We start from the raw sequence: 144,179 nt of genomic DNA on the forward strand, positions 1-144,179 counted from the left end.
GTAAGCGTCCTAATGGAGTGTTTTACCTGGATCCAGGAGAAAGCTTTTTTGAGGCAAACAAACTTTTCTTATCACCTTGCGTCTTCTTTTGTCATCAACTTTTTATTTGTAAATGTTTCTTGTGACACATCTGTCCAAAGAGCCACACCATAGATGTGTTTTCACTAAACACGTGTGCACCATGGCAAGAGGTCCTCTAAGGTCCGTTTGGTTTCTCATGCCTGAGACATGGCTGGAAACCTGAATCCAGACAGCCGCAAATTATCTTCACTCAGACTACTCTCACTCACTCTCAGTCATTCATCTTCTACCACCTATCCATTTCCATTACTCTCACTCTGGGTGAGGGCGGGGTTCACCCTGGACAGGTCACCAGTCCATCACAGGGCCAACACACAGAGACAGACACAGACCAACAACCACTCACACTCACACTCAGACCTACAGACAGTTTGGAGTCACCGGTTAACCCAAACATGATTACCTGGAGGAAACCCACGCAGGCACGGGGAGAACATGCAAACATGCACCCAAACAGAAAGGCCCCAGGCCTGGGAATTGAACCCACAACCTTCATGCTGTGAGGCACCAGCATTAACCACTGCTGTGCTGCCCTGTGTCAGACTACAGCTACCATATTTTACTAAAGTTTGATTTGTTTATTATGTTGTATATCCACACAAGTTAAGGCCGTCAATAATCCCAACCTTTAAATTAGGGGGATCGTCTCAGGTCAGATTTTTACTGTCTTTTAACTGCAGTGTCAGGCTGAAATAACTGAATAAGTCATGCATCGCCTTCACATTTATCCAGGAGATCCAGTTTTGTTCTTGTTGATGTTGTTTTTGGTTAAAACTTTTCTATTTACGTGCATGTCGAACACAATCACAGCCGTTCTCAGATCCCTGCACTGTCTTTAGAATATTTTCTGCTACTCAAATAACGCTTACCTGGCAGAACATTTGCACACCATTAACCACCTGTGATACATCACAGGGGGACCAGTCTGCTTAGTGTTCCTATTGAAACTAAACAGGATGAAGCTGCAGCTGGAACAAACTTCTGGAAGCTCACTCAAGTCTAAAAGAGACATATGAACTTATGTTCACTTCTGCTTTTTCTGATGGCTAATATCTGTTCCCTGCGTCTGTGCAATGTCTGTTATTGTTCATATGCATTTGAACTTTCTATTAATCTCTTTGAGCAACTTTTTTTCTTTATTTCTATGTAAATCCCCCTGTATTGCATTTTAATTATTTGTTTGTTTGTTTGTTTGTTTGTTTGTTTGTTTACTTATTTATTTTTGCAAGAAACAAGAAATTGCATGAAATTACACAGTGATGTCTATCTGGGCTTTATAGATTTGGTGATTCCTTCATTTTCGGTTCACCATCATCATCGGACGCTGATTGCAATATGATGATGCCACTTCACTTGTGATGAGGATGTGTTTGCATTACTATTACATAAACTAACTTGAGAAGTAAAGTAAACACACTTTCCTGCTGTCAGATTGTTTGTGTTTTCTTGTGAGCATCTTATCATGTGGTATTAGCATTAAGCTTAACGCTGTGATCTATGTGCACAGAGCCATGGGCATTTTTCCAGCCTTTCCAAAAGTCCCTTTCACTAAAGAGCTCCATCATCAACCAGACATGAGCAATTGAGGGCTATATGAGGCCACGTGATAGAATTCCTTTCTTTGGAAAACTTGTCATGCGGTTATGAAAACTGACTGACTGAATAATCAAGCTGTTTCTCTTAATGTACTCATTTTAAGACAAACTCCTGTTGGAAAATTAAAAGGATAAATGAGCAGTAAGTGATGTATTGCAATCTTTTTTGTGCAGTAAGCCAAAATTCATGGAAAAAATTGTTTGAACTGCTCAATGAATAGTGAAGTTATGCAGGCACCTCCACATTGTGTTATTATTTTAACACCCTTATATTATATGGTGAAATATATTTCCCTTTAGGTATCATTTGATCATCTAGTTGTTTGTTTTTTAATTAAAATTGATGTGAATTAATTCTTGAAATTATAGTGCTGTAGAATTAGAGTTCCCTGCTGCTTACTCATTTGTGAACCACAGGCAAGTGAATCTGTCAAAGGCTTTGATTGAAGTTTTACTTTTAACGAAGTCTCAGTGGGGAAGCCGAGGGAAATGTCTGCCAGCCGCACCCACACTTCCTGCCCCGGCCTGCCTCCATAGAGGATTCAAACACAAAACAGCTATTAGTATTAAGACACAGCTTCCTCTTATCAACACGGCCACAGGAAGATTAAAACAGTTTGTTCCTAAAAATGTCTATTATCGTGCCCTAAATCACCCATGTCACCCATGATTAGGGGGAACAAACCCTGGTCTTAATTACAAGCAGCCATAATATTCATCATTTAAGCTGTGACTCATTATTATTTATGCAACCAATGTGCCAAAAACATTTGCTTAAACTAAAGCCGTACCAGACATGGCACCACAGTTACTCAGACTGTTTAAAACCCTGCAGCACAACAATCCGCTCCCTGTCATTGGAAAAAATAAACTAGCTTGTAGCTTCTGCATGAGTGTGTTGTTTTATAGTATCTCAATTTGAAATGGACTGTCACACTGAGAAGATCTGTGAAGCCCTTGTCTGCTGCAGGCAGCTATTGTTTCCTCCATTGTTCTGCCTGGTGGCTTAAATAAAAGGAGCCTCCAAAGCCACACTGCTCTAAATATGTATTTCTGCTGTGCTAATTAGAGACTGTCTGTCAAGCGGGCATTGAGCCCGAGACGAAGATGGCTAAATATACCAAAACAAAAACAAAGGTTCCAAACGGAAAATTAGAAACATTTAGACAGAGAGCCGTGGGTAAAATTGCAAATATAACTGGAAAGGTGACTTTTTGTGTGAGTGTTTGCTTTAGTGAAGGAGGAGCAGAGCAGCGACAAGAGTCAGTAGTGGTTTGGTCACAAGCCTTGAGAGGGAGACAAGCGCTGCCACTGCTTTTCTAGCTGCCTGGAGGTCAAGCCAGTCAGTGAGGAAGCAGTTCAGAGAAAACAGGCCACAAACAGGCCTTCCTCTTGTTTTACAACAGCTCAATTTTGACAGTCTGATTTGAAACACAACTTATTACATTATCGTATATTATACCTAGATGCAATGTTATTTTACATATTATTATAAATAGATCGGCCGTATTCCTCAAATGGAGAAAAACAATGAAGATACATTTATATCTACTGCCTCATATTTCCATAGATTTCGATATAGGCTAGATATAGCCTGTTTAACTCCTTTAATTCTAACCTTATTTTCAGTTAATCGATGATTTTGCAAGTGAAAGAATAACAAGGAAATTGTTCACACGTTACTAGAAAGAAAGTCAGCAGTACTGATCACAGCACATCAGCTCCCTTGCCCCGTCCTACTCTATTGTGTTCATTTAAAGAGGCCCATATCTCTGCAGTTCGACAACTGAGTACAGCTTAGTCTGTCACACTATCTGAAAATGGAAAAAATTTGAATTATGTATCATGACACATAGCATCGGGATATTATGAGGGAAAGGGCGGTGGAAGAACTCCCTTAAAATAGATTTATCGCTGCAAAAACTGTGCCAGATTTAGATTCATATAATGTATCTCTGAGGAAAGTTGGCAATGTGCGTTAAAGATATTCTCAGCAGGAGCATACTGGAGCATGTCTCGGTTCTACCGCTCCGTTTGAGTAAACAGAATCGTCAAGGGGAAGAAATGATTCAACTTACATTACTAATTTCTAACCAAAGTATCTGCATCAAATTTAGAGCGTCTTCCAAACAACAAAAATGCTTTACAATGATGTGTCTGCAAAACTCGGAATACAGCAGGACTCCCCGCATCTCCCCCAGCAAAGCCATAAAAGTCCGTGTTTTTCTTTCTCTCATGTCTTGAAAGTCGTGTTCATACATTTGTGTCTGAGTAGTAGCAGAAGGGCAATGATCTAATTTGCCCCTCCAGTGCAGCCTCACGGGTGTTGCAGGTAAATTGGTTGCCATGATTGCCAACTTCAACTGTCATGTCACCAGATCCTTTCACCGATTCTCCACTCACAGCCCGAATTGAAGTGCTCTGACTCAGCCTCCGGGAGGGTGAAATGTTTTACTGTTCACACATTTACCCCTTGCTGACCTCAAGTGACTCGTTGCTTTCCTCCCTGCAAAATAGCGTTCCTTGAGATCCTTCAGCACCGCCGCTCGACGGCACATCTGACACATCTGGGAACCACGAGTGGATTATATGCTCTGTGTGTCTACAAGTGTTTTTGAACAGCGAGAGCGCGTCAAGGGTTGAAGAATGGAAGACATGCCACAAGCCCCGACTGGCATGTTCAAGCTGTGGAAATATTTGACCAGCAAAAGTTTCAAAGCTTAGCAGCATATTTATGAGTTTGACTTAGGGGCTAAGCACGAGTCACATGTTGATATCAAGCTGCGTTAGTGCTTCAGCACAGTTGCCATTGAAAAGTACTAATTGACTTATTTTGCAACAAACTGTTATTGTAAGAAATTCTCCGTACTAATGGGAAACATTTCCATGCCACTACATTGCAGAAAATAATATAAAATAAGAGTGAGGGTGTGTATAATAATGTAAACTGAACTTTTGTACTCTGCCTCTTCCCCTTTTTTGTAGATAAAGTCTGAACTGATTAATGGCACCGTCTGAAATGACTCATGTTCCCCAAGGAAGCTCTTTATCTTCAGGAATGCAGAAAGATGCAGCTTTGTTCATATGAAAATATAAATCACAGACAGCTGAACTCAAAACAGCATTTTGAGGAGAGGGGTATGAGTAGTTTACACTTGTCCTTCGCAGTGTGAATGTTACTACAGATGGACATCAAAGTGTTGGATTGAGATAAAGCGCAGCGTATCCAGTTCATCAAGCACATGCATCCACATTCTTTTTCACCTATCTTTAGTTTTTCTTTGAGCAGCTGTTGAGCAGAGTCGGCACCAGATGACCACACACAGCACAGCAGATACGGACTGAAGCTGACTGTATACATGCATGGAAAATGAAACACTTGAAACCTGGAAAATTAGTCACTCGAGGCTGAAACGGGGTAAACATCTGCCCTTGTCTGTTCTGATGGAGCCATCATGAGCCCTTTGAGCGGATGTCAAGAAGGGAATGGAAAATAAATTGTAGGATAGAAGCCACCGTGTGCAGAATTTCAAAAATTCGAATTCAGGTTCTCCCCAGTTAAAAAAAAAAAAGAAAAGAAGGCACCGAAATGATGAAGAGACTTACTGTTTGTGAGCCTTATTCAGAGGCCAATTTTGTCATGGTGGCAAACAGCGATGATTGTCATTTGACAAAAGCATTGGCATGTTTTGTTGTGTTGACAATGGAAAGGGCCCTTCAAGTGTGTTTATATCAGAGATGTTGCTAGCAACTGGTTAGCATTGCCAACGTCAGAAAGATTTTTGTCAGAGACAAGAGTAACATTAGCATTGGTTTCCAACCCCAGACGCACCTTCTTATCAAGGAAGGGAAAGATGTTTGATGCTGAACTCACAACTTCTTCTTCAGAAAAATCAAACTGCTATTAATGTAGTCAATCCGATAGTGGGATTTTAAATAACAGGTAACATGGTAGAAACAGAATCAAAAGCAGAATCAGAAATACATTATTAATGCCTGGAGGGAAGTTTGATAGCTTGTCTTCTGATAGTTAAGCTGTTGTAAAGTCTGATGGCAGCGGGAATGAATGATTTTTTGTATCTATCCGCCCTGCATCGGACATGGATCAACAATCCACTGCTGTTGTAAAGCGAATGGCCCGAGAGTTTACACAGACTTTGTCCTGTGGGCCTGTTTTTAGGATTGAAGGCTTAGAAAAATTTGGTATATTTGGTTTACTGAATGAGAATCCATACTAATCCATACTAATCCCTTCATACAATTAAAATTAAAGGAAAGGACCGAAACCTTTCTGTCAGTGAATGGATACTGCAGCCTATGAGAGCAAGGCTTGTGAAACTAATATCAAAGAGACAGTTTTAGTGCTAAATTAAGTTTACACAAACTGAAAAATGTTGTGTGTTGACATGGAATGTTGTCATAACCTGCTTGTTATTTCTTTAGAAATTTTGGTGTTTCTCATTCCAAATTTTGGCGATAGGGAAAAATCTTGGATCAAGGCACTTTACACATAGAGCCGGTCTAGACCAAACTCAGTAGAATTGTTAAAGAGACCAAACATGTAACATCTTGTCTGATTGGCAACCAAAAGCTATACTACACTTTGCTACGTGAAAAATGCTAAGAAAGCCATAACCTCTGCGTGAAAAGACTTTTCGACTGAAAAGCAGGCAGTTACTGTCCTGACTTCACCTCACGAGACACTCAAAATGCATCGTCTAAACATGCGAAGACGGAAAATTTCAAAGCAGTTACCAAAGGTCACGCACGAACAAGAGTAAAGGTCATTTCAGACAGATTTTCCTCAGTGATGTTTGCTCCTCTTGAAAAGTGGGTGAAATAGCTGTGTGAAGAATGAAAGGAGGGCGCTGAGATAAATGTGTACATTTTCACTTGTTCAGCACGAACAGATTGTCAGTCTCAAATTATGAATGTAACGAATTTGCATGCCACCTGCTGGAAAATGCGGGGAGACATCAGGTGGCTAAGCACACTGACCTCAAGTCTTCTATTAGTGAGGATAGAACATTTTGGTGGATTTTTTTTTTTTTTTTTTTAATTTGTATCCCTTTTCTGTCCTTTATAATGGATCTTAAAAGACTCTTTCAATGCAAATCAGTATAATGAAAATTCACTGCGGTTTCATGAACTAAAAGCTTTAAATACATAGCTAAGAGGCTCAGAGTTCTTCCCTCGTAGTTCAAGTAGACAAATGGTACACTGACAACTTAACTATCTGAATTTTAATTGCGTCCAAAAGAATCCTGTTCAAACGCAGAACTGAATCTGTTTCCATTATAGCTGTTGCTTTGATGACATAATGTCAGCCTTAACTATAATCTTTTTTTTTTTCACCAAAAGCTTTTGGGGTCTACAAAAGTCATCTCGATGCTGGAACTTGACAAATACAGTCATACTTGGACAGATGGTATGCATTTGTACTGTATCAACTTTTGCAGACAATAATGTGTTGCGCCCAAACAAGATGGAGAGCAGGGAGACACATTTTGTTGAGTTGGAAATAAAGCATCATCCCTGCTTTAAACCCAGACTCCCTTTTTTTGCTGTGGAAGGTGTAAAGTGTGTGAGCCCGACGTGCAACACGCCTTCAATTAGGGCTGGAAATTTTTTTGTTGCCACACAAATTACCTACGTTTACGTCAGATGAAACTGAACTACCCTCTGTGTCTAACAGGATGTCATCGGTACACAAACACCCTGTCGGGCCGACAGCCGGGCAAAATTACCTCTTTGGACCAAGAGTGTTTCTGCTTCTCCCCCCAGTCTCATGCCTTAGCAACCGTTTGTGTACCCCAACAGTAAGGATTAAAACCAACCCTTCTCTCTCTCTCTCTCTCTTTTTTTAAACTTTGTAAACTGGCCACTGATAATGAAGAAATTTCTAATCATTTGTGTGAAGGAAAAGTACGATCTTCAGATATGCTTATGAACATATGGTTTGTGTTGTACTCCTTTTGCGAGTGCTCTGTTTTGGGCTTGAAGAAAGAGTGGACCGCAGCTTGGAAACCCAAACAGTATATGCTGTGCAGTGAAGTGTTTCAGTCTCATGGCATCAGGCAACTAGTGTACAGTACATGCTTTATGTGTGCCTGTGTGTGTGTGTGTGTGTGTGTGTGTGTGTGAACTCTTGAAAGCACACTGCTTGCAGGTAAATGTTTGAAGGGGTAATGAAGCTTTGGATAAATGGAACAAAAACAGCCGGTGTTCCCTCTCCGTTGTGATTCCAGTAGGTAAACACCAGAGTCTGTATTTTTGAAGGCAAATATACACATCACAGAGTAGGTAGGCAGGAGGTTATAGGCGGTAGATTTGAAGGCATGCCTAATTATTCAACATAACAACAGCCTTGGAAGTTTGCTGCGGTTTGAGTTCATACCTACAACAAGCATCTTTTTTTTTTTTTTTTTTTTAACAAAAAACGAATATAGAGAACTGGCTGCAACACAAAGCACTAAACTTAAAGTTCCTCTTTTGGGTTCAACAAAAGCTTTACATCATATCTGCAGGATGTAATAAAAAGTAGCTTCTGCTTTGCATTAGCGTGCCCTTACTGTGTAACATGGACCGCTGTCTTCCTTTAAGGGAACAATTGTAAGATTAAAAACTTACATTCCCTGTCGCCTGCCAACACAGGTGCCATAATTAGGGCAGGAAAAATCTTACACACTGTATAGCTCCAACAACTTTTCCTAAGCTCCAGCTCGATGAGATTTGTTCACCAGACCGGACCTGTCCTCAAATGATGTTGCCATATTGTTCCAGTTAGCCGTGCAAACACTTGAACTCAGCAGTTATGAGGAGGAAATATTCAGAAACTCCTATGTGACAACCTGTTTGTGAGACAAGAGCCGTTTGATTTGAAATGAATGGCAGGGGACACAGCAGCTGTCATGGCTGCTGGCGTGTTGGCAAATGGTTGGTAAATCAAAACTGTCAGAAGCTGTGGGGGTGATGCGGTGTGCTGATCATTTGCTGCTTTCAATATAAACCAGTGGTGTTTTTCTTATCTGGGAAAAGGAACATGGTTTGAGTTTCTACTTCAATTACTGCAGCAATGTAAGGGACAAACAACTCTCAGTGATGCTGAACTGAAATGAACTGAATCTGTATCCAGCAAGTCATTTTTTGTCCACCACACATCATTTATTTTGCCACCATCATCATTTTCCCACTTTAACCACAGGACAAACTATGCCAAGCTCTACCTATTATAATTAACTATGAGAAAAAAAAAAAAAATCCATTGGATGCCAGGCAAATACAATCAAAGCGCACACACGAATTGTAATGATGTTGTAAAACACGCCCCATCAACCATTAAAATGCACAGCGGGCCACATTACAGGATGAATGCTTCTATGATTTCCAGTAATCTCTGGCTGCATGGTTCATGCATCAGAGCATCTTCACCCCCCGTAGCTCAGCGTCGTGACCTACCACCCCTGGTTTTTGCGTTTCATGTAAATATAGTGTGTAATGACACACTGTCAGCACACAGATGCTATTATGGCCTTCCTACCAAGCAGAGGTCATCTTTGCCACCCCGCCCAAAGGAAGGGCTGCTTCACCACCGTGGTTAAAGGCCCTGCTTTCACCCACACCAAAATGACAGACGTGACTTTATCTGTACATTTCGACCAGGGTTTGTGGTGCAGAGCGCTGAGAATCCTATCTGAAATCTTTGCAAGGATTTAGCTGATACTTTTATTTTGTTGTTTATTTATTTACTTTTGGTAAACCATTTGAGTTTTTAATGTCTTTTACCCCTCCATTCCAGATGCTGCAAACTGCCTTGGATGTTGCGGTAGACACCCCGCTGGCAAGGTGAAGGGGAGAACATTGTATCTCAGGGATTATGAGAAACAGGAAGACAGCATTTGGCACAGCGGCAATAAACCATTACATTCCAGCTTTGAGCCAGTCCAAGTAGATATTTACAAATGGTTCCCTTTGAAAGTTCAGATGGTGATCGGCTGTGTATGTACTCTCAATAGTCTGGTTGTTGTTACCATGGAAAGCAACAGTCCGGCTCTCTCACAACTATTCCATATGATCACACTGCCAACTGGTTTTATTTAGAAGCAGTGTACTACTTGGAAAGAAAAAAATCCCAGGGTTGCAATTTTCTTGTACTGCACACAAAGCTGTTCCCATCAATTTCACAAATTATTTACAAAGTGACACATTGGAAATAGTTGATCAAGAAAAATAGGCAAATTGACCACTGACAATTCTTGATGACGCTACATTTAAGTATTTCCAAGTGATACAAGGAAACAGCCAAAAGTACAAACTAAGTAATGTTGGTGATTTTATCACAAGGCTTTCCAGATGGCTGTGCTACAGCAAAACAATGGGGCTCTCTTCAGTGCTCTGGTTTGCTTCATTTTGTATAAGCATGAGTGCAAATGTGGCATAGCAAAGTTTGTGAAATACACTTGGTTTTTTTTTTATAGCAGCGATTGGTCATAAAATGTATTCTCACCTTTATCTATGTTGCAAATGAAGATAAGCTCAATGTGCCTAAACCAAAAATAAACAAACTCTATTTTGTTACCTTACTGAATACATACATTGGACGTTCTCAGTGCTGGTGGAAAGTGAATCCTTGGATTTATAAATAGTCCTGCCTCCTTTGGCGTCAGTCAGCACGGGCTAATCCCTTCCAGTAGCTGCAGATTAGACCTGCCCAATGTTCAGGAGGTGTTTTGGACCATTCGTCCTACAATGCTGCTTCAGCTCATAGTTTTCAAGATGTTTGGTGTGCCTAGCTCTCTTCAGGCATTTCTTTAGTGTTTCTACTAGATAAGATGTAGTGGGTCACTCCAGGAGGTGGATTCCCTTTGTCTGGAATCATTCTGTGATTTAGTTCAGTGTTAAGACTGACTGTGCTGCTGCTGCAGCCAACCGGCTTCTCCTGAGCATCAGCAGGTGGACGGCTCCCCTGGCACTGTGACACAGGGCCCTACTTCACCTTCGAGTGATGCAATACTCATATGCAGTTCTTTTTCACACACCGTACACAGCGCTGCAAGTTCTTACCAAAGAACTCAAACTGCAGTTTCACCCGTCCAAAAAGCATTTTCCCAGTAGTGAGAGAGAGAGAGAACGTGTTTTTGTGGCTTCCTCTGCGGTATCCATGGCAGGACACCATGCTCCGTAGAGCTAGCAGCATGATGTGGTGTGGAGGAACAGAGATGATAATCAGATTCAATGATTCCTTTGAGCCTTCAGCTGTCTCGGCCCATTTCTACCTCATTGATCATTCTGTGTTGGCACTTGGAGGTTGACATGCAACATTAGAGAAAACTAAATTACCTCAATACAGTCTGCATGTAGACAGATGACCATCTGAACTCTTTGAGATGACAATGCAACCCTCACTTTTGCGCAAATCAACAGTTCTTCCGAGATTGTTCTGAAAGCCAGCTTTTACATTACCAGATGTTTCTGGTGAACAGTATTAGGTCAGAATTTTCAAAGTCAAAGCAGCCTGAGCTCACACCACCAATCTGATTTCATTGACTGGACTCCAAGTAAATTATATAAATTTATTACTCGAACCTACATGAAGACCTAACCATATTTAAAGATTTGTTTTTTTTTTTACAGAAAGATCATTCAAAATGGTTCACTTATATTTCCCTGCCATTGCATATCATATACCCCTTTCTTCCAAAAGCCTTCTCTGTGACACAGGGGAAACATGGTTACTTTATTGTATTTTCACTTTTGTCTGAAAATGCACTGATGTGTTGGGTTCTGTGCACAGGAGCTTGCAGTATTGAGACCATGGTTGAGGTGGTCTCTTATGTGCCTCCACTATAAATGTTTAATTAGCAGCTTGATTACTCTTTGCCTGAAGGCTTATAATGCATGAGAAATAAATGACCATCAGGCATCCATCCAGGACACAGTGAGGGCGAAGTGTCAGACCTGCGCCAACAACAACCAGAATGTTTGCGTGTGGGCGGCAAACTATACATTCATGAGGAAAAAAAAAAAAAAAAAAAATGCTGCTTGAAGAAAATATCCATTACTATAGAAAGGAATAAATAAATCCTTTAAGGTTTACATCTGAGAATATGAAAGTTTCCACGTGTTTATGTTTGTGTATGTGTGGCTGACAAAGTGCAGCACAGCAGCAGCAGAGTGACATAGCCGCAGAGGTTGAGGTGCCCTGCCTCAACACGCCGTTCAGATCGGCCTCACAGCTTAGGACATAGGTGTGGACTAAAAAAAATCGGGGGTGGGGGGGGGGGGAAATAAAAAATTAAAAAAATAAATAATGGAGGTACTCATTAATTTCTTGCTACAATTTCTCCTCGCAGAAATGTACATAATTCCAACAGGAAATTAAGAGATAATTTTAAGCACTTTTAACATATTAAAATTGTTTCACCATAGAACAGCTTTAATCCATTGAGCAATTTGGAAAGGACAGACCGTGGCCATTATGTAATGCAGAAAAGACACAGCTGCTGCACAGACAGGGGATGACTGAACACCTGGGATACAATGATAAAGAGATTTTATGATTCATAGGTGTAAATTCAAAATAAAAATTAATTCATGAATCTCCTTATTCCAGTCTAGCTCCATTAAAACTGCAAAAATCTATTTATTGCCAAAAAAAAAAAAGCAAAAACCAAAAAACTAACAAAAACAAATCTAAACCAGAAAGTTTTTATTGACTGCTCTGAAGAACTTGGTCCATTTTGGTGTTGAGCTCAAATGATGTTGTTTTAATATCTGGAAGGTAACTTGTGAATTATGGCAGATCTGGGAGATCTGGTCAAAGCTTGCTCTCAGTAATCATCTTCCAAGATTGAGAAGATTTTTTTGGGGAGCAGAGTGTGGGATCAAAAAGCTGTAAAGTGTCCATCCAGACCGAAGGCCAACTGGTGACCTGCTCAGGGCTCATTGTCCCAATGACACACATTCCAAACACTCGGACACCAGATCACCCAGAGATGAAGCGATTTTATCTTTGTCTTACACCAGGACATCCACTGCACTGGACTGTCTGCTGAACTGTGAAATCTTAGCTGAGCAGACTCGTTGTTTTAAATGTGTTGTGTGCTTTCTTACACCATCTTGAGGTTAGACGTCATATTATAAAGTCCCCTTCAAAATTAATAATAATAAATCACCGCATCTAATTCTGTCACAGTGGTATAAGGTAGTGCCACTTTGAGAAGACGAGGATTTACACTTGGCTTCTTGGTTTATTAACACGCTTATATTCTCTGCTGTGGTGGCAGTGAGGACACCATTCGTATTTTTGCCAGGGTCCGCTAATGGAGGTATGGGGTGACTTCCAGTTTCTGGCAGACAGTTTTCACGAAAGTTTATCCATGATTCAAAATTTCTCTGCAACACATGCAGCAGGACAGAGTTGATTCAATGAGTCCCATTTTGAAACTGTTAAACTAATTGTCAATCTCTTTAAAATTTACAAGACCATTTTGTTATGGAAGTAGTGATAAAATGGAAAAGGTTTTTAAAAGCAGGAAAAAAAGTTCAAACTGTGGCCCCGATGTAACGCAGTTTTAAATAGTCAAATCCAATATTGTAAGTGAAGTGCACTGGTTTGGTTTTCCCCCTGCAAACAGAATTGAGAGAGCAGCTGATTCAAAAGCTACTATATAAAGTAATAAGTGTGTTCATTGTGTTGTAAAATAAGTGCTGGCAATGTAAAACTCCCATTTTCTTTAGATGATTGATACAATTTGAATTTCACTCGCCTGGTAAAATATACATTTCTTTTAATCATGTGACCAGAAGGGTGGAGTGAGGAACTTGTTGCCAAACTGCCAAATAAATTTAAAGCACAGCAAATCACCATGTAATTTTATTTTCCTTAAAAACCACATTTCCATTCTTCGTACAATAAGGTTAAGTGTATGTCAAAGTAAATAAAGTCTTGAGCACCGTTGGACATATTCAATCTAAGATAACAGCACAAAAAGGCAGATAGTCACAAAATGCAACCAAATACAGTTTCCTCCATCGTATCCAACATTTATTTAAGAAGAAATGTAATCTGTATTATGTTGAAGTTAATGCAGACTTTCATCATATAGAATGAATCAAATCATTTTCCATTGCTGCAGCAAGAGGTTCCCTAACTTAGACATAACGTAACAGTCTCTTCGCTGGATCACACAGATGGACATGGAGCCCATCTGGATACTGCGTCCTGATTGGATGGTCAACAAAGTGTCTTTTCCTGGCTGCTCTCCACTGATTGGATGAAGGAGGAGGAAAAGGGGGAGAGCATGGAGTTCAGGGCTACCAGAAGTTGGCTTTGGAAAAGGAGAAAGGTTCAGAAAGTTAAACAGAATAACTTGGCGTGACAGTGGATGGCAGACGAGGAGGAAAAGTAGAGCTGGACGGAGACACTTGCTGAGCAGTGAAGATGAGGTGACATGTTGGATTCAATTAAGTATTTTTTGAAGGGCTCATTCCTCCTTGCTCACTGAGGCCAGCATTTCAATGGCTATAACTCAAAATGACACTGACAATTAAACAGGGATTGTACAGTGAAACTCGGGGAATGGTTCAGCACTGAGGCAACTAATAAAAGACAACAGTCCAACAAACACTGAGAAAGCAACATGAAGTTGCACAACTCAATGGAGCATATCCATGACATGTTGGCTCTGTTAATACTTGCCACTAAAATCAGTCTTGGGTGGTCTGATTACAAGTCAGCAGCTTTAAGTACAGGTGTGGATTCACCTAAAACAGATGCTTCAAAACCCTTAAGACACTAAGGTTTCACATCGAGGGGCTTTGGTGTCAAGGAAGCATGTCCACATAGAGTGAACACATCCTTGAGCACACTGACAGCTTATATGGTTGAATGATGATGCTGCTGGCCTCTGTACAAGAGCCTCTCTGCAAGAATTTTCCAGCGCATTCAAGTGCCTACCTTTATTGCACACTGCAATGTGCACTCTCCAACAGACATGCCAGGAATGTGGCTTACGTGCTGACCAAAAGAAAACGACTAATAGATGATTCAGTTTTACTTCTGAACACTCCAGGTGTATAGAACTTTTTTGATTTTTGCAATATTGCAAATTTATATCAGCATATTTGTTAATATTCAAGACCGTAAAGTTTAAATACTGACTGACAAGAACTGATCACCTTGGCTGGAGTAGCTGGACAGATGTGGCTGCTACTTGATGCCGTCAACTCTGTTTTTGTCACAGTCTGTCACAAAAAGCTGCATTAACTTAAATTTGGCAATAAGTACAGTACACACAAGGTAACAACAGATTAACTGATAAACAGACTGACCAGAGTACAATATTCATATATTTGATAGATTTAAGTGTCATTTGAAGTACATTTCAAACAGTGTACACTGAATGGGTTTGGGTTTTGGACTCCATGTTGGACCAGTGAATGCAAAGATGTGCAGTTGGCCATTTGCAAACTGTGAAAAGTGTTTTTCCTTTAATCTTGGTGGCTAGTGTGCTAAGCTAAGGACAGCTACTATTGCTTTGCAGAAATTAAGGTGGATTATCTTGATGGATATTATCTGAATGTGTTTAAACAGCCCCTAAATGCCACTTAACTGGAAAGTATCATGATAATAGGGGCAATTGAGATGCACTGATTTTGACTGTTCTGCTTCTCATGTATCTGTTGTTAGACATAAAATTGTGCCCAAAAACTAATGCCCAAAAAGACGCAATTTGTGGTACAGCACAGAAACATGTAGCTGCATTAAAAACACATCAAACAAAATATCAATAATCTAAGATCATCCATAGCAGCTGTCATGACGACTTGTGGTAAATGGCAGGGTATGGGCCGCTGTCGAAATTATTTTATATACTATTTGGAAAGGAATTACTCTTTCATAAACTAGCATGAGAAAAAAGTTAATTGCTCACCTGACAGCGGTCTCAGTAATTGATCATCCTCTTTATCGCATCAAAGCACTTCCACTTATCGGGGATGTAGAAGGGTTCAAAGATGTGGGGGAAGGGTGTGTCATAACCACAGACCCTTGCGATTGGAGCCTCAAGGTTAAGGAAGCACTCCTCCTGCAAAGATGGGGGTAGGAAAAAAAAAATCAAACAAACAAAAAAAAAAGAAAAAAAGAAAAGGTGATGATGAAATATACCCTCATCATTGTTGCAATGTTGTCAGTGCTCAAACCAGATTCATTCTGCTAGGAAAGTCAAGCTAACATGTTCAGACTGTGACTGCATGTCTGATACTGATTGAACTGCAGCATGTCACGTTACTCTTCAAGAGTAAATCACCAGAAGAAGCACACAGGTAATTTTCAAAATATTGGACACCATGATAAAAATGTGACTTCCTTATCGTCATGCAGTTTCAAAAACCAAATAAATTGGTACCTTGTGTACAAAGCGGATTTGGAACATTCCCAACCCAACTTGTCATTGGTACACGTGCAAGTTCACTGTGCCAAACTGCCGAGGGAGCAGGAAAATTGAACCAGTGCAGCCATATGACAATAGGTATTATGAAGGTGCACAAAATCTTTATACAAAGGCCTCTAGTTTCTCACTTTTTCCATTTCTAGGAGTTCAACAATATCCGCTGAGGAAGACTCTGACATATTGCTAGAAAAGGCTAACAAGATATTTTATCAAATTCACGCTGTCAGAAAGTCAGAAATGACCTTTCAGACCCTGTGGCATTGTAGTCTTCTAATAAACGAGTAATGTGATTATGTTAGACAAACTAGGAACTGCTGGGGTTGTGAAGAGAGGAGTAGTGGAAATAATACAGAACAATGGAAGGTGGTGGTAGATTTATTTCATTAGTACAGTTGCTGCTGGTTACTATCACACTCATTTCAGCACATCTGAAATTATACATTTACACTTTTGGCTTTGACTATTTGAAGGTGCTTCTTAACTATCACCACATTTAAGCTAGCATGCACAGACACGTCCTTGCCTTGGCAGTTGGCTCTAAAGATATTTGTTTCAAATCAACATCAGCCATCTTTCAGCAGCCCTGAATAGCTTTCTCACTTTTAATGCTATTACCATCTTTTATCAACTGTGTGCATATTTCAGTTTCCAGAACTGCCAATAGTGAATACTTGATGCTGACTGAAACATCCAGACGTAGAACAGCTGTCATGGAAATGGTCAAACAGCTTCTTTATTCATATCTATTACCATACCTGACAAGCAACAGTGGTTTATTCAGGCTCGTCATAAAAGGCCAATGCTAAAGCAGTTTGGCCTGTGTGCAAAACAAGCCACGAGTTGCATCTCCATATTGACTTCTGACCTCTCCCTGTGGAGAGTGACGAGAATGAAGTTGGCCAAAACACTGCAAATGGGACAAACCCCCTGATGGGTTGAATGAACACAGATTTACAGAAACAAGCGAGAAGTACCCTCTCCCAGATTATACTGTCCTGAAAACAACGCAGGCAATCAGACGTTACACAGCACTCTCTTTGTGTACTGCCTGTTTGTGCATGTATGTCTTGACACAGTGCATACTTGACCTACAGCATCAAAAATTCAGCGATCCATGTAATCCCTTCATTACAATCCAACCCAAATGGCCGCCATTGGGCTGTATGGGAAACCCTTGAATGTTTCAGAGTATGTTTTTTGTTTCTTATAAAACTTCTGGCAGAGTTCAGGGTAATGTTAGACTTGATGAGGAGGCCCTTTGTGCTTTGGTTCTTTTATAGCCTGTAAAACGACAACACAACAAGAGAAACAGAAGGAGACTGCGGCAGGGGCCTACTGCCTTGTCTGCCTGTGGAGATGACATGGTACAGCTTTCCAGTTTGGACAATAGAACCTGGATGGATTACTGAAATAAAATGCTTGCCAAGCAGAAAGAGATGTATGAAGCAGCTAATGTAACGACTGCATGATAATATATCAGAGCTCTAAAACTGAAATTTTGTAAAAAAAATAGTGTGACAGTGGGTGAATGAAGTGTGGCTGGATGGGACAGCTGTGGCAGTCATTTATGATTGGATGAAAATTATTTTTTTTTTTGGAACTTATGTCGAAACATGGGAAACATTTTAATATAATGAACTGTTCAAATTCAAAATGTACAGTCTATCTAGTTTTGTGTATCAAATTAAGTGCTACTTCACATTATTTTAAACTTAGGTTTTGGAAAAAGTGACAGCCGTGTAGTGTGCTGCAATCGATTAGTAAGCCAGTAAAGCTAGCGGATAAGGGTCAGGCCAGGAATCATGGGGTCTTTCATTTTGGTGCCAATAAGACTGAAGCGCAAAAGCAGGCAGAGCCCCCCACCACCACCTTCTCTTTGCTGTGCAGGGCTCAGTGCTCCTAGCATTGTTATCTTCCTGTCAGCCGGACTTCTGCGCGGTAGGACTGGGAGTCCGTGCCACCCAGCTAATTAACTGAAATCAGCTTGTACACAGAAATGAGACAACTAGCTCACCACATCCTCATTTACTGTTCATTGCCCTATGTCCTCCCTTCTCTTTAACTTCAGAACAACCTAGGACTGACTCTTTCCAACAGGCTGCGGCAGGTCCAGGCAATTTTACAACAGGTGACTGAAAGCATAATTTGTTTTTGTTTTTTTTTTTCCTTTTTCAGTTTGCTTAAGTGCATTGCTTTCATGTGCTGACAGATGTCCTTGGCCTAAGGGCCTAAGATGTCCAACATATCCAACCTTGAAGCATATTCAAACTCAACTCAACTTCAATAAAAACTCAAGTTATATATATTAAAAAAAAATGTAACAGACGTAACCAGTGGCTTTGGAATCTACAACTGGTGCTATAGTGTACTGCAGAATGCAGGGACATTGTTTTCAGTGTGTTTCAGTTCGTATACCTTGCAGCAGGCTGCCAGGACTATGTCATAGGTGTCTTTAGTTCAAGATGTTTTCAGGAATGGATTCTATACCAGTGAGCTCACTGGAACAGTTCAGTCTTGTTTAATTGTTTTAATTAAACGTCATTAATGTAATAACCAGCACATGGCTGACATGGCAATTGCTGATTTCTTGGGAAAACAGTGTCCTTCACTCGAAGCACATGAACAGACATACACAGAAATTAGTCAGGAGTGCTCTTGAATGGACTGGACCTGGGGCAAATTTGGATGTGGAAGTGAGTATCTTTTATTTGACAGACATGTCAGATGCAAATTAACAAAACACATATTCATAAATTTCCTTCTGTGCACATTTCAAATGCTAAAATTTTTTGCTAGCAATGATCTGACTGCATGATGTGAATATGTGATGTGAGCTTTTGTCGAAGGCATTTATGAAATGGTGCAGCGAAGAAGCCTTCCTCACAGACACCAGAAATAGTGCCACAAGGTATTCTGCTTTCTTTTTATCCCAGTGTATTGATGGAAGTGACAATGTGATTACCCATGTCCTCTTAGATTACAACCTCAAGATCTATTCCCTGTCCTACTACAGACAATCAGTCAGACAGTACCAGGGAGTTTGCTTTTTTGTCTGGATCACATCTGTAATCTCCTCTAAATACATTTACTGGAAGTGGGAGAAAAGTACAGTAGTCTGACTGCCTGCCTGCCTGCCACCACAGCTGGACAGAGGACGGCCACACAACTCAGATTTCATTCAAATCAGTGTTTATGTTTTGGGAAGTGCCTCATTATATGCGATATCCTTAAATGTCAGAGTAAAACTATGTGGCATGGGAAGAAACAAAAAGCATGCATCTTGCAGCGGAAAAGAATTTAAAAATACAGTGCAGCGGGGGCTCTGATCTGCAGTGATGATATTGTTTCTGCTGTGACACAAGAGTTTGTCAGAAACACCCGCAGATTGGGAGGTTGCAGCCAGAGGTGGTAAGATACCAAATGTCACAGACAATAGCATCTAAGAAATCCTTTAAACCAGGAGAAAATTGCCTGAAAGTGGTTTTAAGTCTGCAAGAATATGACTATTTATAGCTTTTACTATGGAGCCCGTGATCGTGGTCAGCTAATATGTCTCCTCCGAAATTAATGCAATCTACATTTACATCAGTGCTGTTTTATTTGATAAGGTAATTCCAATCCCTTCAATGTTTTTTTTATATATAAACTTAATAAAACAAACAAACAAAACAAAAAACAGATAGGTAGTAGGGCGTTTTAATTGTTTAACAGGTAAAAACAAGGCATCCCACCACTTAATTAAAATTACTGCACAGATAAACTGACAGTGAAACCAACTAAGTAAAGGTGACATTGACTTGGAGTCGTGAAATTACTTCATGCAATATCGCTGGGAAAAGAAAAGATAGGGAATCAGGGATCAGGGTAAGAGTTGATGCTGTAAGAACAAGCAGCAGCAGTCCAGCATCATATAACCACCGTAATCTCCTTATCCAACAAGATGGTACCTGTATCCAATTCACAACCCTTTTAAAAGGAGCCTTCCAGTATAAACACTCTCCTCTGAAGGCAATGTACTGTATCTCCTGACAGAGAGGAGGGGGGTGGGGGGGCAATGCTTTTACAGTGAAGCCTAATGCCGCAGGCCTTGTGACTACCCAGAGTCTCAGTCAGTAAAACCTAACAGGCAGCCAGTGGTCTGATTCTGATTCTGAAGGAATTTATGGCAGAAAACGTGCAAACCTTAATACTTAGCTCACACCGACTGGGCCTGAGGGGAATCAGTAGTCTTTGAACCGTATCCCAGAAGAGTTCCACAACTCTACGGGAAACACTGGGCAGAATATCTGTTTCTGGTAGGTGAAATAACAGACAAATAATTGAAAGCGCTGCCAGTGGAGGAGCTGTCAATCTAAGGGACCCACCACACTTTTTTTTTTTGAGACTTTTAGAGCGACAGTGCTTCATGATTCAGTGCAGCGTGAAGCATAGTTTAGTGGAAATGTTCTGCACAGCTCTCGGATTGACCTGTACAGCAAACATTTCTTGTAATACAGAGCATATCATTAGGTCTTTCGCAACCACTGGAAAATTTATTACATTTCTCTGAAACCAAACTGATCAACCAAAGCTTGAGCTTTTTCAAACCAACTTTATGAAAGTCTGTGGTGGTCTGTATGGTTAAGGGGAGGTGGGTGATTCACCAGTTCTCTCTGTGCATCCCTGAAGTCCATGAAATTATTGTCTTTAGCCACATCTCATTCCGTCCTATTAAGTCATCAGCCAAACACTCACGGGAAGGGCCAACCAATGACACATTATTACAATATGAAGGCTGCTGCCAAAGCCTGATAAAGGAAAACATGGCAAGCCCGACCAAACTCTCCCTGTTTTCAATACATAAGAGAGAATCCAATAGGTAAGTGGATACCTCTGAAAGGGCCCAAAATGGATTGGTAGTGTTTGAAGTTTGAACACAACAACACAGACAACAATAGCTAGACTACACAACTTTACCCACAAGCACTTTATCTTTTTGCCCTTTAATTGCATAATAAGCCATGTGAATAAACACAAAGCTGTGGTACAAATTTATACATTAAACATCAACACTGGTGTTGCTCTGTATTAGTCTCAGTCCAATATCCTAAAAGTCTGGATGTTATGGCAGTTGCTGAGGTCTTGTGACTCAATATTTGTGCTAAAAGCTGTAATTTTAGCATCTTATCAGACAATCACTGAGGCCAAGTTGGACTGTGCAGTAAATTGAACTCTCCCAGGGGACACCATTTCTGCTGCACCTGAGTTAAATTTAGCAAAGGCCTCAGAATTTTCCTTCAATGTGTGCTTGAATAGGTCAATAACTCATTAGTGTATATACAGTCTGAACAAACTGTTTACAAAAAGATGGCTCAAAAGGAAAATTCAAATCCAGTCCATACTTTCTCTCCTGCACCAGGTCAGTGGTACAGTATATCAATCACATGATAGCCACGTCCCAATGCATATCCTACATTACTGTAGATTTTCCAATGAATGCGTGCATAATTCAATTATCATAATTATCCAGAACTGTTTGCCACAGTCTCACCACATCCCAGTTATCTTCTTATTTTAGTTAATTGAGTGAGATTGTGACCTCACTCTGCTACCTGGGATGAATTGAAACAATGACCAGAATTAATCTACTTCCTATCTATCAACAAATTATTGAATTATAGACTGTGATCCACTGTGAATGATTTTCTGCTCTTGTGGAGGCTGTGGCTGAGCCGGCATGAACTTGCAGTGGCTATAATGGATTCCAATGGTGACCCAGATTCACAGTGAGGGAAAAACATCAAAACAGGCCACAAACCTCTTTTATAATCGCTCAAGTGGCTCTACTAAGCATCCATACACTTCACTTCACACTTCACGTATGTCACTCATACGTGATCGAGGACCAGATCTGCAACCAGGTATCGTCTTATCGTGGAACCATAACCTAGAAATGATAAAGTACTATGAAAATTATGAAAGATGTTTCATCTTGGGCAGCATGGCTGCGGGTTCAGTTCCCGGCCTGGGGCCTTTCTGTGCGGAGTTTCCATGTTCTCCCGGTGCCTGTGTGGGTTTCCTCCGGGTACTCTGGTTTCCTCCCACTGTCTAAAGATATGCATGTCTAGGTTAACTGGTGACTCTAAATTGTCCATAGGTCTGAATGTGAGTGTGAGTAGCTGTTCCGTCACTTTCATCCTTAGCCAGTGGGGCTTTTCTAGTAATTGCGGTAATGGTCATATGATGTGACATTGACGTAAAATGGTCATTACTTTTGATGTGAAAAGCAGTATAAAAAATGGAAAACTGGGCAAGAGATTCTAATTGTTAATCAATTTTTCAAAAACTTAAGAATTACACAAACCACATTTGAGTGCTCATGTGCATGAGTTTGATACCTGAAATGATGATATCTGTTGCCAGGTGAGACAGATTTTTTTTTTTTTTTTTTTTTTTTTTTTTAATCAAGTGATATTGCAATGGGCTGAGTGTTGATGGGACCAAAGCAATCACCCAGGAGGAATGGCTGATTGACTTTAATAGGATACTGGAGGCCACTATACCTTTTACTTGAGTGAAGGATGTGCATTTAAAGCAAGCATATCATGTTGTGCAACAAGGATTAAGTATCATGCAATGCAGGTTTTTAACAGTTATCAGAGGGGCCTCAAGGTCGAACAGTATTCAACTCAATGCAATCAAACACACAAACAACTTACATCAGTCATACACAATGTGAAAACCTGGATATGTTGACAGAGGGATGGCTCAGTGACCATTTCAGCCCCTACTGACAGGGGAGCTAAGCAACATCTGACCCGACAGTAAATGAGGAGAGCTTCAATTTATTTTACTCCAGGTAGCATTTACAATGTTACAGACGCACAAATGCTCTGATGGTTTTTCAAGAGGGAGGCATAAAGAGCTGTCATTCTTCAGACACAGATTGCTCATTCAGAGTAGAACTCACTGTTCATAATGTCACAGGGAGAAAACACCACACATTCTGAAGGCAATTATCTCACCAAGCAAATATAGATGTAATCAGGATGATGGCAACGGGTGGGCCTTTCATTTAGTCATGCATCACACTTAGTTCAGACTTTGTCGTCTGCTGTCTCTGGCATGCGTTGCTTACAGTGTCCGGGCCTTTTCTATTGCGAGCAGCAAGTAATATTTTGTAAATCTTACATTGGTAATTAGAGCTACTATATCAGCAGTTTCTGATTAGTTGCAGAAAACCCGCTTGGCCAATTCAGAATGAAGAATCTAATTAGTCCTCCTGCGGTATTCATTATCCCCTTGAGTCAATCACATTTTTTTGAAAGTTTTAACTCTTCAGAAGATGTTGGACTATTCCCATTAATTTACATATTGTTGGTACTATGTATGTTCTAAATTGTGTTTTTTATCCATTCTAAAATCATTTGATCTTTGTTTTTCAGGTTTTCATTACAAGGTATATATGTTTGAGAAGAGGGTGAGTTGTATTTTAGCTCTGTTACCAGGTAGGGTTTTTATTGAACAAAACCCCTGGAACCTATTAAGAACAGGACCATGTCCTACCCCGGGGAGCATCAGAGTCAATAAAATCTTCTCATATACAGTATGTTCTCATACAAAAACACAGAGGCTGACCGACACTCACCTGCACTGTAGAGCTGATTTCAGCAGCAAAACCTCCAGTGATTGGCGCCTCATGACTGACGAGCAAACGTCCAGTTTTCACCACCGACTAGAAAAGAAAGACACGCAGATGTTTGTAAAAATTTTGTAAAATTTTTCTTTCTGTTATCTGCAACAAATGATCTTTTATACTTACAGGCCTGTGCAAAGGCACAAAGATATGTGCTAGTCTGTGGATGTATTGGTTGTGTTAGAAAGACTGACAAGGTCAAAGTTCATCTACTGGAGGTGTCACTGGTGCATTTGGCATGGGAGATGGGTGTTACCATCTAAGGCTGGTTCAGATACTGCTTGCTGTGGTATGGCATATCTGCTTATTACTCTCAGGCTCCATGTGAGCCTGGCTGTATTATCCTGAGAGTATGCGTGTGCATGTGTAAAATGGAGACGGCACAGCATGAGCTGGAGGGCTGATTTAGGCTGGTACACAGGGCCAACGGGGCAATCATGGACATTAGAGGTCTCTGCCCTGCAGCCATTTGCATTTGGGTTTTCTGTAACCTGACATTATTGTAGAAAGATGCCTCTGCTCCACCCGTTATCTACCACAGCATAAAAACCAATACTATACTATAATCTCATTCACTTGCTACTGGTCCAGACCAGAGCTATGTCTGTTCTCTGCTTCCTCAGCAAACCTTTTTTATTTCATTTCCTGCAATAAATAGTCTTAATACCGCTGAATGTCTCTCTTGCTGTTATTTAGAATTTTCAATTTTAAACTGGATTTCAAATAGATGCATAAGAGACTCAAATGTATAGGACGAATCTTTAGTAAACATTTTATGAATATGGGTTGATTTTCCTTTGAAACGATGACAGTACACTTTATACACACTTCACTGAAATGCCTCTCTGATCCCTCAAAACCACAAACCAAACCAAACAGCCATCATAACTAATTACCCCCTGAAAAAAGAAAAACATCACGTTTCCATATGGCTCTGTAAATTAGGCCTGACATTTCTTCCCTCCAAAAGGACCACATAGAATCAAACACAGGGGCATTCTGGGGCTTCATGTTGATTCTAAACAAGAATATGTTTACATTGCTGAGGTCCTTGGTTTGGCCACAAAGCACATGTAACTGTGGCAAGCTGTACCACCATCACGAACTGGTACTGGTGGCTCAATCGGTCAGCACTCTAACATTAATATTTGGTGGCACTGTTTTGTGTACGGATAGTTTAGAGGGTGGATTCTTTAGGTTGTTTTGGAAATTAATGCAGAGTTTAGTACTCATGTCAGTTTGGGCTGCATATTATAAAAGCTGAAGGTGAATGAGTTTATTTTGGAAAATTCTCTGATTATATGACACTATCTTCAGGAATGTGGACGCTAATAACAACACTGGAAGACAATAACAACAGCTGGCAATCTGCACCATGTAGAGGAATCAAGCGAGGAGTTGAGAGCAGGGCGATGTCTTGATATGACGTATTACCGTTAGATTTGCCTTCCTGCTATGACTCATACAGGTCCTATGTATAAACAGAGCTGCTGCTCAATTTCTTATTCTGGCCTGATGCTAAACCCGTTTCTCATCTCTCTCACACACACACACTTTTATGTTAAGAGAACGTCCAATTTATACAGAAGTCTTCTTAAAATTGAGAACACCAGTCATTGTGCTATCTTTGCTTCTTGACACTGGACTAAACTGTCCAATTTTAGACAGCATGCCTGATATAGGTGGAATCAGGTGTGTGATACGTAAAGCAATAGCACTGGCGACTGTCCCATTGCACTGGTGCTTGCTTATACGGATGGCTCTGTGATTTTCTCCTTATTTAGCTTATTGCCACAACAACTATGTCCTCCATTCCATTTCCATCTATACTCGACTCAAAATTCACACACTGAAAGTGCAATATAAAGGGACTGTTTTCACTACATTATTGCCTGTATTCCACTGTTGTCTGAGGAGAGACCAAAGTATTTTCTCTAAAAGGAGTGCAATAATTCAAATGCTTTTAACAAAAAAAAAAAAAAAAAAAAAAAAAAAAAAAAAAAAAAAAAAAAATCCCATACCGTTTCTATAATATGGAGGGATACAATTTCAGACTTGGCCTGGGTAAGACCCACTTAATAGACTTGTTCCAAATGCACACTATACTGAAACAAAAGTGTCAGTTACTGGCAAAGTGTTCACTAGCTAGCCAAAGTGAATTGAGTAGACTGTTCCAGAAGTAGAACTGAATGCCAGCACATAATTTGACAATAAAAAAAAAAAAAAAAAAAAAAAAAAAAAAAAAAGGCAAAATACAGTAATGTCTGGAACAGCAAAAACTCTGGGTGTACTGGCAAAGCTATTCATACGATGAGCTAAGTCACTGCATTGTGATCACTGACTGAGACATGGTATTTCCTTATTGTTGTCATTGAAAATTACATTATTGCCCCAACAGTGCATTCAAAGATATTTGCTTTGATCCCTGCATAATCTCATCAGAGCTATCTAGTGCTGATCAATTCATTTGCATGATTCATTTGGTATACATTTTTAAGCAATAAATGCATCTCAAAATCATGGGAGAAAAAAAAAAAAAAAAAAAAAAAAACTCTGGCAATGGTGGTTGGCAGTATAGAGCAAAAGTGAGCATCAGTGAGCAGGACTGTCCCTTGGAGAGGGCACAAAACTCTAGAGTAAGTTACAAAAAAAGACTGAGAAGTGACACATTTCGCATTCATTAATTAGTATTGACACTTTATTAGGGTATGGGGCAGCATTGGGGCACAGTGGTTAGTGCCGTTACCCTGTGGATTCGGTTCCTGGGCCCTTTCTGTTCAGAGTTTGCATGCTCTCCCTGTGCTTGTGCGGGTTTCCTCCCACCGTCCAAAGACACCATGTTTGGGTTAGCTGGTGACTCTAAATTGTCCATAGGTCTGATTGTGAGTGGTTCTTGACTGGTGACCTGTCCAGGGTGTACCCCACCCCTACTCACTGTGAGGGTACTCTGCTGAACTTGCTAAACACAGATTACATTTTTGAACCTCTTGATTTATACTTGGTAGTCCTATGTCCTATATCAACAACATATATTATTTTATATATATTATTTGACAGAACTACAATAGGTATTTGTATGATATTTGATCAGGCTTTATTATGCTTTAATTCTATTATACATACACTGATTTAATGATTTTATTGACTTACACATACAATATCAGTGTTGAGTCAATAAAGAACATAAAACTAGTCTGTGCAGTAACATGCAAGGTGTTGTCATTGTGATACAGAGTAGAGATTGTGGTGAGCACACTATCATTTATTTTTATTGAGCCCCATCTTATCATCACTCTCAATCTCTACTGGCATGGGAAAGCTGTTGGAAGAAATATAAGCAGCTCATGCAGATCGGAGTCCTTGGGTTACAACCTGTTTCTTGGATTTATTCTCTGGCCACCATGGATACATGTCATGTTTTAATGCAATTTATCAATCTAGAGGAAGTTGGATGAAACCTCGAAGGATCACCAGAGTCATGATGACTTTTCAGTTGGTGTGCTTTGTGATATTTGACCGAATAAGAGCAAACTGACCTGCTGATGGTACCACAATGTCATAAATGTCATAGGATTACTAACGTTAGTCAGATTCATGGCCGATACAAAATGTCATGATTGGCCAACCTACAGTTTCTTTCAGTTTGGATTAAGTGGTGGATGAACTGCCTTTGTGATCTATTGAGCTGTTCCACGAGTGGCTAAAACAGCTTTAAACTAATTTTTAAAAAATACCAGGAATGTAAGCTGCATCCCTTGGAGTTCAGGAATGATAATTATTCAGTCTATGCAGTAAGTGCCTTGAGTCATGACATTAATGTAGCGAAAAATAGAGGAAGACAAAAATACAGCACACAAATACATGCATACAACCACACATCGTTTTTACATCGCCAGCCATAGGCTGTGACAACACTCTAGCTTCCACATAGTAATTGTGGCTGTAGCTTTTAGCCCAATTGCTTCCGGTTGCTGGATGGATTTTCAGGAGACGGAACCATCCACTCTCATCTTGTGGCTTGATCCTTTTCCCCCTTAAGTAATGCATTCCTCTGATTTGCCCATGACAGGCGCCTTTAATGATGGTTAAATTAGGACTTGAAATGGGGGCATTACCTATAAGTCAGTGGTGGCAGTTCAGTTAGATCCTTCCATGAGGATAAATTCTATCCTTTGTGTAAATAGAGACAGTTAAACAGGCTACAAATCTTTCTATACAACATCCCCAAAAGATGCTAGCAGATAGTCTATTGTTTACAGTTGTTATGAACCTGTGTCTGATGAGTTCATTACCATGGGACTCATGTACTGTACATCAAAGAGCATGCCCTAGCCAAATCAAGAGTCATATAAATAAATAAATAAATTGCAGCCAGTGTAATCACACCAAGTGGTGTTCCCTGGAAATGGAAAATAGCTGTCAAAAGAGTAAGAGACAAAAAAAAAAAAAAAAAAAGGTTATGGATAGATATTGGAGCTGACTATTAGGGGGAATTGGTCCTGAATGTATATTCAGCTTGAAAGTTGGCCCTTGGGTTGTGACGCTGATCCCTTTCAAAGACAAGGAGAATATTTACTGTGAAACAAAAGCTCCAAGGTAAAGAGTTGAGATGAAACACTGATAGATGAACTGGGAGAAGATGAAGTGTAGTTGTTTTATGGCATAATTATAGTGTACATGAAACTGAATTTGCACTATGTTAAAAGGTATTTGAATTCCATTTATGATTCCTTCAAACTTTGATTTGTTTTGTTCTGCATAGTATCCATAGACTGAGTCAAACAACAATTTTGTCTGTTTCCTAACACTGTCTGGCTTGTGAGAAAAGCAAACAATCTCTGCAAAAGTCAGGCTATAAATTAGTCAACTTGTCCTTTACAACTAAAATTTTCCCAGGCAATAATTACATGACAAAGCAAGGATACACACCCGGAGCTGTGCCTGATGTAAATGCCAGCTAGGACACTGTGGCATCACCTCAGTGACACCAGTTTCATTTCAGTGGAGGGTGGACACTTGCTTACATAAAGCTATGGAGATAAACCTGTAATTGCTTCATACACCGGCTGACTTTAAAATAAATATTTGGGCCAGATTTGTCCACATGAATATTAGATTGTAGCTCAATCCAATTCTGTGGAATATATGAGGCAAATTACTGCACTGTATCTATAAAGCCAGAATCTTTCTTCTGAAAGAGGATAACTTGGTACTTCCTGCTCACTGTCATGGCACTGGCTCAGAGACAAAACAAGGGCTCCTAGTTGGTGGCGGCCAGTGGTGGTTGGGCTGGGCAACAGTTCTTGGTGGCTGCAGCTTTACTACTCATTGTGCTGCAGGACTGTCATTAGATGCTGGAGTCGTTCCGCTGGCTGCAGGGGAAATGTTATGTTTACTGCCATTCCCATACACACCCAAACCTAATGAGCAGCATGGAGCTCGCTCTCTTGCATTCAATTCATCCTCAGTACTTCTTCAACCTCAACCTTTTTCCTACGTCAGGCTTCTTCCTTCCTGGCTCCATCATTCCTGCATGCTGTGGTTAATCTTTGTCACCCATTTTATTTTTTGCTCCTCCCTCTGTCCATCCATCCATCCCCCAAACTATCCATTTATCCTACCATGCTTTCATGAAACCTAGGCTTGCAGTCCAACTGCTCCCCATCACGACCTCACCACTCAGAGGCTGGCAGCCAATGACCCAGCATGGTCTCAAAAGGCTAAGGTCAGAGCTGTCACTCTCATGCTAGACAATACAGGCACATATGTATGTGTGTACACTGTGTGCAAGTACACAGCCACACGAGAAGAAACGTGAATCTCTATAAACTGCTTATACAGGATCAACTGATTTATACTTTCTGACAATGACAACTTGCTTTCACTGGATGCATTTAGCAATCCAATCCAATGCAATGACACTTTGTAGTGTTTTGGCATCCAAAGTCCAATGAGGTGAGGTCCAGATAAGCAACAGAATATTTATACAGTGTAAAGTTAACACAGAGTGCAAACACAGCCTAAAGAGACAGTGTAGAGATACTGGATGAGAAGTGAATAAAAACAGTCCATACTTGGAGCTAAAAAGGGGATGTGGTTTGACTGGTGCAGAATAACATTATGTGCTTTTAAAGTTTTCAAAACACATGTAAAAGTCTTTCCAGAAGAAGCTGCCAACACCTATTTGTTGAAACTGTATTTTTACGCCACTATACTGGTCAAAAATAATTTTAAAATAGTGGTGATGGCAAAAACAAAGTTTGCTGTGCTCGTACTGTATTCAAACACACACAGACACACTGCTCTGTAAGTGACTCAAAGTCTTCCCATAGAGTATGCTTCCATTTCCCTCAGGCCGTCTATCAAAATGCGACAGGAAGAGAAAGTTTAGTTCTGTGCCGCCAGTGAGGAGTCGTCCTTGCCGCTGCACCCACTGGTTTCATTCCCTTCAGACGACCCTGTAATTGTGCAGTCACCACAGGGTCCTAACTCATGCACCACCATGTGATCTCTGTGACAAATGAGAGTCAGGATGAGGCTTGACTTCTTGCTCGAGCCTTTAAAGTGGCACTCTGCGATTAGCGCAGAGGGGTGAGTGCTTGGCAAACTGCAGGTCCCCTTAAATCATAGCACCGAGAGAAAAGCGGAGTAGGAGGAAGCACATGCACTCACTCATTCTTTCGGTGCCATGCAATCACTCGCTTTCTCTTCCCCTCCCTCTCTCACGAAAGAGAAAGAGAGGGGAAAAGTGAGAGCCAGTGAGAAAGAGGGGGGACGTAGAGAGCATGAGAATGAAAGAGCAAAGGAGAAAGTGTAGAACAGCCTCTGTGCCGGGCAGAGGGCCAAGCCATCCTCCAGAGGAGCCAGGACGCCAGGAGACCTCAGACAGAAATAACTCCAAACATCCCATAAAGGCCCATTAAAACCAATTCAACTCAATTACTCCCTGACACACACACACACACACACACACACAACCCGTCTGCACTAAATCCTCACTTTAACACCAAACGTGCATCAGTGTGTACACACAGACATGTGACTGTACACCAACTGATGACAGCTCTTTATGAACATCCCAGAGTCTGCTGTATGTATGAGGGAGAAAGGCAGCCAAAATAAAAACTCAATCAACAAGTTTTAAACAGCCTATAAGTTGATGAACAACATGAGAAAGTGCTGGTTGGATGTAACAACTCAACCACTTCATGCAGAGAGGGTTTTAACCCAGCAGGATAACCTGTGTAAAGTGAAATTATATAGTCTCTCAGGTAAATAACTGGAATTTTCGTCTTGGGATGGAAATGAAGTTAAACAAAAAGTGAGTCAATGTGAAAATACTATCCCAGTGTCCTTGGCCAAGCAGCTGCTCTATCACTATGAATAAGACACACTACAACAAGAGGACACGTGCTCAAAGCCATAGTCTCACATTAATAGTATCACAGTGAAGCTCCTGGTGGTTATAGTCTAGTAGAAGTGAAAGGATAAGCCGCTTTAGCAATTAGTAAACTGCAGCTATGTTAATAGTTAATAATCACATTTTATTCTTCAATCATCCTCTTTTCAAGCAACGATGACTACTTTTTTTGAATACAGTTAGTCAAATGTGATGATGTGCTCGGTTTCAGTTTAATAATTGTGTTATTGCTGTATATAATTTTGATCATTTTTAATTTGGTCGGCTAAAACTAGCGGTTAAAATAACAATATGGGTTTATAGAGTTCTTATTTTATCATTTTGTTCCATTTTTAGACCAATAAATCAGACATATATTATAACGGACAAATAAATTGCCAAGGTCAATACGATGAATTGTAGAGGTAATTGATCTGTGATGTACATCAGTGATGTACTACCAGACATCACTGTGTTGCAGAACAATTTAAGAGAGAAGAGAAAACCACTGACTTCATGGATGGGATGTGTGCGTGTGTGCCCTACATTTCTATCTTAATAATGGGGGTTAGGAGCTGTGACTCCTCTATTAATCATTAGATGTAGCTCAGCATAAAACTTAGGAAAGCAGGTCTTCCATTCAAAACATAAAAGCCCACAATTTTCTTAACCAAAGGGAAATTTTTAAAACTATTATCTGGCTTTGTGGAAGGAGTCATATTGGCATGAAAATGTGTCTACCACAACAAAAACAAGGAGAGCTACCGTTATGCTTGCAAACAAGTAAAAAAAAAAAAAAAAAAAGGTTCTTAGTGGAACACACTGGTACATTTCACTATGTTCCTGATATGAGGAGTCCCATTGTGGTGATGTTTCATAGATATAAAAACTATGATGTTAATCCAAAGCAAATACAGTAGTCCTTTGTAGTGGTGTAGAAGCATCATACCACAACACCACAATTTCATAACTCCACCTTGAAAGTCACCGCAAGATACAAAACAACATGGAGAAGCTATGAAAACGCTAACTAACAAGAACCCTCTGCTGAAGCACTTTACAAAGCTCCCAAACAGGAAGCTGGTGTAATGTGTTCCAGTGCACGTGATATTCCAAGGACGACGATGCAAGACTGTGGCAGAGGCGACGACATCTGGCTCCCATCAATAGCAAAAAATACATATCGTCCCAAATTGATTTTCTCTGCAACAAAGTTTTCCTCACTAGGGGTCAATCAAACATATCTAGGATTTTTTTTTTTTTTACATAAATGTATATACATTTATATATACATGCGACAATTTTGTTGTTTATAAAGTACAGATTCAAAAGGTCATAAATGTCACTTTACTGATACAAATTAGAAATAAAAAATTAGAAAAAAATGCATTTGCCTTATTTATAAGAAATGTAAGTTTAATTTTCTTACAGTGAGAGAAAAAGTCATTGAGGCAGCATAAATAATTTCAAGCAGCCCCACAGGCAGTTAAACTGGTAAAACACATGAGAGCTCCCAGTGTTACTCCACAATGCCAGATATAGGGCAACCCACTGCTGTGAATTTTTAATCAAAGTGACCCAACAAAACCCTCCACCCACAGACTCAAAGTTTAGACACTGTAAATACCAGTGCATCAGTAAAGTCACTTAGACAAGATGATCAGAAGTTCAAACTTTGCAAATTTGAGCAAAGCACAGCAGAGACTGCCAAATGTATGAACTCTGATGCCCAATCAGGTGTGGAAATCAGAGCAGTCAATGGCAAATCCTTAACCCTAACCCGAAAAAAAAAAAAATAAAATAAATAAATACAATAAACGGAGAGTGTTGAGAGTGTGAATAACATGACAATGGTTAAGAGTTAAAATATTCATTTACAATCCCCAATCGTGTTTAAAGGGGGAGTTATAAAACACTGCAAAAGCAAAAGAAAATGCATAACTTACAAGTAAATGTGTTTCTTGTTACTAATAAAAGCTGGTCCTGCTATCAGCCTACAGGCTGACCTTGATGATCTCAGTTTGCCCACATCTCTGGCCAAGGCTCCTTAACTAAACTGTCTTCTCCAGTGGAAAACTAATGAAATGGCCCATAGAAGCTACAACCAGTCCAACCTAAAGTGCCTAATGTTTTTAGAGGCTTAGTTTCATAACAGAAATTGCCACTGCCAGTATTATCATCTGGTACCAAAACCTTATTTACCCACCCATCAGCAGATGAAAGAAGAACAACAGAGACATGCCTTATTTTCATTTTTGCGCTCATTTACCTAACCCTAACCCATTACCCCATCTCTGTCTGGGGGCAAATGGTACAGAGCACACCAATCTGTGTGGATGATGGTTTTTCTGGCTTTTTTTTTTTTTTTTTTTTTTTAAAACCTACAGGCCAACATCAGCAAAGCATCTTATCTGGGGGATTTGCCATATTCAAGGTTACATTCCTCCAGTGAGTGACACTGAGAAGAATTTTAGAAATCTCCAGTACCTAGCTGTGGAATGTGAGCGGGAGCTACTGCCAGGTGTAAGAATGGAAAATTCAGTAGCAGAGAGACACAAGTGAGGGGGATCCAAGGAGATACACAGAGGGAACGTTACTCCCCTGACTTTGCGGAAAACCCCAAACAGGCATTATGAATTGCACATCTTGTGATGTACACATTTAATCTAGATTAATAACCTACCGTAGATAAATAACTGAAGTACTAGTCAGGGCTTTAATCATTTTGCAATGCTGCATTAGACCATACTTTTCAGCCGTGACACCCGCGGAGTGAGAGAGGAGCTGGATCCATCTCTGACAAAACAACCATGAGTAATTTTCCACTGATATAATCATCAAAACACTGCTGCAGTACGACACATGATGGTGTTATGACACACACACAGACCCCCTCCCCGACTTCAACCTCACATTGGTTCTCTCTCTGGCCCCACATGTTTTCTTTCTTGCTCCACAGAGCCCTGCTGGCTGGGTCGACACAGCTCACTATTCACATTGTAATTACACATGTGGGCTACGATAATAAGAGTGGAGGGAGTAGGGCCCAAACCTCTGGCTACTTCATTCCTGTGCCATTTTCTTTTACTGTATGTTGTTTCCAGTATGTGTCTGTGTGTGTGACAGTGGGCCAAAGACATTCAGTCTTGTACACCGGAGTCCCTAACCCTAACCCCTCAGCAAAAAGGAAAGCACAAATGTGCATACTCTGTTTTTGCTGTGATAATTATCCAGACTCGACAGATGGATCAGGACAAAAAGGTACTGTAATAATATTCAATGCCATGTTCATTTAAAGAACATGTGTTTTCATAACTTAAAGCCAAGTGATAAAGCAGTACTGACAACACTTTGACACATGCCCCATCTTTCCATAAAACAAATATATAAATTAAGACAAAAATGTAATAATTTCACATATCAAACATCCTATTGACTTTTAATGTATTAATGTATGCTAAAGGTATATTATGATATACTGATATTATTGACTCTCTTTTCCTTTTCCCTTCTGTCATAAATCAAATCAAATCACAAAGTCTAAATAGCTTTAAGAATAAATTAATAAATAGTAATTAGACTCATTTGCTCTGCTCCAAAAATGTATTTGTGTAAACCCTAACCTTAACCCTAAGAAGAGAAAAAAAATAAGGGGGGGATTATGAGTTATGTCTTTGGCTTACTGGCAACTAAAGTCACAAAAACCTTATCTGCTATGTTATCTAACATATTTACCAATCATTTTGGTAAATGAATAAATGCTTTACAGCAACTCAAACGTTTTTAATAGAAGAAGTTGAAGTTGATTTATTCTGTTTCCATGTTTTATTGCTTTAACAGCATTGTTTTTTTTTTCCCCTATTGCGGTATCATATTCAAGAATATGACAACAAGAAGAAAACATGAAGTCCACACTCAATTTTAACAACATCAAAGTTTATGCCATTACTACTGTCCAGGTGGTTTTGCAGAAAGATGTTCCTGTAACCTTGATATTTTAATAACTAATCTAAAATACCGTGGAAATAAGTCCTCAATGGTAATTATGGCCCATCACCTGGAACCCACCTGCTGGTAGTCGTGATTTGCTGCTCTACATCATTACAATGACAAGCTCAAGGTTTTTGCTTTCAAATCAGAAAATGAAATAGGTCATCATCTATGTTCCAAGTTCTGCAGTTTTAATGGAACTGTAACACTCAAAGAGCTGGTGAGACGAGGTCCTGAGAATTCAGTCAAAATGAGATGGGATGTTGCTGAGTTCAGAAGATAATGTGAATTGTTACCGTATCTTAACTGAAGAGCAGAGACACATCTGGTGGCAGGAGACAATATACAAGTGAATTTGAAACAGCGAAAAACTTTCAAGGTTGGGTTTAGCCGTAATCAGTGTAGTGATAACTTAAATAAAACCTTCTGCGCCATGTTGACAGGTAACAGGTAAATTAGGATCAAACTACCGTGTACAGAACCAACTTTCCCCGACAAACTTGCTCAATGAGGATAATGAGGCTGCTGTGACTGGTAGATGTCAAAACAGATTTCTTAAGTGGTGGCATAGGGCATGTGTCCAGTCCTAGTAAAATATAAATTTGTCACTATTCTCTGGATTCTCAACAACCTTTTTCTTCCCCTAACCACCTGGCAAAATCTAAATGCTTCAACTTGTGGACTGGTTAATAAGCTGACATCATCATTTACTCTGTAACTGAGCTCTAAGTCTCTTGTGATCAGAATGAAAGCCTTGATGTTTATTATGGATTTATTAAAAACACTGTGACCAGATGTGGCAGAACAATCCTGTGTCAAAACTGGGGAAACAGGAAAAACCCCTGGCAGATTCTAACAATGAGGAGAACTATAAATCATCAAACTGCAAACTTACTTAACCACGTTTATTCTAATGACCAAACATTTTCATATCGTATCAAATTTTCCAAAACATGTTCAGAGGATTTTTTTTTTTTTTTTTTTTGGGGGGGGGGTTGCAGCTTGAAAATTAGAGATCGATTTTACTCGTTTAGTTTTCCCACTGAACAAAGAGAGCCAGACTTCTTTGGTAGTCATAAATATTAAAGTTCAGGTTCTAACTGCAGAGTCTGGTTTTCTTCATTATTAGATGTTTCCATTTGAGGAAGCCAGGCTCAGTTTTTTGTATGTCAAATATTCTGTAAGGTACCATGTCTTTAATGATAACGTTCCATATTTTTGTGTGGAGGCAACTTAAGAATACTTTCCTTTAGTCCCGCTCTGCTTAAGTTTCTTAATGGGAACCTTAAGGAAAGATTATTCACCCCATATAATTATGCTAGGTGGTCTCACAGCCATTAAGACGAATACAACATGTTTAACTTGACATTGAGGAGAAAACACTGGCGCCCTGTGCACATGCGCCCTTTTCCACCTCATGGAGTGACAAACATATCTAATTGCACTGTCTGAAATGCTTTGTGTTTACCTGCCATCTTGCACTCAGGACCCACACACACGTTACAGCTTGAAACCATCAGGAAAGGGGTGGGGGGTAGGGGGTGAGTTGAGCCTTGATAAGGAAAGCTTATCGGTACAGTGAGTCAACAGACTCCAAAGCACTCAGAACATGCAGACACTGCCACCTGCATCACTTCCAAGAATCATAGCAGACACTGCTGCACACTCCTCCTTAAGTAATTCGCGTACACATAAGGACACATAGGCACACCTCTTCCCCCTCTATTATCAATTTACCAAATCTGTACTTGTTTATGGGGGACAGGGTAATTTACAGAGGGGTCCAAATGTCTAAAATAACAAGTGGGAAAGTGGTCTCAAACATTTGGACCTCTCTGTCTATGGTGTAAGACTTGAGATATCACTGCACTTGTGCACGGCCAGTCCTTAAATGATCCTCCTGCAAGTGTTTTTAAGGGTTGAACAGGTTCAGCCAAATTGGTTGCATCACTATGAGGGCTGAAATCCAGACAGCACTGCAGTCACACAGACTTCAGCCTGAACACAGGCCAAGAGACACATCTATCGCGCAAGAAAAGTTTACACGCACTTAAGAGAAGACAATGAAGTAGAAGAAGACTGTTTCTAGGCACACTCTGGACCTACAGGGCATCTCAAAGCAGAACCAGCACTACTTCCAAGTGCCCAAGCATGACACTGTTAAATCACCATGTTTGATGACCAAAATTTGGCATTTTTATATGACTTGTCTCAGGAGATAAATATTGTTTGACAAGCCCTAATCCTGACTGATTTGAGCAATAGCTGCACCCCACACTCAAAGAGGCTATTGTTTAAAATATTACACTTGGCTATTCTCATTAAATCCCATTCTGGATGTCGAAGGAAATATGCAACATATTAACCTATTATAAATATAGTGTGAATAATATGAGTCTCCTGCATCTGAGGTAGCAAAGTCAATCTTCACAGAAGTAAATCTCTCTCTGTTCTTTGATGCACTGTGCTGTAGAGATACTCAGTGGAGATCACGTAGCCACAGTTGTCACTGCACATCAGATACTCACTGTTAAAACCCATAATGTGGAACTGAAAAACAGATTTACTTATGCAGATATTTGATGAAAACTCCTTATCAAAGTCTTGATACCTCAGAAATGTCAACATTGCTTTCATGGCCCCACATAAATGTGTGCTGGGTAAACAAGGCCACACACTAAGGTTACAGGTGGACAGCAGAGATGGGAATTATGAGCGAGGAAGAGGTTTTTATGGGCTTTGATATTTTTTCAGCTGTTAAAAAAAAAGTTAAATTGGGATTGATTGTTTGATACTCAAAGGACAGACTTTGGACAGAGTATCACTTGCTATCTTTTATAGGCACAGATGGGACTTGCACATTCATAGGCGAGCAGAGACTTGCTTAGAGGACATGCCCTGGTTAACCTACTCCCTGTGGTTAAAAAAATAAAAATTTAATTAAATAAATTAAAAAAAAAAAATATGTGGGATGCTTCCAATAGTAGACTCAGGAAGAGAAATGACAGATTGAGGTTTATGCTCAACAAGTAACTAAGAGATACCAACACAAAAAAGGCTATAAAAAAAACAGCTGCCTTCCCAAGAGATATTACCACTCCTTACAATGACAGTCTCTAAGCTCATTGCATCCTGTGAAGTTACATTTTGGTGAAACAATTGGTGATTAGATAGAAGTGGCTCAATCAGAAAATGGAAAAAGGAAAGTTCACTTTCAACTCTGTTCTGTTAAGTTAGGAGAAGCCGTAAAACAATGCACAAATGCTGAGTTCATGATTTGCTTTCAGCACTCAAAAACAGTGATCGGGGGAAAACAAAGCAATTTGCCCATGTGGTAAAACAGAAACGGTTGAATTTGACATTTTCTTGAAAGTTTTTACTAGTGATTTGCACAAACTCCTGCAGAGTTTTCCTGAATGTTACAAAATTATTGTCACGTAAGCCAATCGATGCCAATAAGGTTGTATTGCACTGTGTGGAAAAGTGGTTCTCTATGATTCTGGCTGAAGCAAAGGCTCAGTTAAGGACAACAATGAGAAAAACACACCATTTCTGAAAGTCAATGTGGTATCCCAGGTACCCCAGTCCTTCCCACAGCACCACATACAGGTGGTGCTGTGGGAAGTGCCATCTCCAATGAAGGTTAAATGATAATGACTGCATCATTGACTGACCTTGGTGAGCCACTTCAATGCGCCACTGGCCGGACCTGTAGTCTGGAAAACCTGAGAGTGAGGCTGAATCACCAGCACAGGACAAGTACAATAATGGGAGCAGGGGATTTTTTATGTTGCTGACTGGACAACTGAAAGCCAAGTCAAACAAATGGGGATGCATGCAAGAACAGAGAGAATTCTTGGCTAAACTGCCACATAAAAGCCATAAAACAATAGGGAGTGAAGAAGGGCACTCAGCATGAAATCAAAAAGATCTTCTGCAGCATGTGCTCCGAACATGCGCATCTTTACACAACTGCATCTCCAATCATACTCTGACCGAACAAGACTGGGAGACTTTCCACAGCATATCATCTAAGCCATGGGTCTGGCAGAGGTAAACCAACCATTTTGTTTATCCCTTAAAGAATGACTATTACATTTACTGGACCGCTGTAGACAGCGCGACAAAATAAAATACAGTCAAGTTTTCTATACTTTTACAGAAGTTCCTGCCCATGATTTCCTTTGTCAACAAGAGGTTTGAATATATTTAGATCAAAGTATAGCAGATGGCTGCCAGAATGAATCCCTCAGGAAACAGAAAGATGGCTAAGTCCTCCTGAATGCTGCCTTAATCATCTCTCAGACTGAAAGACATCATTCTTCATTTATTTTATACATTTGTGCTCAAAAACAGCACGTGGGCTACATTAAAATAAAATCACCACATCACACATACAAATCTACACATATCCGTGACTAAGAGATATGCAAGGTAAATGTGACTCATGGAACATGAAAAATTTTAATTGGCTGCCAAAAGCCGGATGTGTGTCTGCAGCCGAACACACTGTCTGCACACTCGCTGCATCTGACGGCCAGTTAATAAGCTCTACAAAAGGCCAGCTTTAGAGGGATATGTGTACACCGGAAAAGCTCAACACCAGGCATACAATCTTTTGAATTAAGAAGTTGACACAATGTCTTGGCAACTCCCTCTCAAAAGCTAAGAATAACACTGGACCCAGGAATCTGTTTACCAGAGGATAACACCCCCTACAAAAGGCTCCAGGAACTCTGAACCAGCTATTTATCAGACACCGACCAGCCTCCATCTAAGATATCTAAACAATGATAATGAAATTTAAATATAATGTAAACCAGTATTATAAGATATCGCCTAAAGGCTTAACCCAGGTTCACCTCACACATAAGATCGGAGAACACTGATGCCAAGGCGGCACTCTTTATGAGCTATCTTTGCCCATTTCCAGGTAACTTTTTTTTTTGCTATCTAAAATAAAGGCAGTGGTTGTCTCATGTTTGAGGATTTGATGGGCATATTTGTAAAAAAATAAAACATACATATAGACAGTCAGTGTAGTGCATGCTCTTCGCATCTAGAACTTTCCCTGTTCATGTTAGACCACATTGTGTTTCATTCATACAGTTTAACACGCAGAAGCTTCTGTAGGATCATGCTGCAAGCTCCAGGTTGGGCAAGAAAGGAATTAATTTAACAAGTCAAAAACATGTCCCATCCTGTCTTTAGTTCCAAAACACACTAGGCAACTAATTGTCTGTCAAACACTCAAGAATAATGGCAGGAAATGAGGAGTTTCAAAATTACTTTCTTCCAACACTTTTGAATCCCTCATGTTCACTTTTTCCAGCTCTAGTGAGAATTAGCTTGATTCACATCATTGTAAATTCAAAGTCTGAGTTTTGAACAATGACTAAAAACCAAATAATATGAAAACCTTGGGCTCAATGCACTTAGCAGTCTTCTCTGATGATGTTGGTCTGAACAGTTAATCAATTCATGATAAAAATAAATGGCAGATTAATCCATAATAAGAATGTTGAGTCGTGGCCTTAAAATGGTGCATTCTGTATAATTTAAACTACATCTGCATGGGTGGGTTCCAGTGTGACAAAACCCTTAATGTCTGAGCACCAGCAGAGCTACAGCCACAGAACCATCTAGAAGTGATGCCAGGTCAGAGCAGCTGTGCAGCACCCAGTAGTTAGGCCACCGCTGTGCAGGGTTATTGAGGACACACGGGACCATGTCTCTTATTTTAGGCATTTTTATCTATTCTCCTCGTTCTTGAAAAACCTTGTACTTAACATGAATGTTGTGAACACCAGTATCCGGTGTTTTCATCAGGTTATTTAACAGAAGTTCAAACTGTAACTGTCAGAATATGTACAACACAGTTTGTTGTAATGCCCAGAAGTGCCAGTAGGCGGTGACTATCACACCACATTGAATTACATGCGTTTGTTGACAGGCTGAGAGGGCTGCACATATTATTAAAACAAACGTAGCCACCTGCCAAGGAAGAAATAAGTCGCTCCACAGCTTTTTTTGACCACTGTGGCAGTTATGCTGATGTACATTGTAATAAACATTGATTTATTGCCTGAGAGCGATCTCTGCATTATGCAGACGAGCTGAGAGTCAGACAGAAGTGGACCACAGCTGTGTTGTAAAAGACGCTTCAAACACGAACTGTGAATGAATGTGGATGCATTTTGGTGTATTTCATAAATTGTAAACAATTAACAGAATGTTATCCATGATAAGCAATTGCTTAAGATTTGCAGACATTGCCAGCATTCACAGAATAGAGTGAACTATTCATATGCATTTTGAGACGTATACCCAAAATGTTTTTTTTTTCAATAACAAACAAAGCAAAGGCAGTTAGTTTACAATAGCATAAAACAGAAATTTAACCTGTTAAGCCCTGACCATATTTTCAATAAAAACATCCTGAAAAAACATAGCCAAATAAACAAAGAATTGGTTTATATGCATGTTCTTGGTGTCTATGGACCTCATTGAATCTATTCTAAGCATAAAAAAAATATTTTACCTGTTATTCTTGAGAAAATTGGAATAAACCAAGGGAGAAATTTGAAATTTCTATCCTTGCTAGGACAAAACCATGCTAACAAAGACTCCAGGCACACAGATGCCATTGATCCCTTCAGCCACTCACTGATGACATTTTTAAGAAATGTGATAGAATTTTAGCAAATTCTAAAGCCTCCACAAAGGTTTGTAGTAAGAATACCACCAGGTGGACACTCAGTTTGGGTGGTTGGCAAATGGGTCACTTTCCACTTCCAAAGGAAACTGCAACTTTAATACTATAACTATAATAACAACTATAACTATAGTAATAACTACATTTACAACCATAAAAACTCCCCCAAACTCACGAACTCGCACATGCTCCACTCAGACTGCGCGCACCGTCACTTTGCTTCCGCTGCTTGTAATGGCCTACAGAAGTAAGGATCCTTACACAGGGATTTGATTTCAACTGGGTGATGCAGTTTTGCATCATTCAATTCAGAAGCTCTTCCTCTTTCATAAAACTACAAACATGGCCGTGCCACGGTTGGATTTACGATCATATAAAACATTTCATTCTCCTCCGTGGAACGCTTTCAATGCTATGTATCATTTGTAAACATTAATGTTTGCACCAAAATGCAAGTGTGGTCTTGTTTTGTGGACATTAAGACCTAATCTTTGAGGAAAAGCACAATTGTCCTGTTTTACAGTATTTTATGGTGGTTGATTGTGTCGATTTTTTTTTCCGGGCCTGCCCCCAGGGCGATCATGCAAAGCAGGTTAAATCGGCTTTTCTTAAAAGCCAATTTATATAGACTCAATAATAAAGTTTGTTATTTCTCAACTACTGGTTAATAAACCCGTTATTTCAGCTTTTACTCATTCAAGTGTAAACGCAAAATACATCTGAAACATATATTGATATCTTAATTGTTGGAAATATAGAAACATTTCTCCTTTGGGCACTAAAGGTTATGTCACCACTATGCTTTCAGGAGGAACAGGCCAAGCTATTGTATTGATGCTTCGTGCATCAAATTAGTTCACCACCTTATATTTATGTTGATCCTGATCCTAAGCTGAATGACACTCTTTCAATTTGTGACTGATGCACATCTGGTTCAGATTAATTAGAAGATAAAACAAAAGCTCTTAACGGATATTTCCATGCATATATCTGGATGATAATTTTTTATTTCATTTGGAATTAATTCTGTACCGTCACTGGGATTTGATAATAACATGATTAGAAGCCTCTTTCTGTGCTCAGCCAGGGGAACACACCAGAAAATAATGTTCTCAATGGAGATGTGGTGGAGACAGAAAATACTCCAGGGATATCAGAGAATCAGCGTAGTGCAACAATGGCTTTACTGCCAAATGTGAAAGAGGAGGCACTGTCTGTGTGTGTGTGTGTGTGTGTGTGTGTGTGTGTGTGTGTGTGTGTGTGTGTGTGTGTGTTTGGGATGAGTGAAAATTGGTTTATGAATTTGACACTTAAGGGGGCATTTGGTCGGAGGAAATGACAAGGAGAGCTGATGTTGACAAGCACGAGGTGGCAGACCTGGCATTAGGCCTGCTCAGCAGCATATAAACTCACTATTGAATTTCATGGCAGCTGTTTTAATGGGGCACTACTTCTCTTCACAAGTCCCCTCTTTAAACAAACAATATGTAACCGACTACTGCTCACTTCAAGCTGCAAGTCTTTAGTGCCAGAACAACACTACGGTCTCTGCCATCAGTTCCAGTAAAATTACTACCCTCACTACCACAATTTCATTCTATGCTGTAACTGACGGTTATAATATTCACTTGGTAGCAGGCTCACAATGGTCCTCACTGACAGAATCATATGTTAAGCAGAGAAGCATAGCAACTAGACAATAAATATGCACAATTAAAACAGATCTGGTGATGTGTTCAAAGGCCATTTAGAAAACAGTAATCTCAGAGTGAAAAGGACACATTCACATGGTTCATCTCCTGCTGTGAACCTCCTTGTGGTCTGCATTAACACACACCCTGGGTTTTCATTTCCAGAGAGCTTTTCAAAACATCAGCATCTCCTTCTGTTACAATCTACTGACACTCACAGTTAGGTTCACCAGCAAGGAATCTCTATATGCCACTGTTTCCAAAAATGTCCCATCGTGCCCCTTCCCCCCATTTCAAAATAAGGATAAGCATAGAATACCTACTGCAAAGCAACTTCTTTCTCAAAGGCCTCCCAAATTAAATGTTTTGCTTTGGTGAGTACTGTAGCCTCCCAAAGAACAAGGCAACATCAACTAGTCAAGTTTTACCAGCTGTGGACTGATTCCCTCTTTATCAAATCCTAAAGAGAATGCTGCTGACCAGTTAATATGGCCTCAGACTGTGCTACAATACACACATTTATAGCAGGAAGATGATTTAATTGAACAACAGTACCACTCTGGAACGGTGACAATATTGTTGCCACACAATGACCTTTTTATTGTATTGTCAATTTCACACTGTGGATAAAAACTACCTGCCCTTAAAAATTCAGAGTGGCATTAGAACGGGAAGAAAAGTGGTTGAGAAATAGTAGAAAGTACCACCAAAATAAAACTGTTTTTGGGCAGAGAATGAGGCCCTGCCTTGTTGAGTGTGTGAGACTGTGTTACCTTGCAAACAGCTTCAATATCCCAGGGCAGGATGGTCTGTAGATCGATGACCTCGCACGACACTCCCAGTTTCTCTTGAGCCATGTCGGCCACTTCTCTCATCACATGTATCTGACAAAAGTAAAGATAAATGGAAGAAAAGTTTTAAAGAACTATTAATAAAGAAAAGCATTAAAGGCTCATTATTAAAGTTGTGGTTCTCACTGTTAATGTTACTTCTAACAAAATTTTAACTCTAAGACTAATATACGCACATTTGTTGGTTAATTTGAACCTGCACTTCTGAACTTTTGCCCCCACCCACCCCCCCATCTGGCAGTAAAACGCTCACCGCTGACTGCTCTCTAAGAGGCTTGGGAATTTCAGAGAAAATAACTTTAAGCCACTGGTCTCTAATATTGCTATCCTCCAGACTTCCAACTATTACCCACTGCTTCCTAAACAAGCTGTAGGTTGATAGTGCAGCAACAGCATGACTGCTTGGTATCTTGTGTTGTGAATAAAATGAAAACAAATGGGTCAGTGCTGGGTCAGTGTGAGCTGTTCTCAGATTCTACCTGACAATGTTGTCTGTGCATTTGTGATATCACAACCTCTAGTCCTGAATATCTCCTCTGTGCTTTTCGTCAGTGTGTTTGAATTTTCGGCACCTTGACCTGTTTTACAATGAGGAAAAGACGCGGTATCTCACTTTGTACATTATGGAGCCTACACTCAATGTAATCAAAACTAGCTGTTCTAACTGGTATTTAATAACAACCCTCAACAGCAACCTTTTCAGTGCTGCACTGGTATACAGGAGGTTAAAAAAAAAGGGGGGGTGTGTGTGTGCAATTTAAGCATTGTTTTCTATTTCTATTAAAAAACAGCATGTGATTAAAAAAAAAAATAAATGCCAGTTCAAATTCATGAACAATTTTTTAATTAAAGTATTTATTTTGGAATGAAGCAATCAACATTATCTGCAGATACAGTGGAGTCAGAAGAAGGAAAAAAAAAAACAAAAAAAACCTGTGAGTTATTAGACATTGTTGGGCACTGGGCACCGCTCCTTACACAACACTCTGTGCAAGTTATTTTCTTTACTCTCACCTGCACAGGCCTGACAGACGAAGGGTGTAATAAGGTGAGAAGGAAGAGTAGCATTTCAAAAAAGAGGAGCCATCCTTTCTACTAAGTTACTGGATCCTCTTTCTCTTCTGTCAATCCTTCAACAATAATACTGGCTTTGATGGGTACGCTTTACTGTTAATGCCCTCTGACACCCCCTGTGCTCCAGGTACATTACTCTCTGGATAAGCCAGTTAAAGTGGCTTGGGTACAGTCAAAGTCAGGGATGACTCCTGGTGAGCTACAGGCACCTTTACACAGAGCTGCAGAAAATAAAATCTCTTGGATGAAAAGAAAGGCAATAATGGCAACTATGCCTCAGACAAGTAGTGTTAACATGAGGCGAGCCAAGAACAGCCTTGATGTTGTTGAGATGTCTGGGCCAATAGAGGAGCAGACTGCCAGCTGAGAAACCCTGCTGGGACAGAGGGGGCTTGTGAGAGACTTAAATTTAATCCTCTGCTTGCCTCTGTGGCTTTAAATGTCTTTCACTGGAGATGAATCTGGGTTCCTTTTTTCCTGTGGCCATGGAAAATGATCCAAAGATAGATGACAACCTAGAACTGCTCAGGTCACCCAGAGTGTATGTCAGTGCTGCATGGAATCGCCTACCTGTGTCCCCCAGGCAACCAGAGTGATGTCACTTCCTTCCTGCAGGACCTCAGCCTGTGACAATGGGATGGTGTAGAGCTCCACAGGAACTTGTTCCACTGAGGAATGAAATGCACATTCAATAACAGATTAATATTAATCTCTGAGCAAGCACATTGCATGTGAGCTCTCATTGAAAGTAATCGAGGGTTTGATTCTGAGCCCACTTCATTTCTCATTTTACTTCATATACTGTGGTTTTCATGTAAAATACTCAGATTCGAAACTGACCATACACCTAAATGATAGAGTAGATGACAAAGTGGTGAAATGACAGACCAGGAAAAAACACAAATTCTGATTCTAGAACATTATAACAGTCCTATTTTAAATGCTTCTTTGTGCATTTTCCAGAACTTCTGTGTGAGCCTTTTATCAGCACAATTGAATTCACTTTCACCAGATAAAAACCAATAACCCTGAATAATCTTACAACAAAACATTGGCTGAGTGGGATATCAATCAGAGGATGGGGCCACATAAATGGAACATCAGTCCAAAAACGCAGCATCTCACAGCCAGCCTCTCTTTGAGGCAAAGTCCAAGACAAAGGTTACGCATGTATATGGTTTGAATATTGGTTAATAATGTCTTGGAAAACTCAACTGCACTCACAGTTGAAAAAAAATACAACTTAAAAACGTATAAACTCGGACTACAGTCACTTTTAAACATATAGCTCATTAGCCATATTTATACTGTGCAGACACAACATGTAGCTTTTTAACTACCTTTGAATGACATTTACCATCATGGCTTTGGCTGAAAAACAGGCAGACCATAGGTTCTTAAAGTGTGAGTTTTTAAGGGAAACTGCAGAGCAAAAGCATTCCTACATGGCAACGCTTGATGTCAAAATTACAATTAAGCAGCACAATTATACTCTGCGGAGACATGGAGACCATTCTGGAAACAATGAATGATTTCCAAATCCTTTTCACCGTTCCAGGAGCTGTAAAGGAAAGAAAAATTGCCCATCCTGATGACTTAATACAGTAAAACAACATAAAGATCTTGGGTGAATCATCTGCAACTTCTGTTTTAGGCTTCCAGACTAGACAGAAAATAGGCCACATGAATGCAATAATAGGATTTCGCAGCAAGTTAAAATTAAATTAAGAAAAGTGGGTTATGGTGTAATAAGTGAAATTTCAGGCCCTACATGACTGTATGGCCTCAATGAGAGAAACGTGTGGCCTTTATTCCCCTCTGCACAAGAAAATAGAGGCCATGACAATTACAAACATGACTTCATAATCCAGGCACAGATCACTGGAGACAGGCAGACCTGCCATGAGAACTGTCCCATTCTGCTCCTTTAGGAAATCAGAAAAACTCCTGGATCGTTGAGCACTACTATGCAGTGACACGTATGAGTGAGAGAGAGAGAGAGAGAGAGAGAGAGAGAGAGAGAGAGATATACACACACAGTCTCTTCAAAATATATGCTATATATTTTATCAGTTTAGTATATGCAATATATTTTGTATTATTACAGCTGCAAATCCAGCAAGAACTAACAGTGATCTAGATTTCTCTTCACATGCGACATTGTTACTGATGTACCATCTCATCATTATCTCATCATCTTGTCTCCAAAGGGCTGATAAAGCAAAATTAATGTCAATTCAGCAACAATACAAAACAAATGCAAAAAAAAAAGAAAAAGCAGTGCTTAGGCATTGGACACCAGATCATTTTTGATCTATTTAATCACATCCAACAGAGATGTGACTCTTGGAATATCTCATTTTATCCACAGTGATCTGCTGTGACACAATGCTTTTTATTAGTACTCACATGGTCATAATGGGACCAATTAAATGTCAACAAATAATTCCACAAGGCCAACGTAGCCTTGACAGATTATTAGGCCACAGCTGTGAGGTATTAAAGAGATCAGCACCAATGCAAGGAAGTTTCTGGCTTTATGTGTTGTCACATAAGGAAAGGAATATTTAAAAGCACTGAGAGTAGTTTTTTTTTTTTTTTTTTTTTTTTTTAAATGAAGCATGTCAGACAACCATATCGTCTAAGTATGACATTGTCAAATGGAATTTAAAATAATGTATATTCTGTCTGTGTGTTTGGATTTAACTGAATTATGACTTTGAAAACGGGTATAGGTTGTCTTGCAAACTACTGCTCATATCGCTTTCCTTCAACTGTTCTGTGCTCCTGACGGCCTAATATCTCTATTACTGTGTAACAATTGAACATCACATTAGTATAGAAATAGAAGTCCAAAGGCCTGGTAATGCTACAATTTACATTGGCAAAATTGTGCAGCAAAATGAATTCATTCCAATGGAATTGCTGAGATCAGTGGGTTTTTCCTCATGAGTGTGAAATAAAGCAGCAAAAATTTTACATGTCCACTGGTGAGCCCATGGATCAGTGATCTTTACAACAAGCCCTCTTGACAGTGCTGACCTTTGAGGGAATGGTGAGCCGGGTAGGCCAACATGGAGCCGTAAAGTCAAACATGGAGGAAACTATCAAAAGGTTATTAGGTCTGTTGCACTGTTAAGTTTTAATTAAGTTTCTCTATACGAGGATAAACTGCCGGTACAAATATGCAATGTCTTGATGAAACTATATGAACTTATTGTCCCATTACTATTTGAGCCTTATAAAAGCAGGAAGCTAACAAAACCTGAGATTCTCTGAGGTTGGTTTGTTTCGGCTCCATCTTCTATTCTCACAGCATTGTCTTCAAGACCCCCCTGCTGTCTCAATCAGGGATATTAAATTATCATGAAGCCAAGTTTTGCAAAAGCTACAGCCAGCTGTTAATAGTTTATTGCTGACTTATTTATTTTGGATGTTTTTGCATGGCAGCCTGTTCATACGCCTTAGTTTAACCATGCAAGCCTGAGCACTGCTCCCTCCACACTATAAAGAAAAGGAGGAGGGGTTCAGTACAGCACTGTCAACACTTCACAGGCCATTTAGACAGTCTGCTTCACACTTGTGATCCTGCTGGTGTAACTCACATTGTTTGCAGTCCGGCATATTGTTTGTCTTGTCTAGCGCCTCTAAAAGGCAGAACATTTGCATTCAATAAGGACATCAGGCAAGCAGATCATGGGCCAGCAAATCACAATGCTGAACATTAAGAGGCACAAATGAACAGATGAACAAAAGATAAAAAGGCTCAAGAACATGTGGACCTCTAATTCTCACACCATCATACCTGCTGCTCTGTACAGGATCTTGGGTTCAAAGAATATGCAGGGATTGTTGTCAGCAATGCAGGATAGCAGTAGCCCCTTGGCCTGTACAGGACCACGCGGTATTACAACCTGAGGAGCACAAAACACAAAATTCCTGTAGTTTCAATATCCATAATGCAGAGGAATCAGTATCATGGTGGGATTTACAGATAGAGGTATTGTTACATACGTGATATGAAACAAAACCAACAAGAAACTCTTGTGCCGCAGACATTGTTTTCACCCCTCCAGTATTGTAAATGTACAAGATGACTAAAGAGTAAACCTCTGAATGGTATTTAGCACAAACACTGAGTATCATGTCAACTCTGGACCTCACATGGACCTGAACGTGTTGATACTATGCACACCAATCAATATTTATCACGGTGAACTTTGCTGAGAGACAACATGTTTGTTGCGCTCAACAGTAGTTGCTCACAGTGGATGAACTATGGCAGTAAACAACGCAGTCATTCCCATTCTGACAAGTATGAGAAACTTTCAAAATGATTAGAGGTACGCTCAGTTTAAGAGGGAAAAAAAAACCCAACAAGAAAACAAAACAAGCATGGGTGGATTTTATAACTAACATTTTTACTTGGACTCGTTCCCTTTGACCACTTTCTGTGTCAGACAGTCACTTTGCTCACACGCCTTCCTTTGATTTCTTCATTGGTCCTGTTTAGACCTGGCATTAACAAGTGTCTTAGGTAATCTGATAACCAAATACAATAAAGAAATAAATAGGTACATCATTTCTGTTTGCAAAGGCCAAAAATATTGTTTTTCTGCATTTTTGAATGTGACAAATCATTTAGATTTTTAGACAATGTTAGATCAAGCAATCCCGTTCCATCTCGCTCCTCAATGTTGAAGGTAAAGTCTTTCTCAGGATCCTGGCAAAGAGGCTAAACACTTTTAGACAATGGGTACATGGATGCATTGGTTCAAAGGGGTGGAGTTCCAGGGGTACCAGGGTGTCTCGTGCATACCACTATGATCACCAAGATCCTCAAAGAGGAAGAATGGCAACCTGACAGTCCTCTGGTTGGATTTGGAAGATGGTATTGTCCCATAGGCATAACACTGAAGACTTAACATGTCCCTAAGCGATTCCAGAAGCTTCCGTAGTGCTATTTTGAGAACTTCAACATGCGGTTCACCTGCGGAAATTTCACCATTGACTGGCAGAGACTATAAGTAGGTATCGTCACAGGCTGTACGATCTTAGTGATCCTGTTTTCTGCAACATTTAATCAGCAGAAAAGCTTTGCCAGGGTGTAGCGCTGTCAAGTGGCATCCAGCAGGTAGTGATTAGAGCATTCGTGGATGATCTCACTATTACAACAAAAATCGGTACCTGAGGGACGATGGAACTTGCTGACTGGGCAAGAATGGAATTTAAACCATAAAAGTCCAGAATATTGGTACTGAAGAAGGGGCAGGTCCAAGAGTTTGTTTTAGGATCAAAGATTAAATAATTCCAACAATTCAGAAGAGGCTGGTTAAGAGCTTCGAGAAGTGGTACAAGACAGTCCTCAATGATAAGAAGAGTGGGAAGGAGATGCTGATCCAAACAGATTAGTGGATGAAGTCTCTGGAGAGGACCTCATAAGGAGTAACCACCCCTGGAGTACCCACCTGAAGAAGTGTTGTAGTCATCCAACTCTCTTGACCAGCGAGCAATATGGCCAAGTACTCCAGGTGGTGTCTTGAGGGAAGAAGAAAAGAGATAGTGGTGCTGCTGGCCCACAGATAGCGCAGGGTAGGGTAAAAGTGGGCCAGGTACAATGTCCCATCGTATTTTGCATGATGTATTCAAAATTATGACCAGCGATTGCCTCACGATGAAAAGCCTGCTGTGTATTCATAGCCATTGGTTTCACTGACATTTAACACAACCAGTGTTGTTTTTATTCCAAATTCTAATTTAAACAAGTGAGGAAAAAGTGCATTAGACTGTGCGAAGTAGTTTGCAAGATGCTTGCAAATCCATGCAACAGAGATCATAACCAAACCAAAGTAAATATGAAGCAGTTTGTCTTCAAGAGTTATTTATGACAGTTGGCATAAAAAATTAGGATGTTTTTGAAGGACATGTACCTAAATTTTAAATGACAAGTGTGGATCTGTTCGGACTTGGCGCAAAGATATTCCTTTGTTGATCAGAAGCAGTCAGCTTTAAACATGTCAGTTATCTCCACTCTTTGAAATGCATCTCTAGAGTCGCCTTGAGAGACCACCTGTCGTTGAATATCACTTCCCTGCTTTTTAAGCAAATAAACCCATTTGAATTGTTTTTGGCCAATTTGACAGATTTGTTGTCAATGTGTGTGCTGTGTTTGAGAAAGCAGGGTTGAGTGAATATAGATTCTCCTCACAGCTCTACATCAAAATCAGGTTCCAGCCTTTGGAAAAAATAAAATAAAGTTGAGTAGGCAGTTATTCACTGTGGCCCAAGACACATTTCTGTTCACAGTGCTCAAACAAGGGTTGGAGCCCTTACATCCTCTGTATGTAGTCTGAGCAATCAGAGCAATGGGTCCCTGATGGGTGTTTGGTGCATTCATAGCTGTATTTGAAGCTGGTCACTTGTTGTTGACTGACCTGAGACAGGTGTTAATATCACTTTTGAACAAAATTGAAAACAAGAGGACTCATCTCTTACCTTGTCAGATCTAAAATTTGTGCATCCAATAATCACCCTTTGAACTATGCAAGAAAACTTGTTATACAAGAATTATGATTACTATTTGATTATTATTTTGTACTGGTGTCTCTAACAGTTGTTAGAGGTTGTATTTCAAGTAGTTTCAATATGTGTTGTGCTAGTTCAAACTCATCTGAAAAGATGAGTTTTTGAAAAGAAAAATGACAGCCCTGGAGGCAACGGTCTTATGTGGTTGTTTTGTGAAAGTTCACTTCACCCTTCACCCACTCAAATTTCAAGCTGACGTTTTAAGATTTACACACTTAAACACAATGATCGTTCATTTTATGTCAATGTGACCCAAGTGTCATTTACTTGGATTTTCGTTGATTTTTGTTGAACATCACAATAATATAATAATCATTTCATCTGATGGCCGTTTTATTGCTTTCTGATGAGACAGTAATTACCTTCTTGGTTTTCTAACCAAACTCCTTTGTCTAATTTCTAGAGTGTTGAGATTTAGATTCACTATGGCATTTCTTGGGACAAGGGTTGGTCTATATCAAAACTAAGAAGCTTTAGGTGCCTGTGAATTTACTGCTGTTGAGCTAGTTCTTTGGAGAAGACTTGTAAAACTAGAGACCAATTTAATTGATTTATAGATTCCACATATGTCTGGTGTCTCTTGTATCTGATAAACATTCCATTATAATTATAACAGCCTTTTTGCGCTAGCGCTATTCAATAACTTTTGTGTTTGTATGTCAAAATTCTAATTATCTGGTGTTCAGCCTGCTGACATGTTTTACTTGTTGCCACATTGATAAATTAATTTGTATGCATTGCAGTTTTTCTGTACTTTATTTTTTCATTATGGTTGTATTAGCATGAATATAACCAATGACTGTAAAGTTGGCCTGCAATGATGTAACTGGCCCATTTTCAGAACTGCAATGTTCTTCCAGAATCCTTTTTGAACATGTACCGGGACAAGATGTGAAACTAACATTTCACAAACCGAGAAAGGAGGTGCTATATATATATATATATATATATTAATATAATATAAATATAAATATATAAAATTGCTGACCTTGAGGCCAGGGCAGTGGGCGAAGAAGGCCTCTGGGCTCTGAGAGTGATAAAGTGATCCGTGACCGACACAGCCCCATGGAGCCCGAATAGTGAGGTTGCCACAGTCGAACAAGTTGCCAGAACGGTAGCGGTACTTGGCTGCTTCATTGACTATCTGGAAAAGAAGATAAATTATAAGAAGATAAATCTCCACTTGTGGACCACACAATTTATGCAACAAGAAAGTAACTTTAAGAATAAAAAAAAGGAACATAACACAGCGAGGTTTACGAGTGAACCCTAGTCTAACCACTTGTCAAGTGGAATTATTTAGCAAAAACACTGGGGGGAAAAAAAGGAGACTCCTGTTCGGTTTTATAAAGTGCGATCACATATGGAAAAAGGACCAACACCAGATTAAATCTGCCGTATCGCTGCAGCACAGCAGGAGTCGGTTAGAAACCAGCTCCATTATTGCATATTCTGTTTTACATTGCCCTTGCATTCATCTTGTGGAAGAACACACAGAATGACACTAGTGTCAACAAGTGCGCATGTTAAAACAGTAGCACTGCCCATTGCCCTTCTCAGTCCATTAATGAAACATTAATCTTCCCCTGGAAAGCTTCAAAGCAGGTAAATGGGTTTCTTTTGTTCAACAGATTTTTCTGAGCTTGACTGTATAATATGAGACAATGCATATTTTGAGGTCTGTCTTCTCTGTTCAGTAACTTCTGTTATTGCAAAAGGACGTGCTGCATAAACCAGACATAGGACAGAAGTCCAACAAAAATAAAATAAAATATAAAAATAATATTCATAGTAATACTTACATTAATGGCTGACAGGGCAGAAAAAGGCATAGGAATTTTTTGAATAATGAATTTTCCATCTCTTACTTGGAAGTCTCACCACTTTTAAAAAACAAAAACAACAACAACAAAAAACAACTATAAAATGCAGAAGCACAGGGTATTACCTCATTAATACTCAATCACTTGGATTTAAAACAAAGATATGTCTAGAATAGATTCCAAGGCTGATTTTCCATTTGGTGTGTTTGCATTATGACTTTCAGTTTCAGTGATATTGCATTGATTATTTATGTAGGTCAACAGTGGCTTGCACTGGACATAGCTCAGGAGACTGCAACAGTTGTATGATTTCTGTTTATAAACCAGGAAAGTATAACACAAAGTCTATTTGTGCAAAGCATATGAACTTAGTATCACGGAGTAGAATTATGATTCCAAGCAGTATTTGTAAGTTTACATAAAATAAAACATTAAAATAGAGGTATCTGCTGCAGGAATTTTTTTCTTGACAGCTGTTTTAAATTATTTTAAAGGCTGCTTTTGCACAGTTAGAGCCTAGCCCTACCGTGCTTTTTCTTAGCAAATGCAGTTTTAGGAATAGTAAAAGCCATTAAACAAACCAGCATTATATCCACACACCAAATAGATGGGATATCATTTCCCTTAGTACTTAAAGAAAATGCATTATTAGATCATTAAAAAAAACAAAAAAAGTTTTTCCACCTTTTTCATACCCCCATCTACTGTTTAATCGATGATGCTGTTGTCATGCTTTGGGTAATGCAAAACAGGGGGTAAAAAGCAGTCAAGGATTCAATTAGTCAAGTCTTTCATTTGAGCCTCCTTTTTTTCCTAAGCGAAACTGTGTGTAAGTCAAATAATTCCGATGCATGAAGTAGAGTAATTGGCTTCTCCTGAAAGGGAGGATCCTCTTGGTCAATATCAATGCTATAGCAGTCTGTGATAATGTATTGGTGTCTTATTTTTACAGCTGGCATTTAAACTTACTTTAAACTCAAAGTAAAAAAAAAAAAAAGATAAGAAGATGATAAGCAGACCCAACTCAGCTAATGGAATGCAGTGTGCTTTTCCTGCCACGGGAGGCCAAGACATCTGATACCTGAAAAAGGTCTGCCTTACCTGGTCAAAAGCTGGAAAGATGTAGTCAGCAAACTGAATCTCTGCAATGGCTGTGGCACCGGCAACGGCCACACCAATACCAAATCCCACAATCCCTTGCTCGCAGAGAGGGGTGTTAAAGACTCTGTCCTTACCTGGGAAGAAAGTAGAAAAGAGGAGGAAGAAAAAGAAAAAGGAAGAAAAAGATGGTGGAGGAGTCAAGAAATGAAACCATGGGCTAAGGTGTGGCCCACTGAATTCAATGATATAGGTGAGATCACTGGCAACCAGCTTGGGAAGGTGTTTTTCCCTGATAACAGAGAAGCATCCATGTTGCACACTTGAGTGATGAGATGTCAAAGAATATGCACTTAAAATGCCATCAAGTCCTAAAATAAATGAAGTGACAAGCTGATGACTAGTCCTTAGGTGTAGCTAACCAAGACTGATGTGCACACAACCCCCATGAAGTTTAGAGAGAGAGAGAGGAAAAAAAAAAAAGGACTATTTTCCCAATCTCCACCCTGTACTATGGCAGAGAGCCACAAAAGTGAGTGTCTAAACTGGGATTGAGTGTTATTTTTGCTCTCATCGTTGTGTATGTGCTAATCTGGTCTTTTTTTGTTGTGCTGGAAGTGTGTTTCTTCTTAGCAGTTAAACTCTGCCCTGATGTGCCCTGCTATGTGCTCGCAAAGTTCAATTAGCAACCACAAGGAGCAGAAAACCCCCAGAAGAATGAACATTTAAGTGATCAAAATGTAGTACCTTATTGTTCAGACTGTGTGTGTGTGTGTGTGTGTATGTGTCATCAAAGCAGTGAGCTATAACGAAAGAGTAGTAACACAACACATTCACGAGTGTAACGTGCAGCTTTACATAGACAACATGTTTGGGAAACTTTAATCGTTGATGCTGTCTGACAACACTGCTCTCAGTGAAAAAGGCCAAACACATTAGTGAGGGGGAGAGCTGGTCGGAATACAAAGTCAATGTGTGCTGCTTTCAGGGAAACAGCACTCAGAAGCAGCCAGTAACCAGCAGCAGAGTGGGATCACTGAGGCGAATGCATCTGCCTTGTAAAAAGCCACTCATATAGTGTCCATCCTGCATTAACCTCTGTTCTGTATAATGGCCGCGGGTGGCAGAGATGTGCACCATCCTTTTCAGCAGTGAGAGGGATAAAAACAGCTTTGCACCCGTCACTGTACACAAGGATGAGATGGAAAATAATGATCCCCCTCCAAAGGTCAACACTTCTGACGTCAATGAAAACAAAAGGCAGCTAGCCAGCTACTGTTGGACAGATTTGAGGCTCCACACCATTGAAGAAAGGGAAAAAAATTTTAATGAACTCTAGAAACCATCTAATTAGTTTGTTCACTTTTTATGATAGATGACAAAAACTATTAAGTGGACCTTGTACAGTTTCCATGTCATGTTTAAACACCAGACCTGAAATTAGAGGAAGAAAGAAACAATTTTAGCCATTTTTTCTCTGATTTGCTGAAAATGTATACGGATGTATACATTTAAAAATATCCAGGAGCAACTAGTTACAATTCATGCTGGCTCACTGTCACACCGGCAGGGCTCAACGGGACGAAAAAAAAACCTTTGGTAGCGTTAATAACAACATATGCTTTCCCTGTGTTCAGCACATTGCTTTTAACGTAATTAGCTATAGCTACTAGTTATCTCAGATTTAGTAAATGAGTTATAACATACTTAAAGTAACAAGCTCCCAGGGAAAGTGATCATTGCATTAGAAATTTTTTATTTTTAATATTTTTTTATTTTTATATTTTTATTCAATTATTTATAATAAACACTGAATATTATACATTTAAAAAATTTTAATGAATGAAATGGACATCTAATAGAATAAATTATCAACGGGAAAAATATTATAATATCTGTATTTCCAATTTGTGAATTGTCTCAACTTGCCATTGCTGCATGTGGCCCGGTCATTTGTGTGTTTGTGTGGTTCTCTGTTCATTTGTGCAGAACCGCCCACCTCTGTCTCTGGTCAGCTTACCAGGAAATTTTATTCTACCTTAGCCAATCATCATCACGCAATCGTTCCCAACGAAAAAAAAAACAAAACAAAAAAAAACAAAAACAAAAACCACCTCCTATGGCTGAGAGAGCCAGGGGTGACAACAGTTTAATAAGCTCAATTACAGTAACACGCACCATGTAATTGTTGGTAACGGTAACAGCATTGTCACGATGGCAACAGTAATTAGTGAAATTTCCTGTGCTAAAATAAGTAACGCTGTTATTCCCATCACTGTGCTTTCCCTACACTGACATTTCACTTGTGTAGGGAAAGCACAGTGTCAGTGAAAAAGAGAGCAGGGCTCCAGGCAACAGTTTCTGCCCGATATAATTCAGCACTGGCCCCATATTTAATAGAATTAATTCAGAAAACAGTGACAGGCATGAGTTTGTCACTAAGGCCCTTTATTTTTATCTGTTTCTATTAGGATTGTGTTAATGTGTTCGAAGCCATCTCTCTTCATAGTTTCTAACTCTAGGAGTGCTACTCCTAGCTGGTGCACTTATTCTGTTCTATTTTGCACAGTGCAACTACAATATATACTTTCTGTGTTTCAAAATAGAATAGAATATTGCAATACAATGAAAACTAATATACTCATCACACACTGATCAATATTAGAGCTCTTTAGACAGCTATTCAACCAGGTGGATTTGAGCGTAAATATCAATAACAGTTGAGGAAAAAGTTGACTCAAAGCAATGAGCTTTCACACACTATATCAGCTTATTTTTTAATCATTGTAAGTCTACCCTGCTACAATAGCCAAAAGTGTAAACGGATCCCTTTGGTCCAATTGGTGAAACATGAACAGTAATTATTTAAACTTTGGGCGCCGAAGGTGGTTTTCTCACAGTCCTGTGCTGCCATCTAGTGTATAAACCATGTAGCACAGATGACACAACAGGTTGCTGACAGTTTTAGCAGGTGACAATGATCGTGGGAGGGTAAAGAGGAATAACATCTTACCATACTTGTCTCTCAAGCCAACTGTGCATCGAAACACCCCACCAAAGGCAACATCTTCCCCAAAGATGACTGTAAACAAACATGAAACACAGTTTAGAAAGTGCATATTCATCAACACACATTTTAAATGTCTACCATAAATAAAATAATAAAAATACAATACAAAGTATTTTTTTTTATTTGTACATTAAAATTGATATAAAGTGCATACTATAAGCAGAGGACTTTTTTATGTGTGGCAGTCTTAAGTTTTTAAAATCTAATATGCTTGTTTTAGTTTTTGGGAATTTATAGTGAATTACTGCTGAAGTCTCCCAATCTCCAGGATAAACAGATTCATGACTTCAAACTATGAGTGTGAGCAAAACCAGAAGTTTGTATATGCATTCTTTTCATTAGTATTATAAAAAAGGTGTGCATTTACATTATTCCATTTTATAACTATCATCCAAAATTAGCTGACATAAATGGATGACAAGACTAGATATTGGCTCTTTTTGTTGATTCTGTGTGTACTTTCACATCTATGTCTGTGAAAGGCCTTTATACATTTTTCAGGTTTCCATTACTCAACATATTTGTTTTGAGATAGGGTTTAACTTTGTCGGTTGTAAGTCAGTGCACTTATATATTTTCAGTTTTATGTCAAGGCTCTTTGGGTTATTCAGATGCTCAGTCAGGGAGAAAAGAAACAGGCATATGTCATTAGGCCCTCTGCGTAGTGAAGAAAAGGCCATTAATGTCAGCAAACTGTTCTTTCTGCAGTAGAAAGCAATGGAGTAAAACTTCTGAATAAGAGCAGAAAAGAAAATGTGTAGCAGCTGTGGTGATTTTGGAATTTTTGAGCAGACAGTTGGTCATTTAGCATTAACTGATCTGGTGTTCAGCTTCAGTGAGGTGAGAAGGAGAAGATAAATGTCATTCACCAGTCACAATAAAGAAAAGCAGGTAGCATCTTGCTCTAAAGATTCCCATTTTATTTCTTTGTAGATCAGATTTATTTTTATTGAATCTGCCATGGTGAGTTTTTATAGCAAGATCAAAGAATCATTAGTAAATGAGATATTCCGGAAATGCAACAACTGGCTGCTTTCCTCTGTTTTAAATGAACTGGAAACAGAGTATCTGTGAGTTTTTTACTGGCCAAACAAACACGACAGTTGGTGCCAGTGAGGTTAAGAGGGAGGACATTTTCCAATATTTTACTATATTTTGTACTAAATGAAAAGACTTACAAACAATACTGTAAATAATAAAGTCTATGGGTAAATTAAATGGGATTAATTTATCCAGAACTCATTAGGAAAAACCTTAAGTTTAGAATTTTCACATTACTGAAACTGGCAACATCAAACTGTTAACCCTGAGCACTATTCAAATGTTTTTCTTGTTATTATTGCCCAAAGGAAATAAAAAAAAATGCAAAGAAATATTTTTCCATTGCTTTTTTCTTAGTGTGGACAATAAATGGTTAATTTAGAGTTTTCTGCTAGTAGCATATTGTTTCCCTAAACACCTTAACAAACAGGTGTATGTGTACATACAAAATGATTTCCTCTTATTAATATTGACTTATTGCATTCCAACTATAGGCTGATGCAACTCCAAAAACCTGGATGTCTATTTCAAAGTAATGTTTGTTGTCCTACTTATGGCTTTAAAATACACAAATGTCTTGCTGCATCACTCTACCTGCAGTAGGATCACTGGCCAGTGTGTTGTCCAAGGCACTTGTAACTGACTGGAACAAGTTCATCTTCTGTGTAGGACCTAAAGAGGTTTACAGAAAAAGAAAAGCTGAATAACTTGACATGTGTAACACTGTCTTATGATTTCACAGAGAAATTAGTGACCGTGACACTTCTTGTAGGAAATGAAGCTCTTGATTGAAATTTGGCAGTGATCCACATTTCAGTTAATGGCACAAAGCCATCATTTTTAAAGTGAAGGAAGAAAACACACAGTTAAAATATCTGCTGTCTTTCCGGGTGTGCACGCATGTGAGACATCTCATTTAAAAAAAAAAAAAAAAGGTGCCGTAAGGTTAAATCTGGTTGCTGTAGCATCACAGTTGTGAGCTATCTGCGCTGAAATTCAACATGTTCATTTGAGCACTTGCATTCCCCAAACATGGCCATTATCTAAATCAAGGTGGTTGATACGCATGGCTGTTGAAACACAACAGGTTTCACTTGTCTCTACCTGTGTTAAACCACCGAAACTTTCTCTGCCACAGCGGAATAGCTAACGCTGGCCGGCTAGTCAGCTACTCACCATACTGTGTGGGGACGGGGTCAGGGTGGTAGGTAAAGTGGGCGGCATGTCTTCGTTGTGTCTCAGTCCAGGAGCTGAAGATCGGAGACACTTTCAGCAGAGTGGCCCCGAGAGAGCCGTGAGACCCGGTGGCGACACCGGTGAGGGCAAGTTTGGAGTTTGCTCTCCGGAGGAGAAACCGTGCAGCCGTCGCCATGTCTGTTGTTGTAACTGAATAGGAAGGGCACGATGAATTAAAGCTTAAGGATCGTCTAGTATGAAGAGGAGTCACTCTGAAGTGGAAAACACATCAAGAATCGTGATTTACACCTAGATTATCTTCTAATAGCTCCATTTGGCCTCCTCATTAATGGGATTTTCAGTTAGTACTTCTTACTACTGTAATGTATAGTGATATTTCAACACAGTACCATTCAATATTGTAGTTTAAACAGTGTATACAGCAATGTGTGCCTGTGTTGTGCTTGCAAATGCAAAATATATCAGTCGCAGATGGATATCAAGAAACTTTTTATCCCGTGCTTGCCACAGAAAAGTATATCATATATGGATAAATACCAGAAAGTATTTTTCAAATATTGTAGAAACTCAAAAACGGGGAGCAAAAGCTAGTTCGGTAAGTGACTCTTGGCGATGCTCATAAATAGTGTCAGAGTGAGACGTCGAGTTTGTTCCTCTCTGTGGCAGCAGCCTGCTCGGCCTGATGAAGGCTGTGATTGGTCCAGGAGGGTGGTGTGCCAGCTGCAGTCGGTCCGCCCGATACTGAAGATACAGTGGCTGATGTGAACAATGGGAAGGGCCCACCTGACTTCATTTACAAACGGCACTTAAGTTCGTGTGGCGCCAACTAACAGAGTTTTTCAGACAAGTTGCATAATCGCTCAGTCATGCCACACCTTTCTGCTGGGGCCTGTGCTTTGATTTGATCTCGCCTTATTTCATCGTTTCAATGCAGAGCAGAGATCAGTGTGATCGTTTAAAGGTCGGTCTCCTCAATCAATCTTTACTTCGCTTTGATCAAGTCTCCCCAGAAACCAGACTGATTAATTAATTAATTAATTAATGGCTCGACACTAATTACATATTATTTTTTTCTTTTTTGTAAAAAAAAAAAAAAAAAAAACTAACAAAAACAAAAACTTGGAACTTGTAAGAATTTCTCTGCAAATGACATATTTATGTCAGGAAATGTCTTCACTCCTTTGATTCTGTCATCACTCAGTTATTAGTTTGAAATACAGTAAGAAAAAAAAAATTCAAAGATGCAATGAAAGTTGACTTATCTTCCTAGAGTCTAAGTCATCTGTTTAAAATTTATTTTTGAGGGGATAGAAATAATAATAATAAAAAAAAAATAGCATAAAATGCCTCTCTTTCTCATTGTGCTTGACATGCAATGAAAAATAAAACCTCAACCCTTTACATCAGCAGAGAAAAATAAGCCAACAACTCTAAAAAGGGACAGTATGTTTATTTGACTAATGTATCCTCACTATTAGTATCAGGGGACGTCAGAAAAAATGAATTAAGCAGAACATGAACATAGAAATATAGTTAGGTTTATCTCTACAGAAGAATGCATTAGTTCTGTATTGGTTGCATGTAGTGGTTAAGGGTCAACCAAACACAAAAAAAAGAAAAAAGGAAAGAAATATCCACATCATATTTTCCAGAACTATATTGATGACTTTGCACACTCTGCAACGTCCAACTTCCTGCCGCTGCTGCACATTTTAGCCAGATTCTGTGAAAAGCCGAAAGCATAATTAGTTAAAACCACAGAAATCGAGAAAAGTCAGTTCTACTGAATTAAGCTTGATTGTTTAGCTCATACATTTGCTGCTCGTATGATGCTGTTTGGAGACTGGAGGGCTGCAAGGTCTGTTAGGATCCTCTGGAGATCACTGTTAGATGGAGCTTCTGAAATTCATTAATGGGTTAGTGTCACATGGCGAATAGAGAAATTGTCTTCCAAAAACATACTTTTAATGTAATGTAATGTCATGACAATTGTGTGTATGTACCTGGTTCAGATGATGCTTGTGGTTTCAACTGTAGGTATGGATGCTCCAGCAGCTCTGCAATAGAGATTCGCTCTCTGGGGTTTCTTACCAAGCACCTCTAGAACAACCAAACAAACACTTGGTGAATTTTATGTCACATCAGCAAAACTTATTCAGTGTTCAAATCATTGGATCTGTTGTAGGAAACATATTTGAGCAGTTAAGAAGAAGTTATAAAAGGAATCAATCATCTACCCACAAAAAGTATTTTGCTGTCTAGTTGTGTAATGAGGAAGCACTGAAGGTGTTACTGGTGGATTTGAATTTTTTTCCCTGATTGTCAGATATATTTCCGATGAGGAATCACAAATATTAAGTAGGTATCAATATATATTAATTAATGCAGAAAACATATGCACATATATTTGCTTGGGATTAAAAAAAAAAAAAAAAAAGAAGTTAATAGACAATTAAAACTAAAATGGTTAAAATTAAGTTACATCCATTACAGAAACTATTTAGGTACTTCAAAGTGAAAGAAAGGGCCAATACATTCAGATGCTCATATTAAAATCAGTTCAACACAAGTTTATTTATGTGGTCATCATCATGACCTTGAGTACTGCATTAAAAATGCTCTTTAGTGCACAAGTATCTTCAACTACCAATATCTATACTTTTTATAATGTAAAAGATGTGAGAAGTTGTAAAGGTGTGGTTTTTTACTTTCAAAACATCCAGCAAATCCTTCTCTGATATGTCAGCAAATTCGATCTTATGGGAAGGATCGATGATGGCGTGCAGTTTGGTAATCTGATTGGTGATGCTTTGGAATGGAGTCTTCCCATAAGTCATACAGTACAGGATACATCCAAGGGACCACACATCACCTTTGGGGCTGATCTGTGGAAGAAAATTTGATTTTTTTAATGTTTCCGCTGCATTTGCAGGTTATTGCAGTCTACTAAATCAGCACAAGTGAATAAAAGAAAAGTACCTTTGAGCGTGCTTTTCCTGGTTGGGATGAAGTGTCTTTAATGGCTTCAGGTGGCATATAGTTCAAGGTTCCTACCTGTGGTTTGACAGACAACTGTCCGTTACACATGCAGAGTGGGACTGCCCTGGCTGAATGCTCCATGAAAGAGATATGTATGGCATGCCATACCAAAAATCTTACTTGTGAATCTTTCATGATGCTAGTTACATCTGGGTGGATTCTGTTTGCGATGCCAAAGTCAATCAACTTCAGTGAGGCATTCACTATGACAAAGTTAGCTGGTTTTAAGTCACTGTGGACTATTCCTGCATTTAAGAAGATATAGATATTTATAACAGTTAGGAATCAATATTTCAGGGCACTTTAACATTTACATTTCACTAAATTTATTAACTTAAACTTGAATGTTTTCATTGCTGCTACTTTGGATGCTCTGTTTCATAACAACTTGCAGAATGCATCTGAGAGTGAACATCTCAAGAATTCACTTGAGAGGAGATCACGTCCTCTCAAGAGCTGCTTTGGTCTGAACCAGAGTGTGACCGACACCTGGCCAGAGGCATGGCCCCAAGGGGTTATGTGAACCAGTCCAATTTAAGCAGACTGGAAACAGTGTGAAAACAAACTAAATATACTAACCATGTTTGTGGATAGTATGGACGGCCTCAAGCATGTTCTTCCAGTAGAACTTCCTCTCAAGTGGATTCACAGTCTTACGGTTTCGCAACCAAGTGTTTAAATCGATGTTTCCACACTCCATCAGCATGTAAATGTAGCTGCTGGTAATTTCACTACAAACGCAAATACAGACATCAGGACATTTTTAGTGGGGTTCCAAATTCTAAGTCAACACAAAGAACTGACACCACCCTTAAATTAATCCAGTCTTGGTTTTCTGTGATTTGACATTCAATTCACTGCGCACCCACAAATAGTTATATATATATATATAGTTTATATATACATACAAATTTTCATATTTTTTGCTTCATTCTAATAAAAAAAAAAAATTGCAGTATCCTACTTTATTTAATGTTTTTCATTTGCTCAATTTGTAAAAGCTTCATTTCACTTCTTTTGATTGAATAAATCAGTTGATCAACTAAAAAATAAGTAAGCAACTTACTGCACAGTGTAGTGATATTATTTGTGGATTGGTCATGTACTCACTAGTCATAGAGCTTTATAATTTGATCACTGTACTGCTGCAAGTGGTTCAGATGTTCAATCTCATTTTTATAACTTTCTATTGTCTGTGCATCAGCCTCCTCGAGGTCGACATATTTCACAGCAAACAACTGCTTTTTGTGACCAAGGACCTGGTAGACCTGGGAAAAAAAAAACAAAACAAAAAACTGTCAATCAATTGAGGAGAAAAAGAGACTGTGATTTAAAAAAAAAAAAAGGAACTAACATGCTTGAATATATATATTTTTTAATCCAAACACATCAGAGAACTCAATCAACAATCTTTCACCTTGCTTGATCCGCCACGCCCAATCATCTTGAGGATGAAGAACTGCTTGCCCTTAATGGTAATGGATTCATTTGAAAATCCAGTAAAAGAAGCCTAAAAAGGTAAAAAGTTACATCTTATCATGACAGTTTAAAATAATAGTAGTAACTCTGAAAACAGAAAGGAGTTAACTGGAAAGCATGTTTTTTTTCCCCTGAAACAAGCTACATTGCTCTCTGTAGCCTGATTTGTTTTAGTTTCATCTATTCACTAACATTTTAACAGTCAGATCCAAAAGAAAACAGAAAAGAATCACTTGTGAAAATAAATAAATAAATAAATAAATAAATAAATAAATAAATAAATAAAAATCTTTTAAAGTCGACAAAGGTCTTAATCTACTTGACACTGTTGCATGATGGATCAGTTACAATAGGCAGCTACTGATGTGCAAAAAGTAGTCACGGTGTGGTATTCTTCGTTCTACACATATGAAGATTGAAAAAAAAAAAAAAAAAAAAAGTCATGGCATGAATATGTTATACCTGTGGAGTCTGGACAGTGGTTGTTTGGTTTAGAGGTGTGTAAGACTGCTGAACAGGTCCAGCTCCGTGTGCTGCTACTGCAGAGGACGACAGCTCAGGACCCCTCTTTACAACTGGGGTAATAAAGCTGAGGAGGAAGAAATGGATTAAGTGTAACTGCAGATCTTTTTGATGATACAGAAAACCAAGGAATATAGAAAAAATAAAATGTAAAGGGCCTTTAAAGTAAATTAATTGCTGCTGATAATATTCTAAACCTGCATAAAGCCAAGTGAAGATATTACCAGCTAGCAGAAGGGTTCCTATAGCTGTTTGGTGTCTGGCAGACAGTTTGGGGATTCAGTCTGGATGGAAGCTGGACAGATGGAGTGGGAAGTGACTCCAGCATACTTGGAACCGGTGTAAGTGCAGGTGGAGTCATGCGTTTATCCTAGGATTTAAAAAAAAAATAAATAAATAAATTCTGAAATTATTTAGTTAGCATTAGGGAAGAATTTTGAGACTTAAAACAGAATGTAGGTAATTTGAAAAAGCGACAAAGTTTAACATGAAGGTTTGATGAAAGATGGAATCAAATCAGCTAATAGAAGATCATTATGTTATAATGTTGGAATTTGTTGAACTATCATCTTGGTGGTGGTGAGAAGCAAGAGCAGATTACTACTGAGCTGACACTGAATAACACTGTACCATAATCAAAAGGGAAAAAGAACATTGATTTTTGGTTGAACACTTGCGAATAGATTCAGACCTCTGGAGAAACTTGTCTGTTGGTGAGGGTTGGTATTTTCCACTCAGACAAAGATCCTTTGTTGGCAGGTTTAGGCTGCTCTACAGGACGGTTCACTGGGACCCGGGCAGGAAGCTGAAGTTCCTGGTTTCCAGTAGAAATGCTTACAGTGCCAGCTATTGGCAAATTTTAAAGGGGAAAAAAAATTGAAAATTTTTAAATAACTCAAATTGCAAACCATGTCACTTGCAGTGCTTTTTCTTTCACAATGAAATATGCCTCAGGGCTACCTGTGAGCTGTCCCTCCTCCTTCCTGGGCACTAACTGTTTCTCTCCAGCTTTAAGGTTGCGTATGGCCAACTCCACAAGTTCAGCCGGCCTGGCATTTAATGTCTGAGCTTTATGCAGAATTGAAGTTGCTTTGATCACATGACCTTATTAAAGGGAAGAAAGAACATGGCATTTTAAATGTTTTCTGCATTAAGTACTGACGAAAAAAGTAGACACTACACTGACTAGCTAACCTACAAAGTTGTAAGAGCACTGTGACAATAACTAACCTTGAACCATTCGCCATCAATTTTAGAGTTGTTGTGATCACTTGTGCAGACATTAATTCTACATAATTTCCATTATTTAGCAACGTATCAGAATTCTGCAAAATAAAAATTTGTAACAATGCACAATACCTTGCGATACCTCAAACTGGGCATGTGCTATGTGGACAAAGGCAAAACCTTTGCAGTTGGATCTTGCAACTATGAAGTGGTCCTCTGCTTCATCTGGGTCTTCAATTCTGAAGAGAAAGAAAGTTTCATCCAAGTAGCATTTGAACAAGATTTCATAAATTAGGGCCGTCGTGTTTACAAATGCAGTGCATGCCACATAATGCCATATTGTAATAGAGAAAGTATTTTCATCCTCTTACCCCTTGAGTTCTGCATATCTGACCAGTATTCTGGCATAGAAGGCGTTTTTGCTGTATTGTCTGATTGGAAGCCTTGAGAAGATTTTAGAATAACAGTCCTTGAGCTTGTTCAGGAGGTTGATGTCTGTGTGAGGGTTGCCTCTTCCTTCCAGGTTCATCAGGTATGTCCAACATGACTCAGGGGAATTTGTTTTGACAACCTGGTCAAAACTGCAAGTTACATCTGCCAGATAAAACAAAAACATGTAATGAAAACAGGGGAAAAAAACAACTGTGTATAAGTTATAAAGCTTTAAAAGTTTAATTAATGACTAAAACAGCAGGGTATTCCATAAAACATATTTTTAATGTACGGTAGTACCTTCCATTTTCAAGGTGTCCTTTGTATCATGTGAGTGAAGGAGTGTGGTGGTGGATTCAACAGGTGCCTGGTCCTCCCAGGCACAATGCTCTGGACTGACAGCTGGTGGCTGATAAAGCAATTTGAGAAAAATATATTATACTTCTTTCTCCAGCTTAACATTTTTGACTAACAATTTAAACAACCAAGGATTGATGCTGAAAAACTTATTTCTACTCACTTGAATACTGACTAAATCTTGATTGACAGTGTTCTTCTTTGAGGATGATGGCCCAAAAAATTGGTTAATGTTTGAGCCAGATGTTGGTCTAAGACAAAATCAAATATGTTAAATTAATTAAATTTCAAGAAGTGGAAAAGAGCCAAAACAAGACAAAGAAAGTCAACGAAACATTGGTGTCACAAATTAATGCCCTAGGATGATACATGGTCTCTCAGAATAATATACATTGAGAAAAAAAGCTATGGTTTTCAATATATGATGACAAAGGGGAAAATACTTGACAACAGCAATGGATACTTAAACAGAGGTTTTAAATGTGTGGTGAATCATTTGGTTCAATATAATAATATAGTCATGCAAACACTTTTTTTCTCCATTACAACAACATTTGGGTAAACTAAGTAGTACAGTAATATAACTCAGGTTACACCACAAATAACTTCAACGTGTTTGAAGTCAGAGCAGTACTCAATTAATTCAATAAAAACAAACCACTTTGAAAATGGAAAAAGCTGCTATAAAATTACCTGGGCAAACTGCTAGGGATTAATGTGTCACTTTTCTTAGAGGACCTCCCATCACCTTTAACATCATCATCATCTTTTTCTGGAATAGAGAATGGTACTACAGGAACTCTCCCTGGCTGTGAATTAATAAGTGAGAACACAATTTCTTCACATTAACCACTATTTGATAAATAATTTCATTCGTAATAACAAAAGCAGGATGAAATGCAACTCTCACCATGCCGATGGCTCTTTTGCGTTGAGATCCAGTTCTCAAGCCTGGTAATTGGTCATCTAAAAATCCACCAACGGGATCAGACCTGACGTTTAGAGATCAACATAAAAATGTCACCCTCCATGAATCAAACCAAAACTTTATAATATACCAAAATTAGTTGTTTTAATCTTACCCTGAACTGAAAATACTGGAGAGTTGTAAGTCACCTGTCCCATCTGATACTCTGCTTACTTTATGGAATTCTGAACCTTTCTTAACAGAATCGTGCACATTAGCGTTGGGAAATACTAACAGAAAGAAAACACAGCAAAACATGAAATCCTCATTAGTGTAAAGGAACATTATCATAGCAAATGATAGAGTAAAACATGAATTAATAATAATAATAATAATAATAATAATAATAATAATAATAATAATACTACCCACGTGGTACATTTTCCTTATCCTCTAAGCAAGGAAGCTGTGTTTTCCCTGTCTGCAAACTTTGCAAGGCAGCCTCCAGCATTTCTCTTGGTCTGGCACCAAGTTCAATAGCGTTCTGTAAGATGTAAATGGCCCTCTTTGTTTTGCCTGCAAGAAGAAACAGCTGACACTTTAAGAGCTCTGATAACATGTCTCATATGAAGATTTTTATATGTACGAATCAAAAGAAAAAGTGCAACTTTCTACCTTGAGAATACTCAAATTTTGCATGTGCAATGTGAACAAATGCAAAGTTTTGGCTATGAGATCTTGCCACATTAAAATTGGCCTCTGCCTCATTGACATCTTGAATCCTAATAAAAACAGAAAGACAGAAAAATAAACTCAATGCAAAGGTTAATGTTCTTAGAAAAAAATTACTGTGTGGTGTTTTTCTTAAGCTCAAAGAACCATTGTAAAATATTATATTCCATAGTTAAGTGAACAAATGAAACTGCAATTAAAACAAAATTTTTTAAGTTATTGAAGCTTTGATAAAATTGTGTCAACCCAGACAGTGGACAATGAATGCCAGACAAGTAAAAATTTGTTACTCACGCTTTAAGCTCTGCAAATCTGACCAGCATCCTGGCATAGCTCTCATTTTGACAATGTTTGCCCAGTGGCATATTGGAGAACACTCTGGTATAGAAGTCAATGAGTCTAGTTAAGTGGTTACGATTCAAGGTAGGATCCTCTTTCTTCTCAAGGTCCATCAGATAAGAGAGACAGGATTCAGGCGAGTTCGAACCAATGACCTGGTTAATGTTGTCTGTATCATCTGCAGCAAGAGCAAAGTGTCATTAATTGATGAAGCACAGTCATACCATATGGACACTGGATCTGACAGTGACAGAACAATGTGCAGCACCGTACCTTCATTGAGATACTTTTTAATTTTGTTGAGCTTTTGATAAAGCATGGCCAACTGCTGCTTTCTGTCTGTATGCTCCTCTTCCTCCATCTGAAAGTGAAGAGTATGTAAATAGACGATGCAGCCTGGACAACAAGTGTGGACTCTTGACTGACGATGTTTCCCAACACACAAGACACCGTCCAAAACAACGGCGACTTACTGGTTCCTTACACTGTGTGAAATAAGGATTAGTCACATGCTATGACGCCAGTCTTTCAACAACAAGCTTTAAGGCACTCAGTGATGTTATAAATGTCATTTTACTAATCAAAAAGCGACGTGGTGAACCGTCATCATCGTACTGCTATGAAGAGATTTGGCTATCGTTTGTCCGCAATTACTGAAGCTAATTCAGCTGTTTTGTTTTGTTTTGTTTTGTTTTCCTCACATCGTTTACGTTGCTTAATTTAGATACCAATATTCATATAAAAAGTTTCAATGACACATGCAGAGTAAAAGCACAACGTATCTCCGGTGCAAAAGCATTTTCCGTCGTGTTTACAAAGCGAGTCAGCTCGGTTAGCTTGTTAGCGAAAAGTAGTTAACGACAAGGATCTTAAAGAGTAGGTGTCCCTGTGGCTCCTACAGGCACATGGAGCACTAAACATTGTTCAACAACCGTATCTACAACACCGCTTAAATGACTTGCATGTATTGAAAAGTGCCTCACCGTGTTATTGTTGTCATTAAAGTCTTTTCACCTACAGGGCACAAAAAAAGGCTCGACCTCAACTGCCAGTTTTCAAATATGCCACTTCCGTTCAAGTCGTGCGTTGATTGGACAGTTTGCGATGACGAAAGGAAACGTCAACGTCGGTCTTAACCACAAACGCAGCTGTAATGCGCACATTTATCAGTCGTAATGGTTTACGTTGTGGTTATTGTACATTTTATACAATTGTAGTTCCGCAAGGATTTCGTTTTATCTAACCGAATTCATATTTCCAGCAACAGACTTTGTTGACGATGATAGTTAGCCCCGGAGTAACATGACATTACTCGGTCAAACCGGGGTATTGGTGGGAGGGGAAAATTTGGGAAATTTGTAGGGGAGTTTCGAAAGAACAAAAAAGAAAGTATTAGTAGTAAATATATTCAGAAAATGCTGTGTGGGCCAACTAAAATGCCGTCCAAATCTACATTAGATGACATATTTAACCACGCTTTTTAAATGCACCTTTCCTTTTGCATGCGTTATGGTGGTTAATCCAAAAATGAAAGTAAGAGTTTGCAATCAGAAACTGGTGTAAGGGAATCATGATCGTTTAGCATCAATCCGATTTCCTGCAGCTCCTGAACGCAGCAGGACCACGCTGTACTTCCCTGTTCCTGCTCCTCCCAGCTCAAAGATGGCAGCCACGGGACAGAGATGAGCGACGACCCGAATTTAAGAGTTTTGTCATGAAACCACACTGGGACGTACAGCAGTTACATGAATGGTTTTGACAAGAAAGCGATATAATTTGTCCCTTCCAATGTGTCGTCTTACGGGGACAATTAAAGGGTTCAGAAATAAAATGTTTTCCTGTGGGCTAAGCTAGCAAGCCGCGGTTAGCAAATAAATGAACTTGGCTTTTTGCAACACAAGAAGAAAGCAGCTGTTCTGTGCACGGTCCGTTGTCATCTTACAAGGTGGGTTACAGTTTCTGGTATATGCTTTTTATGTTATAGCAAACACGTCCAAAAAGCAAACATGAATGAATAATCCAGTTGCCGTCATTTAGCGAAAATAACCAGTGCCTGTATTACATCTGTTGTTATGATAAGTTCGGTGGTTAGGTTTGGTGAAGGTTTGCTTATTCAACAACGGGGCAAATATACTAGTATAATTGTATTTATTGGCAGGTGTGCCGTGCACCCGTTTATAAACACACATAGTGTGGCGTTTCAATGAGACGCTTGTGTCACTGTTTTCCAGATCATAATTAAGAGGGTGGGCGACACATAATGTTTATATACTTATATACTTCTGATCAACTGTTGTTAAATAGGCTCTGTCCTACATAAACATTGATCTAGTGGAGACTTGCTTTACCACACATCCTGGCACTCCAGGGCAAAATACGACACGTAGATGCATCATTCTAAAGCCAAATGTTCATAATGTTGTTATTTCTTTTCTCAGCCATCAGTTCAGTTTCATCATGGCCATCACACAGTTCCGTCTCTTCAAAATCTGCACATGTCTCGTCAGCTTACTTTCTTTCTTCAAAAGGTTGATATGCAGGTGAGTGCTACTGAATTCTTCGCAAATGCAATGTCCAGTGCTTGGAGATGTAACTTTATTCTCTTCAATTTAATACATGTGGATCAAATAATAAACATCTAAACATCTAAACATGCATGTTTCAAATCTACATCACTGGTTTAGTTAATTGATCTTTATACTGGGGTATATTGAGCCAAACCCTTCTTCAAATCTCTTCAGTCCTCAATTTATATTAGAACATCCATGCACTTGAAACGTTAGAATATTAAATTCTTAGGTCTTATTATTATATAACTTTATTATTCTGCAGGAGTGGAAGGGGGCGCAAACTCAGTGGTGATCAAATAACCCTCCCAACAACAGTGGATTTTTCATCATCGGTACCAAAACAGGTCAGTAATGCCCCAAGCAACAAAAACAGCCCTGATAAATTTGGGCTTTGAAATCCTATGTTTGGAAAGGCAGATTCTTGATATTGTCATCTAACAAAATGTATAAATTTGCATACATTTGCCTTGATGCAAATTGAATTCTCTTTATATATTTCACTTCATGATTCTAGTCTGGTCAGCCAGAGATTGAAGAATGGAGCTCTTGGGATGAAGAGGCCCCTACAAGTATTAAGATTGAAGGCGGCAATGGAAACATTTCTCCTCCACCTAACGATGTGGATGAGGAGCCAGACTACTTCAAAGACATGGCTCCCACCATCAGGAAAACGCAAAAGGTATGTCTACAGTCCATGCAGTTTTTGATCATGCAGTGCTGCACCACAAAAGCTTTATCTATCTCTACCATGGCTACACAATGATTAGTACATTTTCCAAAATGTCAGTCATTATGTTTCATGTATCAGCTAACAAATACACTATCCACTAAAATCATCTTTTGGCATAGATTATAAAAGAATATGGTTGTTACTGTCATGGACTTAGCTCATATTTTCCGTCTATCAAACATTGACAAGTCAACAAAATGAAAGCATGTTCTCATGAAGTGAAGTTTGCCTGAAGAATCAATGCCAAATTAGAGAATGCATTTCTTTAATTGTACCTAATCTATAGGTACAATCTCTCTATACTAAATCTATACTAGTTATGGGATTCAACTGCATCACACAATATTTGGGTAAGCGATAGAGCTGCTTTTCTCTCTCTCTCTCTCTCTCTCTCTCTCTGGTTTCCACATTACAGATAGTGCTGAAGAAAAGGGAGCCTTTGAACTACTTGGTTCCTGATGGCTCAGCAGGATTCTCCAGCAGACTGGCAGCCTCTCAGGATATGATGACATTCAGTCCACCCTCTGTGAGTTACATTTTTACTTCATAAACATGCTTCAAGCAGCTATTTTATCATTGATCATTTATCATTGAGAAGTTATAGTCTGAGTTCCTGGTGTAGGCAGTATAAACTGAAGCTGGCATTGATTGTTTTTTTTTTTTGTTTTTGTTTTTTTTTTTTTCAATCATCAAGAGTAGAATAACGATAATAAAAAAAGGAAAATAGAAGGTAGTAAAAGATTGACAGATTTTTTTTTTTAGTAGTTCTACTACTAATTGGATACATTACAAAAGCATGTGTAACATACTTCATAAGGATATTTTTGTATGTGTGAAGCAGTAGAACCTGTAATTTTTTTTTTTTGACTCAGACAAAGGTTTTTTTGTTTTTGTTTTTTTCTTCAACAAAATCATGATACCCCTTTGAATTCATCATGTTATTCAACTTAAACTTAGTGTCTTTATGCATGTTTGTCACCTTTTCAGTTACTGCAAATTGTGTCTTAGATTTAGTTTTAGCCTGCACGTAAATACAGTAGATTTTACTTTCACACTAAATGTTACGTATGTTGACTGTACAGCCTAAATGCAGTATATTTTATGACTTTCAAAATAATAAAATAAAATATTTGCTTTTTGATTTAGCATAAAATACAGCTCAAAAAGCAGATCTTCATGAATATAATTTGACATTTCCCTTTTCTACAGGCTGAACTTGGAGAAATGGACAACTGGCAGGAGGACACAAATGCCTGGGAGGATGAATCTGATGCTGCCTGGGAAGCAGAGGAAGTGCTCAGGTAATATATCACATCTTTATCTTTTATCATATTACAACAGCATTTATTTCTAAAATACTGAGGAAAGCATCACAAGATTGACATATTGTAGTCATTTTAAGTTGATACAGTAAATATACACAGGTAGTGGACCTTAGAGGTGTCACCATATGAATGTGAGTCCCCTTTAGTTATTCGTTTGGTTACCAACTCTTGAGGGAAATGTCTTGGCGTAGGTCTTAAGCTGCCAAGTTCTCCATTGTGTTTTAAAGCTAGTCTCTGTGTCTCCCTGCTGTTTGTGCTGGGCAGGCAGTCCACTATGGCTTTACTGCTCAAAACAATACTGCCAGAGGAGTGACAGTGGAACAGAACAGTCATAGTACAGTCGGACAGCTAGGCTGTGGGGAGCTGCCGTGATGATGGTGCGCCTTGTCAAAGCCAGTTTTGCATTCCACTTTAGCTGTTTCTGACCTCTTCAATGGCTGAACTGAACTTGGAGTCGGTGTGCATTGAATGAACAGAACATGTCTTGATTCCCATGTGGTGAAACATGACTATTGCATTTAATTAGCTCTTCTTGTAGCTTAGAAGAAAATATGAATAAAGCATGCATCAGGCTCCCCGGACAGCTTACCTACTGATGAGTATCAGCAGAGGCCTCTTGAACGTATTACTTAGAAGAGATAAAAGCAGGTAATGGTTTTTTGTGACACTTCTATTTGAGTGGTGTGTGTTCCCATCATGACCAGCAGGTGACGCTGTACATCATTTCTAAAGCACCAGTGACATAAGAGACAAGATTTAGATTTCTCTTCTGGGCTAGCTTTTGCTAAAGGGATCTGTAATGAAATTGCTTGCGCTCACACATTTGTCTTGGCTTCATTTAACAGACAACAGAAGATGGCTGAGAGAGAAAAGCGATCCATGGAGCAGCAAAGGAAGAAGATGGAGAAAGAGGCTCAGAGGATGATGAAAAAGGAGCAGAAGATTGCAGTCAAGCTCTCATAACACTTTAGAATTGCCAAGTTTTGAGCCAAAGGAATAGGGAGTGCAAAAGACACTGTACCAGTCGTAAATCTATCTTTAAAGTCATCAAACCAACCAGGATTATCACTGTACTCTAATTATCTGTTAGCAAACTGTCCAGCATGTTTTCACCAGCAGCCATTTTAGTCAGTATCCAGCTGCGAAAGTGTAAAACACATTGTCAGGGCAGATAAGGCCCCCGTCTACAAGCAGTTCAAAGGCAAGGTTACATTGATCTTCAACAAAGAATAGCACTCATGTGATTCAGTTCATCATAGGTTTAAGGTTAGCAATCTGTTGGATAGTTTAGAATCATGTTCTATTTTGGTTTTTCCCAGGAACATTTGTAAATAAACTGGTACCTGTGCTACCTTTTGAAAATCAATTAAGGGACTACAATTCCTTTTCTTATTTATAACCTCAAAAGAGTGTAATTAACTTTAAGCATCACTGTATACCAGTGACATTGTTTGGTTTGCTTGATTATTGCATTTTTATATTTATGTCTGTCATTGTCTGAAGATATTTTTGTTTTCTAATGAATTTTGTTTGATATTTCATCCCATCTCCGTGTGCTATGCAGCCCTTATAACACTGGAACTCTGCTTTAAACCGAAGGCTGAGAATTTTCAATATGAGTACGGACTAATGACCACACACTAGAATCTTGCCCAACTCTAAATGCTGTGGGTTCCTATGGTAATCACATGGCTACTGATTCCCATCAACTTTTTTTTTTTTTTCCTTCTTTACTTCTTTGTCCTGGAAGGGAGGAGAATTTTCCTCTTACACAGTTGAAACTCTCAATGCACAGAATCTGTCTTTACAACACAGATCACATCACATCACATGGTAATTCCAGACCAATTATCTTGGCCATTAAGAGTACACATTTGCCTTCGTCGTCAGCATAAGATGTAAGACTCATCGTTGGGCAAGTTGTCATGGAAACAATGGCAGAAAATTAAATGCGTCTATGACTATGACTTACGATGAATGGATAAATAGTTTGATATGTTGTGAGGGAAGCAAGCTTCTATACTTGATGCTACAATAAGAAAAGCTTTGCAAACAGTTTGAGCTAATTCTTCTAATGAAATACTGAGTTGATGTCTATCAAATGATTCATTGACCCATTGTGATTTGTCCTGATCATTTGGAGGCTATTACGTGCATGAGCATAGGTTTAGCTGAAAGCAGATGTTCATTTGAAGGGGTTTTAGCAAACTATGGATTAGTGTTTCTTTAGAAATACTATTTTCCCAGCTCTTTCCATTGAGCAAAGTTGCATGTTGTTTTGTCTCATTATTTTGCACTTCTAATTTCTTTTGCAAATATGAGTCACAGACAGTGTTTTTCATTTCTTTTCTCTTCACATCTCAACGTGTATGAAATCATGTTAGAAGAATTCTCATGGTTGAGCACAAACAGGAACTTAATTTGAAGTAATAAATCCACAAGCTCAATTTACGAGATCTGGCAGATATTTGCTGTATTAGTCCTACACAGGTTTTTAATAAAATCATTTGATCCAGGTGAATATCGTGAGGCTGCTTTCCTGATATGTAATTTGGGAAACACTGCGTGAAACCACAGTACTAAACAAATCACAACACATAGGTTTGAGTCTGAATCTTGACCACTCTAGACGGCGCTCGAGGAGTAATAATGTTGAGCAGTCACTTTGTTTTGGAAGGATTTGTTTTTTTCCAAAAGCGCGAAGCATCAAATCCAGACAGTCATGGTCACCACAGGACAAATCATACTGATTACTGGAATGTGTCTGCCATTTTTGATGTTGACTGAAATGTCTGTGACAGAACAAATTTGGTACACACCTTTGTGGTCCCATCAGAACTGTAATTACCTTTTTCTGCTAATCAGGCAATGTTAGCATGCCATACTAAGACTATGAATGATTTCCAAAATGCTTATCAGCATGTTTGCACGGTCACTGAAAAGATACTGATTGTCAGAGCTTGTCACCACCACCTCCTAATGTCCACTATGAGGTCTCCCAAAACTTGATTGATAGAATTGTCAACGCTTACCTGACCTCCATAATAATGATGTCACTTCCATCCGTCCAGAGTCACTGCCTGGCTGCCAAAATCTCTGAAGAGACTGACCCAGTTTCAAAAATGGAAAATGAGCATCATGAGCCTTCAAAAAAAAAAAAAGAGAGAGCAAGCTGTGGGGCTGAAAAATTGTCCTTAGAGTCCAGAATCATGAAGCACTTTACAAGACTGGTTGGTGTGTTAACAGACTCGACACCATTACTGACCACTAATGGAATTGACAGACCAGTATGGGGATTAGAGAATCTGATGACTTCTGAGTCTAATGCTGTGTAAACTGAAAGATCATGGTTATGCAACTAAAGATAACTCGCTGTATGGCTGAGAGGAAGAAAAGAGTAATCATACTAAAGAAGCCAAATCTTGGTTCATTTAGAAATAATCTGTTTTTTTCCCCCCCTTAAATTTTCATTTAATGTGGTTAAGTTATGCAATAACTAAAGAAAAGCAGTGGTAGTTCTTGTGGGTAGACATCCAGCTGCTCTGGCACTGACCCAGTTTTTACTAGTGTTTGGATACAGGCAGCATTTTACAGCTTCTGAGACATCCCAGCAAAGTGGATCTAATGCACTTCACATTGTCAGCCCCATAACCCAAGGGAGATCTGAAAATACAGGCCAGGAAAGCTTTTACGTAAGCTAGGCCATCATGAGGATGCTGCTTGGGATCAGACTAGACATTTCCCCTTTAATGTGTGAACATCTTGCTCAAATTTAAAAAAAAAAAAACAAAAAAACTGGCTCTCCCCATATTCAGGTCTCTTACATAAGTCAAATTAAAAATTGCCCAGAGTCAAAACATGTGACCAGAATTATCATGCTTTAATAATAAAGATGCAAGGACAGTTGATGTAAACCACCAGTATTGCACATAGCTCAGGCACATAACAAGTGTCAGTTGCTTTGAAGCATCAACTTATTTCTATGAACACTATACAGGCTGTACTGAATAAAGCTCTACTCCGAGGGAGGGGGCGAAAATAATAAATACTTCACAAAACAATTACAGTGAGTTCACATCAAAGCTTTGGCTGAAGGTTTCTTTTTGAACAAAACAAAATGTTGGAATTCAGAACTTTTCAAACAAAGTAACATTCACTCTTTCACATCCTAAAAATCTCATCCTGTACGAAAAGCTTTTTTCCAAAAACACAAGGACAACTAGCGACACCACAGGACAATGTTAACACTTAACCATCTACCCAGATGATCAGCTTATACAGGTAAATAAATAAATAAATAACCCAATATAAATAATCCCTTTCATGTCACAATTTTTCCATCAACTCATGGTAACTGTACAGTGCAAACTAACAGTGGCAGAAACAAAATAACTGCATTGATATTGTTAGGTGTCAAAACCAAATACTCTCAAAAAGATGCTTAAGTGCTTTTAGTTCAAGGTTAAGATGTGTGCATGCAGGTTGGAAGCCGTTACGCATCCGGCCTGTGAGTGACGTGACGAAGAGACTGCAATCCCATAATACAACAGCCCCTGATAAGAGCAGCAATGTTGTAAACTGGATAGCTTCCATCCACACCATGTCGTGAGTACAGCCAGGCCACCGTCGGCAACACAGGGGCTGCTACTGCCACTAGATCCACCAGGAAGTTGTTGCTCCAATACCGTTTGCCAACCCCATCCAAGCCCGGTGACAGACAAATTTCTTCATTATAGACATCAAAGTCCAGCTCCTCCATAAACCGGCGGCCCTGTGCAGGCTCTGAGCAGCACATGCCTGAATCAGTGGACATGTTGGGGCTCTGTGGGCGAGCAGGGGTGGAAGAAGAGGTGAGCAGGTTTGGCAGGCTCAGGAGACTGCTTGAAGCCGTGTCCCCAGCCGTAGCCCCATGGAACTTTAGCAGCTGGAGAAGCAGAGCCTGCAGGTCTGGAGACATGGGCACCATTTCCGTCTGGATCCCTTTCTCTTCAGTGGTCTGCAGGGAGGGCGTGTTTGAGAAGGTGGTCTTGCAAACTGTGTCTGGTTGAGCTGGCGTGAGTGCAGTAGATTTGTCAATCAACTGTTCCTGTTCTGACAGTGGAGACACCCCAGGCCCTAGCTCTGTCCTCAGCTTGCCACTTGAGTCCTGACATGACAAGTCGATGGCAGTGGACATGAAGACCTGCTCCAAAATGTCCGCTCTGTTGGCCATCTCGTCATTTACCAGCAAGCCACTGTCTGCCATTGCCTCTGCCCCTTGGTCTCCAAGCTCCATCCCACCCTCTTCCTCCCCTACCATCTTCTTCCCACCACTATCAGGGCTTTCACAGATGAAGTCCAAGGTATTTTCATCTTGGAGGTTGGCACCACTCTGAGCAAGCTCCATACTTTGCAGCAGGGACTCCAACTTCCTGTTTTGAATGTTGATGTCAATGAAGTACTTCTGTATTCCCTTATCCTTCTCCATCAGGCTGCTCTTCATGGTTTCCACCACTTGACGCAGCTGTTTGATCTCCTTGCGAGCCTCTTTGAGGGACAGCTGAGCCTCAACACGGTGGCACTCCTCTTCAATCCAGTCTTCCCTCATCCTGCAGAGCTGGGCCTTCAGCTCCTCAATCTCTGTCTCTCTAATAAAGAAGAACATTTACAGCATTACTTTCTTTGATCAACATCTTGGGTCAAATATTGGACCTATGGGGTAATACTGCTGTACACACATCTTGATGCCAGTTTTGAAAACAGCGTTTATTAAAAAAAAAAAAAAAAAAAAAAAAAAAAAAAAAACACTCTAACTTGGTTCTGCTCAACTGTGACAAAATTCATCCAACAGATCAAATTTGACTCTGCATTTATTCTTTAAAGTGCCACAAAGCACGGTCTTGTTTGCCTTGTGTATATTTCAAGCACAATAAAATGTTGGCCTTGTCATTCAAAACTTGTGGAATGTTGTGGGCAGCATATTATTTGTGTCAGCTTCAGGGTTTTATGCCTATAACTTCAAACACCAAGATTAAATCCAGTCTGAAAGTGCATTCATAAATTAACTAAGCTCTTTTGTATAATCCATATACAAACTGGTGTAAAGACAGCATGTTGTGGTTTGTGAAAACGAGAAGGTGGATTTTCTGTCCTAGTCTTTACCACTAACTACTCACAAAAAAAATAAATAAATAAATAAATAGTACAGTGTGTGGGCCAATATCAATATTCTATTTCTTTGGAATACACTGTATGGTTTATAATAACAGGATGTTTTATCTTATATGGTAGTTTTCTTGTGCCTTCAGATGATCTTAACAGAGCTGCAATATGTGGGATTATGTTATGATATACTGAATTAATGTGAACTAGATGACCATCATTTTCTCACTTTAAGACCATAAAAGGCTACATCACAGGAGCAACCATGCTGAGAGGATTTTACTAACCTGTCGTGGACTCTGTTTTCAGACTCCATCAATTTAATTTTCAGGTGCCTGATGGCCACTTCCTTCTGTTGGAGAGGGGTGAGGTATTGCTCAGGGTTTGGGGGTCTGATGCCATGGTTGTCTCCACAGGAGTGGTAGCGACCCAGGTTTGCTCTTCTGTTAGGCAGAGATGCAATTACTGTATTGGTGAAATAGCCATATTTACCCCTCTAGAGCTTCTGTATCCATCACCCACCCACCCCCCCCCCAACTAGACATTCGCAAGCAAAAGCAGGAAGCAAACCAGTTTGACATTTCAAAGTAAAACTGCTCCCTGCAGAAGGTAATTAGTCTTACTGGCAGAGTGCTGTCTGGGCTGATGCTCTCTGAAGCCTGGAATTGCTATCTGACATGGGATTACCAGCATGCAGACTAGAAGTGGGGGGAAGAAGAGGAAAAAAAAACAACAAAAAAAAAAAAACCTTCAAATGCTGTTTGTCTAAATACAAGCAGAGTTAGCAAAGAAGGAAATCTCCTTACTAGAACAACCTTAATCTGCAAGCTAATTGCAGGAGGATTCACATACCCTCTGCATGTCCCCTGATATCAGTGCTTTATCGTGCTCAAAGAGAACCAATAAAACAGATATATCCCCCCCCCCCCCGACAATATGCAAAGCAGCATGTAAGCCCCTCTCTTCCACCGACAACGGCCTTGCAACCTGGGATAGTTGAGGCTTTGATGCTGGCACTGTGCATCTCTGCCAGAAATAGAAACAGCCCAAGAGAAGGGGGTGCGTGAAAAGAAAAGATGTCACATAACACTCAGCCAGGCAGAGGAAATCTGACAGCAGAATATTTTAAAAAGTGGCAGAAGTGAATTTTTTGTTTGTCCTCAGCTACTGCATAAAATCTCAAAGGATTTTGGGTGGAATGTTTGTCCGCCGACCGGATTTTTAGGTTAAACCTTATGCAGGGTTGTTCAACCAACAACCATATACAACAAAAAAAGTAAACCCTACTAGTAATGTCAGTAATTCATGGTGGTGCGTGCTCTGAGGCTTTGGCTTTGCAGTTATCACATCAGCTCTACCAGTCTAAAATATTTATGATGCTCTTCTCTCCCTCAAACCAAGGTGCAGTTGATCTAATCTGTAGGTCCACCGTTTGCGTACCACATAAAAAAAAAAAAAATTTGCTTCACTGAATCCCCATTAATCCAACCCACAGCCAAGGGAGGAAATGCCAAAACAATCTCAGCTTAATCCAGCCACCCACTCAACCCAATCATTTCACATGACCCAAATCTCTTGTTCTCCAAAATCTACTAACTCCTCCTGCAGGCAAAGAAGGTTGGATTTGTAACTGAGTCCCAGCAGAGAACCGTAGAAGGCTTAGACATGTACAGAAGGTCTCAAGAACTGATCAGAGTATTTCACTTGGAAGCCACAAACCTCCTCTAAGGTTGTTAATAATGCATGGTATGAAAGTGTTTGGTACCTGGAGGTGGGGCTGGAGTTGCAGCTGCTGCTGCTGGTGGTGGTTGAGGAGGCAGCTCTAGGTGGAGTCCTGTAGGGAGCATAGAGCTCTGCATCGCGGTTAGTTGCCGGGCTCCCAGCTGGTTTGAACACTGGGAGGGGTCTGATGTGTGTGCCACGACTGGGGTGGAGGAACAGAACCACAAACAGAAATAATTAGTGTGCATGAGTGTTAATTCCAAAACCCTAACCCTAAAAATGCACATGCTGGCCTACGTACCTTCTTGACAGAGCCTTCTTTCCAGCCGAGTTAGAAATGAGGCTCGTCCTGGTCTTTAGGCTGCCTGTGCTGCTGGAAGAGCTGAAGTCAGCTTCACTACCTGCAGCAGGAAAGCATCAAAATGTTAACGTGTTAGCCTTAAAGCAAGACAATATAGCTTTTCGATTATTTACCAAGAATCCCCTTTAAATGAAACCATTACTGCATAAGAAAAATTTGCTGTTTTGTGCAACTTGATACGCTGTCACAAAAACAAAATCAGGCATTTGTATCCATTTTTCTTTTCACTTCGTCTTGTCCCAGTCTCACATCATCTAACAGCACTGTTCTTCACAGTCAGAATAGAGTGCAGCATTAAACATGAGTATTATGTTTCCCAAAGTAAGACTTAAAGAAGTCAACTAAATAAAGCCCCAGACAGATCCTCTCACACAACAGGTTTTTGGATGGAGCCGTCACCACTTCATGTGATTACAAACGCCATTAAGCCATATTTAACCAACATCTACCCATTATGTGTGACTTAATCTGGTCAAATGTTAAAACACAGACAATTTATATTTATATATTATGGCTGTCAGCACAATACTGAAGCGTTGACCGTCAACCCACTTAATTGTTGAGACAGAAAAAAAAAGACAAAACATTTTTTGAGATTCTCAAAGATTAAAGTGAAGGACAGACCTGAGTAGCATCTCTTGCTATCAAACAGAACCATCGTATTGTGTCCAGTGATGACTGTGTCAAATAAAACAACCCAAAAATAACCATCCACCAACTTGATGAGCTGTGTGAGGGTGCGTGCAGTTCAGTCAGTGTGTTGTAACCTCCTCCTAATCAGCCTAATTGACTGTGCTCCCTAATGTTTCCCACCACCAATCAGCCATCTGCCTCATTTTGACCCGAGATCAAGCAGTTTTCTCTCATGGCCCCAGATTTAGACTGATTAACACAGAGGAAATTTAATTCTGGCGGGTGGTCTCGGCTGCACTGTTCATGATATGTATTAACAGAGCACAAATGTACAGACAGCAACTTTTTAGGCAAGCAGCTGCTTCCCAGCCAGTGTTTGTTCAAGTCAACAAGCGTAGGAATCTGCAAACTGCTGACACGGGAAAAAATACAGTTATCTTACTGACACTGGTCTGTGGGGAACCACTGCTGTTCAATGTGTTCTCCCTTTCTGCGTCCCGTTTTACCTCTTGCTTTCATGGCCGACCTCAGCTCTCTCTTGTGCCTTGGAGCGCTCCGTGCATCACCACTCCACTCAGCCATCACCCTCACCCTCTTCCCTTTGGCCTTGCGCTCCGGGAGTGTCGGCGAGCCGTGGGCACTCTGCTCTGAGCCTGACGGGGTTTTGGAGGGGGACACAGACTGACTAGTGGGGCAGCCGGTGTCATCTATCGTAGACAGGTACACAGACAGTAATAGCCGCGAGCAGGCAGTGCAGACCAGGCAGCAAACAGGAGCAGTTTGAGCAGAGCTCAAGGTTCAGCCAGGGTGTTATCTGACGGTTAGCATAACCTCCTTAAAGTGGTCATTTGATTTACACTGTGGACACACATACATGCACACACACTGTACGTACACAAAAATAATTTTGGAGACACTGGTGCAGTATTAATCCAGGGGGTAAATTAGGGTGAACATAAAATAAACAGATCCATTTTCTGTTTGAGCTTGCATAATGCTGCATGCAAAGTACTACCTGAGTGAAAGGTTCTACTTTTATCGCATTAAGATTTTATATTTACACAGACAACCAAGAGCATTGCAACACAGTTTTGCGCCTGGCAGCTTGTAAATGCTGATTGTTTCATAATATCTGAGGTTTATGTCAGGTGGGAACTCAGCTGTGCTTGGACTGGACCTGAACTTCTTACCAGAGCAAAAGCTATTGGTGCTGATGGTTCTCTTGGAGTGGTCAGAACTCATGTCACACTCCTTGCCCTCCTCTTCTGAAAAAGGTGAGTCGGACAAAGGTGATCCTTTGTCCTTTGGTCGGAATGGATGGAGGACCAAGCGTGGGATGCGACTGCGGGGACTTCCTTTCTCTGGTGACTTCTTTTCCTATTCAAAGTGACATCTGTCACAGCTAAAGGCAACAATATAGCATTGTGGAGATGCTCCTTCACTATCAAATCAATAGAAATCAATAGAAGCTTGAATATTAAACATATTGCGGCCTCGTGAAGGTAACTATGATGTCATGTTTGTCTGAAAAAAGCTAGTCTTACTAGGAAATTAATTATATTTGCAAAGGAGTCAACATGCTTAACTCTGTCTCTCAAGACCAGACTCAAAGCCACAGTTATAGGACTTACCTCATATTCTTGAAACGGTCCCATTGTGCTTCACGTAGTGTTTTCCCTTGATGACTAAAGAGAGGAGAAAATCAGGTAAGTAATTTTTCAGTGGACTGCATATGTGGCAGCCCTTTGACGTGGCATTCAAACGCTTAACAAACAAGGGCCCTCTGTCTGAACTGTGTTACACCACTAAATCCCACCCACTGCCACACAGACACATGAATACACAGCCTGCCTGGTGCAGATGGCATAAGCCTGGAGCCAAACTTGACCAGCACATACTGAATTCATGAGCTTATGAAACAAATTTTTATGCGTCATGACTAAAAATAAACAGCCACTTTGTTTTTGTTTTTTTTTGTTTTTTTTTTAACCAGGATATGTAAAGCCTTCAAGAATCAAATGAGGGCTAATGAGTTTAAGAGAGTTAACCAAAGTCATTAGAATCCATCCTCAGGGAAACCATGGAAACTTGATCTGACATCCTGAGGATTTTAGAGTTCATCATCTAAGGATCTGGAATTTCTACATTTCATGACAATCTATATTTCATCATGAATCACAAAGGCATGTTGCTGCCAAAGGAGAAGCCAACAAAATCATTAGGAGACATCACGTGTGGGCCACGAATCTGTGAATAAAAAAAAAGAAAAAATCATGCCAAGATATTTAATAATTGAGATGGTTCAGCCTGACAGGCAGAAATTACATCCCCAAGAGACCTGCTACTAGAGCAGCTAAAAATAGTACAAGAGAAAAGACAAAAGCAATTATATGAAACAATTAGATTTTAAAATAACTCCTGCTCCTGTGTATAAACAACGAGGCATGCAGTTCAAAGTAAAGCTACACTGGCTCTCCTTATCAGCCTTTGGTGCTAAAACTGTGTGGCTGCCTGCCAAAAGCTACAAAGTGCTTCTATCAGTGAGTCATTATGGATGATGGACCAATACTGCATATCCCCTTTTAAAACTGTTTGGGGTTGACAGCGTAGTAGAAAATAAACTCCGAACTTTTCATCTTTAGCACACGCATTTAAACAAGAAAGAAACATCTTTTTTTGATGCTGCTAAATAATGCAGATTTAGTCTCATGCTTGAATAAACTTTGCACAATCACTTCACTTCCTCTCTCCTGTTGATTGCCTTTGAGCATCATTGACTAAGGGGGCCAGTTACATAAGCACATACATGTTTTTCTTTCTTTCTTTCTTTCTTTCTTTTTTTTCCCATTAGGAATGACGTAATTGACCCCAAGGCCTGTGTGGTGCTGTCACATCGATGAATCTGAACCTGTTTTCCCTAGCTTCATCCAGATGGTACCTTCTTTAAAGAAATGTCGTTGGATGGATTTCAGTCTGGCCTTCTTGCGAGTTCCTGCGCACAAATAGAATAACATGTCATACCTGTGTGCAGACAGCTCAGACTTCTGCAAAATTCTCTTTTTTCAAACCGTTGAGGACGAGAGACGATTGCAGAAATAGAACAGAACAGAGAGTTGTGGGAATCAAACTCAAACTCCATCTCCTATCATCAGACTCGAAAATAGATCTGAGCCCGAGGTGCTTCAGACTGCACTGCCTAGCCCCTCGTTCCCCTTAATTTTCAACTTTCTCCATTTGCACCAACATCCCAGTGTAGCAATACGCAGCTGCCTGGTACACTGGCGAAGCAGAATCACATTATTATAGGCCCCAAGCAGAGAAGAGCAACCACAGCTGTGCCTAGCAACAGTCCTAGCAACTGAAGGAAAATACTGTAGAAAACTCCAACTCCATGGAACCAATTATGTGAAATTCTGCTGTTTAACCTGAGATGCTTAGAAAATATTTATCGCGTGCCCAGTAAAAGGGAGGAAGAAGCTGAGTGGGTGTGCATGTGCGTGAATGTGTGCATGTGTGTGCTTCTACATGTTTGTGCATGGGTGGGAAGGTTCCCCATTCAAGTGCGCAGCGTTTTTATCAGACTGAATAACATTATGTCCTTGAGTCCGCGTGTGTGAGCTTTGGGAACAGCTATATTCCTATTCATGTACCACTGGCTTTATTTCCAGCATATTCTAATGAAAACACACAAAGAGCATCAGCCGTGAAGAAATGATGGTGAATGGTACGTTATGTTCCAGTTTACTTCGACTGATACTGTACAATAGTAGAGCTAGGAAATAAATAAAAACTGGGTGTGGTTGAGAGGAGAGAAGGGAATGAATATTTTTAGTTTAGGATGCCACTTCATGCAAGCACAAGCAGTCATCTAAAGGAAATGCAGTGGTCACAGCATTAAAACAAGAAGAATCAGCCCACCTGCCATATCACTCAAACAGTATTTTATCATCTCATATTGTTTGTATTGGGGTAAGCCTATCTTTCCGTGCTGATGGCCGCTCAGTAGCTTGTAAGCTGAAGCTTGTGTGGTATTTGTACTGACAAATCATCCCACATCTGCACTTATACCTGTGGTGAAATAGATTTTCTTCATCTGAATTGTGATCACTTTCTACCTTTTTTTTTTTTTTTTTTTTTTTTTTGCATGTGTTTTCACTTGCACACATCCCCCATGCGGCCCTCTAAATTAGGATCATGCATGAGCTCCTCCACTTGACTCCAGACAATGTTGATTGGATACCTGCTGAGCAACAGACTAAGCATTATCTAAATTGCAAAACCGGATTTTCAGCTCTCTTACATCTAACAGACAGCCAAGCTACCAGTGATCCACGGTCACTCCAAAAACTCACCAAAACATTAGCCTGGATGGTTGGGGTGCACGCATTCAAACCTGGATGTACCAGGAAAGGAAGAAAAAAAGCTTCCAGCGGGATGCTCTGAGAATGTGGACGTGACTGGTAAACAAGTTTTTAAGCCTCTGCTTGAGCCGTTTCCCTTATCCAGATGGTCTACTTTTAAAACTGCATGGAGTGGGCGTGAATAATAATTCCCTTAATCCATCCCAGTCTATGTGCTTTCTGATGCTGCTCTTGCACACGGACTAATGTTTGTCCTTTCATTTTGATATTAATCCTATGATGCACTCAGCTATGAGGTGTCGAGTACGATTTTAGTGACTCTGAAGTCAAAGTTTGCTTCGTTTTTGTGTTTTCAATGAAACACTGCTCAAAAAATGAAATAATCTCGTTCTCTCTGAAGGACGTGTTTTACTGGTACTGAGCTCACTGACCCCAAAACAAACTGCATCATCATTGCATGATGTCATTACTGGCTAATCTCTTTCACTTTCAGGAATCACTGCTGGGAGCAGAAAGCTCACTGAAACCAAAACACCCTTCATAAAATGGCTCCCTGATAGCACAAAAGATGTGCCGGAGAAAAGACAGATGACCCAAGAGAATCAGCCTGTAAATTATAGCATCACATGCTTTCACACTGGAACTCTATGCTCCAAAAACCTTTTGAAAATATGTTCAATTCTTATACCTAACTGTATATGATTGTCAGTGGTAAACTCCTCCAAGTGAGCACCCCCGCCCCTCCTCTTTATTGCCCTTCCATGTGCTACATGTTTACTTGCCTCCCTTTGTCTCACACATACCAAGAGCCATTTTCACTGGGTCTTAAAAAAGCCTATGAGATTTTCATGTCCTGATACCTCTTAACAGTGATACCATCTCTTCTCACAATGCCCACAAACAGCTCATTGTCCATTTCCTCATGTTGCGCCCAGCAGTGACGGGTTTTTTGTTTGTTTGTTTTTGTTTTTGTTCCATCTGGTTCCCCCACAGTTAGTGGGAATGCGCTGAGACGCCCCTAGAATAAATACATGCGAAATAGGCTACCCACAACGATGTAAAGAGCAAACTGGGCTTCCCTGACACCTAGCAAAAAAAAAAAAAACAAAACAACAACACAGGGAAAAAAACTCGCTCCTGAACTTGTAAGCAGCTCCCCATCAGCAACCTGCTCTCATTCTATGAACAGTGTCAATTCATCTTTAAAAACAAAAGCTTGAGTTGGTGTTGAGTAAAGGACGTAAATTCATGCGAGCCTTGCCTGGACGTGTGGCGGTGATTCCCCGCAGAAGGTGGCGCGTTTATGGGTGAAGCACAAAGGGTCTTTCCGCCGCCGCAGCTCCTGGTGCCAGCCTCCGCTCCGCTCCGCTCCGCTCCGCTGCCGGGAAGTGGTGGATGTCTGCTGGAGGAGAGCTCTGTGCGGACTGACGACACGCACGATTGGACAAGAAGGCAGACCGCTGACAGAGCACGCACAACATGACTATAGGCTCCCATCCCAAGTGTGTTACATAACGCAAGAGGCGTTACTTAACCGAGGAGCCCCACCACCGTATAGAAACATAAGCTGAGGACATGGTGATCTTTATGTTTCATTCATGAAATCCGGTTCATTATTCATAAACATACACGCTGCCATGTTGGAAATAAGGCAACCTTTATCCGACTATCATAGATGGATAGATAGATAGATAGATAGATAGATAGATAGATAGATAGATAGATAGATAGATAGATAGATAGATAGATAGATAGATAGATAGATAGATAGATAGATAGATTGATTGATTTATTGATCTAACACACTACACACAAGAGTATCAAAATATCACACGTAGTCTCTGTGTGTGTGTGTGTGTGTGTGTGTGTGTGTGTGTGTGTGTGTGTGTGTGTGTGTGTGTGTGTGTGTGTGTGTGTGCAGTCATGTACATGAAATCAAAACATCCAGATTGGTCTCAGTGTGAGAGCGTTGACTCTCCATGGTGCTGAAATCAGGCAGCTGTTCGCTTTATTTACGCCCATGCCGAGTCTGATTTAGCGCATGCGCGTTAAATACCCTAACCCCACGATTTTAACAGATTTCGGTGAGGGGGAGCAATAAAACTCAGAGAAGACTGACTCAGGTGCGATCACCCTGCGTCATATGACTGCCTGAAATAACCTGTGTGATATTTTATGTTGCATCGCATGAGCGGGCGTTCATCTTCTCCAGCTGCGTCAAACTGACGAAACTATGGATCCCTGGGTGGAGCTGAGCCAAGTGTGACCCGCAGGAGCAGCAGTTTGTCGACGCCTGCTGGAGCATCAGCATCCTGTCACAGTGCAGTGTGACCTGCAGTAATTCCCCATCATCATTATCACCATCAGCATGACCTGAATCACTGTGGCTGACTGCACAACTGTGTTGTGTTTGTTGTTGCACACTGTACACAGAATACTATCCAAACTTGAATCATCTTTAATTTCTCACAACTCACACTGACCAGGCTGAGGTAGGACAAGAGACAGTGTCCCATTCACTTCATTAGGTTCCTATTATAATCGTCAGATTATGTTTTGATGTCCTTTTCCCAGTCGTCTGCAGCATTCCACCATGATATCCCACTGAAACTGCATCCATCTGTCACCAAAGACAAATGAAAAACTACACTTTAGAGTTTACAGTTTAGGTGCATTGTCCCCTCAGCAGCAGTAACGTGGAGTCCAGACGGGATTTAAACCATTTCAATGAGGGAGTTCTGGATTAGACTGCGACTGTGGTCCTAGAGCTAAATTTTCCTATAAGACCTGAAAGCAGCATCTATCTTTGTTGTGTCTTTTCCACGAGGCATTGCGTTGTAATAACGGTCACTGGCCACTAGAGGTCGGTGGTGTTTTTTACGTGTTTCATGCCTTCGTCTGACTCCAAGTTCTCCGAATGTTTTGGATTTATCGTGTTCACACCTCTCTGCTGCATTTAAACGCAACATCGGCGGCTCTGGCTCATTTAACCATATTTATCCTCTCGCTTTCATCACTGGACACAAAAACACGAACCAACCAGCCAAAGAGTCACACTGAAATCCTATTCCGCCATTCATCCAATATCGTTCACTGAAATCTTCCGCTGAACCAAACTTCAAAACCTCCGATGTTTCTTTAAAAGAAATTTCACAATTTTACGATCAGCTCGTGTGCTGGGTCTGTGCGTAAAATCCCATCTAATCTGATCCTGTGTGTCCTTGAAAATTTCAAGGCTGTCAATGACTGTGATAAGGAGAAATACAACTCTTCTATAAATCATGGAAGAAGCCAAAAATGACAATTGATTTATTGTCACTTTTATTGTGTTCACTAAATAACATGGACAAATTGAAGTAAATCTCCAAAGTAAAGCGGACGGTTGTTTCCTGTGGACAGTTTGGACAGATAGACGACTGGCTGCTAACAACAACAACAACAACAACAACAACAACAGCAGAAAACTTTCCCACAAGCACGTTGCCACCTTTATCTCGTTGTTCTCGTGCTCGTCTATTTGTAGGTCTGTGACTTGGAATTGTTTGGGAAGCCGCGCAGTGAGCGACCATGTGGGCGTGTTTCACTCGACCCAACAGCCTCCGCTCTTGTGCGGAGTCCAGAGCGCAAAACGCACTTCTTCTGGTGCGACCAGAGAGCGCAAAAGTAGCAGCTCTCTCCGACCCTGACGCGCACACCACCATCTCCGGCTCCGGCTGCGGCGCGCTCCCCCCCCCCCTCCCACTCCCCCTCCCCTCCCCGAGATCAACTTCACTTGAGCGGGGGGAGAAAAAAAAAAAGTTTCTCAACATCTCCCGGTTACTCTTCCAGCCATGGACGCATCTCGAGTGGTAACGCTATATCTGGGCCTGCTCCTTGTTTTCCTTGGGAATATACCGCGTTTCCAGTCTGCTGCTATCATCTCTTCCTCCGCGCCGAGGAGGAACAGGGGAGCCGGGATCCCTCATCAGGACGGACAAAGGTCATCCAAATTCTTAAAAGACATCTTCGCGTCTTCGCATCCAGTCACGGTGGGCCACCGCAAAGAAGACCCAAAGGACGCTATTGTGCCTCACGAATACATGCTCTCTATATACAGGACGTACTCGGCTGCAGAGAAGCTCGGACTAAACGCCAGCTTTTTCCGCTCCTCTAAATCTGCCAACACCATAACAAGCTTTGTGGACAGAGGAACAGGTTGGTTTCAGTCCGCTGCTCCCTCCATCAGCTCGGTCTTGCATACGTCTGTACAACAGATCTCCAACGCGGTCCTCTTAGATCTGTTTTAGATATGGTTAACAGCATCTAATGTAGTGCATGGAATACTACAGATGAACGCGCTGACCGCGGTCGCCTTTGCGCTCGCTTTAAATCAGACAAAAAAGAACGCGCAAGTGCGATTTTACGAGCGCGAAATATCAATAAATCATAGGCACGGATGTTAAAAGGGAATATTTTTTGGAAGCTGTAGGATTAGTTCTGAGTCATGCTCCAAATTTCACGAGGATCTTTTTTTGTGCAAATGTGTCACCCCCCCCCCCCCCCCCCCTCCCCCGGATATTAAGTTATATTACGCTTAAATTAACCCCGGGGTAACACGACAGTAAAACACTAATTGAGGCGCTCCCCAAATGAAGGCAGTAAATCACTGTCAGTGCAGCCTGCAGCAGAACTATTCTGCTCTCAAACTCCGCGTAAACAGAGGAACAGAGGAGAAAGTCTGGATATTCAGGCAGGTTGTTGCTGCTTGTTTCATTTTCGATTTTTCATTGGCCCCCAATCATACACGGAGCTAAATATAAAATAGAATGACTTGAATCCCAAGTCGGACTCTTATGTAAAGAAGAAGAAGAAGAAAAAAACAAAACAAAACAAAAAAGAAAGGAAAAATAATAAGAAGAAATTCACAGTGTTGTCCTCATAGCACCCAGTATGGCCAACTTGAGCTGACAAAGGGAGCTGGGGGCCAGAGGCAGAGCTCGGTCGGTGTGAGAAACAGGTGTTTGGGTCAGTTAACATGTGTAACCAAGTGATTAGACCGGCCTGCGAGGACAAACATACTCTGATAAACACAAACACATCCAACACACACACGGGGACATAAGCCGAGTTAATCTTTGCAGGAGAAATAAAAGCTATCTTTGTTTGCGTTCCCTCCTGTCTCAAACACTCCGAGCCTCGGCTTTGGGACTCAGGGTGCGCGCTGCAAAAAATGCCCATCGGGAATCGGGCTGCTTCAGAACCGTTGTTTTTATTCAAAGACGGTGAGGTGGAGTTTCACTTATTTCCAGTGGATGTTAACCTTTTCTAGTCCCTGACGTGTCATAAAAAAAAAAAACACACAGACAACAAAACGTAGGGCTGAAAAAGCTCCGACTGCACAGAAAGAAATAGAATAATCTCACACGTTCGCTCCCCTTCAGAGAAAAGCAAAAACAGACTTGTGAATACAACGCTAAACGGTCATCTTGTGGCCACTTCTTGCAGTGTGAGCTGATTTGATAGGAAAAACGCCTCACTCTCCTCTCTGATTTTGATGTGATGTGTCACTGGCTCTGACCCCGAGCTGGACCCTCTGAGAGCAGCTTGGCATCGACGGCTGGTTGGAGTATTTGAACTCGGTGATCTAATTGAGTGTTCATGTCATAACATATCAAACACTGTCTATTTCCCCATAATGACCCAGCTCGGCCACGATGGGCACATCACCAAAAAACGATGAGGAAGGGTAACAAAATGAAAGAGCACTTCCCCTACTGTGAAGTGGCTCGAACTTCTTTTCTTTACTGCAGAATCTCCCTGTGTGACGGCCGCTATAATTACGCAAAATGATTTTTTTTTTTTACCCCTTCCCGTTGTCTCAGCTCGAGCGCCTTTGGTTTCTTCTGGGATTCCTCCCAGCATCCCGTAAGTGTTGCATTGCATTAACCTGAGGGATGGTCCTCACCTCGCTAACATCGGTGATTTAAATCGCCGCCATCAGCGGAGAAATGCACATGGGAGCAGGTCATGACGCGTAAAATCACAGGTTTCGCGTCTTTTACGCGTTATTCATCCACACAGAGACAGGTTTTACTGAGTGCACCTATATGATCTACGGCTTCTTTGGCTTTCCCACTTTTGTAGGTAAATGGAATTTGCTTATAAAAGCAGGCAGGGTATTTCCTGGAGGTCAGAAAAGGCAAGATCAGAAAAGAATAACCCGAATCTGAAAATTACTTTTGGCACTTGGGGTAACTCATTAAAGCGCAGATGGTTCAGCCCGGCCTCCCTCGCTCTCTTTCGCTCTCTCGCTCTCTTTCTCTCTTTTCCTCTCTCCCTCCTAAACCCCCTTCTCTAAACAGAGGCATAGATGACAAAAACATGTTATGCTTTTGTTCAGAAAACCCCCCAACAAACTAAAGCGCACAGGATGCTGCTTTAAAGCAATAAATTATAAAATATATGCCCGCCAGTTCACGATCCAGGTTCATATAATAAAAAAAGGAGATTTTAACTTTATTTTCTTTGATTAATTCTTTGTGAAAGCTTTGTACATTTTGAGCTGTCAATGCGAATATTATCTCAGTAACATCCAGAGTCTGCTCGGCCCGTGCGTGCGCACTTACAGGGGAATGTTGTCGTTGGCAGGATGAGACGAAATATAAGAGGGGAAGTGCTTTAATGAGGAAGATGGGAATTGAGAACTGTTAATTATTTGGTGAACTTGTATTCGATTTGTTTGAGGTCTTATAAAAAACAGAAACCTAATGTGGACCATACGCGCCGAGCCACTGAAACGAGCACCAGGTTTCAATCTGCTTTTACTGTTTGACTCGGTAGGGTTCACGGAGGGAAACTGACAACTGGATTCAAATGTCTCTTTAGAGAAACTTTTACAAACGATGTCACGGGGACGTTAAGATGTAGACATGTCACTTTTATTTATTTTTTCTGCGATTTAGACAGAAATTGAGACACTCAACAGAGGCGACGGGCTTTTATTTTTTTAAGAAACACCACAAGTCATTCATTATAACAAGCACTGAAATTCAGCCTCTGTATTTAAATCCCTTCGGATTTTTTTTTTCCTTTTTTAACAGCGTGTGGGACATTTGACATTTAAAATAACACTTTTCGCCTGTTCCCAAAGCAAATGAACTCAGATGTTATTGAATTAAATGTGTCTTGTTAATGTAGCTTTAGCTCTTTCTCCTCCAACTGCTGACGCTTGTTTTTGAGAACATTGACAATAAAAAAAACCCAAACAAACAAACATAAAATCAATTGGAAACCAGCCGGGAAGGAGAATTTTACTCCCCCTTTGTTTGTAGAATGCTTGTGTTTTTCATGATTATACGTGAATATGATGTAAAGCTACTTTCTATTTTTGCAGTAAGAAAATAGCAGCCAAACTGCAACCTCACTTTAAAGGTTGATGATAATATCACGCTGCACATAAATAATTCTGACCCAAAGAGGATTTTAAGACGGCCAGAAAACACTCGGGAGGTTTGTTAAAGTCTGGTATTTCATATCTGTTTGATGCATCGTCTCTGTGTTTTATATTTCAGCCACACTGCTTCGCCGTGGTGAAATATTTTCAGGCCTCCTGGGTCTCCAGCAGGGAATAATGCATTAATTGTGTATTGTTCAGTTGAGTGTACAGTATGTCACCTTTGGTCCGTTGTGTCTGGCAGCACCCAGGGGCCCTCACATCACTAGGCCCCTTGTTTTTCTGTTTTGTTGTTGTTGTTGATGATTATGCTTTTTCCTCTTCCTTTGCTTCACTACTCAGCAAGAGGTCTCAGAAAAAAAGAAAAAAAAAAAAAAAGAAAACGCACCACACATTTCTGACTGCTGCACAAATTTAAGACTTTCTCAAGCGGCAAAAAAAAAAAAAGGACTTCCAGTCTGCCAAAGTGGTGGAAATTAATAATGAATCTGTCAGCAAGTCAAATGAAAGCAGAAATATTTTCATTAAGCCTCAGTAGATTTGATTAAAAGTGGCGGGGACCTAAAAAATTTTATTGGATTGTTGATGCTACAATGTCAAAAAAAGAGTAACTCTGACCCTCGTATGATAGGATTATAAAAATAAATGCGTAATTATATCATGTTTTTGGAACAAGAAAGCACACATAACGTGACATAAAGTGTGTCTGCTTTGCGTTACGACATGAGTTCAAACACATTTGCCGGGAATGAAATGAAGAAACTTGAAGGACAATTTTCAAACTTAACCCTCATTTAACCTCCAGGGCCACAGAAGATGCAGCAGCATTTTATTGAGGCTAAATGTGTGATCAGATCAGAGTGAATCACTCGCTGGGTTTGTGCGCGGCCTGTGATACAAAGTTGGACTGAGGTGGGATAACCAACAACAAACATGGTGTTAACGATGAGGGAGTTTTTTTTTTTTCATCCCTGTCCGAACAGAGGACTTGTCAGCTGTAGTTTGTTTCAGAGAGGTTCAGGGTGGACATTTGAAAAACAAGAAGAGAGAGAGAGAGAGGGAGAGGGGTGGGGGTGGTTGGGGAGGGCTCTCTGTGAGAATGTGCCCCCCCCCCCCACTCTGAACACTGTACACCCTAAGTGAATCTGACTGCAATTATTTTCTTCTTTTATCCTTGCAGACGATCTTTTGCACTCTCCTCTGCGAAGACAAAAGTATCTGTTTGATGTCTCAACCCTTTCAGACAAAGAGGAGCTGGTCGGGGCGGAATTAAGGATATTCAGGAGAGGGCCCGGGGATTTGCAGACTTCCCTGCAGACGTCGGGCCTCTACGATATCCAGCTCTACCCCTGCCGCTCGGACAGGCTGCTGGACTCCAGGTCTCTGGACCCGCTCGACTCCACCAAAGTGGGCTGGGAGGTTTTGGACGTTTGGGAAATGTTCAAAGCGCACCAGCATCATTATCACCAACCTCATCATCGCCATCACCACCACCACCACCATCATCATCATCGCCAGCAGCAGCAGCAGCAGCAGCAGGGGAAACAGCTCTGCTTCCAGCTGAGGGTCACTCTGGGCAAATCAGACACCGAGGTGGACCTGAGGCAGCTGGGCCTGGACAGGAGCGGCCGGTCCCAGCAGGAAAAGGCCATCCTGGTGGCTTACACCCGCTCCAGGAAGAGGGAGAACCTGTTCAACGAGATGAAGGAGAAGATCAAGTCGCGGAGGGCGGTGGGCGAGAAGGAGGAGGCGGCGGGGAAGTCCGCCGAGGAGGAGGGGGTGTCGCCGAGGGGGGTGAAAGGAGAGGGGCCCAGGAGGCGGAGGAGGACCGCGCTGAGCAACCGGCACGGGAAGAGGCACGGGAAGAAATCCAAATCCAGGTGCAGCAAAAAGGCGCTGCATGTGAACTTCAAAGAACTGGGCTGGGACGACTGGATCATCGCACCCCTGGATTACGAGGCGTACCACTGCGAGGGGGTGTGCGACTTCCCCCTGAGGTCGCACCTCGAGCCGACCAACCACGCCATCATACAGACGCTCATGAACTCCATGGACCCCAACAGCACCCCGCCCAGCTGCTGCGTCCCCACCAAGCTCAGCCCCATCAGCATCCTCTACATTGACTCGGGAAACAACGTGGTGTACAAACAGTATGAGGACATGGTGGTGGAGCAGTGCGGGTGCAGGTAGCGGCCAATATTTTGGGGGGGAAAAAAACAAACAAACAAAAAAAAAAAAACAACAACAACTTTAAGAGACCAAAAACCAATCAAAGGTATGTGTCGATGGATCCCAGGTCGAAGATATAAAGTCCTCACAGCTCTGAAATGCTTTTTGACTGACGACGCACGAGTCGTTCTTCTAAAGGGACGCGCACAAAAGGCGATATCTGCTATTTATTCAGACTCAGCACAGTCACACGAATTTACACTCTCTGCCTTCAAGTGTTACGCACACACACTTCCTATCCAAGCAGCGAGTCATCACTCATCAGACGGCCTTTTGTTTTCCCCGGAGTGAGAAGCGTCCTACGCGGCGCACGGATTGGGAACACTGTGCGTGTGCGTGCGTGCGCGTCCTGACCCAAGGCGAGACGGGAGCCCGTCCAGTCCAACTGTGCACCTGTTCGTGCCGAGGCCAGAGGACGGCAGGCTCAGCCAGCCAGCGCTTTGTTGCAGCCCTGCCGTGTGATCCTGGTTGCCAGGCCGGATTCTTCTAGGTATGTGCATCCGGGCTGTAATTGGCACCGTCCAGCTGGAGCCATTACAGGCCCGAGCAAAGTGCCTGTTTTCCAAGTATAAATAAAGAAATGACTGGAACAAAACAAACAACAACAACAACAACAACAACAACAACAAAAAAGAAGTAAGGTCGTAAAATGAACAGAGGGGGTGAATGTCTGATCTACCAAACACGCACGCGCACACACACCCACAGACAAACACACACACGTGCACAAAAACTGGTCTGATGAGAGGAGATAAGATGGTGGTTGTGATGCCTTCAAGAGATTTTTTTTTTTTTTGCCTTACTGGAGACCAGTCGTCAGGCGCTGGGAGATGCGTCGTGCGCCTTCGCGGACAGATGAGGACACAAAACAGACTTGTGCCTGAGTGGGGCCCTATTGTAAAAAAAACAAACAAACAAACAAAAAAAAAAAAAAAAACAAAAAGAAAAAACAAACAAACAAATTAAATAAGAGAGAGAGAGAGAGAGAGAAAATAGAAAGCACACATTACTGAGGTGAACTTTTTGCTCAAAAGTCTGCATCCTTACGAAATGCACTTCCACAACTGACTGCGCCAAGGACACGCGGTCAGCGAGAAAGTTTGTCCTCTCTGACGGAAATATTAAGAAAAGACTCGCAAAGGAGACGATATTTAAATGCACATTAGCTTTGAATGCACTGCTGTTCATTGTTGTTGTTTTTCCCTTTTTGAGCTGTAAATATTTGTACAGTCGAAAACTTTACAAAGTGCAACGAATGAAGAAATGAGAAAACGGCATTTCTTTGTAAATATACAAAATGCACTCAAATCGGTATAATTTCTATTCTATAATTATTTTATTATTTGTGATGTACAGAGTTTCATGATAATCATATATTTCTTACATTGATAAGAGTAATTTAAGGTGTATTCGATTTTTACTTTTTTTTGCAGAGGGTGGAAAATACCATTATTAATGTCTACCTCATAATTGCATATAGGATCTGAGTTTTGAGGTGCATTCAGTTAGAGTGTAAAGAGCTTTTACAATGATATATAAGATCATTTATATACATATATTACTGGATAATATTCCACACCATTACTGTACAAATAAAACTGAAATCAAAGTCTACCAGCCTGCTACCTCTGATGATTAATTCCACTCCATTTCCTTTCATTCATTTATATTCAACAGAGTCCGAATTCCCTAAAAAACAATACTCCGATGGTATTTCCCTACGAGAATTTTTTTTTAATTATTTTCATACAAACATGCCCATTTTACTGGGGATTTTAAAGTTTAGGCTTGAAAATTCTGATTGTCCATATCAATACTCATTCAAAACAATATTTACAATGCAATATTTACAACTTTGTCATTTATTAAAAATATAGAAATTACATCAGTTTAAGATGGTGCAGAATAAGGTAAATGGAGGCAAATACCGTTAAAGTTATGTTTCCTGAAAGCTTCTTTCTTTTTTTTTTTTGTGTAAATAAAAGTCTGCTCTAGAATAGCGGCATATGATATTTACTGTGCATATGGTGCACATATACCTTTGCCTTCAGGTATCCTAGCTAATCTGTTCTCCTCCTTTGTAAACAGTCATCATAGCCAACAAATGTCACTATTCAGAGACCAGCTGCAGGATTGCACCATGAAAACCCTATAAGCATATGGTGACCATCCAAGCAGAAGGAAATCCACTGACTGACTGTCACTGATATGGCACTGAATGTACGAACCCCAGCTATTTCCCAATGAAGTAGCCCCGCCTGGGTCAAGTTTACTTAACACTTTAATGTTTCCCAATCTTTGGATGAAAAAAAAAAAAAAAAGAAGTTGGAAAGAAGGGATTGCTTCCATATAGGCTATCGACCTTGGCCTGGAAACAATTAGGAAATTGCTTTGAAATGCTATATGTTGTCCAGGCTCTTGTACAGTATCATGTCACTCCTCACATGTTTGCTAGGGGGAAACAGAGGATGCTAAGTGCACTCTTTAGCAGTCACCACAAATGACTGACACAACAACCATTCCCTTGAGTATAACCAAATGGCCCCCTAGGCTATGTGTCTGGAACGCCATCGCTGGGGTGCAACTATGAGCTGTGCTATCCCTCCTGCTCACAAGTGCACTTTGGGAGTTACTATATGCACCACCATGACCCTCTTTCAGTGACAGGGAAGAGAACTTTGGCAGTTGATTCTGGATTAGAATAGCAACTGCACAGCAACTTGTAATGTAAAGCTTTACTTTTTGAGTGAGATTTATTTGACAAGCCCTCCGTTTTGGTGGGTAATATCTCTGGCCCGGAGGTGAGACTGAAAGTTAAGGGGAACAGTTAAATAGTGATGAAAAGGAAAGGAATGCTTTGTTTAACCGCTTCAATCCCTCACTCTCAAGTTAAATGTTCTAATAAAATTCTTCATCACAACTGCTGCTTTGTCCCTCAACTCCACACAAAAGTGGAGGGACCTAGAAAAAAACTTGTTTATTTGAAACTTAGTTCCAATATGTTGGCCTAAGTGAAGCAAAAATGGCAAAGAGATGGGCCCTTTTCATCAGAAATGTGGAGAATGTATAACACAAATAGTCCTGACACCCCACATCTGTGCATGGGGGCTCCTTTGCAGAGCTCTGTAAAGCTGCATAAGTGAAGATCTACAAGGTGTTGCTTTGAGTGGAAAGTGTCTGCGAGACATAAAAGAGAAAGAAAAAAAAAAAAAAACCCGTCTTCGCTCATACAGAGATGCAAATGTTCCTCATACTCCACCTCTCTGTTATCAGTGATGTCCTCATCGGTGTCAAGAAAGATATAAATCACGCTGATCTCTCCGGGAGTGAGGACCTCTTTGCAAGCAAAAATTTGTAAAGCTGGAAGGAACATGAGAAAATGTATTATAAGGACTTGAATGGAGATGCAGAGAGAACTTGGTCACTGCCAGAGCCCAACATTTAAGGTGCTACTACTGCAGAAGGCAGATTATTATTTAATTGTCACTGACAATGTCTTTGCTAACGGATTTTTTTTTCCTGTAGAAGGGTCCTGGGCTCTTTTTTTCAGTTCCTATCAGACACCCTGGTTAACTTTACAAGTAAAGCTTGACACCCTTTTGCAGTCAAGAATGCGGACCAGAGCAAGGTGGCGCATCTCTGTGCTAAACAGATGCACTGATGAAGATTCTGAAGTACATGTTTTGGGCATTTGCATACAGCATTGTTTAGAGAGTGTGAGTTTCTACGTTCATGTGTGTGCGTTGTGAGTGCGTATCAGTGGACAGAAGGGTAGCGGCGTACACAGATGGACAGATGAGTGGTGCAAGAGAGCGGCAGATGCCTGAAGTGACCCCTTCTGCTGCCTTTCATTGAACCACTGGCTTCCACACAAAGGCAGGGGCGGCCCTAAACATTAAATACACTTGCTTGTGTGTTAATGCTGGAGGTTACTAACCCCCCCCCACTGGGATTCATTTTCTTGGACTCCTTTCGGAATGAATAAACATATATTTAGTAAAAAGAATTTTTGAAAGAATTTTCAGGATGAAAATTCAAAACTGTAAAACAACAACAACAACAAAAACAAGTGGTAGCACTTGGTAGTACTTTTGCTCAGAGAGGGAAAGCTAATAAACCCCAGAGAGAGCAGCCGTAGTGTAACAAAAGAGCTGGGTGTTTTCCTCCAAGGGGGCATCTGTCCGGTCGTTTACCCTGCTTCTTCTTCTATAACCTGACAGAAACCCGCCCCTCCCTCCTGTCAGACCATACGGGAACAGGAGGATTGCAGACACCTCCACTTCAACACAGATAACCTACTAATTGCATCAAACACACTTCCAACTGCGCTTCTGAAACATGAGGATGAAACCAGTGTAGCATATTTCACCTGTGTTAGAAACATGACTTTTACGTTTGCCGTTTTTGTACCTGTAAAGCTCTGCAGATGCAACTTTAAATGCATTTGAAAACTGAGAAAACCCAAGTCAACTAGACGTGTTTGCTCGGAATACCTGTCCAGAGAAGCCCATTTTTCTTCTGTTTATTTTCTAAAGGAATGTCTGAAGGTGCCCTTTCACCCCTCCTCATCCATTTACTGCCCCTGGTCTATGTTACAGATGGTGACTGGGGTCCTCGCCATCCCTGATTAACAAGCACACCTTCAGATTCTACTGCAAATCACTGCAGAAAGGAAAACTGTCTTTTTTTTGTATGCTCGTACTCCATTGTTTTTCTATGGTCAGCGTATCAGTGTTTTTGTGTGAGGGTCTGATTGAGTCAAAAGTAAATTTACACAGTTAACATAACAATGTGTATGTTTGGGAGCAAGGGAAGGACATGACCTCGCTGCCAATTCACATCCGCAGAGGTTGGTGGAGACAACAGTGAGGGTCGATGACCAATAGGGCTCGGGCAATGCCATTCACTTGTTTGGACTCTTGGTCTGCTGGAGGACAAGTTAGTATCTAATTTCCACCTTTTCCTTTGACGTTGCAAGCTAACATTTTAAACATTTTAAAAAGAAAAGTTTCTCCACAGTAGTCTGGAATAGGTTTTGTGATTTGAAAGTGAAGAACATTACAGAATGGCAGAATCAAAAGTGCAGTTCTTCCTCTCCTGATCTATGCTCAATCAAAGTTTATTACCATCTTCTGACTGCGCTTCATAAGACATACCTCAACTATAAAAAGGACCTGGGTGGTAAGAAAAAGAGGTTTTCATTCTGCATTGTAAAACGAGAGATGTAGGCAAACACACTTGGGTCAGGGGCAATGAGGCAGCAAGACAAGGATCTGACTTTGGAGCAGGGTGGGGTGGGGTAGAAGGTGGAAGGAGGAGGGCAGCGGGGTGCACGAGGACTTGATGGACAACTCCACAACTCGGCAGAGGCAGAGCTTTCACTTAAAAATGGTGCCTGGCCTATCTCAAAAGGTCAGAGCCCAGAACACTAACACACTGCATTAATCATGAGAGGCTGCGGCTTACCTGTCTAGCGTTTCAGATGTGTCGTACAGTTAACCTCAATTATGCTTGATTGCGACGTGTGGAAGATACAAGGCCCGGACTGGGCCGTGCAAAAGATCAGGCATCAATAATGCAATTTCAGATTAGATGTGCCTGTCTGTCAGCGGGCAGAATATGGACAGGATGGTTTCTTGGTGAAAAAGGTCCAAGGTCAATGACCAGGTAAAGGTGGATGTTCTTTGTCATCCCTTTCCCTCTTTTAAGGTTCACATAGTTTCAGCCTAGCTGAGAGGAAGCACAGACATATGCATATGTGCAGATATATGAATATGCGACACAAACACAGAGCGAATCATTGTGTGGTATACCAAAGAGGGCTAAAGGCTTCATGCTGTCCCAGCCCCCTTCTTGGTAATTGCCCCATTATGTGTTGGTAGTGGATGGAGCCATTACAGATGTTTTATGACAGGGCCATTTTCATTTTGTCTTCCCAATGAGGGACAGATTTATGGTGCAAGGCAGTCTTCCGTTCAGGGGTAATACCCCTCACCACTGCATTCCCTAATAAACACACACACAAACACACACGCTTGCTTGTGTTTACCCATGTCGAAACAGAAATGCAAACCATAACTTCAATGCATTATCTTTTATATGATGGTCTTAACTGTGAGTTGGACATGGCACCCCTTTGCTCAGCTCACTGAAGTGCCCAAGGCTGCGAGTGAGGCTGCTGGCAGTAGCTTATGAGCAGAATGAATCTTTGATGGCCCCATGGAACAAGGCACACTTCCAGGCCGGTCGTCAGTCTCTTCCCCAAGGGGGGCTTGGGAGGGAGGTCGCTGGGGGAAGACCTCCTCAAAGAGTCCCTAGTCTGCGGAGAAGGAGCGAGCCTCGAATAAAACCAAGTCTGACACTTTCTCACCAAATGTTATCCTACTAAAATGAACCATCATAAAGGGCAAAGTAAACAGCAGTTAGCTTTTCAGAATTAATCTCTTTTAGCTCACACTGAAGTGTTTGAAGTGCTGAAGACTCTTTGGCTGTGTGGTTTCTTTCCAGAGGGTGTTTTGGTGTGGTTCCCCAGAGTTCCCGTTTGGAAATCAAATCTTTAGCTCAGTAACTTTTATGCCAAGAAAAATATTGGTCATAAATTGGTGCCTGAATAGGCAGTCTAATTACAGGGCTGCAGAAAGAAAATTTACCCTGTAACTCATGGCTACAATTATTAAGGTTAACAATAGGGACACTGGGGTTGCATTCAAAAAGCTTCAAAGAGTTCAACTTATTTTATGACTTATTTAAGTGGCACAGGGAGACATTCTGAAATAGGAGTAGGTCCCTGTTTGTGTCAGAAATAGTTTTCTTTACATGCACAAACTGTGGAAAGTTGTCAGGTACAAGTCTTTTAACAAACAAGGTCAACAGAGGAACACTTGGTATTAATCATTTACCAGAGTAGCACAAAGAGAGTCAGAGAGACTAGATAGCCCAGAGGGCCCAGGTTTTGTGACTGAGACACTGCCTCATCGTGTTACACACACTGGCCACTGTGATATTTCTGACACCTTGCTCCTCTCAACGCGACCTGCGTGCTGGTGATTGATTTTCTCATTGTGGCGATCACCTCAGACAGGAGTGTGCTCTCATTCCTGAATTCCCCTTAGTTTGACTTCACAAAAAAGAAAAAAAAGGAAAAAAAAAAAAGCCGTTGTTGTGGCTCCAAATGGCAAATTTCTACTGCAGCTGTTTGAACTACATCAGGAAATCCGACCTGGCTTGAAAACACGGTCCATGGACACGGAGTTGAATGAATGATATATAGCTGACCACGTCTGAGGTTAGTTTCTGTCAATTCTCTCAAATACTGCTCTTTATTCACTACAACATAAATTCTCCCGCTCTGGCATGAGGAATGGAGTGAGGTTTGTTTGACCAGATGTAACTTTATCAGGGACTCTCTCTCCCCCTGCTATTCTTGTGTCTCTCACATCTCTTAGCTCAGGCACAAAAAAGTGAGCTCTCACACAATATTTCTGTTTGCTGTAGTCTGACCTCTTTGTGAACTGCGGTAAAGTGAAAGGCACTTTCAGCCAGGGGGAATCGGATGGCAGTAACCATATGCCTTTCAACTGATACAAAGGTGGGAAAGGGGGAGGCCAGGGTTGTGTGTGTGTGCGTGGATGGGGTGGGGGGGCGTTTGCATGCTAGGGTGAAAAGGAAAGTGCCGAGCTGCATCTTTTTGTGTTGGTAAAGTGGTGGCAGTTTAGGGTCGGGGGGGCTTCCAAGGGGGAGGGGAAGGGGGGCATTGTTGGCTGGATGTGGTGCTGAACTTAAGGCAACGTCCGGCCAACTGACTGTTGAGATGGAGCCCTCTTATGGATGAGTGCAATAAGTAAACAGCATTCCTTTCTCTCTGTCTGACCCTCTCCGTCTCTCTATTTTTGTCCCTCTTTCTCGTCTTTCTGATAGTCTGTCTATATAAGCAAAACACTTGATGTGCTAGTTTGTTTCTGCTGTCTGATGTACTTTTCAGCTGACCTTTGACCGACCATCTCCTTACTTAAAAAAAAATAACAATTTGGAAAATTTTAGTGGAACCTACTCCTCTTGTCTCGTTAAAGACTGTCTCCAATGTGAATCAAGTTCTTAACCTTGCAAACATGTCCACATGGTGTTTTTTGTACATTTATACAGAACTAAATCATGAACGAAACAAGAAGTCAATGTCATGGCTGAGAATTTCCACTTTGGAACAGCAGCAAGCCAGTGACAGTCTCAATTCACGCCGCTAGGGTTTCATATGTCACTTCCCAAAGGGACCAATCCTGTCTATTTTTGAAATTAAGCCAAGACTTTGTTAGCATAAAAAGCAAGAGCTAGTATTATAACAACCACATATGTGGTATGCAGTATCAGCCACTGTCAAACAAACAACAAAAGCTTACTGACCTAAAGTTCTGATACATGTGGGTCTGATTCAGCTTTTTCACTGGTTAGCCCAGGATTGGCAGTAGCAGCAGGAGGGTCACCACCACAAAATCTCTGGGAACCAAACTTGGATAGAAGAAGAAGCCCGGCATAGTAAACAATACCAACTCATGGAGGACAGCAGCAAGTGCAGGTGGCAATAAGTCTGCAGAGACTCGTTGAAAAAGAACTAAACAAAAATAAAGACCTGGTATGCAAACAGTGCAAGGGAGGAAAAACTACATAGTTATATAAACATCTTAATGACAGTTGGTTGTGTACACAAAATTCACTTTGCAGCAACATTTTCAAAATGTTCCTGTCCTTAAATCTAGTTGTTTTTGTTTGTGTACTTTGACAGCTAACACCTGTTGTGACGGCACTTCACACAGCAATGTTTACAAAGGCTAACATTATCTGGTCTGAAGTGACTCTTAAAATATAGTGCTGACTTTCGAAATATTAAATATTTGCGCCTTCCCCCTTGTTAGTCAGTTTAACCCACTGCACACTGATGATGTGGAGATTTATGGTCAAAGCTGTCACATTAAAATCTAGGTGAGGTTGATTGATGCCCCGGTAGCAATTATGCATTTTTTTAACACAGACGAAACCGAACCGAATGAAATTATCCATCAGTGAAGAAGAAAAGGCAGACAGTACTTTTCAAATTTAGTTTAATCTGATTGACAGAAGTAAGTAAAATAATTCCCCCACAGTATACCTCTCATGCGCCATCAATTTTGTCTGAATAGGTCAGTCTAGTATTTATCCATGACTGATTTATTTCCACCATCAAGACAATAAACTCAACAAAATTAACTACAAATAGTGCTATATGAAACAGATTTTGTACTACTATCCTGCAATTACCATTTTTGAATTAAGAAATAATTTAAAATCAATTCCTGATCCAAGAGCTGAAATTAAGTCCAGTCCAAAAAGCCTGTGTGTGCTTGCTGTCTACAAGGGCAGGCCCAAGCTCAGATGAAGGCGTGGGCAAAGCCGGAGCCTCAAAGTAGTAAGGTTTGTAACTTCCAAAGTTTTTTGTTTATTCCTGAGGATTTGATCCCTCAGAGTTGTTGCTGTTCACGCAAAAGTTTGGGCCCCATTCGCTTCTGCGCCACAGAGACTGCGAAGAAAACCTTTTAATTCAATTTCACATTTCACAAGCTGCAAAACGCCATCACCAAAATGCACATTTGCTACATATGCTCATGTGAATTCCCTCTTCCTTCTGTATTCTGTCATATGAATGAATTATAGCACTTTTAGAAGTTCAGTTAGTTGCTGCAAATACTCTTGCTACCAATAAAATGAAAGGTCAAAGGTTGGGGACGGCTATAGAGCAGTACATCCACACAGACAGTAAGATTTTTTTTTTTTTTCTCTTCATTCATCCCAATGCATCCATTCGTTCTGAAAGCTGGTTAGAAATGTCTGCATGAGCCGTGTGTGTGTGGAGCCTATTTGTGCATGTGACAGTTTAACCTTTAACTGATCTATGTTTAATTTTTAACTCCAGCCAAAATACTAGTGCCATCATGGGAAATGCACATCTCTTTGGCATTATGACATACAGCTGTCCAGTGTGTGTTCACATGCCTTTCCCATTTAGTCAGTACAACTCAAAGACATATAGATTAGTTAAAGCTAGATTACATAATGCAGTACAGAGGCAAACATTCTGAAATATGAAAATTAAGGATAAATGCCTTATCAGTTTGAAATCGTGGTCTGCACAACGTTGATACACAAATAGTGAACATCTTAAAATGATTTGCTGCCTTATTACTATACAGTCAGTAATCTCTGCGTATGGTTTCTGTAGATATAAGGAGCCAGCATGTTTAGTAGGAAAGAAGGACAGACAGGAAGAAGGTTTGTTACAGAAGCAACATTAATCTATTCCTCTTGGCGCTCTTTGAAGAGCAGCAGCAGCTATGACAGGCTAAATGTTTCCAGAGATGTCACATTTCCACAAAATCTAAAAAGGCTCTTGCGAGCACTCATCCTTTCATGTTTGATTGTGTGTTGGAGATCCTATGATAAACAGAGGAGGGTGGTGGTTGGAGGGGGTTTTGGGAGAGGGGCTGTGGATGGGATTGTCGACTCTACTGCTCGGCCTGCTTCGCCACCGGATCCAGATGCTTTTGCAAATTACCTCTTTGTCTACTTCAGAGGGACCCGAAATGCAAGTCTGAATTGAGTTTCTTTTCAGACTTCTTGGATTGCAGGGTTATTGCAGTGAATCTGATTAATCTGGGGCGAACTATTCCATCCACCCCTGTCACTTGTGCATTTATTGGCCCTCAATATGCATATCCACCCTCAGACATAGAACAGATGCTGCCGAGCTGCTGTGAACCATTAAGCACGTGAGATACCACTCATCAAGATCAAATTGGAGCAGCACTGGGCAGAGCAGGTACATTTAACACCATATGTCCTCCGGAAGCCAAATTCACTTCTTATTATGTTTGGAAATCACTCAAAATAACAAAAAGAAATGCCTGGTCATCATACTGGAATATGTTGGCTGCATCCGCAGACACACACTCTCTTCCTGTCTGTCTACATCTCTCTCCTCTCCTTTCCTCCAAGGCTTTGTGTCCCTGTTTGTCAGGCCCGTCTAGTCCTTTCCAGCACTGCTTAAGTGTTTTTTGTCTCAACACTCTGTTAGAGAGTCATAAAATTCTTGTGGAGAAAATAGAGCACTTCCAGCTGAACCCCGGACAAGGGGCAGTAAAGAGAATGTAAACTTAGGCAAAGAAACAAAATGAAAAGGGAGGAAAAAATTATGTTCTCATAAAAATAAAATAATAAAAATACCAGAACAGTAGTGAAACATATTTTCAGCATTTTTTAATAAAACCTCTTAACAAGCATGTGCATTGATGGATACAGTTTCATGACAGAGTGCATTGACTTGCCTATGACTGCGTTTATATTGCAGCGGTGCCTCCCCGCAGGCTGCAATCAATACTTTATGAATGAAATTGTCAGTAGTGATGTTAAATATGAATAAACTCTCCAAGTATATTGTCTTTTTTTCTGTTTGCAAGGCAAAAACATTGTCGCTCCCTGCTTGATTTAACCTCTCTGGAGATGAGTCCACCTCCCGTTACATTTAGCTTGTGTAGAAATAGCACTCTGGCATGCACAGATAGAAAGTGCACAGATGCAAAGCATTTGTGCTCATAATCCTCCACCTCTGGGGGAGTTGGTGGCAGTCTTCTCATGGTTTGAGGATGGTGCGGTCACAGATCTCCTGGTGAGTTTGGTATGAGCCATTAAGAGAGGAAGGAGGAGGAGGCGGCAGAGGATGAGGAGGTAGAGAAGGAAGGCATTCCTGATTTCCAGCCAGGCTGATCGGCAAAAGCCTGCTCCTCATCTGTCCCACGGAGGCAATCCTCCCTTCAGCCAGCAGGGTGTCCTGTGCACATCTTGTTAGCACAGGGAGGGTGAGGGTGAAATTCAGAAAGAGAGAGCGGAGGCAGTTTGTTCTCACGGCTGCTGCCTGTTTGCTTTGGTTTAAGTCAAGCGAAGAGTTCTATAAAAGCATAATATCAACGCATCTGACACAGCTAAACAACCATAACTCATCAACAAAAGCCACGTGAGAGCCATTCCTCCCTTCACTGCGCAGCATTTGTGCACATCAAAGGAGTCTCTTCTGGGGCAAAACCTTCACCCATAATTCATGGCACGTTTAACCCGTAATGTACAGTACTTCCTGTGGTTGGGTGGGATCACGGGCAGATCAGAAAGCAGGTTCCGAATAAGGTCTCAGCCTCTTTGCTGTATTCAACAGCAAATTATTTTCCAGTTCCTATTAAAACCCAAGACGTAAAATAATATTGAACTGCATACTTCCAGTGTGGCACATTTGAAAAGCAAAGTAGAGAAATGAGTACAAAGCCTTGGTATTACACCAAATAGGAAATATTTGGGCTCCACAAATCATATTTATCACAAAATACATCTTTCAAATATATAATGCTGTATATATTATGTATAAAAACTAAGAAAATATTGGATAATGTATACTTTTATTACCATATGCCACGATATTGTCTTTTATGATAGAACTCTATTTTTTTTCTCATAGACAGACAAAGAAAATCCATTCAGTTTCAGCAACGGAGGTTTCCGAACACAAGCAACGCACCATGTTCTGTAAAGACTTCTGAAGCAGATCATCACTTAAAATAAATGCTGCTGCAAGAAAGCATGACACAACGAGCAGAAATCTTTCGTCAGCCTTTTTTTTGCTTTTGTCTTTTGGGAGCTTGCATTTAGATAGATGAATAAATTCTCTGGGACTGAAAGAACAATTCAAATAAACACTGGTGCACTTGAATCTCCTGAAAGAGGAGTTTTTGTACCTGAGCCGCATGTCTGTGCACCGTGGGAAGAAACTGGATCACCTGCAGGAAACAAACATGGAGACTCCACACAGTAAAGAGCAGCATGGGACCCTTTTGTCCCTTCAAGAATATTCTCTCCACAGCATAATGTAATGATTTGTCCTTGTCTGAAGACGAGAGCCCCCTGATAGCCATAATATACAGTCAGCCATGACTCTTTGGCTTGAGTTCCTGGACTCAAACAGTACTTGAGTGCATCTGTGCACAGTAAACTTAAACTGTTTTCTGTTTAGTCTGGCTGTAACATTCAGCTAAAACATTTTGAAACTTGCCTCTTTAAAAAAGGAGGAAGGACCGAAAGAAAGAAAGAAAGAAAGACAGGAAAAAAGGCCGGCTGAGAATGGCAGAAAAACAGTGCAGTGTGGAACTATAGAGAAAGGTATTGCATCTCTTAATTAATGCCAATAAATGCATGAATTTTCAGACATGTCAATTTTATGGGCCTCTGGTTGGAGTGCCAGCACGATCCACCAACAGCAAGTTGGCCAAATAAAATGGCTCAACTGTTTATGATTGACTGGGCTCACAAGAATAACAGTTAAAGTTTGGCAAAATGGGCCTGCGTACCTAAAGCCTTTTATAGTGTGTGTGTGTGTGTGTTTGTGCATTTAACATATTTTTCAAACATCTGCTCAGATTGAGAGCAATACCGATTTAGTTTTTAATACATATGGAATACAGATGTACAACTTTCCACGTTTCCACATTCAGTTTTCACTTTTTCTCCATCAAAATGAAAAAACTTAGCGTCAAACCATGTGCTTTGAGCTTGTAAAGAAAATTACACAAGCTATTTGAAATCGATAACAGAGCCCCTCCCGCCCCCTGAACAGAAATGAGCAGGACTGTTGTGGTCGACTCTTTGCTGATTTATTGCCCTTATATACTACTGTGTGTACTTAACTTGCCTCGGAAAACATGTGGATAGGAGTTACAGTGTCCGCCCCCCCCCCCCACACACACACAGGCCGCATTGTGCTCTTCACCAATCATATCACAAGCTTTGCAATGTCATTTGAGGTGGGAACCTTTGTGGGAGGGCCTGAACTGAAGCAGGGTGGGTGTGTGTGTGTGTGTGGGGGGGGGGGGGAGTTTGTTCTTAGCCAGACACTAGGCTGAATAAATAAACCCGGAAACATTAAAAGCCCTTTTCCCCTTCACCTTTGAACTTGTGCATTAGATTGTGTAAACATACATCGAGACGTTTAGACACAGCTTGTTCTGACACTGTGCTACACACTCCAACGGTGCAACTGAAGATCTGCCCTCAGCTTTCTCTGGACAGGAGCGCAAAGGGTCAAAGGCACAAAGGAATAAAAGCAGCACAATACACGGGAGGAAATGTGTTTTTGTTGTTGTTGACGTTCTGTGTATCCGATGTTGCAAGATCTCCACTTTGTCTGCTAATGACTTCAAATTTTTTTTTCTTAAAATCCTCTTGTTTCTGGTCTTCCTCCTGAAGAAAAGCAAGTGAGAGTAATTTCCCAGGCTCCATTATGCGTGGAACATAACCATACAAGACGAGGTTAGTTGGAGCTCCGAAAAAATTTGGAAAACCAGCAACTAGCAGCATGTTAAGTAATAATTTCAGAAATTTATTTTGTGCCTTTGAAACCACTACAGCACTTTGCTTCTATGTATACAATGAAGTTTTAGATTGTCCTTATATTTTACAATACAAGGTCTATTGAAACATGAAAGGATGCTGCAGGTTTCTGCACTAGAATTAAGAAAATCTAGTTCAGCAAATTCAACCTTATTGGGAACAAGTATCTGGTATTTTCACTAAAAGAATCAAGTTAATCTTAAGAGTCCTGGCGAATTTGTTGTGCTTTGGCATTAGGGTTCATTCTACACTCACAGGAGGAAGCTGGTCAGTCATTGTGATTTGATTTGCGTGCTTCACTCACACAACAGGGCACAAAAAAGCAGTTTTTCTGGAAAAATTTGGAAGGAGGTACAATTTCTTTTTTTTTTTTTTTTTTAATTGACAGCTTTTAATATGTAGCAGCAGCAGTTGGAATTGTTATAGTGCAAAAGGGAGCAAACAGTACAGAGCAGTGAGGCTGATGCTTGCAAAATAAGATTAAGAATTCCCAATAATATTTGTACAGAACACTACAAAAAATGAAAAGTAATATTCTACTGAAAGGCAATTAAGAATGTAAATCGATTGAACGAATTCATAAAATCTCAGACCATCAAAATTTGAGTTCATGAAAACTTTTAAGACTTTAAGACATTAAATATCAGGAAAAAAACATGTTCAAGGATTGTTATCTATAGGCTACATGAATTCATGCCGCTATGGGATGTTACATGCGGATTGGTGACATGTTGTTAAGTTCCCTTCGGAACGCAGGCATCTGAGCAGCATCATAAGTAGACAGAGGATGAAGTTACCACTGTGTACTTTTGAAGAACTACCTGGGTGGGCAGAAAGGAGAGGACTTTGCAAGTGGGCCGTGAACATGCTCACACTTACTCACAAACGCTGACACACAGGGCTAAAAGAGTAGTGGAGGAAATGCAGATCCAAGCTAAGAGAGCTCACAAACTGAGTTCAGATTGAGGGGAATTGTGTTTTCTGTTACGAAATGAGCCTGACAACGTGCGAATGTAAAGAGAAATAATATTAAAAACCGTACATACAGACATGTTGTGTGAATCATGAGATGAGTCATTAACTAACATCAGTCCAAAGAACAAAAACCTGAAACTTCAAATCCCACAAGAACAAAAACCTGAAACTTCAAATCCCACAAGAACAAAGTACCTGCTCAGGCCACTCAGACCTTCAGAAGCCCATTTTTTTATGTGTTTGTTGTCAGAAAACTTTGTTTCCCGCCTATGTGTATACAGCGTGTCTCTGTTTATGTGTGTGTTCATGCCACTTGGTGTTTGTCAGTGTGTTTGTGTGCATATGACCTGCATTATCCTGCTTTACTTTGGTTACAGAGTCTTCTAGGTTTTTTGACTCAGAAGCGGAGCCCCGAGGCAGACGGCAGGGGTTCTATACTTAGTTTCCTGTAAAAAATACCTCCGCACTCCACATCCTAATTAATGTGAAGGGCATGCCCAAGATCCCTATAAAATCATACAAGACTATACCAATTTCCTGGTAGCTTGCTTGCTACATGTGCTTCTTGTTCGTCAGCATAAGAGTTTCCTTCCCTGCAAAGCCCATGAAGATTTATACACCACCACCGTGCCCCCCCCACCACCTTTCATTCTTCTCTCTTCTAACATTTTCCTTCAATGTGATTCGTACCTTATAACATGATGCACAAAGATTACTCTGAAATCTTTGTGCATCTTTTATTTACTCTGAAATAAAACATGATGATTTTATGAAAAGGGACAACATGAGAAACACATGACGTCTTGGTTGAATGAGGAACTGGCTTCAATCATTGGGCTTGGAAAGGAGCACAGACGTTTTTTGTTTGTTTGTTGTGTTTTTTTTGTCTCTTGTGTATGTGTATTTCTTTGTACCAATGTGTGTGTGTGTGTGTGTGTGTGTGTTTTGGAACGTGTGATTGTGTTGGTGAGTTGGTGGTGAGTTATAAGAGGCCAAAAAACAGACTTATTGAAAATTATAAGGGAACACAGACTGATTGCATGCACGGCTGCACCCCAACACTCAGAAACAGTAACAAAGGCCTCTGTCTGAAACGTAACAGATCCCCCTAAACACACATACTCCCACACACAAACTTAGACTAGTGCACTTTTGCATAGCGTGCACACAACCCCTCCATACCATTGTTACCATTTTTTAACATGTACTTCTTGTATGACTGCCAGTAAATGATCTTTTGTTTTCCCTGGTGGAGGGCGGGCTTATGGACTGGTTATGATCCATTTTAATGAACTGACTGACATTCATGTCACAGCTTAGCATCAAGGATCACTTGAAATGCGTTGCTACATTGCATGCATGCATGGATGAATGCATTGTGAATTTCAGCAGCAAATATGCTCACACATAATGGGTTTACTTTGATTCACGTCCGGTGCAAAACCTTTGTGCCAGATACTGCAAAGATCAAGGTACTGTAGGGATGGGCATGTAGCATCTCTGACGTTCAGGTAGGAGAGGGCGTGCCATCCCAGACCTGTAATTACATTTCACCTTTTCCTTAATCACAATTTCCTAACCTAAAGCTAGCTGCCTAACCCTTACCCCGCCTTAACAATAATTTTCCATCATTTGCTTCAGCCTTAATTTTACAATTAACTGGGAACAGAGATATAAAGAAATTACTGCCGGGGCAGGATATAATAATGGCAGTTGGATTTAGTTTCCATTGCGCAAAGCTAACTGTGTCTGCACAAAGGTGTGATCCCCAACTTACTGCTCTCATCATGTTTCTCTTTGTGTAATAGCAATTATTGCTATTAATAGTGTTTGACAGTGTAATTCTCGTCTCTCCTCCTATTTCATGCCCTTTACTTTCTGCTCTTACGTGTTTCCGTGTGTTTCTAGTGCTCTGTCTAATTTTGGCCTTGTTTTACCTGAACCTTACCCCAACTTGATTGTCTGACTAACTCCCCGCTCTCAAGTAGAGACTGATTATTTTCATCTACATTCTGTACCTCGAGTTCAGTCCATCCATCCATCCATCCATCTTCATCCGTGTATCGGGTTGGGGTCAGGTCGCGGGAGTTGCAGCTTCAGCAGGGAGCCCCAGACTTTCCTTTCCCTGGGCACACCGACCAGCTCTGACTGGGGGATCCCGAGGTTCCCAGGCCAGAGTGGAGATATAATCTCTCCACCTGGTCCTCTGTCTGCCCCGGGGTCTCCTCCCAGCTGGACGTGCCTGGAACACCTCCCAAGGGAAGCACCCAGGAGGCATCCCAACCAGATGCCTGAACCACCTCAACTGGCTCCTCTCAATGCAAGGGAGCAGCGGCTCTCCTCTGAGCTCCTCACCCTATCTCTAAGGGAGAAGCCAGCCACCCTTCTGAGGAAGCTCATTTCAGTCGCTTGTTTCCACGATCTCGTTCTTTTGGTAATGACCCAGTTCTCATGACAGTTCAGTCCTTTTTTTTAATTGTTTGCAACAGGAACCGTAAACTTTAGGAAAATCTGAATAATGCTAGGGCAGCCCAGTGGCATAGTGCTGAGCGCTGTCGCCCCACAATAAGAAAGTCGCAGGTCCGTTTCCCAGCCTGGGTCCTTTCCGTCACGGAGTTTTCATTTTCTCCCACTGTCCAAAGACATGTATGTCCAGGGTGTACCCCACTGCTCATTTAAACAAGGGAACAGTGGAGATTGATGTCATGAGCATCACAGATCATGGATGGAAGAGGAACAAAGGAACAACATACTGCATACTTCAGCAGATGGCAACTAGGGCAAGGGAGCATGACTTGGGCCCTGATAAGTTGCAGTATTTACCATCCATTAGCCTACATGTGACTTGGGCCGCATACAACCCATCTGTGAGACGATATGAAAAGAGGACTCGAAAGTGGCAGTCAAGAGCATAAACTCATTAGGAGAGTTGTACTGAGCTAATAAATGAAGTGAAGACTCAAGCTATTTCCTCATAGACTTATATACAGTCAAAGTTCTTTTTACAAACAATGGTGTCGCCCCCTGACGGTCATTCCATAGAATGCAAGATTAACACTCTTCAACATTTCTGTCACTTTTCAGCCACATAATTTATGTCCAGTTTTATATAGAAAAAGTTGGACGGCGCAAAATTGGTTCCTTTTCAGAATTGCTCAGAGTTACATTTAGCTGTTTAAGCACTGTTTGCCCCGCTTAATGGCACACAACAGGTAGTGACCAGCATCCGCTCTTGACTTTTGCTTTTATGGCGGCCCAGGATGAATCATTCCCGCTCACTGAAGTCCTTTACACAGACCAGGTCCCAGTTCAAGGAATGTGTATGAGCCACTCCAATTCATCGGACGACTGTCTACAGCTTGCCTGCAGCTTCTCTTCCTGATCGCTCCCCAGGGACTCATTCAATCAAAACCCCATATATTTTGTAATTAACTTTAACTGATGACTTTATGCAATAGTTGTGTTTTACTGTGTCCTTTAAATGCCATTTATCATCCTCCAGGTTTTGGAGGTCCGAGAGTGAGTCCCTCCCATCGGCTGAACCAGTCAGGTCCAACTGAACCTATTCTGTGCTGTGACCCTGCCACCCCACAAACAACTCCCCCAACCCCCTTTCTCTCTGTCTCAGGGTGTCTTATGACTGACCAAGACAGTTTTATTACCCTCCAACCAACCTGGCAGGAAAGGGGGTGCTGTTGCATGGTCTTAACAAACGTGCTGGCAGTCGAGGAAACAACAAGAAACAAGGAGATTTTCCCTGAGAGATTGATGATGGAGTTGAGGGAGGATTGATAAGCCAACCGCTGTGTGGGGGTTAATGGGTTGGGTGGTCAGGGGACATCAGGAAACAGTGGCTGGCTTGAATGAGAGGAAAAGGTGGAGATGTGTATCATTGACGTTGTTTTCAGTGTGGAAATGTGTTGTGTGGTAAACACCTCTGTGGGCTAAAAGTAAGACTGAGATTCAGCATAATTTGATTCATTAACAATATATTCAATCATTTAAGACACTTTTCAGGACATTTATCTGGTTTGAAAAATTTCTAACTGTCCGAGGAAAAACACTAGCGCGTCAGTGGGAAAGGGGAGTAGAGAAGGCAAAGTTTGCCTGTTATTTCCATAAAGAAACATAGTGATCTTAAGATGCAGATGTCATTCAACCAAGCTACATGAGCCAAGCAATAACTGAAGCTGCCAAGCTGGCTGCCGCTTTTACCAGTCTGTCCCAAGATGTCTGGGTAAGGAATATAAGTCCTCTTTTCTTTCCAGGTCCTATTGGAGGTCCCCAACATGCTGAGACGACCCAGGCCAGACAGCATATGCTGTCAGAGCTCTGCCGAGTCTGTGTGCAGTCAAAGGTTAGATATTCCAGAGGCCTTTAATCATGAAATGTTCTCAATTTCCTCCCTCTGTGTTCCTCTTCATGACCTCTGGTCCTCATAGTAAAACTAGACGTGTACTGTAACACCCAAGACAACGTGACTCTTTAATCTTCTGCTCCTCATTAGAATTACTAATACGTCTGCGGCTGACGAAAGGTGTGTGACTGCTTACGTGTGTGTATGTATGTGCAAATGTGTGCATACGCTTGCGTGCATGCATGCGTATGCATCTGCATTTGCCTGAGCGAGGAGGGAATACTTGAATAACAGCCTAATAAATATCATGGGTAGGTTTATTGGTTTTGAAGCATATTTGCCGTTTGTTGGGAAACACTAAACCGAGGAAGGTTCCTGGCAAAGTGGCAGGGTGGTGCTCCTTTCTGGGTCACGGCGAACGCAGAGGAAATCTACTCTGACATTAACAGGCTGCTATAGGAAGTGTTTTTGGATTAAATTAACATGGCATGAGAGGTTGGCTGGTCTGAGCCAGGGCTGAGGGCACAAGTGTAAGGAAGGTTTGAATTAAGGGGTCCACGGGGGCATGTTTGCCCAGCTGATGGCGAAGATGATACCAGAGCAGCAGATCACATGATGAAGGTGTCAGTGCAGCTGCAATCTCTGGAAGAGTTTTAATTATGCCCAGGGCAGCAGAGTGCGTCACCAGTCACAGATGACAGAGTCAGGGATGAATCATTGGATGGACCGATGCCGAGACTTGCTGGTTTTGAGATGCGGGGAAACGTGGCAAGGGTTGGGGTATGGGTGGGGCAGCGCTTGTTCCTTTAAAGCCTCTTTAAAACTTTTAGGTTCTGGCATCAAGTCAGTGTTTGTCCAATGGAGCATGTGCAATGAGGGCACAGATTACCTTCTGCCAACAGTAAACCCTGCAGGAGATGTTGTTCTACACTGAGTTTTAATGTTGTGGGGCAGAGAAAACACCAAACTCCTTTCCAAGCACCATATTCTCTACAGTAACACGCAATATCTTGACCTGGATAGAGTTTGAGGCCTTGGCTGCACTGAGTCTACCCAGGTGGTCAGGACCTCTTCCAGGGATCATAAAATAAATAGCAGGGGTCTTGTGACAAAATCTACCTCCAATACTTCAAAAGTACTTTACAAAAATGTTTGCTTTCGGCAACCTTTATCTAAACTATGCATGTTGTATTAGCTTAACATGCCCTGTGAAAGCCTATAAGAGTTACTTAGAGAAAACTATTGGGGGGAGGGCATTTTTTTCTCTGGAATATATATAATATATTTTACAGGTTCACAAGGCAAAAATGTTTGGAGTTGCTGTTAGGCATCACACGCTATTGAACTGGTATCCTCAATAAAGAAGATAAACTTGTGTTAACCTGAAACTATATTTGATGTGGTTTAAGGTTATTTGATTGTTATTACTATTTCCTGAGTCATAGCTCTTAAGTGAAATTCTGCTTTCAAAACATGGACTTACTTTGTTTTTGTTTTGTGCAAAATGTTAAACTGACTAATATGCTTTTATTGAATTTTGGTACCCCACGGCAGTGAACTGTACACACTTCAATGCGTGAAACGAAATTTCAATCTTCATCTGAACCTTTTCATCTGCTTTCACATGAAATGGAGTTACAGTCAATTTCATGATAACAACATTGAATATTTCAATTTCTACTTCAAGTTACAGTTTAAATACTTCCAGCGCTGACAAATTGGCAATCATCTTCATACCTGAATTTAACATTTTGTCAGCTTTAGGAATTGAACTTTCACCTAGACCCCTGGCACTGACACCTTGATATTGTTTTGCTACAACTTTAATTTGTATTTAGTTACTGTTATGTTTTTTTGTTTGTAATTTGATTATATTTGGTCCTGCAGATGGGAAGCTGAGCTATACTGAAAAACTCTACACGGTGGTTTCAAGGATGCTTTGGCACCCAGACATCTGAGACAATGACTGATTAAAAGTATTGTTGTAAAAGTTGATGTTCACTGTTGCCCATAATTCAGGGACAAAGTGTTTGGGTGTGTGTACTTGCACAAGGTTGAGTCCCTCATGTGACCAGGTGACTTCCTGACCACTGGAATTTATTGTCCTTTACATCCTTTACCTCAGAGAGAATTTCTTTTCCCCTCTTTCTTGTGAATTTTGAGAATAAGGAGGGTCACAAAACCTGGAATGCACAGGAAGGAAGTCACAGAAGCAAGGCTATCTGTACTCGCCTCCTTCCCTTACTTCCCTCCTCTTTTGTTTCCCGCTCTTTCCTTTCCTGGTAAAGGCGAGAAGGGAAGATGGAGCAAAGGAATAAGAACGGCCATTCCGGGGGGGGTCTGTGCATATGAGCACACATGTGAGTGTGCATGTATGTTGTGGGAGGGTTAAACGTTTCAGAGGCGGCAGTCTCCCTTCCCGGGCTGTCTCTCATCACGCCGTTGACCCCCCAGGAAGCTTTAGATGTCCGTCTGGCTTCATAATTCTCTTATCGGGCTAATCTGGGAGATAAGGAAGGGGGAGTTGAAAGTGTAAACCCAGCACCGCGGCCTCGGAATCCAGTTGCAGCGGGTCCATTCTTTACCTGCCTGCCTGGGAGACTTGTTAACTTTGTGTGTGCTGTGCACCACACAGAGGCTTGTATATGCAACCTTTTGTTTGTATGTGTGTGTGTGTGTGTGTGTGTGTGTGTGTGTGTGTGTGTGCACCTCCGACTCTGCCCTCCCTCCTCCTGAGCTGATACGGTTGCCCCCCACACTCAGGTCTGCTAGAGTATGATTGATCTGGGCAGTGGTAGTGGTCACATCCTGAACTGGAGTTGATTTCCTCTCCTCCCCAAATACAGACCTGGTGTTTATCATAGGCTCAGTGTCATGTTTGTATGTTTTCATAGATCAATGCTGTTATGGGAGGCAGTGGGCGGGTAGAGGAGGTGGGTTGGAGTCTGTGAGGAGGAAGCGAAAAGGAAGAGAGAAAAAAAGGCTGAAATCAGAGAATGTGTTCATTTTCTGTCTGTCCCCCTCTCAGGCATAAATCTCAGTGCAGACGGAGCGGATGCAGCTACTCAGGAAAAGTGCTAATTAATCGACTGAGGACAAAAAGTTTTGGTCCGAACCAGCAGATTTATATAAGATGCTGTCACGAGCAGAGCTGCTGTTTGATGTCAACAGTTTCTTAACCCTTCTCCTTTACATAAAGAATACACCAGGGTCCAGTAAATGTACAAATCAGTCTTCATTGTAAGAAAAAAACCTACTGAATCATGCCACTTATTCATGAAATAAACAAATACATTATTAATACTGAATAAGATCTATGTAATTATTAAGATTATTTAAATTACATTGCTTTCCGGTTTGCTTACTTTGCTACAGAAGCTTCAAAAATAAGTCAAGATCAACCCTTTATTAGGTTTAACGCTTAGCTTTCGCGATTGTATAAATGAAAAAATTAAGTTCATTGCTGATATCGAAAATGAAACAGTGGCACCAAACAGTTCAAAGGAAAACAAACAACACAATTAGTTTACCAGTTCAGACAAAATCTCAGTAAGAAAAGACAAAATGCAAATGACTCATGGACAGTGTGGTGTGGTGGTGCATATAGCAGTAGAATATACCATGATGTTACTGAGGCACTCTTAGATTCTGTTATTTTGCAAGGATATTATTAACAACACGAAAACACAACGAGCACTCAGTTGGCAGTTTGTTGGCCACACCTAACTATACCTTGATTCCAAAACGGTCCCCAACCTGAAAAACTGTAAAGGCAGATTTTACAACCTCTGGTAGGACCCATAGGAGTTCTGAATTTGTGTTGCCAAATGCCTTGGTTGTCGTGGTTACAATAATATACACATGAACTGCACCGAGGGCGGTGTACCTACCTGTGCTGCCATGGTTACTATAGTAAATCCTTGGCTTGGTTTATTTTAGAAAGAGATCACAAATTATGTAAAAATAATTGCTTTGTCAACACTGTAAAATCCTTTTTGTCATTGTTACAATTATAATTATAATATTTAATATAATAACAATTTCGCTGAATAGTCAAGCATAACAGTGACAACATAAACTGTTACTTTCACATGGGAATTGAAGACGCCTTCTCCTGTCATCGTGCCGCATGATCGACCTTGGGGATAATGTTTTTACAATAAAAAGTCCAGTAGTCAATTCCCCTTTCTTGATGGTTATAATGCTCAGATTGTTTTGACCATTTATGTAATCTTTATAATCATTTTGGAGGTTTTTCATTCATATTGTGTTATCTGGACAAGTGTCTCTTATATTTTGTCCTCCCAGTAAACATGGCTGGGCTCATTCGGTATCATTGATAACAGCTGCGACGCTTGAAATTAAAAGTGTCGCTTCTTAATTGTGACAATATGGTTGTGATTTGAGGTGATGTTGCCCACTTATCTACTAGAGACATTCACCCAGTCTGTGTGACTGCAGGTTGCTAAGTGTTTTCCCCCGTACTACATGCTTCACACTCTTCCTGCCCGATGTGTAATTTGCAAGTAGTTTCCTGTGCTTCACTGCTCTGAATCACTGGCTGGCTGCTCAACCAATAGCATGATGACGTGGTTCCAGTAATAGATGGCTCCTTTTTGAGTAATTAATAATCAAAGGTGTAATTTAGATGTCCCGGGTTTACAAGGCTCTTAATAAAGTTTCGTACTCCCATACTCCCTCAGGGAATATGACTCATGCTCTGAACACGTTTTTTGGTTTGTATCATTCATTGATATGTCAGCTTCATTTAACCCTGTTATCCTCTTTTGAAGATGGAGGCAATAATTGTTTCATTTCTGAGCTCCTGAAACTATGTCTGCACAGGATATATATCAAAATACGATGAAAAAACCTCCCAAAATCCCTATGATTTACTGACGACCTTGTGAACCCAAAGTCCTCCTCTATCCAGGCATCCATCTGTCTTATAGCCATCATCTTCCTCTGCAGCGTCTTTTGGCCAAGCTTTAGATTATAGAGCAGGCTGACTGGAGCGTCTCAGGGATATCACAGGAATTGAGTAATCGTATGGCAGACAAGATCCTGCCCTCTAATTATCCTCCTCTTGCTGCAGCAGTTAGTTTTCCTGTCTGTTTTTTCTTTCTATACATTTTCTCTCTCTGCTATGTTGTCACAGTCTCGGCCCTTTCATCGGCATCCTGAGCTGATGGCGGGATGGCGTCAATTGGAGGGTAGCGTGTGTTCAATCGCTAGACGCCACTCTCTTCTTCATGTAATGATTCCTCCAGCCCTCAGCCACAGGCCAAACTGTACCCTCATCCTCTGACACCATTTAATCTCTGTGATTCATATCTGACATGTCAAAGCATAAGTACTCACCTTTTAAACTCAGGTAGATGGTACAAGGTGAACCGCAGTTAGCGTTGCAAGCTACCAATCACTTCACAGCGGTAGAGGTTGAAATACAGCAAAGCTTTACCAACACACCTCTGTCATAAATTGTTCCCATCGCCTGTGGAAATGTGACAAGTAATCACAACAAATTTAGTTAAAAAAAATAAAATAAAAAAGTTCAATGCGTGCAATGCAATAGAGTTTAATGCAAAAATGACCTTGGTCATACAACAATAAGAATGAAAAAAAGAAAACCAAATTAATGGAAAAATGCAAAGAATGTCAGTGTTGTTTTTTTTTTTGCCTCACGACTATGGTGATTTTTCCCCACACAAAAATTTTGTAAGTGACCTACTTCAAATGTTTTGCACATGCACGTAGCCAAACCCTCAGTGAGCTACCGCAAAACGTCATTAAACTACTCTGTGCTGAAGTACGGCAAGGGTGTAACATGCAATCTGTGCATCTGTAATTTTTGTTGTTGATACTTTAAACAATCAGTGTTTTCTATTAGTTGGAATAAATTGGAATAAACACATTTTTGATTAGTGATTGAGAATATGAGAATATGTGACAACATGAGATTAATATCTTGGAGAACGCGTTAACTTTTTAGTCTGGATGGATGACTGACTAAAAGCAAGTAAATGAAACACTTAACCGAAGACCTCATTGTGTGTTGTACATTTATTCCGTTGTTTCTGCATTTGCACACACTACAGTGCCATCTGTATACAAGTGAAATCGCCATTCTTCAGTCATATTATTATTATTCTTCAGTTATTTCTAGCTAGTAGTTACTTCTACTACAAGTTACTAGTCAATTAATTACAGTATATAAACATAACTAGTTACCAGGGAAAGTAACTATTGCGTTATAAGTTTTTCAATGTACAAATATTTAAAAAAAACTTTGATTGTTTTCCTTTTAATGTTACTTTAAAGTCACCAGTTCATTGAGTTATTTATATAAAAAAATATAACTTATCATTCTATATTTTAAAATGAATGTAATGAATACCTAATATAATAAATAATGAAAAGAAGAAACGGACACTAATATCCACCATTTTAATGTCGCTGTGGGCCAATGTGACTGAAATTCAGCATGTCATTGTAACAGTCATTATGTTGAGTAGTGGAACAATAATATGCAATAGATGTTTTTGAACTTTTCCTGCTCATTTCAGCCACACTTTAACTAGCATCAAATAAAACGTCTGAAATTAAATAATGCTAAATCAATCAAAACAATATACTGTTATTAAAATAAAAAAAAAATGCACTCTTTGTAGAGTAAATTGAATATACTAAATTGTCACACAACTTCAGACAACTAGCAGACATAAAGTACAGTGTGTTTGTCACAAAACTCGTCATTACCCTGTTTTTTTGTGTGTGTGGGTTTGTGGTTTATCCTCGAGCACCTGCCCACCTCTGGCTCTCGTTGGCTGACTTTGAAATTTGACATATCCTTATCCAATCATCATTACTTATATATATAAATAATACAATTATATGCACTAATCTATTTTTATGAATCAGTATGATTTTCATATTCGGCTCAAGGACTAGTAATAATATTAGTTTTTTTTTTTTTTGGTGGTCCCAAACTTAACTGCTTCACAGCAGGTGGTTTTATGCGCATGGGTAGCATATCTCTACATTAAGAGATAATTTTTTATTTAGTGGACCAACAGTATGAATCTTTTCATGACTCACGGTCTCATCTAAGTGACTGGTATGGGGTTTGGGTTCTTTGTCATTTCGGAGTTTTTGCTTTTTGTGAATGACTGTGGCGTTCTTTTTTCCACTCCTTGATTCTGTGGCTTACTCTGACAGAGTATAACCTGAATAAGAAGAAAACACTGTACCTCATTAGCGTTATGTTTTCATTTTTCTCCCCATCTGCGGCCGACAGTATTGATTCCATGCCAAGAAATGTAAACCCTCATCCTAGTACATTACCTGTGGTGGGGCATTATTTCCACCGTACATAGCAATCTAATGAATTCATGTCTAATGCCTAAAATGTTTATTATGGATGCTTTCCCCAAATACTCACTTAATCAGGAATAATGTGATTCACGTCAGGCATATGTTTCTCATGAAGTTGAGTCTTGAGGAATGTGGACTTTGGTGAGAAGCTGCTATGATTTGTGAGGTGTGTGTGGTGGAGGGACAACAGGGGGATGGGAGCCTACAGGGGGATTTTCCCCTCTGCACAACCGTGATGCCCCTAACCTGGTTCCCTAAAAAAAAAAAAGAAAAAAAAAAAAGAACAGTGCCCAGGCCCTCCGTCACATTTTCTTAGCTGTACACCTTACTTAGCCGCGTGCTTGGGTTAAAAGTGTGCGTCTGTCTGTTGGTTCGTGCACAAGCATGGCTGCATCCAGCATTTGCTCTTGGCAGCTACAATATATATGGCCAAATATCTACACGTTTCCCAGGCTCTCAGGCCAAGCCTAGTCCCCACAGTGCGACCCCTGACACATGGGTCCCAGCCCATTTTGAGCTCATATAGGATGAGGCAATGCAGGACCTGGGGAGGACAGCAGTAAGCAGACACTAGTCGGACCAAGGACAGACTCTCTCTCTCTCTCTTTCTCTGTTTCTCTCTCTCAGTCTGTTGCATGGACGGACGGGGTAGATGCATTGCCTCGCTGACAGATTAGTTGGATTGGGACGCTGTCCGCCTCTTCCATCTCTCCCAGATGAAGGACCGCACAGAATGAGAACATTACAATAAGAGACACAGGCTGCTAGAGAGGGTGTGGTGGTCAAGATGAATCCTTGCCTGCTTGCCACTCACCTCCGCCGGAATCCAAATCAGAGCAGCGCGGACGTCTCTGTTGAAGTTTGTCCCCAGCTCCATCTCTGAGCTGCAGGGACAGTCTGAGAATCAGCTGAACTACAACAGAGCATCCAGAGTAAAACAGCAGTGGAGCGAAAGCTTTAAATATTTTTAACCACCAGTCGACACCACATTCAATGTCCAGTTATTTAAGAGACCCCACTGAAAGCCAAATGAAGATAAATACATTCACTCATACATAAAATGTGTTATAAGGTGATAAGCAGCGAGGAAACCTGTCAACTTAATGAGCATCACTCAGCTTTTTTTTTTTAAGTTAAAAGAAACTTCTCATGCAAGAGAATATCCTTCTGGGGAGCAGAGGAGGAATGATGATGAAAGGGCATTTCAGGTTTTGGCATCAGCTTCACATCACATTATTTAATAAGCTCTCATATGTAACGGAATCAAAATGATCAATTTGGCCCTGTATTTCTCAACCTGCTGCAGCTATTGTCTGGTTGAAATTAGACCATACAGTTTCAAGCGCACTTTTATTGAAACGCATGGGTGTCTCGCTCCTGTGAATTCACGCATACACTTTTCATCAATTAATAATAACTAAACAGCCGCTGGGCATGTGCATAAAAAAGTTAATGTGATCAAACATTCAGAGGTTTGACATGTCTGATATCAGCCTGCTCATCAGTTTATGGGCCTATCGGTCCACCATTCCTGCTGCTATCGCTGGCCCAGTGACATCAGGTCTCTGCCTCGTCAGAGCTTCTCTGTGAACATACAGCGCAGACAGAGCAGGTGGGCCCTGAGTCTCCGGACTCACGTGACTGAAGCCAGAGCTCAAGCCTGGTCCCTGTAGGTACACAGCAAAGGGAGGGATGGATTCGTATGTGTGCATGAGCGGGTAGGCATGTTTCCTAGCCTCATGGACGATCCCGGGGACCCTACCCTTCGACTCAAATGCCACAATTAGTGCAGTGCAGCCTGGATCACATCACACGGAGCATTTGTAATTGCTCAACAGTAACGCAGCCTTGGTTTCTAAACAGCTCAGCCAGGAGGGGCCGCACAGAGACGCTTTGGTTATTTCTCAGTGGTCTAGTTGAAATCTATGACCCTGTGCATTACTCTACGTCTCTGTTCATTACACCAGCAGATAAATACTACCACTCTCATTGTACAACAGAGATGAAAAAGGAGAATTCCATTTCTATTTTGTAATACCTTCTCCCACAGAGGTGGATCATTGCAGGGTTCTAGTACTAGCTGGATTGTGTCCGACAGCACATAAGATCTCGTGGCCATAACTTCAAGACCTCTGTACATATGTCCTGTCACCCCACCCTCCCTGCCCCCAAACCATATTATATGAGCCTCATTGACCCAAGAGGATCAGCGATCCACTCTTAATCACATGTCCCTCTTTATAAACTCCCTGTCTTGTTAAAGCAACTCATGGCTGTATTTAGGGGCCACAAATCATATTTGGTAATATAGTAGGATAGGGGGACCATTGGCAAGGACTGTAGTAGTGTGTGTGTGTGTGTGTTTATGTCTTGATATGAAACTGTCTCATTTTCACCCCAGGGGATCCCAGGGCAGACTGACACTCATTCTCTCTCCCTCTCTCACACACGCACACACACACACACACAGAGAAAGGGAGAGAGCAGAGTATGTGTCATCAGTGGCTGAAAGAGGCCAATCCTCTGATCAAAGAGCTGCTGCCACGGGGGAATTGAGTTTGCTTTACTGTGTCATCAATTGTAAGGTGGACATTTCAGACATTATGCAACGGTTAGTGGTATGTGTGTGCGTGTGTCTCGAAGAGCCCACTGACACGCATGCATCAGCGTTGTTTTCCATCAAAAACACTACCAGAAAACTGACTTCTGCTTTAACCAAACAGTTTTACAATACACTTATATATTGTATATTGTGTTTCTAACCATATTTATTTCTAGTTACTGCCTTTATAGTTTAATTAATGCATCAAGCCAAGCGGCTGTGGATGGCATCTTGGTATATAACACTTTGAAGTCAGAGCAACTAAATTTGTCAGTTTTTTGCATTTTCACAGTTTATACAACTTAGTTCATCCTTTTCCCCCTTTTTGTGTAATAGATATTTCCATTCAAATGTGTGTACATATTCAGGGATGGATTGCCACGGAAGTAGGCATTGATTTTCATAGAGGGGATATTTTAGGTAAGAATATAGTTTACATTAACATAAAAATTATATATGACCTATATTGGGTCAATATGAAACCATTTGTTAATAGCAGACCTTAGACTTGAAACACATTTCACAGCTCAATATATTTATCAAATGTTAATAATAATGCATTCTCTGTCACAACTCAAATAAAATATGAATAGTTGTTTTTATTCCAAATACTGATGCCAGGAAGCATAAATCACAAATACAAAAAAAACCCAAACAAGCCCCCAACTGTTGCAGCTCAGTGCACTTGTTGTAAACCTGTTATGGATTATGGCAGGTACTGAGCAGAGAGAGTGGCAAATTTTCAGAGGAGAGGAGGAGGGACGGTTTGAGGGATGGAGACCGCTGTAAATGTTGGATAGTTGAAGTATGGTTAGCCTACTTTTCATTATTATTACACAGAGGGATGGTTCTCTCCCCACTGTGGTGATCCAGCCTCCTCTCTGTTTGCTTAGCCGAGTGGTTCCATATGGAAGAACACATCAGTGCAGCATCTGGCACGGCAGAGTGAGCAGAGACAAACAGGTCTGAGGCAGGCAAGACACATGGATGTTCGCAGCATTTACCCACTACTGTACACAAATCCTCATGTCAGCTGGTAAGACCTATAACTGCTCAGTGTCAGGATGACAGCTTACTTTGTTGGAAACATTTTTTTACCAGGAGAATTAGTTGTATCTTCTTAAAAATCTCCCAGTGCATTTTTGTTTTGCTTCCCTAGCACAGGAACCACAAAGTGCTGAACTGTTGTGAAAGGTCTGCTGAATGCTGAGTAATTCCCTGCTATAAATTGGGAAATGCTCTACAGGTTTAAAGTGTGTTTATAAACACTTCCTTCAACGGGGAATATTCCCTGAAGTAAGGAAATGTTATTTTATTAACCTTCTTATAGTGCACATAAACACACGCACACAACAAAAGGAAAAAACACAGACTTAAACAATTACCAGGCTACCGTAAGTCTACTGCGTAAAAAGATGCATGTGAAATTGCAATGAGCTCTGTTGGAGAGGTTTCATGAAGGAAGGAACATGTTGAGTATGACGTAAACGGCCATTTGGTTTGTCTTCTAGTGGTGAGATAGTCACTGAAGTAACTGTTTGGTGATTGTTCTACAAAATAACTGAGGACACCCCCTCAGCCTCCTGAACACTGGTTGTATGAAATCTCAGACACCACTGAAGAGAAAACTGGCAGTTTTATAGGTGTCAGTTTATTTAAAATTCCTTGTTAAAGGCAGCTAAGGAGATACAAAATGTACCCATGTGTCACATCGAATATCTGAAACCGTTTCACTTGCAAAATGTACATGCATATGTTTGCTTTTAATCGTGTTTTCAAACTAATCTAGCCACTTCATTGACGCGTTGCAGTCAAGTCACAAAACCTCCATTCTGACTTGAGTTTGTCCATGTCCAAGTCCAGCTGAATGATGTTTCAAGTTTTCAATCTTTTTTTTGTGATATATCAGTTTACTGATTGACTAAACTGGACAATGGGAGAAAATATTCATATAAATTACCATCTATGTTCATCCTGGAGATTTGACGCTGCATGGCTTTGTATGATACACATATTAGAAATATGTGGACAGGGTTGTGCACAATGTAATCTAGCCAAAACTGCAGTTGCATAATTACAGTATTGTAAATAGTATTGTAAGTATTTGTATCAAGTAAAACAACTACTGTAATAGAATAGTATCCTGTTACATCTTTAATATAGCTGTATTAGACTTTTTTTAGCTAATATTAAAAACGAATTATCACTGAAACCTAAAGTGGTGAAGTATACATGTAGTGCAATAAACAGTGCAATATTTTGTAATGGAATAGAAGCATTAAGTTGCATATGAGAATCATGATAGAAGTAAAGCAGTAGTACCTAAAACTGGTTTCCAAGTACAGACCAATCCCACCGCTGCTCCAATACCACAAGAAATTTAGAAATATACCCGTAAATGGTTTTGTGGAATACCATCATGTTTCCTGTCAATGTGGCTCTGAGCTGTCATCACCATGGTGATGCATTTCTAAATCCAGTGTGTTTGTGCGGCCCAACACAGCAAGGAGGATTATTAGCAACAGTAGAACTCTCATCCTTCAACATCCAAACATCCCTCATCCTGTGGAGCGAGTTGACGGTTTAGGGTGTTGGGGAGGAAGTTAAACAATGACTCATTTCACTGACAGACAAGGGAAAATCAATATCACATGTCAGAAAAAGTTTGAGCAGTATTCACCTGGATTGTCTCTTCTTGGGTTAAAACACTTGCATATGCTTAAAAATCACTTCTAATTATCACTGCGCTGATTGCATTGCAGCATTGAACATGCAGCTATTGTTTGCTTCTAACCAAGGACATGCCTTAACTGCCTTTGCCCCCCTCCTTGTTCCCCTTTCATAGCCTCATGTGGGCCGTAGCCCCTCACCACCTCCACAGTTTTTTTCTTCTTCTGAGAGGCATAGTGAAAATGGGGATTTTTTCGGGGGGGGGGCTGAGGCCAGAGGCTAGTGGGGGTGTAGATGTTGTTAACCCTTGTCTCACACCAGCTGCTCAATACAGGAGGGTCACAGTTCAGCCTGTTGCAAACTTAATATACCTCAGGTGTTATTCATTTTTACACCACTGGCCCCTTGACGTGGACATAGACATGGCCACACTCTGACCACAATTCTGTAATGGCATTTTGTTATAGCAGGGAAGCAGAAAATAGATGGGGGGTCACTCAAAACAGGGAGTTATTGTTGGATGAAATGCTGCACAGTTAGACAAAAGCCTTACTATGCATTTTACTCCCTCTAAAAATACCAGGCATTTCAGAATATAAAATAAGTCCTTTCTGAAATTAAACTCTTCACTGCGTGACTGAAAAAATCTGCCATGGTCAGTGGGGTTTCCCTCAGTTGACTGTAATCACTTTCCTGGAGCTTCTTTTATTGAGCATAAATGTCTCAGCACTGCCAAAGACCGTGCAGAGTCGATGGTAAACAAGTTTTCAACTCCACGATCAAGTTGTCAATCAAAACGCTCCTGCACCTAGCTCATAACACAAACCTGCACTGCCCTCGCCTCTGCACTGCTCTGCCTGATTCACACTTACGTCAGTCTGATGAGGCAAAGGCAGAAACTTCTTGGCTGAACGTCCGTCTGTCATTCAGAGGAAAAGAGAACTTTTCTGCTTTCCTTAACGTCAAACTGCTGTGGCTAAAGAAACATACACATCGCTACACGTGCATCAGCAACCTCGTCTAGGACTCAGCTGCGAACAGAGTACACGATAGGTGATCCCGGAGATATGGCCACCATCATCTCACATCTAATCGCTGATTGAACTGAGAGGCCCTGGGTTTTCTCCCATGCACATTAAACAGTACTCCTTAAAGTAGTCATTTAGTTGCCACAAGGTCAGAGGGCAACCGCATACTAGTGGCTAATGGTAGCAAATAGTGTCAATCATGCCAAATTGGCCACTGGTGAGACTCGCTCCTGTTTCCCACTGGAATTTAAGGAATGAGCTCACTGGGTGAAGCCTGTTCTTTAGAATCAAGGAAAAACCTCTTTGTCTCTGAGCTTTGATATCTTCATATGAATGCTCTGCATGCCATACAAGTTTTCTTCTGCACCAAGCCAATGATTCCCGCCTCTCTGCTCTCTACATAAAACAGACAGAGACAGAGTGAACCCAGGTTGTCTTTTGTTGATGGCTATAAACTCAGGATGTCTTTGCCATGCTGTTTGAGTACACATCTGATCTGTTCTTTCCATCTAGAACCATCAGCTCGTTAGCTAAACGTACTCACAGTCAAATATTAGTATGCTAGTATAATTTCTAAGCTAGAGACTGGTCATCCTTTTAGGTGGTAACCTTTAGCATAGCCATTGAGAGCCTGTTAGCATCCTCAGGTTAGCATTTAGCTTTGGAAGGTTTGGCCACAGCATGACTGTAGACTAGTAGCAGGCAGTCTGCTGGGAAGATTGGACCTATCTCAGGTGGTCTGCGACGGGTTGCAGTGTATGTCCACACGACTGCTGCAAAACGGCGTGTTTTTCTGCACCAAGTGTGCCTTTGATAATGGCTTCCAATGACTTGGCTCTGAAGTCATGACCAAAAGAAGTGAAGGAATGCCATATGAAGTAAAAATTATATATTTTTTTCACAACAAAATTATATGGCTGACGCCACAAATTCGTTGAAGAATCAAGACAGCAACAGTGAGAGAGACACCGGAGGGCCAGCCTCCTATAGGATGGAAACACTGGGGCCCACTGATTCCACCTGCAGTGATCTGCTGCAGGACTCGGCCCCCCAAGTAAACAGCCAGTATCTCTGTGATTGGCTGTCTAGAATATTCTGCATGGAAACTGGAAGAGCAACAACAACAAAACCTCAAAACACTCTATTTTATTTAACATGCAACATTTGCATTTGTAATCTTTACTTTTCACCAAATGGGTTTCTATGAAAGGTTCATAAATCTTAGATTGATTATCCTGTTATCCTTGTGGACCCCTCTCACCTCTCCTTTATTGCCCCCTTGCTTACTTATCCTGTTCCTACTCAAGCACCTCATCTGTTGGTACTGAGCCCAGTCCCCCAACTCTTCTTGCACCTGTGGTAGCGAAGCCCTGGACCAGACCAGACCAAGCCAGACCCGAGCCGCTCCCTGATAGGTCCTGGATGACGGTAACGTAGAGCCAGGCTAACTGGGAGTGACATTTCGTGAGCCCTAATCCACATAGAGATGTCAGGGAGCATATCCCACATTCCCAGAGTTCAGCAGTGCTAACTCCTGGTCTCTGCCACTTCCACAATACCCCTCAACCCCTCAACCCCCCAACCGCCCCCATGATCTCTTTTCTTGTCCCCTGAGGCCACATGACTGCAGGGGTGAAACAGCACATAGGGCTAAGGTACGGGGGGCTGCATTCAGCTTAACATCGCTCCCTTAAGAGAGATCAATAACTTTTTTTATGGAAACTGTCAGACTCTGTGACCTCATATTTCAAGTGCAATATTCTCTGTTGTCATTTTGTCGCAAAAGGAGTTGATAAAACCTTCAGTGCAAAGCGGCACATTACATCCTGACAGCTGACGTGTGTCCAATAAGTGTGTGTCGGTGTGTCGAGGAGAAAAAGTGCGTCTTAAGCAGGAGGCGAGTAAGAGAAGGTGAAGGCAGGGATGTGGTCTTTTGGTAGGAAAAGCTCAGTAAAAATTCCTCTGGGTAAAACACACACATGCCACTCTGCGTTTTAGGAGTTTTATGGCCTGCCTTTAGCACTGTGCTACATGAGAAAGATTGATGTACCTCTCAGCAAGGACAATGTGCTGTATGCCTGTCTGTACTAGGGAGGTTTCCTAGTGCACACCAGCTGTGCCGATGTCTGTGTAAGTGTGCGTGCATGCATGTCCGCCACACAATTCAGTACATACTGCAACTTGACAGTGATAAATCAATTCTGACTTTCTTTCTGCAGAGAAAGTCTACCCGTATTTTACTGCTGTCTTTTAATATAGAGTTCCAGAGATCAGATATTGAGGGAGTATCTACCGCAATCCGAAAAAATATTCCTGTGCACAGCAAAGTATAATTTACATCACGATAACTGATTGTGTGCATGAAAACAGTTGACTCTTTATGGCACAACGGGGAAAAACAAGACAATGTGCTGAAAGATCCTGAAATGCTCCATAATTTTGTAAATTAAAAAAAAAATGTTACCATCAGTGGCCTTTTCACTTCATATGCAATTAACTGATTCATTGTCAATATGGAAATATTGATTACAGAAGCAGCTACTACTTCCTTTGCAGAATGGTAGAAACTGTGAAATTATTATGGGGTACATTACGGGCTATAACTAATGCATTAATGTTAGAGCTGCTGAGGCGGACCTATTTAATAACTTGGATAGAGTCAGCTATACAAATGTAATAAATCTGTAACTTATACAGGAATATTTGGAGGAATATTTTCAAATGTATAATAAATTTGAGCAGTCAAATACTGTAAATATCCATAAAAAGTGAAGTGTGTAATAGAATAAGAGCAGAGCCGTAAAACGTGTTTATGTACAGTACTTGAGTGAATGCATTCGGAGTTCCATAATTCAAGTTTTCATTTGTCCTTGTCCTCCCTGAAGTTCAGCCCCATCTTTTAACTCTTTCAAAGTCTGCGTCTTTATTCAAAATGACAGACAAGAACTATATCACAGTAAACTACAATGACACTCAAAAGCAAGTATTTGTACAACCAGCAAGCATCAGTGGCCAAATCTAAAAGATTGGTTAATTCCGCTGTTGACCTGATTAGCAGCCAGTGGATGTGTCTGCGAGAGGCGGCCAGGCCTTTTCAACTCAGCAAGGTGCCAGGGAGAGAGGGTAATGAGCTTTAAGCTGCACTGCTATGCTGCTCTCACTGCTGCTCTCGTCCCTTGCCTCACCACTTTTCAAGTCCAAGCTTATTTTGAAAAGGACACTGCGAGCTATAAAATTTCATAGTAATTTTTGGGTTCGCTTTGCCGAGAGAACTTTTGGACATGAAGTGCGATCAGTTCCCCCACCGTTTTAAGAAGGAAATCTTCTGTTGTTTTTTCGAAATCCCTTCTGAGCTAAAGAAGGCCACGTTAGAAACAGAGGGATAAAACTCAGGTTGAACTAGGCCATGGGACTTTTATTTAAGGTTTCGTTCTTACCATCCTTCATTCTGTCCACATGGGTGTCATAAGCGCAAGTATGTGTGGCAGTATGTTTATCCATGTGTTCTATGCATATGGGGGCTTTTCCCTGTGTTGTGTATGTCTGATGGCGTGTATGACAGGACTCACTAAAATCACAAACAGAACCCGCTCCCTCCTCACTTGCCAAACGTGTTCCAAGGAGCCAACAAAACAATTGGGTTCAGTTGAATTTGGCACTCCAAATTGACCCTAAAAACAATTAAGTCATAGGGACCATTAACTATGTATAACCATCATAAAACATGTTTCTGCACTAGAGAAAGAAAAGGGGGTAAAACTGTGGTCACAGGAAATGAGGTAATAAGGACTACACAGCTAGTCAACCTGTCTTGCTGCAGCAGTGCCTCGCTGACCTGAGGGGAGCCAGATGAACTTTTTTTTTTTTTTTTTTGGGTGGGGAATGGAAAGGGAAGGGTGGTTTTGGAGGGGTGAAGGGGTGGCGGGTCAGTGGGCGGGGGTGAGCTGGGGGATTTGAGCAAAGCACGCTCTCTAATCTTGCACTCAGCCAAGCGATCTCATGATGCAGGAGGCTTAGCCACTGCAGTGAAAGCAATCTAATGGCCAATGAGTAATCAACACTATTGCCTGTCTCGACTAATATCCCTACGGTCTAGTCCGCTGAAGCAGGGAGAGTTCTCTGCTTCACAGAGGGAAGGGGAAGGTGAAAAAAAGAAAAAGAGTGCAAGGCAGAAAATAGAGACATAAATATGCATTTGATTTACTTTTGGATGCGGCAAAGACTTCCTCTCCGACCATCAGGAGTAACATTTGTTTGGGAGACGCAGAGGAATTTAAAAGCTGTCACATGGTTGATTCATTCCCATAAAGCAGTGTGTTTTGCATGCTTAAAGCCCCCTTTCCCAGCTTGCTTAAGAATTTCAGCATAACCTGTATGACTATAATCAAGGGATCAACTGAAGGATAACAGAGAACATAATTCTTCAAGTCTCTTCAGAGCAAAAACGCAAAACATGCACTGTGTCCACGTTTGGCCTTTAAAAAGTCCTCCTCGTTGTTTTTGGAGTTCAGGTCTTGATTTTTCAGCTGGCCTGGCTGGGCATGGCGTGCCGTACGCGGCATGAGGGAGCACACTGAATCAGGTGGAGTAAGGAGGGAGAGAGTGGGGCTTGTTTGATTAGATTTATGGAAGGCATTAAACAGCTTTTATTTAGCTGGAAGAGTTAAGTGGCTTGGCAGCTGTGAAAAAAGCCTGTCTCTCTGGTTGTAATTTGAAGTGCTGGCCCCACCCCTTCTACGATCATGGCTAGATTCACCTGCCAGGTCAGAGAGTATGCCAAGACCTAAGAATAGGAAGAGGTGGGGGTTGGGGAGGAGACTTCGCCCATTCACTCATTTACTTTGGTATTAAATAATCTTTGCTTTGTTTGCAGGAACCCCCCCTCGTTGTGTTTTTATGGCTCTGAGAACCCCTTGCACAGTTTGTCTTCAAGCCAAGGGAAACTTCAATCTCAACTTAACGTTTTTGGCTCTGGTTTGGAATCAAATCCACACATTTAGCTGTCGGTGGGTTTGGCATGGCTAACGACAGATAAAATGTTCGATTAAAAAAACCTCATCGAATATCAGCTCAATCAAATCCAAAGGAATCCGCTCTGCAGTCAGGAGTGGTCTGGTTTTGACAAAAATAAAGGAAGTGAGGACTCAAGGCTAATAGTTACAAACAACTGAAACATGAGCAGGACGGTCTGTAGACATCTATAGTTTTTTCCTTATAGTCACTGACTGGGGAATTAGTTGAGTTTATTGTACAATACATTTCCACTAATAGACAGGAACATTTTCTCATGCCAGCATAGCAGTGGCTTTTATAATTGGTTTGGTTTCTGCTTTCCTCTAAAATCATTTCTCATTATTACATTCATTAAGATTAGCCACTAAAAGATTTGACATGCCCATTTATCCCATACTCCCATAGTGATTTTGGTACTGCATAAAGGAATTTCAATGTGACATTATAAACCGAAGTGGGAGAATTATGTTTCAATTCAAGGCAAATACGTGGGTTCTGTTCATTGCTAATAGCTCTTTTGTTTCCATTAATTCATGTTTGATTTAACGTTGAGTTAGCGATTTTGCTAGAATTGGCTTTGAGGTTTTGGTCCAGGATGAAGGGGTTCAAAGTGAATCACTTCACCAAAGCCAGTGACAGGATCCATCTCTCAGAGAGAAGAATAGCAGTGAAAGCGGAAGCCAGCTAACCTCTGTCAAAACTACCATCCATCACTCTGCGTTTTAACCCTGGCCACACTGAAAGACAGCCAATTACTTGGGCCAGTGGATGAAATAAATACGTCCTCACATTAGGGCCCATTACCAGGCCTCTCGCTCCCATTTCTCCCCCTGATATGCGGAGGGACTGAGCGGTGGCTCGGCCCCGGACCATTATGTCTGTCTGAGCTCTACCAAACTATAGCCCTCTGTTGAGAGGTCTCCATCCACGCGGCTGCTATGGAGCACTCAAATAGCAGAAAATACTCACGTTGACACTGACAGAAATATATCCCTGCAACAACTCACAGTTTTGTTTTGCCTTTGTTTTGACCCAAATGCACTCACCCAATTTGCAAACGTCAAATTCTGTATGGTGACTATGATCTTGTAAAGGTTGCACCTTGTTAATGTAACAATTTAAACTGACAATGACATTTTAACAAGGTTGCCCCTGCAACAGTAATGCTATTGACTGACTTTGAAAGGGAGATGGAGAGAGCGTCACTACTTATCTTTCATGGTCCGATTAGGGGCAATAGCAATATTGTTGTTTTTTATATCATTGTCTTTTCTACACAATAAATAAATAAAACTGATTTGAAAGAGTTGTATTGAAAGAGTTGCTGGCTGTAAAATCTGGTTAGAAAATGGACTCTTGTCAGCAGTTTCATCAAGATACTTGAAAAACAAACACAAGACTTTATTAACTACTCAGCTGCAAAGGTAATCAGTAAGAAACAGTGCCGTTTTATTAGCAGCATCAGCAGCTAGCTAAAGTTATCTCCATTTGTTTGCACATAGTTCTTAAAGGGGCTATCTTTAAGTTGTGCTATTGCTACACTGAGAGTGTTAAATTATCAGCTGTTCACCTCTCAGTATAGAAGAAATGCTTTAATTTCAACGTTATTCATTTTGCTCTCCAACATTTGTCTCTATTAATGCAAAGACATGTTAACTCTTGTCTGTTCTATTGAGGTATTGAATTTAGCACACTAACCACAAAATAATAATCTGCTCTGAGATACAAAGTGCTGCTATTGTCCATTGAATGCAATAATAGCTGAAGCTTGTCAGGTGACAATTGCCACCATTCTATCCCAAGAAAGAACTTATGTGGCAGAGGAAATGTGAAAATCCTCAAAGTCCTCAGTGTGAAAATTAGATGAAAGAAATGTATTAGTATATTCACTTGAGAAGAAGGTGCAGTAAATAAATAAAAAATACATAAGATTTCAAATTTGAAGGCCATGCTGGGCCGTACCATGCTGATTAATATCCATAAACATAGTCTGAAAAGTCCAAAAAAAACCATCTGAAGACTAATGTGTTCATTAACTATTAAACACAAATAGTGTATATATGTGATTTTAAAAGTGGCTAAAGATAAAGATAGCGCAGCATCAATGTTGAGCTTTCAAGAAGTGGCGTTTATATTAGCTTTGGCTAAACCTCACCAGGGAGTCTTCACCAGCCGTTGTGTAATCACTGTAGTTTGGTTTTTGGCTTTGATCTCACGTGTGGTTTTAACCTGACAATTACACTAGAATGACTAAATTATAAGATAGCATATCTGTCAAAGACTGTGAGCTTCACTTGATCTACAGATAAACGAAGACAGCACTGTTCTTTCTTTCCCGTGCGCGCGGAGCTTTTCTACATCTCCCCTGTGCACCCGTGATGTACATTGACCTGATATTATAATAGAACAGCATGGGAGTGCTGCCTAGTTGCTACATTAGCTGCACTGTCAAGAGAAAAAGCTTTGACACTCACCTATAGGTGCCTCTATCCTCTCTTCAGAGGGCCTGTGGAGTGGCTCTTCATCAATCCATTAACTATCTACACTACTTAACTCCTTTTTGGTCCCACGGATCTGTATTTTAGTTGATTCCAGGTGTCCAAAGTTTATAGGCATCTATTTTTTTTTTTCTCCAGAACAATAAACTCTGAGGATCTCAAGTAAAGGGGACCGAGTGGGGAAAGAGGGGATCGAAGGAGAGGGGCTCAGTTTATTAGAAAGCAAATAGCCGGCCAGTGGGTTTATGATGTGGAAGGTCATTGTTGGTTAATAAGTGGCCGCATGAGTGCAGGCAGGTGCTGTGTTAACACCTCCTCTTAACTCGCCTTTCCAGCAGAGGCCATTCATCAGCCCAGTGTTAATGAAGGCCATATAATTAATAGGTGGATGGCAGAGAAAGCCCCCCGAGTTAATCAATGCAGGCCTGTTTGAAGAGCAGGGCTTAGATGGGACACCAGGGTTTCTAAAAGGGGGGTCTTGGTTAGAGAGTAGCAGCTTTTTAAGAGACATGCAGGTCACTGAGACAGAGAGTGGGAACTCTGATGACCTTCACTCCCAAGCTTTGTTCCTGTGGGTGACGTCACTGCATATGTGTGTCTGTCCAAGTGATGTTTACAGAAATGCTTCAGGCAGAACTAGGACACGTGGACAGTAAGAGATTAAAAATCCAGATAAGAAGTTCTAGAAAAAAGACACATTGTTCCAATGAAGCAGCACGGCAGTTCAAATGATTTAACCTTTTCTTTTTTCTTAGCTTAGTTCAGCCCAAACCATTTTTCTGGCCTCATGCTCACTCCTTCACCTGCACCTTATCTCCACAAATGGAGTGTTGACTTTCTGTTCTTCAAAGGAGAAATACTGTCAGGCTGCTGCTAATGGGGATCAGGAGAGGCTACTGTTCTGGAACTTGTCAAGCCTTGTCCAACCTGCCATCCTGCCCTGAAGTGTGGGAGCTATTTAACCTCTCCTCCTCGCTCTTTCTCACATTCTCTCAATTGAACGCCCCCCCCCCCCCAAACATACACACACACACACACACACACACATTGTGTGTTAACTCTTTTGTTCCCATGCTTTATGAAATTTTCCTCTCATACTTTCTGCATGTCAACATCTGTCATCTGAATACGTGCAGACAGCGTGACTTTCATTTAGATAAGTAGCTACACTGTATGCAAGGGGTTGCATTTTTGCGGAATGATGCCACCTCCTACAGTACCAATGTGATGGGGGAAGCTGCTGGATTATCACCTCCACAACACAAGCCCCAAATTCTTTTGACCTGAATTTCACATCTTTGTTTCTTTAAACTAAAGCTGCAAGAGCAGATTGGAAGGATTTCTTTATATTGTGTCATAATGCGTGTATTCATCTTCTCTATATGGAATTGGGTTCCTGCTTACATTCTTGCAAGATATTTATGGCTCTGCACATATGTGAGTTTATGTCAATATGTACATATGAGTGCTTTTTGTGTGTGCACCAGTATCTCTGTGGCTGTGCAGCTGTGTGTGTGTGTGTGTGTGTGTGTGTGTGTGTGTGTGTGTGAATGTGTGTGTGCAGGCTTGGTAGAGGGGTGGGCAAAGCTTTACAATGGTCAACTGAAAAGAACCATTCTTTTATTCAGCAATTAACCCCATCTGGGTAAATAATACGCTGTTGTGCAGCGGAGCCGTCACTGTTATATGCCGAACACTGAACCTGAGAGCACTTCAAAAAGCAGCCGGTCACCCAAACGATGACAAGATGCTGCAGAAACCGCTTTTCATGAAGTATATAATGCAAAGTATTGTGTTTCACTGTACAGTTTTAGAAAAGCAACTTTAGAAAGAGAGAGAGCTGAAGAGAGCGAGAGGGGAGAAGGAGAAGGGAGAGAACGAGGGAGAAGGAGGAAGAGGGCTAAAGCACCGGTGATATCACAGATAACAAGTCTGGATGCACTTACCTGCCTGGAAACCTGATCTTATTATTTTAAATTCTGGGGGCTCAGGCACTTATAAACAGAGAGCAGGGGACTCTGGAGCAGTGGGAGGGAGGAGGAGAGCATGTGGCTGGGGGGTGGGGGGCGGGGGGTGGCCTGTCCCAAAGCATGGATGTATGGTGTGAGATTTCAATTTGCTCATCTCCTGTTATCGTAACTCAATTTCCCGTTTCACACGCGCATGCACATGCACAAGCTTGGCTCACATTAACAGCAACTCTAGTCATCTGACGAGTGAGGTGAACTTCCTTGAGGAGGAGTGCAGGTAATTAACGTCGATCAGGGCCACTGCTCTCCAGATTTACGGCGAGGAGGAAGTGAATCTGATCTGGCGGACGTGAGAAACAGTGATGAGAGGTAGGCCAGTGGCGTGGAGGGACCTGGAGCCTCATTAAGCAGGGGAACTGATCTTTCCACTGAGATCGGGGCACATCAGGCTCCACATTATGGTTCTGCTCCTGAGGGCCCCATTAAGACCACTCCCCCAAGCCTTTTTGGAATGACATTTGGCTTGAAGAGTGAGCCTTCTGTGCGGAGCACTAAGCACAGGGATTCATGAACACACGCCAAACCACTAAGGGATACAATATTGGTGTCAACTGTCATTCGGCATATGAGAATGTGGAGGGTTATGGTGTATCCAGATTTCTTTCACATCAGATGTGTGTTTTGATCTGGATCTACAGGTGAAAAGAAAGGATTCTGATGGAATCAAATCAGCATAGCTTCATTCATGCTACTGCAGTAGCATGATGCATAAAATTCAAAATACATTTTGTATTTTGAGTGTGGCAGACACCTCTAAAGTATTTGAACTATGACAGTCTTTCAGGCATGACATTCATTCATAAGCTTAAATGTTTGATCTGTGTAAAATTCCAGAAAAAAAAAAAAGCCTCAGGTTGGGTTATCGCACGTCGAGCATTCTTATAGTCTGAGCCTGTGGACTAAAATGAAATGATTAAAAATAGGAATACACTTCCTGCACTGTCTGTGTGTGTGTGTGTGTGTGCGTGTGGTAGCTGCAGTTGCTTATCAGAGAAACACATGTGCTCACGCCGGCTGTATTGCGTTAACTGCTACAGCTGCTACAACATGTAGTTTGTGAGTTCCTCAACTGTTGGATGATCTCATGACATTTTGGACTTGTTTTTGAAAAGAAAGGTGTCGATAAGATGTTACTGTCTCCACATGCAGCTGCTACAATGGTTAAAATGTGAATATATATTTTTCACTCCTTAGACATAGACACGGGGGCAGGTGTCAGCTTGGGTTAATGCAGCTGGTATTATGTTAGCATGAAATCAGCAGCTCTTTTCTTGGGTCTGTTTTAACCACTTGCATTAGGCAAGAAAGATAGACGAGACGTCGAATCTCTGGCTCATGCTATGCAGCTGCATCTCAGCACGCCTGCTGTAACCTGTCAATATAGGCACAGAAATGCAAGTTCTGCAACCATCATGCACACATCACGCATCCAGTATATTCCTGGCCCAAGCTAGAAAACAATAAATACAACGTTTTTTGTTTAACTTTGAACAGAGCAAAGCTAAATCATTTTTGAATCACAGTCTGTATATTTTTTTTTATGTATTTTTTCAGGCTTTTTATGTCAGATAGTAATTGTCAGCAAGGCCGACAGGAAACAGGGAGAGAGAGGGGAATGGATTCTGGCTGGATTCGAACCCAGCACACTGCCATTACATGGCATTCACTCGGCAACCGGCACCTCCAGCTTGTATGAAATTTGACACACAAACTTTAATGTGGCATCAATTCTTTCCACCATCAATCATTTATCTGTCAGCAAGAAAGCAAATAAGTATATTTCTCAATCTTTTTTCATTAACTTGGAGCTTCAGACATGTTGTTTTTTTTTTGTTTTTTTTTCCATGCTCCCTTCTTTATTTGCTTCAGTACTTTTACATCAATTAAACGGAGCCATCCAAAGCAGCAGCATTCTTTCTCACCGGGAAACATTTTGGTTTGACGTTGACCACCCAGGGGAAATCTGCAACTATTTACCTGCTTTCATGTTTCCTCATTGACTTTTTGTGTCTGTACCATACCTATCAACGGGTTTCAAATTAGCTGGAGGTTTTTTTGAGCATGCACATGGAGGACATGGTTCAGTGGCAGTCATACAGTACAAACACACACACACACACACACAGATATATAAACTTCTAGTTAGCATACATTTGCCATTTGACAACAAAAACACATCACTTAAAGTGAGTGCTGAACACTGGACCAAGAGTGAGGGGAATGGGATCATATCACACGTGCTTACATTGGGGAAGAGTGGCGTATTAAACAATAATGAAGACAATTAATTGTTTTCTTTGATGAAAAATAATTCACACCGCGTTTGGACATGGCGGAGTACACATCTATGGGAGAGCTCTTGTGTTGAGCTCTGGGTTGAGTGTTTGTGTATTTCTTCTTTCAAATCATGGCTGGCAGCACGCTGAAGTTCTGCTGTTACCCTCGAACTAATCTTCTCAAATCAAACATCCACACAAGTATCAAAGCACGAACGATCTGAATGTTTCAATGTCTTATCGGGTTGCAAAATCTGCAATCTTGTGTCATTTTTTTTAAACTAACATAAACATCCTGTGTTTACAGAGCCAATAAATGCAGCTTGTTCCGTTGTTTCTATTTATAGCTGACTGGTTGGCAACACATGCTGGATATGGTGGTGCTAGTTGTTGTACATAGTTGTGGTGCTGTGTTGCTTTTTTGTGGGATTTTTGTATTTATTTTTTTTTTATTTCAAGAATCAAACTCTTTGGCATTCAGAAATGTGATGCAGCATTAGAAAAAAATCTTAAAAACGGTTTTCCAGCAGACAGGCAGTCCTGTCCTCTCTTTTCATCCTGTGGTTTATTATCTAATCAGCTCGGTCCTTGGACACACAGCCACGCTCAATGGACCCAGACCTCATGGCCAATAGAGCACCCAACAGACTGTGTCATCTCTGCCTGCTGAATCAAAAACAAACACAGGGGCTAGTTCGTTTTTGTTTTTTTGAGGAGACTGGGATTAAGTGGGAAGACTTCCCATCTTCCTGCACTGTTTATTTAGCCTAATTTACACTCCTTGAATTTGATTTATTCTTTATCCATTTTGGATAAGTTACAACAGGTTGACCACTTAAATGAGGAATTTACATGATGTTTCCCCTTCTAGTTTGAAAATATAATCATTTGATTGCATCTCAAAAGTTCCAATTTCTGCTGAAAGGAGTGGAATCTGATGCTCTTTCGGTCCAAATGGCCTCCAGTCACGTCCTCACACACATTCACACACCAACGGACACCTTCAGATTACCTCAGAGCAGAAAAGGGGGACAGAGCCTGACAACATCACAAAACAAGACAACAGGAACAATTACAGAGCAGCCTGGAGACAATCCCGCACTTTAATGAAAGTCCAGTTTCCCCCTGCCCCAGGTGAGCGCTCAACGTGATTGTATCTGTGAAACAATTACACTGTCACAATCAAAGGAAGCTGCCTTTAAATGGTCTGTCAAGGCCCTCGGTGGGGCTAATAATCACTCATCTCTTTCCCACTGTGCCACTGAGGTGCTGAATCCTCCCTTTGTTCTGCACATCACCTGCCTCTCAATAGACTGCTTGGTGTTACACTTCAGGCACTTAGACTGCCACTCTTTGAAAGGGGGGCCGGGGCCCTGAGGGTATGCGAGCTGTGAGTAGATATCCAACAACTAGCATTTTTAAATCAGCCCTTTTTTCTCTGTGAGGCCAGCTCAGAGTTGGATTAGTTGAGGAAACCTTTATTCTTTGGCTGCTTTTTTTTTTTTTATTTTACATTGACTGAACTCTTTCATTATGCCTTTTCCTGGGAGTTTTTTTTTTTTTTTGGGGGGGGGGGGGGTTTGGAGGCCCAGAGGTAAGCTGCAATCCTGGGGCAGTCAGCTGCTGAAAGGAGATAATGCCATCCTCTAATTTATAGAGTTATCACATATTCTGCTCAGAGCATAAAGTGCATCCACCTACCTCTAAATGCCCTGCCGATTTCCATTTTCCTCTGTCTCTTTAAGTTAATAACTATTTCATGTTTAACATCAATTAAAGGTATGAGGGTAATTAGAGAAGACACAGGAGAGAAAGAGGGTATCCTGCAGTTTCTCTTCCACAGTTTAATGATTCGCCAGCAGCCCCGACATGTGGCATGTCTGGAATGTTTGTCTCTCCATTCAGAGCATGAGAGTTATTGTGTCAGGACGGGGAAGAAAGGGATCTATGTGGCTATCTCTGCACGCATGCACACACAAACACACACCCACACACATGTGCACACACAAAAACACAGACAACGTGAGAG

General features: G+C 40.8%; 5 protein-coding genes across 5 annotated transcripts; 2 read left to right on the forward strand and 3 right to left on the reverse strand.

The window, feature by feature from the left end:
- Nucleotides 1-13,533: 13,533 nt before the first annotated feature.
- bckdhb (branched chain keto acid dehydrogenase E1 subunit beta) lies at nucleotides 13,534-60,522 on the reverse strand. Its single transcript, XM_029505353.1, has 11 exons — nucleotides 60,318-60,522; nucleotides 59,736-59,813; nucleotides 58,044-58,112; nucleotides 55,034-55,167; nucleotides 53,098-53,253; nucleotides 49,330-49,438; nucleotides 46,095-46,192; nucleotides 44,373-44,483; nucleotides 23,757-23,843; nucleotides 15,611-15,763; nucleotides 13,534-14,005 (listed from the first exon to the last, which is right to left on the reverse strand). The coding sequence occupies exons 1-10, from the start codon at nucleotides 60,511-60,513 to the stop codon at nucleotides 15,623-15,625; spliced, it is 1,179 nt and encodes a 392-aa protein (XP_029361213.1). The 5' UTR covers nucleotides 60,514-60,522; the 3' UTR covers nucleotides 13,534-14,005; nucleotides 15,611-15,622.
- A 1,234-nt stretch (nucleotides 60,523-61,756) lies between these two features.
- ttk (ttk protein kinase) lies at nucleotides 61,757-70,412 on the reverse strand. The gene is made up of 25 exons (XM_029504780.1): nucleotides 70,356-70,412; nucleotides 69,646-69,733; nucleotides 69,328-69,550; nucleotides 68,977-69,083; nucleotides 68,734-68,877; nucleotides 68,477-68,591; nucleotides 68,305-68,386; nucleotides 68,088-68,203; nucleotides 67,558-67,645; nucleotides 67,338-67,446; nucleotides 66,977-67,199; nucleotides 66,738-66,844; nucleotides 66,339-66,482; nucleotides 66,070-66,224; nucleotides 65,603-65,748; nucleotides 65,319-65,445; nucleotides 64,795-64,887; nucleotides 64,488-64,645; nucleotides 63,957-64,108; nucleotides 63,498-63,622; nucleotides 63,318-63,392; nucleotides 63,047-63,223; nucleotides 62,342-62,438; nucleotides 62,152-62,237; nucleotides 61,757-62,061 (listed from the first exon to the last, which is right to left on the reverse strand). Exons 2-25 carry the CDS (start codon nucleotides 69,731-69,733, stop codon nucleotides 61,993-61,995), a joined length of 3,006 nt encoding a protein of 1,001 aa, XP_029360640.1. The 5' UTR covers nucleotides 70,356-70,412; the 3' UTR covers nucleotides 61,757-61,992.
- Nucleotides 70,413-70,850: 438 nt separating this feature from the next.
- ebag9 (estrogen receptor binding site associated antigen 9) lies at nucleotides 70,851-76,515 on the forward strand. Its single transcript, XM_029504753.1, has 7 exons — nucleotides 70,851-71,317; nucleotides 71,811-71,912; nucleotides 72,205-72,286; nucleotides 72,457-72,621; nucleotides 73,088-73,198; nucleotides 73,882-73,973; nucleotides 74,843-76,515. Exons 2-7 carry the CDS (start codon nucleotides 71,830-71,832, stop codon nucleotides 74,958-74,960), a joined length of 651 nt encoding a protein of 216 aa, XP_029360613.1. The 5' UTR covers nucleotides 70,851-71,317; nucleotides 71,811-71,829; the 3' UTR covers nucleotides 74,961-76,515.
- Nucleotides 76,516-78,489: 1,974 nt separating this feature from the next.
- On the reverse strand, nucleotides 78,490-84,509 carry sybu (syntabulin (syntaxin-interacting)). Its single transcript, XM_029505088.1, has 7 exons — nucleotides 84,486-84,509; nucleotides 84,045-84,231; nucleotides 83,361-83,561; nucleotides 82,162-82,261; nucleotides 81,904-82,062; nucleotides 80,426-80,581; nucleotides 78,490-79,624 (listed from the first exon to the last, which is right to left on the reverse strand). The coding sequence occupies exons 1-7, from the start codon at nucleotides 84,507-84,509 to the stop codon at nucleotides 78,490-78,492; spliced, it is 1,962 nt and encodes a 653-aa protein (XP_029360948.1).
- A 6,536-nt stretch (nucleotides 84,510-91,045) lies between these two features.
- On the forward strand, nucleotides 91,046-98,244 carry gdf6a (growth differentiation factor 6a). The gene is made up of 3 exons (XM_029504916.1): nucleotides 91,046-91,409; nucleotides 95,828-96,124; nucleotides 96,194-98,244. The coding sequence occupies exons 1-3, from the start codon at nucleotides 91,046-91,048 to the stop codon at nucleotides 96,835-96,837; spliced, it is 1,305 nt and encodes a 434-aa protein (XP_029360776.1). The 3' UTR covers nucleotides 96,838-98,244.
- Nucleotides 98,245-144,179: the final 45,935 nt, after the last annotated feature.

The sequence above is a fragment of the Echeneis naucrates genome, chromosome 6 (genome assembly GCF_900963305.1).
Source record: "Echeneis naucrates chromosome 6, fEcheNa1.1, whole genome shotgun sequence".
Classification (NCBI taxonomy): domain Eukaryota; kingdom Metazoa; phylum Chordata; class Actinopteri; order Carangiformes; family Echeneidae; genus Echeneis; species Echeneis naucrates.

What these genes read in the sequence shown, in the direction of transcription:
- sybu (XM_029505088.1), bottom strand. Translation starts at nt 84,509, where the DNA reads ATGGGACCGTTTCAAGAATATGAG. An exon ending in CACCAATAGCTTTTGCTCTG is followed by an intron (nt 83,562 to 84,044) that starts GTAAGAAGTTCA and finishes TGTCTACGATAG; the next exon opens with ATGACACCGGCTGCCCCACT. An exon ending in GTCGGCCATGAAAGCAAGAG is followed by an intron (nt 82,262 to 83,360) that starts GTAAAACGGGAC and finishes TTCCTGCTGCAG; the next exon opens with GTAGTGAAGCTGACTTCAGC.
- ebag9 (XM_029504753.1), top strand. Translation starts at nt 71,830, where the DNA reads ATGGCCATCACACAGTTCCGTCTCTTCAAAATCTGCACATGTCTCGTC. An exon ending in TTCAAAAGGTTGATATGCAG is followed by an intron (nt 71,913 to 72,204) that starts GTGAGTGCTACT and finishes ATTATTCTGCAG; the next exon opens with GAGTGGAAGGGGGCGCAAAC. An exon ending in TGACATTCAGTCCACCCTCT is followed by an intron (nt 73,199 to 73,881) that starts GTGAGTTACATT and finishes CCTTTTCTACAG; the next exon opens with GCTGAACTTGGAGAAATGGA.
- bckdhb (XM_029505353.1), bottom strand. Translation starts at nt 60,513, where the DNA reads ATGGCGACGGCTGCACGGTTTCTCCTCCGGAGAGCAAACTCCAAACTT. An exon ending in CCCACTGCCCTGGCCTCAAG is followed by an intron (nt 49,439 to 53,097) that starts GTCAGCAATTTT and finishes TGTGCTCCTCAG; the next exon opens with GTTGTAATACCGCGTGGTCC. An exon ending in ATATTGAAGCTGTTTGCAAG is followed by an intron (nt 23,844 to 44,372) that starts GTAACACAGTCT and finishes TTTCTTTTCTAG; the next exon opens with TCGGTGGTGAAAACTGGACG.
- ttk (XM_029504780.1), bottom strand. Translation starts at nt 69,733, where the DNA reads ATGGAGGAAGAGGAGCATACAGACAGAAAGCAGCAGTTGGCCATGCTT. An exon ending in GGACACCTTGAAAATGGAAG is followed by an intron (nt 67,200 to 67,337) that starts GTACTACCGTAC and finishes TTTATCTGGCAG; the next exon opens with ATGTAACTTGCAGTTTTGAC. An exon ending in ACAAGCATCATCTGAACCAG is followed by an intron (nt 62,238 to 62,341) that starts GTACATACACAC and finishes AATGAATTTCAG; the next exon opens with AAGCTCCATCTAACAGTGAT.
- gdf6a (XM_029504916.1), top strand. Translation starts at nt 91,046, where the DNA reads ATGGACGCATCTCGAGTGGTAACGCTATATCTGGGCCTGCTCCTTGTT. An exon ending in CTTTGTGGACAGAGGAACAG is followed by an intron (nt 91,410 to 95,827) that starts GTTGGTTTCAGT and finishes TTATCCTTGCAG; the next exon opens with ACGATCTTTTGCACTCTCCT. An exon ending in TCATTATCACCAACCTCATC is followed by an intron (nt 96,125 to 96,193) that starts ATCGCCATCACC and finishes AGCAGGGGAAAC; the next exon opens with AGCTCTGCTTCCAGCTGAGG.